Source organism: Uranotaenia lowii, chromosome 3, assembly GCF_029784155.1.
Source record: "Uranotaenia lowii strain MFRU-FL chromosome 3, ASM2978415v1, whole genome shotgun sequence".
Taxonomy (NCBI): Eukaryota; Metazoa; Arthropoda; class Insecta; order Diptera; family Culicidae; genus Uranotaenia; species Uranotaenia lowii.
Window position 1 is genome coordinate 346,858,859 of NC_073693.1, and position 144,179 is coordinate 347,003,037.

The 144,179-nt window shown below is 35.2% G+C and overlaps 2 protein-coding genes across 2 annotated transcripts; both read right to left on the reverse strand.

Moving 5' to 3' along the window:
* Positions 1–35,775: 35,775 nt before the first annotated feature.
* On the reverse strand, positions 35,776–90,855 carry LOC129754412 (uncharacterized). Its single transcript, XM_055750474.1, has 3 exons — positions 90,355–90,855; positions 84,719–85,611; positions 35,776–37,770 (listed from the first exon to the last, which is right to left on the reverse strand). The coding sequence occupies exon 3, from the start codon at positions 37,533–37,535 to the stop codon at positions 35,910–35,912; it is 1,626 nt and encodes a 541-aa protein (XP_055606449.1). The 5' UTR covers positions 37,536–37,770; positions 84,719–85,611; positions 90,355–90,855; the 3' UTR covers positions 35,776–35,909.
* Positions 90,856–96,647: 5,792 nt separating this feature from the next.
* Positions 96,648–104,269, reverse strand: LOC129755591 (nuclear RNA export factor 1-like). The gene is made up of 6 exons (XM_055752164.1): positions 104,055–104,269; positions 101,174–102,066; positions 100,995–101,104; positions 99,018–99,054; positions 98,125–98,535; positions 96,648–98,060 (listed from the first exon to the last, which is right to left on the reverse strand). Exons 1-6 carry the CDS (start codon positions 104,143–104,145, stop codon positions 97,593–97,595), a joined length of 2,010 nt encoding a protein of 669 aa, XP_055608139.1. The 5' UTR covers positions 104,146–104,269; the 3' UTR covers positions 96,648–97,592.
* Between the last annotated feature and the right edge of the window lie 39,910 nt (positions 104,270–144,179).

Genomic DNA, 144,179 nt, shown 5'->3' on the forward strand with positions numbered 1-144,179 from the left:
AGGTTTTAGTTTTGCGAAACAAATTCGGTGGCAAAATTGAACCAAACTGGGACCGGGACAGATGTTTGTGTTGTTAATAGGGGGAAACAAAATTTTGGTCATGCCATGGAAGTTTTGGCGTTTCGCGAAGCTCTGAAAAGGTGTGCACCCCCTGATGATTGATTATCCTTCTGAAAGTTGTTGAAATGATCTTTCCCAGCATTCGTTTTGGGAGGAAAATGTTTTCGGAGAGAGGAAAAAAGTGTCAGTACATTCTTTTTTTTTTTTTTTGTTAAATTTAATCTAACATTAAAAAAATTAGCTAAAAAACCAGGTATGATCTGCAAGTTTTGAATGGATTTTTTGATTGGGTCACCTTTTAAAGACTGTCCAAAAACTGGTTGGAAACTTTTTTTTTCTCAAAACACCTACATCCGTTTATGCAAAATTACTTACTTACTTTCTTGACGTTTCAGGTTTCTTCGAAGTCGAACTCGAGTCGGCAAATCCTCTTTTGATCCAGCCATGCTAATTAACAAGTGTTTTGAACATGCATGTTTTCGTACTAACCTGAAAGTAGATCAGAAAGAGGTATAAAAACGATGAAACAAAACAGATAAAACAAGAGAAAACAACAACATCAAAGTCAATACTAATAACATCAAAGCCGACAACAAATCACTCAATCGATCACCTAAAGCATGAGGACGAAGGAGGGCAAAAAAACTTAAAAGTTCAAATAACAACTCTCATTTCCTGTCCAGCTGCTCGCTGCCGCCTGCCAAAACTGATTATAATAAATATCATAACTATACGGCTGAATGAATCGCATTTTTTGCTTGATGCATAACGACTTTCAATCGTGTTTTTACTTTTCCCGATCCAACTAACTAAAGTAGGGGTGGAGCAGAACTATTTAAGCGGGGAAGGGGAGATGTGGAGGCTTTTGGCGGCCGGTCTGAAGAAAAAAGTACCGCCAATCAACGACGACGGAGAAAAAAGGACGCCGGGGGACTCCAACTTCGAAACGGAGAAAGGTCATCCATCGATTAGATTGATCCTCCCCTCTTTTGTCAACTCTAATATTATCGTTCCATTTTATTTTTTTCCCTTTTTGCTTCGCCCGTCAGTCAGATATTCAGTCAGCCAGTCAGTCAGTCAGTCAATCATAGTCCTGGTCACGAATGGGCTTTTAGATCAGTTTTGAGAGGGTTGAAAGTGTCTCAAGTTTTTCGCCGAATTGGCTTATGCGTCACTTTTGCTTTACTCGCTCATAACTGAGTGAAATGACCAGAAATATGCAAAATCATCGCTCGGGATGAGCATAAAAAGGAACGAATCTTCATCCGAGGTGAATGAAATCAAGAGAAAAATATTTCAATGCCCACGATCACTTAAATTGGACAAACCGTGAAAAATTAACTTGAAGAAAATGTCATGTCCGACAAGCAATTTGACTTTTAATTAAAGGCGTGGGAAAATTTAAACCGTGACTTCATTTTGAATAACAAGCTAAGTAAAAATTATGTTGGTAGTTTCTCTTATAAACTTTCTAAATATCACAAATTGTTAAAACTTTTAACACTCTCATAACTCTCCTAACTTTCCAAAATCTCTTAAGACTTTAGACTCTTACAACTCTCAAAACACTTCTAAATCTTAAAACTGTCCAAACCCTCCAAACTCTCAATACTTTCATAAGTTTCCAAATTTATGAAAATTCTCAAAATTCTTTGAAAACTCCAAACTCTGAAAACTCTCAAAACTATCGAATTTCCCAAATTCTTCAACTTTCAAAACTTTCAAAAGCTTAAAATTCTCCAAACATAACTTTCTTTTTCTCAATAATTTTCAAACTCAAAATTAGGAGAATTTTCATATTTTGAAAAATTGAGTTTCAAAATATGAAAATTCTCCTAATTTTTTGAACTTTGAAAACTCTAAAAACTCTCAAGACACTTTCAAATTTTATAACTCTCCAAAATTTCTAGATTTTCCAAACTCTACATTCTTTCCAAAATATCCAAATTCTCTGAATCCAAAGTCTTCAAACTCTGTTAAACTTCCAAACTTCCAAAATTTTCATAATTCCAAAGCATTTCAAACTATCAAAATTTAGAACTATCAAACTATTTAAACGAATGTAACTTAAAGAACTTATACAAGATTACTCTGAGAACTCTAAAAAACTTTGCAAGTTCTCCAAACTATCCCAATTCCCACAAAATCTCAAAATTTACCATAATCAACTAACTCTGAAAATCCTACAAATTATCCACATTCTTTAAACTCACTAAAAATTCAAACTATACATTTTTTTTTTAAATCGAAAAATCCGAACTTCGGGCTCACCAGACTTGTCAAACTTTAAAATCTTTCCATTTTTTTATTTCCTATTTTGGACACTGGTTTTCAAGTAAAAATTTTAAATTTCAAGATATTTTTTTGAATTTTTTTGATAAGTTGAATATTATTTGAACATTTTTCGTTTTCTTTTTTTTTATTTAACGATTTTGTGATTTCACAATATTACGGTTTTTAATTTTTTTATGTTTAATTATTTGGTTTTTTTTTCAATGACCTTTTTTTTTGATTTTTGGTTTTTTGACTTTTTGATTTTTTGATTTCTGGCTTTTTCGATTTTGTGATGATAAATTTTTTTTGTAAATTTTTGAATTAATTTTTTTTTTATTATTTTAATTAAAATACTCTGATTTTAAATATTTTGATTTTAGATTAATGATTTTGTATTATTGCAATTTTATTTTTCGTTTTCTAGATATAATGAGTGTGTGTATTTTTTTAATTTATCAATTGTGGATATTTGATTTCCAGGTTTAACGACTTTTTGAATTTTACAATTTTTTGATGTTTTGTTTTTTTTTTTGAATTTTTTCAATCATTGATATGATTATTTTTGGATGTCTGAATTTTTGAAATTTTTGATAAAATTTTTAAATTTCTTGATTTGTTTTTTTTCGAATTTTAAGTAGTCCGTTTTTCCCATTTCTCTTTCTTTATTATTTTCTATTTCTGTGTTTCGAATATTCAATTTTTTGATTTTGTTTTTTAGTTTTTTGAATTTTGATATTTGATTTGTAATTTTTTTTTTTTATGTTTTGGTACTTTGATTTTGAGAGATTTTGATTTTCCAATTTTTAAACTTTGATTTTGTTATTTTGAAATTATTGTTTTTTTTATGTTTTGTTTCTTTAAATTTTTCTATTTCCGTAATATCAATTTTTTAAAATTTGGATTTTGAAAAAAAAATTTTATTGAAAGATATAATAAATTCATAATTTTTTTTAATGTTTCTATGTTTTGATTTTTCAAATATCGATTTTTCAAACTCAAGATTTTACGATTTTTTTTTTGTTTTTTATTTTGTTTTTCTATTTTTTTTTATTTAGAAGAAATTTGATTTTTGAGTTTTTTTAATTTGATTTTCCATATCTATCTTTGGATCTTTCGTTGATTTTTTTTTTAATTATATATATTTTTAATTTTCTTTTTTTTTGTTTTTATAATTTTCGATTTTGTATCTCTATGTTTTGATTATTCATTTAAAGATTTTTTTTCCCAATCATTAATTTTTTTTTCTTAATTTTTTGTATTTTCGATTTCATAATTTTTCATAATCTTACAATAGTATTTTTTTCATTTATCGATTTTTTAATATACTAAAAAACAATTATAAATGATTTTTTTTATTCTCAAATTGTTAAATGTCTAGATTTTGGAATTGAATATCTGTATTTTGTTTTTTCTTTTTTTTTAATTTTTTGATAATTTGATTTTTTCGATTTCACTAATTTCCAATCATGTAATTTATCAATTCTCTTATATTTTGATTTTTTCAATTTCTACTTTTTTAACCAATAGTCTGTGTTTTTTAATATTTTGATTATTAATTTATTTTAATTTTTTTTTGTTGTTTTGAGATTTTGATTTTTTTATTTTACTATGATCTTTGATAAGATTTTTTTTAGTTTAATTTTTTGATCTTTTGTTGATTTTGAGATTTTTTTTTAAATTTATAAAATTTTTGAATTTTTGATTTGATTTAAATTTTTTTGATTTTTTAGTATTTCGGTTTTTTGTTTTAGTAATTTTTGATTTTTGAATTATTCAGTTTTTATTTTGATTTCTTAATTTTTTTATTTTTATATTTAATATTTTGATTTGATGTTGTCTAATTTTTATTTTATTTCTTAATTTTTAATTTTTTGGTTTTTCGTTTTTGGATTTTGTAAATTTTTGTTTTGATTTTAAGATATGATAAATTTTTTGAAAATGTTTCAATTTGATTTTCATTTTGTGATTTTTTAATTTCAAGATTTTACGATTGTTTTTTCATTTTCGATTTTCGATTTTTGATGTTTTGTTTTTTTTTCTAATTTAAAAGTTCCTCCTGAACGGATTTCATATTTCTTTTGTCCAAAAACAAAAAAATCAGAATTTTCGATATTTTATTGTTGCAATTACATATTTGGCTTCAAATTTTTCTTTTTTTAATTTATTACTTTTAGATTTAGTATTTCTGTGATTTGGTTGGTTAATTTTTTGATTTTTTGTCTTTTATTTTTAATTTTTTAATTCTGGCTTTTTACCTCCATTTTTGGAATTTTTGAATTTTTGATTTTTCAGAACTTGACAATCCTTCTTTTGTTTTAACTAACCGATTATTTAATTTTTCAAAACTATAGATTTTTTTATTTTTCTTTCTTGGATTCTTTAATTGTTCAATTTCATTTTTAAATTTATGTAGATTGAATTTCTGTATTTTAATTTTCGATTTAATATCTTCTTTGAAAATTTTCTATTTTATGATTTTTTTTCTGATTTTTCAATATCAAAATTTTTCGATTTCTTTTAATTTCGATTTCTATTTAATTTAATATATCTGATATTTCAACTTTTTCAATTTCTGATTTTTCGGTAAAACTTAAAATTTTTTGATTTGTTTTTGATTACCAAATTTATTGCTTTTTTTTATTTTCTGATGTTCTGCTATTTTGTTTATCTTTATTTTACTATTATCTTTGATTTTTTTTATTTTTACTATTTTTTTTTATTTTTTTATTTTTGATTCTTTGATTATTTATTTTTTCATTTTTAAATTTTGTTTTTTTCTAATTTAAGATTTTCTTCATTTTTTAATTTCGATTTTCCAAAATAATATTTGGATTTTTCGATGTTTTTTTGTATTCTTAATTTTTCTTTTTATATTTAATAAATTTTACATTTTGTACATCTGTGTTTTGATTTTTTTATTTATTAATTTTTTGTTTTTTTTTATTTTGAATTTCTTAATTTCTTGATTTTTTTATTCTAGATTTTTTAAATTATCCGACTTTTTATTATTCAAAATTTGACAATACTACTTTTTTTATCTATCGGTTTTTTAATTTTTTAAAGTTGTAAATGCAAAGATTTTATCGATTCTTCAATTGTTCAATTTGTTTTTTTAAATTTTTTTGAGTTTCAATTTCTGTATTTTAATTTTTTGATTTTATAATTTTTTGAATGTTCAATTTTTTGATATTTGATTTTTCGAATTCACAATTTCCTGATTATTTTTATTTATCATTTTTCTGATATTTTGATTTCAAGTTCTGATTTTTCAATCAAAAATTTTAAATTCTCTTTGAGTTTATGATAACTAAGTCTTTTGATTTTTTGTTTTTTGATGTTCTAATATTTAAATTTCTTTTATCTTATTTTGATCTTTGATTAATTACTTTTTGATTAAATTTTTGGATTTTAATTTTTTTTTTAAATTTTGATTTTGTGATTTTAAGTTATTTTAGTTTTTTAATTTTGAGGTGTTTTGATATAATTATATTTTTATGCTTTTTTTTATTTTGAATTTTTTGATTTGTGATTTTTTGGTATGATTTTTTTTTTTTTTTGATTTTTGATGTTTTTTTCGATATTTCAATTTCTTGAATTTTTTTTATTTGTGATTATTTGGTATGAAGTTTTGTGATTTAAGGATCTCATAATTTCATGATATTTAGATTCTTTAATTTTAGAATTTTTTTTTGTTTTTTTTTTTTATTTTATCATTTTAGAATTTTTTAATTTTTTGATATTTTCAATTTTTATTCTTGATTCACTAAGGGTTTTTTTTTTTAAATTTAGAAATATTTTTTTAAATTTTTGGTTTTATGACTTTGGGTTTTTTTTATATTGAGTTTTTTTTTAATTTTTTTTTTTTCGATGATTTGAAATTTTTATAGTTTGGTTTTTTTTCGCTTTTTTTTTTATTTTAACCTAGAATTGAGCATTGAGAATTGTTGTTAAAAATTAAATCCAAATATCATAAATAAAAAATAAGCAAAAAATAAAAAAATCATAAAATTTAATAATCAACAAATAAAAAAATCAAAATTTTTGATTAAAAAATCAGAAACTGAAAACAAACAAAATATCATAAAATTGAAAAATTAAAAAATGGGAAAATTATGAAATCAAAAAATAAAATATTTTAAAATTCAAAAACAAAAAGAAAATACAAAAAAAATATGAAATAGTATATTCAAAATACAGAAATTCAAAATTCAAATAAAAAAATTTAAAAAAATTGATCAATTAAAGAATAAAAAAAACAATCCTCAGATTTTGAGAGTTGAGAATTGAAAGCGGTGGATTGAGAATTGATAACTGGGAATTCAGAATTGAGAAATAAGAAATGAGAATTGACAATGTAGAATTGAAAATCGGTAATTGAAAATTGAGAATATAAAATATAGAATTGAAAATTAATAATTGCAAATTTTGAAATGATCATTATGAAATGGGAATAAATCAATAAATACCGATTTTCATTTAACGATATTCGATTTTCACACTAACACTCGTTTCACTCTAACGAAGAAACATTTTCAATTTTCGATTTTTGATTTAGATTTTCTATAAGAATTTTTAAACTGTAAAGTTAAAATCTGAAATCTGAAATCTGAAAACTAAAACCGGGAATCTAAAATCTGATATCTGAAATCTGAAATCTGAAATCTGAAATCTGATATCTGAAATCTGAAATCTGAAATCTGAAATCTGAAATCTGAAATCTGAAATCTGAAATCTTCAACGGAAATCTAAAATCTGAAATAATTTAAAAGATTATTAGATTTTGAAAAAAGGGATTTTTCCTATTTTTTTTTAATCTTCATTAAAAAATGTTAATCTTGTTTTAGTCTCAAAGTACATTTCACTAAAGTATGTTAACCCAAAAACAAAATCCAAATATCTCAATTTTCGGATCAATTCAAAAGGATCTCCCGCAAATTCCTCTCATCTAAAGTATGACAAATGCCCGGTCCTGATATAATCATTATTGCAGCCACTTTAGGGAGGTTCCTCCAAGGTCTCGGGTGATGGCAATCCAAACTTTAGTAAAGTGGCCCATTTCGGCACTTTAGATTGATACTTTTCGCAACTCTTCAGATTAGCACCAGCAGCGGCAGCCAGCCAGAGCTATATTTCACCCCCATCTTGAATGATGACGGCAGTGATGCCAAATTCGAAAAATTGATAAAAATATTTGAAAATTTTAATTTTAATTTTTTTTCCTAAATGTTCCTTTTTTAACAAAAATTAATTTTTAAATCTTGAATTTGGCAGCACTGTTCTTAAGGACCGGTAATAACAATCGCCCACAAGTAAGTTGAGGTACCGACAGAAGTAGTAATTCTTTTGAGATGATCCGAGAAGAAGATATCGTTTATTTGTTTTATTTCCCCGGCTCACGGATTTGTGCGGTTCCTTTTACGGCGCGGTTGGCTGAGGGAAATGCTCTGAGATTGTTGTTCGACAACCCGGGTTGAGGTGTGGCCCGATTATTAAAGTTCATAAAGAACGCACGTTGGTGAAATTGAGTGTTGCAAAGTATGTGTATTTCATCTACTGCGTTATGACCTTTTGGCAATTGTTTTATCTTCATCGAAGAATAATCTTGAAAGTTGAAAGATAACAATGAAAATCATCCAAATTGTCGAACTTATAAATACAATAGCAGTTAGCGTAAATATAACATTATCTGTGCTATCGAAGTCAGATTTTCCCAATTTAGCTTCCATTAATTAAAATAACATAAGTATCAGAATAAGTCAAACTACTAAAGACTAGACTGGATCCATCAATATGGTAGGGGTTTCGAAAAATCTGAGAAGAGCAGCTGAGAGTATTGGCTTAACCCAAAAGCTTTCGAAAGAGGAGAGTTCAAAGTAAGACCTGAAAGCTACGATATTCAGCAAAACCAAGCTTCCCGCGCGCGTTCGGAATAAGCTCGAATCGCGAAGACGAATGTGGGTTTGAAGCTTTTCCAAGCATAAGCATACTATGTACTAAACGTTGCTTTTAATCAGGGTGGGTTAAAAATGACAAATCTTAAATTTCCAAGCACTCTGCATTGCACACAAAATGCTTAGTACTTAAACATTTTTTCTTCTCATTTATAAGAAATTTTAATTGAATACATGGCTGAAGAAAGATGGCTCGATGTTTTCACAACAACCGGATGTAAAGAACAATTTTAATGTATTCAGTTTTTTAACCGAACAGCGATTTGTGTCTAACTAAGCATTACAGGAATAAAAGTGGAACATAAGACCTCAGTGATGTCCGAGGGTGATGATAAATTCTGGAGGCTCATTCGGAAAGAAAGCGTTCCGTTCTGGTTTGGAAATTTGAGCGTAGCTTCGTGTTACTTCTTACCATGCTTGGCAAAAGTCATCGTCATGAGGCGTGAAGCTGTGACTGTGAAGCCTCTTGGTCCGTCAAACTCAATTGACTGTTCCTTAACGACCAGTCACTTCGTTTGCCAGTCATTCATTCCCCAGTCATTTGAAGCTAAAAGAATTTCCTAGTCAAGCAATCGCATTCAAGCGACCGATGACGAAAAAGAAACGCATTTATTATTATTATTGCTCCTGCCAGCAAGCCGAAGACGACCGAAGAGGAACAAGAAAAGCATTTATTATTATTGTTGCCTGTTGCTCCTGCCAGCAAGCTCGTTTTCAGTTTGTTATTGCTATTGTTGCTCTCTGCCAGCAAGTCGTGCAATTAGTTGTACCTGCCGTCAGCAGCCGATCGAAGTGTGAAAAGATTTGCCAGTCACTCTCAGGAGAAATTTTGACCTTGTGTAGGAGCTTCGCCAGTCGATGATGAAGAAATGTTGATTGTTGTCGTGCTTTATCCGTCATGCGAGTGGTGAAGCTCCGTCAATTGAGAACAGTGCCAGTCGTTTGATGAAACAAAACTAGTCGGGTCAAGCGTGACGGGCGAAATTTGCCATCACTGCTTCTTACCAAGGCATTTAAAAAAATGAGTTCACAAGAAAAGCTCACTCACCTTGCGATGAAATTATTGTGCAAAATAGTGACATAGTTTTTGTACGGCAGAGAGTTAAAATTGCAAAAAATTAAACTGGTTTTTCGAATTGGCTGATAAGAAATTCCCCCAGATATCAGAGAAAAACTAAATGGCTTGTCAATGTTATGTAGGAAAAAAATGTTTCTAAAATATAGTTTTTAAAAAATTTGAACACATCAGACAGTTGAAGGTTTCAATGGAAATATGAAAATAAATCCCAAATCATCATTTGAGTCCATCTTTTTATTATGATTACGAAAAAAAAATCTCCGCGGAGATTGCAGGTTCAAGTCCTGCCGGTGAGCCCTTGTAGCCCCTCTTTCAAAAAAAATTCATGATATTTACGGCTTATGTTCTTTCATTCTTTGATTCCTCATGTTTCTCTAATTCTTTCCATCACCTACAAAAATGTTCCTAACAGTGATTTTCCGGAAAAATTTTAGCCAAACACAGGTGACGCTGACCGAAAAATAATGATTTATTGAGAATCGAGGTTCCTGCCCCAAGTAACACAGATTAAGCCAACTAGCATTAGGAAGTTTTATTATGGTTTAATTATGGCATTTTTTTTGTGCAGTTCGTTTTATGACGGTTTTATTATGGTCATGCAGAATGCTTATATTTTTTTTCGACCATATGTTTTCAGATGGTTTTGAAAACGCTAGTAAAACTTTTATTAAACATACTGTTTTAGTTATTTTGAAAGAGTTATGAATGCTCTATTTAAACTATAATAAAACACAAACTTCGAAGTTTGCTACAAACTTCCTTTTGCATGTTCTATAATAGCACTCAGTGCATGATTATTAAACCGCCATAAAACTTAGTGACAGTTCTCGATCAAGATGTCAAAACAGGACACGCTCAGATTAGATAACACATATTTGAATTGGAACTCCCATTTTTACACATTTTTGGTAATTTATGCGTGTTGGTTTTGAGTTAAAATTTAAAAAATACATCCTTGAAAACTTGAAATCACCGAAAGTGGTATGAATATCTTAACAATATGAGTATTGAGTGAAAGGGCCCAAATAGTAGGAAAAAATTTTTGCTTGACGCCATCATTAATTCAAGATGGCGGCTTCCGCTTTTATTTTCAAGGCTGTAAATTACTGAAAATATCGTGAAACCTTCCCAATATGGTTATTAGATTAAAGTAATAAACGAGTAGAAGTCAAATTTCGTTGCCCGTCGCCATCTTAAATCCAAAATGGCGGCTATCACTCAACTTGAAAATACTGTTAATGACTGAAAATTGCATTAAACCCATATTATAGGGGTATAAGTTGAAAGAGATCAACCGGTAGAAGTTGAATTTCGCTATCTGACGCCATCTTGAAATCCAAAATGGCGGCTTCAGCTAAACTTTAAAATGTAGTAAATGACTTAAAATGACATGAAACCCAAATTGGTATTGGGTGAAAGGGATTAACGAGTAGAAGTCGAATATTGCTATCTTACGCCATCTTGAAATCCAAGATGGCAGCTTTCGATAAACTTTAAAAATGTTCAAAATCATTGAATATCGCATGAAACCTCCAAAATGTGGGTATTTGTAAATTGCGATAAGCTATAAAAAGTTTATTTTTGCATTCTGACGCTATCTTGAAATCCAGGATGGTGGCTTCAGCTGAACTTAAAAATACTGTAAATGAATGAAAATAGCATGCAACTCCCAAATATATTGTATTGGGTGCTAAGGCTAAATGATAGAAGTCAAATATCTCTTTTCGCGTTTCTCTTAAAATCTGTAAGTGACTGAAAATCCCACAAAAACCACCACAATACAGACCCCGTTCGTTTTTGGCAACATTCGATTTTGGCAACATCGAATTTGGCACATGTGTCTAAATCAGACGGTTAACAAAAACAACATAACCTTATTGTTTTCGCTAGAATAAGACCAATAAAATTTAGACATAATAGCATGATAGGAATAATAGAATGACATAAATGACAAAAAAAAATCAAAAACTATAAACAAAACAAGAAAAGTTACAACTGCATTAGAAATATAATGAAAAAATAATAAAAATGATTTAAAATGATCTAAATTGTCTGAAAATAGTAGTTTTAATGTAGTATTAAGTGAATAGAAAAGTTGATAAAAAAAATCGTTCGATTTTGGCAACACAAAAAGTTCGGGCGTGTTGCCAGAAACAAACAGGGTCTGGTTCTTCTTGTTTAGCCCTTTCACTCAATACCATTATTGTAAAGCTTTCGAGCGATTTTTAGTCATTGACAGTTCAGTGAAGGCCGCCATCTTGAATTTCAAGATAAAGTAAAATAGAGGAATTCAACATTTACTGGTTTCGCCCTTGAACCCAAAAAAAATTGTGGGCGTTTCATGCGATTTTTAGCGAGTAACAGTATTTAACAGCTAAGCGGAAGCCGCCATATTGTATTTCAAGATGAAGTTTGGTAGCGAAATTTGTCTTCTCTTGGTTCCACCTCTTTACCAAATACCAATATTGTGGAGATTTAAAGTCATCTACAGCATTTTAAAGTTCAGCGGAAACCGCAATCTTCGCATTTAAGATGGCGTCAGATAGTTAAATTCGACTTCTACTCGTTGATCGCTTTGAAGTAATATCCATATTGTGAGGGTTTTATGCGATTATCAGTCATTTATAGTATTTTAAAGTTGAACGCCAACCGCCATCTTGGCTTTCATGATGGCGTCGGACAACGATTTTCGACTTTTATTTGTATATCCCTTTCACCCAATACCCAGTATTGTGGATGTATCATGAGATTTTCAGTTATTTACAGCTTTGAAAAGAATAGCAAAAGCCACCATCTTGGATTGATGATGGCGTCAGATAGCGAAATTCGACTTCTTCTAGTTGAGTCGTTTCACTCAATACTCATAATATGGTGATTTCATGCGATTTTCAGTGATTTAAATCATTTTTAAGTTCAGGGGAAGTCGCCATATTGGATTTCAAGATGGCGTTTGATAGTAAATTTCGACTTCTACTCGTTTGGTCTATTCACCCAATACCCATATTGTGGTAGTTTCATGCGATTTTCATTGATAAACAGCATTTTAAAGTTCAGTGGAAACAGCCATCTTGGATTCCAAGATGGCATCGGAAAGAAAAAAAATCGACATCTTCTAGTTTGGCCTTTTCATTCAATACCCGTATAGTGGTGGTTTAATGCGACTTTTTGTCAGCATTAAAGCATTAAAAGTTGAGCGGATGCCGCCATCTTGGATTTCAAGATGGCGTCTGATAGCAAAATTCGATTTCTACTCGTTTAGCCCTTTCACCCGATACCCATTTTGTTGGGGTTTCATGCGATTTCAAGTCATTTACACCATTTTAAAGTTCAGCGGAAGCCGCCATCTTGGATTTCAAGATGGCGTCAGACAACGAAATTTGACTTCAACTCATAATTTATTCCACGGGTCATTCACAACCAATCCCTTTTCATTCAAAAAGTCTGTCCTCATTTACTGTACAAATGATTAACAACTCAGAAATGAGGAACTTGTCCTTAGCGTGTAATTGGTTGGCTTGCGAGAGAAACGTCAAATCGTAGCTTTTTTTGGGGTCATCATTGAACCATAATAAAACTATGAATTGACTCACGCCATGTTGGTTGCAAAATCGAAGGGCACAAAATGACGCCATGTTGATGGATTCACAATGCAAGCATTGGAAAATATTTTTTTAGGCCTTTTTTCCGTCAATTCCATCATGATTGACCATCAGATTTGACGAGGCGCATTTATTTTAAGATACTTTTTCATATACATTTTACCTAAAATCTTGACTGGCAGTAGAAAAGACGCTCATCATATGGTTAAAACATTGGTTTTTTAGCTATAAATTTTACCAGATCATATCTCAATAATGCAATCATCATTCATCAACCATTATGGTTGCTGGAAAAAATAAAAAAAAAACTCCGAGAACTGACAGAATCGAAAAAAAAAACAAAAATTGCTAGCATGTTTAATAATAGCTTTTTAAAAGCTTTGGTGACCAACATTGATGACCAACAATGATTGGTCATGATGACGTTCCTAGGATAGGGCCAAATAGCCTGATTTTGGCTTTATTAGAGTCCAGGTGATGTTATAGAATGCGCTTTAGCTTTTTATGAAGATTAATCCTATAGTCCAAACGAAATTTTGCTGACCATAATAAGGCTAAAATTGTTACTTGGGTGGTGACGCTAATCTGTTCAACATCACCGTGCTGGGAATCATCGGAAGCAACACAAATTCCAGGATGATGCTGTCCGTGATGATGGGTGATATCTTTTTATGTTAATTTAGGAAATACATGTGAAATAAAAATTATGAAAGCGGCGTAAATACGACATAGACAACAGAAAAAAACACGTATATATAGCAAAGATTTCTTATATTTACGATCATAAAATGAAAATTTACATTCCTAGGTATTTGTACACGACGGCTTTCGTCATCCGATTTCGTGCATTGTTTTCGATCTAAATTTACACGCCTCACGCCTTTACAAAAAAAAATCGGTGTTCCGTTTCGTTCATCATTTTCGGTCTTAAATTACACGAATTTTTCTTGCAGTGTTCTGCGGCATTATGCGATACATTCATTTATAGGGTGTCCCATTATGTCTAAGCACGATTTAAAATGAATAGTATAGGCACAAATAGATTGGTGCAACATTAACTGCCTGCCATTAAACCGCAGCAAATGTGCAGTCTTCAGCTTTTCTCATAAGCGACAACCTTTAATTGCGGAGTACTTCCTTGGAGTTGATCTTAATGTACATGTAAACCACGTTTACGATCTTTGCGTAATCCTAGATTAGCACCTGGAATTCAAGGCACACACCAACTACGTGATTGAGAAAGCATTCAGAAGTCCCGGTTTAATATTTAGAGTGGCGAAGGACTTCGAAGACGTATATTGCCTATACTGCAGCTTTGTTCGTTCAATTCTTGAATACGCATCAGCTGTCTGGTGTCCCTACTACCAGAACGGTGTCGAGCCGATCGACAGTGGCGATTCTTGCGATACGCCCTTTAGACATCTGAACTGGCAAGACCCTTTTCGCTTGCCAAGCTACGAAAATCAATGCCGCCTCATAGATATTGAAACCCTTCAAGACAGCAGACATGTAACACTAGACTGAGTCGATTTTGGGTCATTTTTCAATTTCTCCAACCCTGGGGTCTAAAAAGCTTCGTCTTGGTTCAAAACTTATCCATGATTTTTTGAAGAATTCTAAGGTAACGTTTACATGAGTCAATTTGAACTTTTAGGTTTGTATGGGAAAATTTAATATTTTGTACTGAAAAATCAACATCATTTTGGTTTCTTCTGTGGAACCAAGCCTACTAATAGATTTTGTGCCAATTTATAAATCCTCTAAAGGGAACCCGCTGAACAACTGCTGTGAAAACGTGTTTCAATGTGGGTAGAAATGCGATGGGTTTCTGCATCGCTTCCTATCAACATTGAAACGGCGAGGGGCAAAGAATCACGCTAGAAGTTCAAAAGCTGTTCACAAAACAAAAGCCCTGCTCAAATTTTCACCAACTATTCAATTTCTTCTACCCAAAGCGCTCTAGCTTTGACCTTTCCACCTATCAATACTTTCATTTCTATCTAAAAATTATTCTACTTTGAATTTCTAACTCGCCGAAAATGCCAAAAATTATCCGATTCCGATCCGATTATCCGAGATCCGATTTAATCGAAAATTACTTATTCCAGAACAAACAAGAAATCGAGCTTATTAACCTCAAAGCAGAACAGGATTGTGAAGAGCATTGCAGATAATTGGAAAATCCCGTGGATGGACCGGAATGGAACATGAGCTCCGAAAATTTTTAATTTTTTTTTAAGTTTGTGCGAGTTTTTGTTTGTGCTCCAACTAAACAACAGCAACTGGAAGGGTCCAAAGGTCCGAACCGATCGAACAAGACAAATGACGGTGTTGAAGGGACAAAGGAATTGATACTGAATATCTCAGAAGTTCGAAAGGTTAGTGAACAACATTTCGAAGCGAATTATTTATTTTGTTATACCCAGATCATTTCTATTACAGTGCATTCTATGTAAAAGAATCTTATTCACTGTCTTAATCATTCGTTTGTTTTGAACTATGAGTGTTTTGCGATTAAAGATAGAACGTCACTTGTTTAAAGTGTTAGCCAGTTGAACAAAATGATGCAAAAATTAAGAAGATGGGTGCTGCAAACAAATTGAATAATCCCATTTGTATTAAAGGTTAGCAAGCCCGTTTATCATACGACTGTTGAATTAATAATGTTGTTATTTTAATGATCATTAGGAACCATAATACATTAAAGATTGTTACCTCCAAGAGTGAAATTGCGCAAACATGGACAGAAACGGTAACCCAAATTTGAGTAACATTCGTTTGATATTTTTAGTATCAAAGTACGGTACCATGATTCAAGTTAGGAGAACAGATTGAACACAGAACAATGGAAGAAAGAAATTTAAGTGTCGTAAGATTTTATTACAGAAATAATAAGTTCTAATAACCTTCAAGAAGGAGTGCGCGTTTACAATTTTTTTAAGGATATTAAAAATTGCTACTTTGATAAAACGACCTACATGATACCCGTTCGAACTTAATTCTTTGCATATTTTGTGTTTTTTTTTTATTTTATAGTGCAGACATAATAGTCTTATACTTGGAACGATTATAGAGATTCGTTTATAGTATTAGCGTATAATTAAAAAGAAACCGAATAAATTATATGAAATCTAACGTGCTAACTAACTCTTCTTACGTAAACTATTATGTTGAGGCTAAGTTTAGACAGAAAAAAATAAAAACCATCATCAATTCAAAGTATATTATAACGATTCTCGAACTTTGTGGGAGCGATCTCATGTGCAATGCACTACGTTTGGCGGTCTACGATAGAATGCTTAAGACAGTAGAGTGAGTCTATTTGGGGTCATTTTTGAATTTCTCAAACCCTGGGGTCTAAAAAGCTTCGTCTTGGTCCAAAACTCATCCATGATCTTTTGCAAAATTTTTAAGTAACGTTTACATGAGTAAATTCTAACTATTAGGTTTGTATAGGAAAATTGAATATTTTGTACTGAAAAACCAACATCATTTTTGTTTCGTCTGTGGAACCGAGCCAGCTGATGGTTTTTGTGCCAATTTATAAAATTTCTTAAGGAAATTTTCCGCTGAACAACGTTATCGAAAACCGTAACTTAATATCTTATCAAACAAAAAAGTTATTAGCTGTTGAATAGGGATATGTCTTTTCACACTGATAAACAATAAATTCAATTGACATCCCTGCAGGGTACCTAGCGAGGTATTATGTGACTTCTTTTCATGCAATACTTCGCGACGCTCAAGCAGTGATGTTAATTGAATTTATTGTTAATCAATGCGAAAAGACATACCCCTGTTAAACCGCTAATAACTTTTTTTTTGTAATCAGATACGAAGTTACGGTCTTCGACAAAGTTGTTCAGCAGAAAATTTCCTTAAGGAATTTTATAAATTGGCACAAAAACCATCAATTACACAGGTTACACAGAAGAAACAAAAATGATGATGATGTTTTAGTACAAAATATTCAATTTTCCCATACAAAACTAAAAGTTCAAATTTACTCATGTAAACGTAACTTTAAAATTCTGAAAAAAATCACGATTGAGTTTTGGACCAAAACAAAGCATTCTTGACCCCAGGGTTTGAGAAATTCAAAAATGACTCCAAATCGACTCAGTCTATTAAGACAGCTTACGCACCGAGTGTTCGTATATAGTTAGCAGGGATGACTTAGTAAGCAGGTGTATATTAGTATAATGGCTTCCAATGCTTAATGACTAAGCCTACAGTGTGCTGATAGTATAAGCAATCACCACAAATTTAAAACCGAAAAAACATGAAAAATTTGTTCTAGATGATCACACTAGTCAAAAGTATCTCCTGATCATATCCTTTCATCCATACTTCCAAAAACATTTTTTTTTTGCTAAAGCACAATATTGATCTTTCATCCCTTTCTCTCTTTTCAAACTATCTTTTGACTACTGGGACGTGGCCGGCGCCGTTATTGATGTTCAAAGGGAGAGCATTAGTTTTGTGCAAAGAGAATGAGCTGCTATTCCCAAGCAGCATTTTTTTACCTTTGCTGAAAATTGATGGCCTCGGTCAATCACGGAGTAGCAATCATTGGCGATGTGAAACTAGTTCTACTGAGCCACCCCAGCGATCATGGAACTCGAAATGTTTAGAAAAAAAAAGAAAATATAAACTTCAATTGTTCAAAAATTGTATGAAACATTTCGGATTCAATGATTCAAGGTGGATGTGAGTATTCAAACAAGCTAAGCTAAGCTAAATACTTATTCCAGAACAAACAAGTACTTTACCCAACTTTTTATGATCCGAATGCTAAATAAAGCTAAATTGTATTGGATGAGGGACAGAAAATTGAAAAAATGTGTGAACCTTAAGTTCTTAGAAAGCTAACTCACTTACCTCAGGTAGAGTTTGAATACAAAATTTTATTATTTTTTTTTTTGTTAATAAACTCTTTTTCTTCATTTTCAACCACCGCTTCTTTTCCAAACTGGTTGTTTCGAATGTAAGAATTGTTTCAATGTAGAGCTTTATGTCAAAACCCAGCTAGTTTACTTGAAATTTGCAATTGAAAAAGATGCACATCAACTCGACATCGTAGTTGAAAATAGAAAATTCCCAAAAAGTCGCTGCAAACGTCCGTATCTGTCGGAATCGTTTTTTTTTTTCACAGTTATTGGATAGATTACAAGTAAACAAATTGAACATTCTGCATTAAAAGTTTGAAAAAATAGTGCACAGTAGGGGAGAATGAGGATACTTGATCCCTGGGGATACTTGATTCCTTAGCTATATCTCGAAACTGGAATGTCGTACAAAGATCAAATGTTCTAGAAAAATGTGCCAAATGGAACAAAACAGCAATGGTTGAGGCTCAAAAAATTTTAACAAAATATGTTTTTGGGTCATTAAACTTTGTTTGAAAATTTTTACAAAATGTGACTTGAAGATCTTTTTTCATCATTTTAAAATGTTTCTAACATGGAAATATTAAAACAAAAATATTTATTCCAATACATCAATCTTTCGAGTGTAATATGAACTTCAAAATGCAATATTTTCAATGCGATGGAAAACTCCCAACTTTTTTCAGAAAAAGTTTTCTAAAATGTTGATTATGGGTACAATTGATCCCTAATGTTTGGGTACAAAAGATCCCGGTATATTCTTCTTCTCAATGGGTCGTGGTCATTACTGATTACGAGATTACTAATATTTATCCAATAGCTAATATTCATCCATCAATTATCTGAAGAAAAGGGCTAAAATAATTGATTTTCTCTTGTTCATAAGAAATTGCGCCCGTAAGTATGCAATGTCATAAGGGTTGAGAATAAGCTATAGAATTTTTTTCTGACAATTCAAGATTGTGAAATGAGAACAAACATGACCAAAATAGTCAATTAACATTCTATCTTGGGGTTTTGTTTGATTTTTCCATGGATTAGGGCTTCCTGAATAAAGGGTCAAGTCTCCCTGTAACCACGGGCTAGCCTACTGCTCAGTGGAGCAAGAACCCCCCTCTAGCCTCAGGGTCGGCACTCGTAAAAAGGGAATCGCGGACTCAAGGAAACGCTTTAGTTTGGTCAAGAAAACTCCCACTTTATTTTCCCGAAACCGTATTGACAAACGTGACACTGGTTACATGGGGTTGGCTATGGCTGTTGACCTTTCCCAGACAATTTTTCCCAAGGAAACAATTTTTGTCCTACCTCGTGTTGCGTCGCGGTGCCGTGACGGTGTTGCTGGTTGGCGTTGGCACAATACTCCTAGCGGCTTGCTGACAGGGATCCAAGGATCTCTTGGTGGGTGGCGAAGGCCGAACGACGATGTATTGGGTGTCGGATTCGGAAGAGGCACGCTGGGTATCGGCTGGTTCACGGTGTGCGCAAGGTCGGGTGGAGCTGGTTCCTGGTTTCCTGGAGGGTGATCCAAGGGTAAACCTTCGGTGGATCGACCGGTGAAGCTGGGAATATTATCCAGCCAAAAACTACGGGGTCCTAAGGCACATGATGGGAAACGGAAATGTATCAGTCGGACGCCGGGTATGGGGTTCAAAAATGGCGGTTACCTGGTTGTCATTGTATCCCATATAACTCGCTGGGTTGCCTACTGGCTTTATGTGGTTGTGTGGTTTGGCGATGTCGACGTCTCGAACTTATGGATCCAAATGAGCCTGTTTCTGAGCTAGGCTATTGACCCCGTACTCCGGTCAAAGACATTTTGGGTCCGTCCTATAATTCCTCCCATCATGTCCTGTTACGCTTTGATGCGTTAGCGTTACCGTTACCATAACGCGTCCTTCAGCTCCACCTGGTGTCGACTAGCGCTCTGTTGACCTGATCACGCTGCCTCTACGCGTTCAGTATCGTGGAGTGGTCATTCTCCGTTCCTCCCCAAAGCACCTCCTTGAATCATAATAGTGTGTTCCGAAGTTTAAACTAAGATTCTCACTACACTCAACGGTAAACTAACGCACTGGTTACATCCCTTAACTTCAAAAATATCGCAGTTTTTTTTTACTCCCACAAAAATGCTTCTAGTTCATCTACGGGTTCAAGTATCGTTCTAATTTTAGGAGCATAGAAACTTGAAGTTACACGCTGTCAGAAAATGTAAAAGAGTGCGGGTTGCTAAATTTTTCCAAAAAGATATGGTGGAAATAAGAAAAGGGGATCAAGTATCCCCACTCTCCCCTATTGTTTTAAAAGCCATCGTCCACACTTACCCCAGTGTACCTTATTTTAAAGTTTTTATGTTAAAATAATTTAAAGCATGAACTAAGACAAGATGAATATCAAAAAGTTTTCTTATTCATGAGGATTAAAACTTTAATTCTGGCTGTGGAAGTACGATAAGTTATAAGTGAGAAGTGATTAATTGGGCGACATTTGAGTATTAAATCTAAGAATTTCAACATATTGGGGACCAAATATGTGAGGTATATCGATTTTCGCTATTACCCAAAAAAAACTGCAAGCCATCCACTTAGACTTTTCGTGAAATCAGTCAGTTATGTGGAAGTGAAGTAGTTATTTCCTGGGCGTCCTTATAACACTTGTGGTTACTAAAAGAATCACGGAAAATATGATGCAACAAAATCTAAATTCACGTGGAAATTCCCGTGGAAATAATTTCTAAATTATTTTGCGTGTAGCCATTTCTTTTCTTTCAAGTGGCTTCCATTATTAGTCTAATATGAATAATTCCGAGAGAAATACTGAAAAATTGACAACAAGAAAATCAGCACAATTTCAACATGTTATTGCCATTGCCTAGCTCAATTTGACGTCGGTCGATCGGGTTGTCATGCGTAATTGCTCACATGGAGGACAAAATGTTTGCCGAAGAATGGAATATTACTGACATTTCGAGTGGGCAATTAAGAAGGTATGTAATCGTTTCGGAATCATAGCGAATGGTGATTCGTTGCCGTTTAGGGGATTGACGTGCACTTGCACTTGCCTTCTTACTAAAGTCAAATAAACGTACACAATTCTCCATGATGGTTTTACGATAAGATAGGCCACTTATGGATGATATCAATTCACCAACGGAAAAAGGGTTGGTGCTTCAAGGACGAGTTGCTTTCTATCTAACTTGAGTAAACCGGTCTAGTATATCCCCGAAAAAACTAAAAATAAAAAAAACAGATTAAATGTTTTTCAATCATATTGTTGCAGCTTTCTTTTTTTAAATAATTCCAACTCAAATACCCAAACCAGTAATCTATGGAAAAATTCCACGAATTTTGCGCCTAGATTGTATGACTCGACGCTAAACGTATCGAAGACTAGGGGACAACCGATGTGCGTCCATCGTTATCTTGATACTAATAATAATAGCTCGCAGGTAGTTAATTTTGGCTGACGTCCGCGATTAGTGATTTACGTTCGTTCCATTCAAATCAACAAAAGTAAAAAAAAAAACTTATGTGAATGACCATCTCCCAAGCTCCAATTCCCGATATCTACCGGTGTGTGCTGTTTAGACAAACGAATGAAAAATTTCAATCCCTAGGACGTGTCCCATTGCTGCCGTTTCCGAAATACTAGGGCAATGTTCTTCATCAGCTTCAACACACGAGTTCCCGAACTCGCGATTGACGTCAAACGGCGAGCAGCGCGAGTTGAAGTGAGTGGTTTTCCAAACAAAACGAGAAAAAAAAACACAAAATACAGCAGATAAAACAAGCCGGTCAGTACAGCACTTGGCTCATCGAGATAGCTCGCGAGACAGTTTCTGTTTGATTGTATCAAGTCGGGTGTGGAAGGAAATTTGTATTGGACAGATGCGAAAGAAGCAGAAAAAAAATTATGTGACAACGATCTTATCTCCAGAGTCGTGCGGTTTGTGACACGTTGTAAAACGATTGTAACCATCGCAAGGCTTGTAGTTAATCAAATTTGTCTCTGGTTTTGTACTAAGCAAGGTCTTCAACTCTGAAAAGATAATCTTCAAATCTAAACTAAAAAAAATCAAAACTAGAAATTCTAAATCTGCATTTTGGAATCTAAATTTTTAATTTTAAGATAAGCACATAGTGATAACATCCGACTCTAAAAACAAACTCTTTATCACCCGGGGAGAATGTTTACGATTGCTGTAAAATGAAAACTTCCAATGACGTCTTTCTCCACCACTCGACAGCAGAAAACCTAATCAACGGTATCTCTGGCGAGGAGATAATCACGATGATGATGATAAACAAGGTCACACTCGTTCAGATGGGACAGCTGATAAACAGGAGAATGTCTGGTTAACACAACACAAGATTATACTATTTTAAAATAGGAAAAATCTATAAAACGCCAAAAATGCATCACCAGGCATTATCAAAACACTGCACGATGGTAAATTTGGACCCAAATCTCAAACAAATCGAAGCCGCTGGTTTGAGAACCTGAAACAAGAACGCAGTGGATTTAAAGAATTAAGAATTATCCTAGAAAATGAATACACGTCGAAAAAAAAAGTTTTTCGACTCTATTTTGAAAACCAAGGTGGTGGCTTCTGCTTCAAATGACTGAAAATCGCATGAAACTTCCACAATATGGGTATTTGTTGAAGGCACTCAATGAGTACTTAGAAGTCGAATTTCGCTGTCTGACAGTATAGTACTCAATCTTGTAATCCAATATGGCGGCTTCCGCTTAACTAATGTAAATATTGTAAATAAATATTGTAAATAAATATTGTAAAAGACTGAAAATTGCATCAAAAAAAAAATAACGAAAGTATGACAAAAATATGACAATATTATGACAACATTATTATAAAAAGGACAAAAATATGACATAAGTAATAAAATTTTACAAATTTAACAATAAAATGACAAAAATCAGACAAATAAAAAAAATACAAAAATGACAGATGACAAAAACTGACAACAATTTGACAATGAAATGAAAAAAAAACTGACTAACAATAAAAACTGTGCAAAAATATGAAAAAAAAAATTTACAACAATGGCAAAATTCATTAAAAAAAAACATTAACAAGAATTTGTCAACATTGCAGAAAATATGACAAATGTGAAAAAATATGACATAATTATGAAAAAAAAAAATTAAAAAACTTAACCACTTACATTTGAAATACAAAAAAAAAGTTAACCACTTAAAATTTAAAAATATGACGAAACTGTTACAAAACTTCGACAAAAAAAACAAAATTAAGAAGAAAAAAGTTTACAAATCTTTGTTATAGTCATGACATATATTTTTCATTTGATTGACAAATTTTTGTCATAATTTCGACTTGTTTTTGTTTCGATTATAGTCGTTTTAACATCTTCATGTCATGCGACTTATTTGAACGATGCAGTTGGCGGAAAATCACTGAAAAACTTATCCCGTACAACTGAGTTCGATGATTACGCTGGGGATCCAACTCGCTGGACATCGGCTCAGGAGGCAACTGACTTGAAAACTCAGCTATATCACAAGCCCATATTTTAGTCTTAATTTTGTCATCGTTTTGTTACATTTGTATCATTATTTGGGCAATTTTTTATAATATTTGTCATTTTTCTGCAAACTTTTTCTCATATTTTTTGTCATATTTTGTTAATTTTTTGTCATATTACTGTCGGATTTGTCATTATTTTGACATTTTTTTGTTATTTTTTTCTATTATATTCTAGCACATTTATCATTTTAATGTCAAACTTTTGAAATATTTTACCACATTTGTCAAAAAAAATTTCAAAAGTTTTTTCATATGTTTGTAAGATCTCTGTCATTTAATTGTAATTTTTTTGTTAAAATTATGTCATATTTGTATTTTTTTTTATCAAATATTTGTCTTAACTTTTCCATAGTTCTGTCAGACTTTTGTTATTTGATTGTCGAATCGGGGTGGTCGTTTAGCCTAATGGCGAACGTATCTGGTTTATGAGCCAGAGGTCCAGGGATCGAATCCCGCCACCCTCAAATCAAGGTTAAGGAAATTTTGTAGGTCGTCGAACGTAAAACGAACAAAAATACAACGAAATGAAACAATATAACGGAAATTGTAAACTCTAGGTCAAAACGAGGATATTTGATCCCTGGGGATACTTGATTCCTTCGCTATATCTCGAAACAGGAATGTCTAACAAATATCAAATGTTCTAGAAAAATGTGCCAAATAGAACAAAACTACATTGCTGTTATCTTAAAAAATCTTAATATTTTTTTATTTTTCGAGTTAATTAACCTTGTTTGAAAATTTTTACAAAACGTGATTCGAAGATCTTTTTACATCACTTTTAAATGTTTCTCACGTGAAAAAATTATGATGAAAATATTTATTCCAGTATGACAATCGTTAGACTATAAAATCAAATTCATAGTGTCAGACTTTCAAAGCAATAGTAAAATCTTAGTTTTTTTTAAGAAGAAGTTTTCCAAAATGTATGTTATGGGTATAATTGATCCCAAGAGCACGTTCCGAAAGTTGGGCAGTCCTCCTTTTTAACATATATTTTAGTTCTATTGGCTCCACTGCCTATTTAGAATGAATCAAAATATCAGAAATCCTCCGTTCTAGTTGAAAAATCATTCATTTTTCCTCTAGCTAAATTCTCTGAGCAGTGCGAGAAACAGATCATTTCATTAAAACATTTCAATGCTCTAAAATCAATAACTTCTTGATAAAATAATATTTCTGAAAATCTATCAGTTTTGCTAGTATTTTTTTCATGAGAAAAAAGAATGCTCTGTTTGGGGCGTTATAACCATTTTTTCGCTAATCCTATCGCTTAGCCGTCTCCGGCAAAGTTGTAGCCAGAAAATTTTCCAGTAAGCTCCATATATTGGAATTTCATTTGAATAGAATGAGAACAAAATATTTAAGTAAAACCAAAAGAGTTACATTCTCCGAACAAATTTTCATGTTTTTCCATAATAAAATTTGAAATAAAAATCCGGCTACCTATAGCTCATTTTCAAAATCAGCAACAATTCTGTCGTTCGTATTGACCTAAAAGGAAACTGTTTTCGGCTAGAGGGTTTTTGAAATTCGAAAATAAAAGTTGCCAAATGATACACCCTATTAGACATGCAACCTGCTACACGAAACCTGAGACCTGAGATCTGAGACATAAGACCTTAGACTAAAAAGTTCTGTGTTTTGACTTTCTTTGATTTTACCCACAAATTCTGTTACGGTTTTTTTTAAATGTTATTTTGAATACATAGTTTCATTAAAAAGTCATGTCAAATTGCGTCTTTTTTAGATTTTACTTGAGAAAAATCAATCAACATTACTGATCGTATCATATTTTCCTGTTCACTGTAAAAAGTTCACAGTTTATATTAACGTAAAAAAATCAATGTTTGCAATTTTAAAATTCTGAGAAATCTGTGAATATTTCAGAAATTCTGTGTTCTTCGAAACGGATTCTGTGATGAAAATTTGCTCATAATTCTGTTGAAATATATATTTTTCTGTGATTTTGGCTACCTTGTCTGAGATCTGTGACATGAGACATGAGACCTAAGACTTGATACCTGAGACCTGAGACATGAGACCTGAGACCTGAGACATGAGACATGAGAAAAGAGACCTGAGACCTGAGACCTGAGACTTGAGACTTGAGATCTGAAACATGAGTCATAAAGGGTGATACGGTCAAAATTTGGTCAAGGGAAAACGCGTGTAAATCGGTGAAATCGTTTATTTAAAAAATCAAATTATATTTTTTTTTTTTTCAAGTTTAATTAGTATAAAATTCAGAAAAAATATTCAGTTAGGCTTCCGCTTTTCCAAAACCGAATTGCCGGGCCTTACGCCTAACCCCTGCCATCAGATTTTGTACAGCCACCTTTTCCACCTTCTTCGCCGTGTTGGGAGGGTTCTTGTCCTTGGGAACCACCTGCACGTTGTTGGCGGCGTACCACTCCTTGGCCTTTTTACCGTAATGGCAAAATGCCAAATTCGGCCAAAACAGTACGAAACAACCGTATTTCTTCAGGAAAGGCAGCAGACGTTTATTCAACCACTCTTTCACGTAAATTTCTTGGTTGACAGGATGGGTGCATATTGAGGAAAAGTAGGCAAGGGGTACCAAAAGTTTCTCATTGGTGGGGGGTGGAGACGGAGCGTTTTTTGACAGCTAATTGTTCGTCTACCATGCCTACGATTACGATTGCCTGTCACAAGATGGACGATTCCGTGCATTGGTATAAGAACACACCTGAAGCTTTACCCGCCTTGGGTACATTTTATCATCGCGATTTGGAGTCACTACCTTCTTGTAAGTCGATAGTCCGGCTCGTTTTTTGGCTCGATGCACGGTTGTAGACGATACACCCAGCTTATTTGCGGCATCTCGGAGATTCGCTTGAAACTTCCGGCAACTCTCTTTGTCGTCTCAGCGGCTTCCGGTTTTCCACTTTGATTACATTTGTAACGGTTGATTTGGCAACTTTTAGCGATTTTGCCAGCTTTGCGTGCGAGTAGCTCGGATTTTCGCGATGCACGAGCAGAATTTTGATACGCTGCTCTTCTTCCTTGGACGGCATTTTGACAACTAAAGAGTGAATTCCAAAATCAAAATAGGAGCAACCAAGGTGTGTATATATTCAGGAGGTGTTACCGAATATCGAATTCCCGATTCAGCCATTTTGGCTATGTAGGCTATGCAACTATACGGAACTCATGAAGTTTGTTTACCAACAAACCACCGAAAAGCTGAGCAAAAAATAAACAAACTCATTGAGAGCCCCGCTCACTCCTCGCCTACTTACTGTGAAAGTCGGAGAACCTAGTGTATCAAAAGACCTTGGGAGCAACATTCTACACACACACACCTTCAAAATGAGGGATGTTCAGGTTTTTTTAAATGCAAAATAGAAAGAAATACGTCAAGTTGATATTGACCAAATTTTGACCGTATCACCCTTTAAGACATGACACTTACGACGTGAGACATGAGACGTGAGACATGGAACGTGAAACATGAGACGTGAAACATGAGAAGTGAGCCGTGAGAAATAATACGTAAGAAGTGAGAGGTGAGAGAAGTTAGAAGTGAGAAGTTAGAAGTGAAACATGTGCCTCAGGGCGGCACGCTTATCCACAGATGCAAATTTCAGGGAATATCGGTTGAATGTAAGAAAAACTCCCAAATTGTATGCTTCTCTATGAGTAGGACATACATATGTATATTGCCGGACTTAACACTGCTTGCCCCTCATTTCCTTAACTAATTCTGACCTGTTAGGGACCTTGCCCTTACTGGTGCTGACGAAACCTCGAGGACTGATGGCGACCTTGATAGTTTTGGTCGTTAAATTTTCCTGGGTGGGTTGCATTCCAGGACATTCCCGACTACCTTCGCCTCGGAACAGGATGGCTTCCTTCGATGCCCTAATGCCGCAGCGATATTTACTGTATAACTAACGACGTTTACTAACGACGACGCCGGCTTTTTAGCCTAAGCCAAAGAGGTCCTGATGCGAGGACAATCAAGGATGAGAGCTTGCCTTTAGGGCAAGGGTGTTCGGGTTGGATTTAGTCGACATCGTTACTATCGTCCGGGTTCAACTGATGGCCATCTGGTGGTCAAGTTCCTAAGTTTGGTCGGTGTTTGTGTCTGGCAGCAGAGGGCTGTATCATCTGGCGACTACTTTTGGGAGAGTAAACTTAACATACAATTGACACTCACTGCGATGCAACTACAAATGAACAAAATTTACATATAATGCGAACAATCTATAAAACCCAATTGGGAGTGTCATCTGGCGCTTATATGCTTAAATCAAAGCAAGCTAATCTGAAAGAAGAATCTTCGATGTTATCCCTGGAAATGATGCAAAAGAAAAGATCAACAGAAAAATATGCCAGGCATGGCAACTTGAATGGTCCTGTTTAAATCCGCGTCATACACTTCTTAATATCAAAACTACCGTGGCTAACTAAACCCAATGATTGTAAGTACCCATACGAACAAAAAGTCCTGACTAGATTGAGAATCGATCACAGTCACTTAACTCACAATTTCCTTCTTACTCCTTATTCTGATCCCGCTTTTTGTGATGCATGTACCTATACTCGGTTGACTATTCATCATATTTACCTAGGATTTTTTATGTTACAAGGTTGCCGAGATCACATAAAAATCTGTATTATCACAAATTTTTGAGCAAAATTTCGTCACAGAATCTGTGTCACAGATCACAGAATTTTAAAAATTTCACAGCATTCACAGATTTTTATAATTTTGTACAGATTTCTAAAAATATATATATGTATGTCACTTTTCATTTCTGACTCTAATTCATGAAAATATGAAAATATTTTTCTTTCAAACCCGTAAGAAGTTGATGTTTCACATGATTTTCCAATGAACTTCATATAAATAGCCTTACGGAAAACCGTCACAGAATTTTAGCTTTAAATCACAGAATTCAAGAAAAAAAATTTTGTCAAAAAAGCATTTAACCTCATATATTTTTTTTAATAGTTTGAGTTTCGTTTTTTGTTTTGTTATGTTTTGTATAAAGGAGAACGTGAAAGACCTTTAAGGTTAAAGCGTCAATAAACAATTACAAAAAAAAATGTTATACCTACTAATTTACACACTTAAATAAAAATGTTTGAGATTGAATCAAATTTAAATAGGTTAAGTGCATTTTACGTACACCTTAGAGGCGCTGCTGCTTTTGCGCACACCACTGTAAATCTGAACCACTGTCACTGAATTGATCCCCCTTTGTCCATCCCTGTGACCTTCATTCATAAAACATAGGGCTCTTGCTACACACACATACAAGAGGTCTGTTGGGCACACATTAGAGGTTTTCATATGCGGGGAAAGCAAAATTAGCTTAGCTTGAGCTTAGCTTAGCTTGATTGACACTCACATCCACCATAAATCATTGAATTCGAAATTATTTTTGATATTGTCCAAATAACACAAAATATCGCTAAAGATAAATATTTTACATTATATAGTTTAAATCCGAAATTTATCATTCCTTTGCATATCCTAATCTTGTTTGAAAAATTTCGAATTCCATGATCGCAGGCGTGGCTCAGTAGAACAAGTTTCACATCGCCAATGGTTGCTAATCCGTGATTGACCGAGGCCATCAATTTTGTACAAGGGTCAAAAGAATGGTTGTTGGGATTAGAAGCTCGTCCTCAATGTATAAAACTGATGCTCTCTCCTTGAACATCAATAACGGCGCCGGCCACGTCCTAGTAGTCAATAGATAGTTCGAAAAAACAGAGAAAGGGATGAAAGATATAAATTTGTGCTTTAGGACCGAGGTTACTTCTGCATCCTAGCAAAAAACTTTGTTTGGGAGTGTGGGTAAAAGGATATGATCAGGAAACACTTTTGACAAGTGCATGGATTTTTCTATTCAAACCTGTCATCCTCATCTCCTACTGCTTACAAAGATTATTCTAGTTTGACAAAATTTAAATGGTTCTAAAAATATCCTAAGGATTGAGATCATAATCAAACTTTCAGCTTGTGAAAAACGTTACATGATAAGAAAATGTTTTTGATGTTTCCTGTTTTCTAGGCGTATTCTCCTAATTTCCTAAAATTTTTAGTTTTCCTTTTAAAATGCCTTATTTTTCTGAAGGTTTTATAAGAAAAAAATACGTTTTGTCAACAACAAAAAAACTAAAGCTTTAGCACTGTAAACGAATAAAAATAATTAAATCCAGTCTAACAGGTAATGACATTGATTACATTGAATTATATTTTGAGATATTAACAATTGATATTCTCAAGATTTAGTCTTTTATTATTTGAAACTTGTATTCAAATTTCTTTTTATTGTATTCCAAAATGCTTTAGTACTTGGTTCCTACAACACTAAGGTATGCGACTCATTCAAATTATTTTCAAATATATGCTGAAAAAAAGGGAATAAATAGCTTACAAAAACCGTTCGAAATAATCAACTACCATTGCGAAAATATTATACAAATACCGTTAAACTGAAAGAAACAAAATTGAGTTTAAACTAAATGCATGAGTTTTAAAATCTATATACTGTTGGATGTTAAATGATGATCGATGCAAGTTCCTGAACGTTTTAAATAAACTGCATTTTATATTTTCTACATAAATTTCTTTTTATCAAGTATATTTATCAATATAAAACAGTCGAATGCGATTGCATTATGTTATTTTAAATGAGTGTTTTCAAACAACAAAAAGTTCTGACATTGATGGATGAAGTAAACAGTTTGAAATAAATACATAGAATTATTTGAGATAGGCTTTTGATATTATTTTAATTCAATGTTAATTTCTTGCTCAAATATAAAGATTTAAAAAAAAACATTTTGAATAGACTTCACATTTTGAGTTATAAAAACTTTCACGGTTCGGACGAAAATATTGAATTTTTCTCGGTGATCCTTAAAATTCATGAAGCACAGCCTGCATGTCTTAAGTTCAAATGTTATTACTATACATTATACAAAATTCGTAAAAGATTTTTATTAAATTTGTTATGACTAAATATTTTACGATGAAACTTTCTTCGAACTAATTTTTGCTTAAAAAATTCAACAAATTTCATGTTTCTCTCTTCATCCACATTTCGTTTATCGGATAATGCAATATTTTAACTGATTGATTCAACACACCACACCATAAATTCCTAAAAAGTATGATTACAGTAAATTAAATTTATTTACTGAATTGATTTCTGTGGTTTCTTTTAATTTTCGTGATCATTCTTTCTTAATCGTCTTCATTTTCTGGATACTCGATCAAATGTAGGTACTAAACACTCAACAAATAAGAAAAATATTTCAATGTTTTAATTATAAAAAATAGATAAAATTAGACTTTTTTCTGTATGAAAATATGTAACTGCAACATGATAAGGTTAGGCGGGCACATTATGCAATAAATACATTGATAATGAACTAATGAACTAAGTTTTGTATCGACGAACGTGTGATGTAAAACACAAATCGACAATGTAGGATACTTTTTAACTAAAGGAGAGGAATTAATTTAACTAGAGTACTTAGCTATCGATCTGAGACCCTGGTGAGTCCTTCGCCCGTCGAGAAAGCTCGAAATCAACTTCTTTTTCACTTCAAATGATATAATTTTTATAAACAAAAACTCGCACAAGCTTTACAAAATTGAAAATTTTTCGGAGCTTCTATTTTCAATAGAAAGTTAGTACTGTGTGTGTTAGTTTGTGTGTGTTTATAAAAAAATAGAATAGTTTATAAAAAATAGAATTGACTTTACGTCGCAAAAAAACTTATTTCAAAAGAATTGAAGCTAAATATTTTATACTTATCTTGGAATCCAGAGTATTGTCGATAATATTTCGAACATTTAGAAATCCGTGGGACAAAATTTACAACTCTTTGTTTCATCCCATTTCAATTGACTAATATGTTGTTTGTATTGGTATATAAGCATTCGGTTTCGTACTAGCGCTAACGCAACGTTATCCAAGACTCGCACCTTTTTTTTTTGACAGCGTAACGTTTCATATCTGGAGGAGGAAGACTGAATAAAAAAAGAAAAAAAATCTTTCAAACGTCAATTTTCTCTCATCAATCTACCGACCAGTGCGATGGTTCAAAATTGTACTTTCTTATTTAGTGATTTTAAATAAAGGCCCTTATTCTGCGCCTCGAGTGACGTGACGATAGTCGAGTCACCCAAGTCACTCTATTCCAGCAGTCGGTTTAGGTGAGAAACGTCACTTCGGATGAACTTTGTGAGTTCTTACCCTATTATCGTAGTCACCGTGGGTGAGAATTGTCGCATTCGGGTGACGATTTTAGGTGAGGATTGTCGGTATGGATGTAGGTACCGACGAGGCAAAAATTTTAACAAAAATTCATGTCAAAAGAGATTTTAAATGATAAAAGGGATACGGAAACCTTAGCACTGAACGAAAAAGCTTGTATGAAAAGTTTTCAACCTCATTTTACGCATTTAAAATTGCAAAGATAAAAAAGTGCAATCAAAAGCGAATTCTGGGTTTTACATTTTACAATCGGAATATTAATATGCAAATTCGATTGAATTTGATCCAAAATCTGAACTTGGAATGCTAATTGGAATCTGCAGCTAGGGCCTTGATTTTTGTATCAAAATTCAAATCTGAAAATTTTCTTGTTTAATGAAATTGATTATGATATAAACAATAACAGTTAATTGATTCAGCAAGTTCCTTAAAAACTGTCCCCATAAAACCGACTTATGGACTTATGGTTAAGTTATTTGAACAAACACATTGAATCATTTTACTTGTTCTTTATTTGTATCAGATTCGAATCATGTTCCATTAATCCGATATTATAGGGCACCATTTTCCCGTTTGTTTGGATAACGTGCCACTATTAACCCTACGCTTTTTCGGAACACATTCCCGTCGCTGGGGGGAAGCCGTCACTTACATCCCACTTCACATACATACATCGGTATTTTCGGTCTCATTAAAGATTCGGTTTTAAATCTCACAGATCGTCTTTCTAGTCGTCACCACCGGTATATCCGGTGTTCCGAGGTATCTTCTTCCGTCGTATAAAGAACGAAATGAACAAACAGACTGGACGGAATAGTTAAATGGATTCCATCGAAAAGCGTAAGACGAACTTGAACACCGATGATACGACTGATTGTTTCCATGGTCCAAACCTGGTTTTTTTCTCATTTCGGGAAACCTAAAAAAGGTAGACAAAAGTTAGAAATGGTGAGATTAAAAGAAGCAACTTATTTTTCCAACCTGAAATAGCTGCTAAGGTTGTCGCAGATACTCGGAAGCTTTTTTGCGCACCGATTTGTGAGACAGCAGTTGCCCCTGCATGCTGTTCGAATTTTTGTTGCTCCAGTTTGATGCTGTTTCTGAAATCCGGGCTGGGCTGGAATTCTCTGTGGCTGGAATTTCCACTTTTGTAGCCAAATTTGTCCTTTTTTTCTAATTGATCAGCTTGCTAACACCGTACAATCCGATAATTGTCCAGGACGGGGCACAATTTTCACTCGTTATTTTAAAATTCAATTTTCAAAAACCGAACCGTAAACACCGGCACAACACAATCAGAGCAAATTTCGCCATTTTGCTAGATGGGTTCATCCAGTCACTCAGCTCGGAATGAGTATCTGTCACTTGCTCTCACCTCACTTAAACCGACTGCCGGAATAAGATGACAAGAGTCGAGTGACGGTGGGGTTACTCGCCAACTGTCACGTCATTCGCGGCGCAGAATAAGGGCCAAAACTTGTTTGATGCTGAAAAGCACTTGTTTTGCATAAAACAATGATTTAATTAGGTTTTGTTTTGCTGTGGCAAATTCTTGCATGATCATGGGTATTGAGTCGCTCAAATTTTGTCAAAGTGTTGAAGCTGATAAATAAAAATGGTTTGATTAATGGTTGTTCTAAAAATATAGCTAAATATAAATTAAGCACCTAGACAACTGAGTTACATGACTCGCTACACGAAACTGATCATCTAAAGTTAAAATTTGAACGATTACAAATCTTTTCAACAATAGCTGGCTTTTTGCCGAACAGTAAAAAAACGATACAGCAAATTTCAGTCTTCCTCCCCCAGTTTCATATGAGTGGAAATGACAACACGATTGGATCATGTACGAGGAACGATGTGGAAAATGGAACGAAGAAAATTTATGTTTGCGGTTTTTTAACATTAAAAACGACACTAAGCACTCAAAGCACCATCAAATTTTGCTATATGTTGGATGAAAAATGTATGAAGTATTGTTACACAACGTTATTTCACTTTTAAACACTTAAAAACTCCCGAAAAAACAGCTTTAAATCTGAGCAAAAAATTTTCTTCATCACTACGGCAGTGTTCCCAGACTCCCTTTTCATATGCGGGGAAAGCAAAATTCTAAGTAAATCATGTTAAAATTGAAAAATGGGAATTTATCTTTGCAAGGCACTAGAAATGATTCCACCAGATCCTTTGACGACAGACTATGGTCTATCTTATAGAATTTTGAACCAAGAGGATTAAGTTAAGAGCTTCCGTCGCCAAATTCAGGGAGAATTATCAATAACATTTGTTCTGCTTCCACTGAAAACTTGATAGAATCTTCATTTTCTCAACATATCTTACTCAAAATCAGAATCAAATCTGCAAACAAGTTAACAAATGTGTTGGATTTTCAAAAATGTGCTGTTCATTAAAAATATTTTGCTAATTTTCATAAAGCTGTCACGTTTGTCTGCCCAACGGCTTACTATACTAATGCACTGTGCAAGAGTTCTTTTACATTTAACATTCAATATTAAGGAAGAATGAGGATACTTGATTACTCAGCTATATCTCGAAACTGGAATGTCTTACTTAGATCAAATATTCTAGAAAAAAATTACAAATAGAGCAAAACAATAAACCTGTTGTATATCAAAAATTAAAAAAAAAAATATTTTTTTAGTTATTGCACTTTGTTTGAAAAATCTATCATGATGTAACTTTTAAAATATATCCCACACAAAAAAATTATAGTTAAAATGTTTATTCCAATATGTCAATCGTTAGAGTTTAATATCAACTTCTTACTGCCATATTTTCAAAGCAAAAGTTAACTCTCTTTTTTTTTAGAAAAAGTTTTCCAAAATGTATGTTATGGGTTCACTTGAGTTTCCCTCGAGTCCAAAATTTTTTTTATCAGGATGGATGTTGATCATTACTAAGCACGAAATTTTTAATATTTATTCAAGCTAACAAAAAAGTGCTTTTATAAGAAAATTAGAAATTTGCTCCTTTAAGTGTGCAATGAGTATAGGGTAGAAGACAAACTGTTTTTGTCTGACACTTATAAAATGTGAAATGAAAACAAACAAAGGAGAAAAAAAAATCAATGAAATTTTTAGCTTTAGATTTTGTATGATTTTTGCCAAACCTTAGAACACCCTGATTGAAGGATCAAGTCTCTTTTAACTAAAAAAATATCACAATTTTTTTAGTCCCACGAAAACGCTTCTATTTCTTCTACGGGTTTATGTTTTGATCTAAATTTTGCAGCATATAAACTTGAAATTTCACGCAGCCAGAAAACGAAAAAAAAGGAGATTTACCAATTCTTTTCCAAAAAGATATGAAGTAATTAAGAAAAAGGGATCAAGTATCCCAATTCTCCCCTACAGAACAATGTTCCACTTAAGTGAATTTTGAGGAATTCTGTTCCAGTCAAGTGGTTTTGAAGAGTTTTTCTCAGTGGGAACTTCTTGCTGAGAAACAACAACATAGAGACTACCACCGAGATGAAAATTCCGTATTTAATGTGTGGTGGAAGATGCAACTCTATCTGTATTTAAAACTTCATAGTAGTTGGCTCGTGCTGAACAAAAATTTTATGATAATGCTTCTAAATGAAATTTTTGCTCATTTGCACTATCTTTCATTGCTTTTAACTTTTTATCCGTCTATAAAATTTCAAATTCTTAAGCTGGTTTTACTTAAAAAGGCATCGCTTTTCACCGATCTGATAAATCAATTAACAAACATAAATGACGTTAATTAATCTGTTCTTGAAAGTAATGTACGAACAAATCACAGAATATCTAATTGGGGTGGAATATTGAACTTGAACATGATTTGGTTTTATCGGCAGCAAAATTCAGAATCCGATTTTAAATGTTATTTTGAACCGATTACAGCAAAGTCATTATCAAGATAGATTTGTTAGAAACAGTCCTTTGTTTTTCATCGTTTTTTGTTGTGGGAAGATTTACACAAGCTCTAGACAATGGAATCATAAATGTTTATTACGTATCAATTTTATGTTCCATGTATTTGCCAATCAATCCTCGTTTGTCACATATGTATACCAAAATAGAAAAAAGCGAACAGAAGACCCATCATTAACCTTGACCTCATTTCTGTGTCGAGCTTATCGATTTATTCATTTATAGACTACAATATAATTATGCTGTTGTTGTTGTTGTTGTGATTATTTGAACTTCTCCCCTCCGCGCCGTTTCCTTTAACTGTCCTTTCATGGTTGCTTATGTTGGTGATGACTGTGACTGTGATGATGAATACAAACCTTTTTCTTGCTGCGCCGTTTCGCTTGAAGATCAACTGCAGGCGAGTGAGTTTTATCACCGGATTCAGCGACCGGAGGTCGCAGCCCGATATCCTGAAGCCTCTGTCTCAAAACTTCCGTCGTTTCGGCGTGGGTTTCTTCCTCGCAGCTGAGCGTCGAACAGGTAGAACAGTCGGACACTTTACGTTCCGGGGTGCGGAGACCGCACTGCTGATAGTCGCATCCCTCGAGGGCACTTATGGAGGAACCGCAGTAGTTGAGGTTGCTGCAGGATGAGGCGGCACTGATGTCCGATTCACAGTCGGTGGAAGCTCTACGGAGTCGGTGGCGCCTGAGGTATTCGATTTCCTCCAGGGTGATGCCGCACATGGTGTCGTCCGAGTAGTCGGAGACGACAACGGAGGGAGTCCGGACGTATCGGACGCCATCGACGCCAGAGTCGCTTATGTAGCTTTGGGCAGATTCTCGCCGCGAGATCGTGTTGCTGAGACATTCCGTTGAACCGGAATCCTGGGTGTTGTTTGGGTGACTAGTGTTGTGAAGCGGGAGTTCGATGAGTTTGGCCTCCAGGATCATTTTGCTGCGGACGACCTGTGGACAGTAGTCTGTGGTTAGGGTGACCATATCGGCGGTTGGGAGTAGGGCTGGCTCCGGAACTGGAAGTAGAGCCGATCGAAGGGGGATGTCCGAGACACCTAGGGTAAGTCGGCGAGTTTTACCGACACTGTTGATGATCTGTTGCTGTTCCTGTGCTCCAATTTCTTCGTCTAGCCCGAGGGCCGAATCGGAACTTGAGGAGCGAGTAACTTTGTCTCGGTTCTTCATCTCTTGGCTACGACGTTGGCCGTTTTCTTCCTCGTCGCTCGAGTACAGTGGACTAATTTGTTGAGCAGCACTGGTCCAACCGTCATCCGAAACTGGGCTTCGACTATCACGGATTCGGATCCTGGTTCGGTTGCTGTTGTCTGCCTCCTGCTGGCCGGTTGAAGTCGTACTGTTACCCAACCTAGACTGTCCCCGAGTGGCAACTCTCACACCTGTCTTATCACCCGAACGCGCGACGGCGGCCGTCTTATCTAATCGCCGTCTTTTATCAACCCCTTCAGCTTTCTCGACTCCACCACCAATCGAGTTCATAAACCGTTGCATTTCTTCCTCCTTCTGCTGGATTATACGGCCGTACATTTCGATCAGCCGCTCGACACAAGGAAATCGCATCAATTCTTCGTCACTTTCGACCCCCGATGACAGTGACCCCGATCCGGATCGACAGCTTCTACGTTCGCCCGTTTTTTCCTCCCAGAATGGCTCGAAAACGGCCGTCTTCCGCTGACGCACCTGGCCACTGCCGGCCATCTCTTTATCTCGTTGTTCGCCACCGTTGTTGTCACTTGTCAACAAACAAACCATCAGCCCTCCGTCCTCGCCCATCATCGAACTGGTGGTCCCTTTGACGTCAACGCCTACTGAACTGGAACCACCGACCGCCGATGTTCTTATCGCAGATTGCGCCTCAAACATCCCCACTATCCGAGCCACCGAACAGCGAATACAGCCTGCAGAAGCTTCGGTCATCGTTGAGCCCGTTGAGTTTTGTTCTCCGATTTCTGATTCAAACCCACTGACTCAACTAATCTACTGATCATTGATCATCGATGGTATCTTCTTTTCACCGGAAAATCCCATTGCCAGCCATTTCTAGTTCCCCCAAATCCAAAAATAGCTGTCGAAAGCTGTGTTTATCGCGGGCACCCGCTTATCACCGCCCGCGATGGACAGGGACGATAACGGGGATGGTAGTTGGATAAATCTGAAAACAGAGAAAACAAATACAAACTGATTAGATACAATTGTAATTACCGGCATGCAATGGGAATTGGATGTGCAATATTTTCCTTAGTCAGTTTTTATTGGATGTGGGATTATATCTATGGGGAAAGAATGGAAGGTCAAACCCTTTACTTAAAGTCGTTCGTTTAGCTGGGGATGATAGTTAGTTGTTGAGATAGTAACTGCGGCTAGAAATTCATTCCATTGACTGGATTATATAACAGGCATTTTTCCGTTGACATTACTTTGCATTTGGGTACATATTTAGATATAACAGAACAAGATTGTTGCCAAGATCACCCACTACTCTCTGGAGCCACTATGAAATAATCTCAACAACTCGCTGAAAATTGCGGTAAACCAACATCTTCAATCACTCTTAATGTATAAGAGTTTTTTATTTATTATTTGGAAATATTTAAATTAAAATATTTAACAATTAGTGGCTCCAGAAAGTTGCGTAGCTTTATACAATAGAATCACCATCGAGTGCCGGTGCCGGTATCGGCATGTCGAACGGATTTGCTAATGTTTGGATTACCATGCGACATCTGACATTAAACATTTTTTTTTAAATTAATCAGTCCCCCAATAACCTTTGCTCCTCCCAAATTTTTAAAAATTCAGAAATACGATTCGAATTTTCAAAAACCCCTCAGATGATCACACAATTCCAATTTTACAGCACTTCAGCACTGTCTCGATTAGCTCAAAAAATACGTACCTTCTTGGTAAAACAGAGATATTTTCGAGGATCTCTTTACTTGTAAACTACTGATATTATAAAGGATGATGAATCCTACTCGTATGTTTAAAAAAATGTCTGAGCCAAATTAACATAAAAGCTTCTCAAACATTTGTTGATTCAATCAATTCAAGTGAATAACAAATGTAATCAAGTCATTGGTGTTAATCTTATATATAAAAATGGATGCGTTTTCTTTGTAACACCATCACGTATAAACGGACGGTCGGAATGAAGTGAAATTTTGTATCCGAAGGTTTTTCGAGCCAGAGATGGTTTGTATAATAGTTTCGAGATTCTCACTTTTGATGGAAGGGGGATCCCAATCGAGATCAACTTGAAATGGAACACAACTCGAACAATTTATGACGATTTTCATGAAAATTGATTCACGAGCGCGTGAATCACAGTGTGAAAGGTCACAAAATTAAACATTTAACAACGATATATTAAGTAAAAGGTAAAACGAAATTTTCCGGGTTAGCTAGTCATGCATAAAATCACTAGCGTTAGCTGATGTCATGCTGAAGCAACTAGCAACGCGACCTACAACGCAACGTTCACACGACTAACCAGCTCTCATTTGATCTCCATGGAAATCGCGCAGACCTGTCATACTGGTCGCTTTGTGTAGCGCGACCAATCTGATGCCAATGTGTTTAGTAGCGCGACTAGTAGGAAATCCAATAGGAACATTGTTTTTTCTCGATTTGAAGCAGTGATTCCGGGTTTTAAGCACAATAGTACGAAGATCTGTCCGAACTTGTGATAATAAACTAAAAACTATCTTAATCGGCGAGAAAATTTTCATGAATTCTTAGTTCCGGCAAAAAAACAAGGAATTTTGTCGGTTCAAATTTCGGCATTCTTGCAATCCGGGTCGTGATTTGATGAGTTTTTGATGGCTCCGGAAAGAAAGGAGACGATTCAAAGCATTATCAGATGTAGAGAAGTGATGATTTGTAGGGAATTTCAAAGTGACAGGTCGAGCCAGCATGACATACCAATGCAATGCAACGCAATCTTATTGGAACGTTGCGTTGCGTTGCGTTGCTAGTTGTTTCAGCATGACATCAGCCTTATCCATCCTATCTATCTGATACCAAAAATGCCGATCCGGACTTTTCATATAAGGTTTTTTAAAACAATTTAAATGTTTTTTTTAAACAATATTTTTAAACACATTAAAAAGCAATCGTTTAACCGCTCAAAGTTTCGGTTTTTTACCTTCATAAATCACCAAAGGTGGGACCAAAGGAAATTGGGAAAAACAAAATTTTAATTTCGATGCCAAATGACTTGAAATGCATAAAACTTCGGATTCTGGCATTCTTTCAAATAAAAATGTTATGTAAAAAATCGACTACTAGAATTAAAAAAAAACACCGAAGGGGGGACACCAAACGAAATTCGGAATTCAAACTTTTTATGCCAAATGACTTGGAAATGCATGAAACATCGAGGACTGGTTTTATCTCGAAAAAAATTGTTGATTGAAAATCAACTTTATAGGACTTAGTCGGTTTTCCGTTAAAAGTCCCAGAAAGCCGATTTTTGGGCAAACATTTTTTTTCGAGATAACACCAGATCTCGGCGTTTATGCATTTTTAAGTCATTTGGCATTGATGCCTTATGATTTAACGAATTCCCTTTGGAAATTTTTAAGGGTAAAAAAACCGAAATTTTAAGCGCACTGGTCAGTTTTTTGAGCCAATTTACAAAATGTATATGGTCGGTTAGCGGGATTCGACATGACCCATCTGGCTCTACCACCTTAACGTACATACATATATACTAGACTGGCCCAAATTTGTATGGGATGATTTTTACAACATTTTTTTCAACGCGACACCCCCTAGATTGGTGCATTTAAGTGAAAAAATGACTTTCTGAAAGTTTCAGGTCATTTGGAAGAGGCACGAGCTGGCGCAAAGGACTTGAAATTTGTATGGAGATTTTCAGCAAAATGTATGAAAAATCGACATTCTTTCACTCTTTGTGTTCTAAAATATGTTACCAGTATGCTAGAAAGCTCAGAATTTCAGTAATTGTAGATCAAACAATGGCGAACAAGTTTGTAGAAGACTGTGACGTGATACGAGTTGACTGTGATGAGTTATTTGCAAATGAATGTGTGATTTTTTTCGTATTTCATCAATATGTCGTGAACGGTGTATTTAGATGGATTATTAGTACTAACTTGATCGCATTGCCACACAATGAGAATAACAGATAGAATGTTTGTGTCCTAGGCAAAGTTGTAGCTCATTTTATAACAAATATCTGCAAAAAGTTTAAAGAAAGGTCACAAACTTTCTATTTGTTATTCTTATTGTGTGACGATGCGATCAAGTTAGTGCGATTATTAGCCCATACTCCGTTCACGATATATCAAAGAAATGCGAAAAAACCCACATTAAATTGCGGATAACTCATCACAGTCAACTCGTATCGCATCACAATCTTCTACAAACTTGTTTTTCATTGTTTGAACTACAATTTCTGAAATTTTGAGCTTTCTAGCATACTGGTAACATATTTTAGAACACCAAGTGTGAAAGTATGTAGATTTTTCATACATTTTGCCGAAAATCTCCATACAAATTTCAAGTCCTTTGCGCCAGCTCGTACTTCTGCCAAATGAACTGAAACTTTCAGAAAGTCATTTTTTCACCTAAATGCACAAATTTAGGGGGTGCCGCGTAGAATATGTGGATTTTTTTTGTTGTGGGCCAGTCTAATATATACATATGTAGAAACGGAGGATACTTCTCTTCTGATAGGATTAATTAGGAAGCCGTCAAAATTTGGTCAAAGGAAAACGCGTGTAAATCGGTGAAATCGTTTATTTAAAAAATCAAATTAAATTTCTTTTTAAGTTTAATTAGTATAAAATTCAGGAAAAATATTCAGTTAGGCTTCCGCTTTTCCAAATCCGAATTGCAGGGCCTTACGCTAAACCCGTGCCAACAGATTTTGTACAGCCACCTTGTCCACCTTCTTCGCCGCAGAAAGCCAGTTTGCCTTGAAGTGCTGCTCGTCTTTAGCAGGGATGGAAACGAAAGGATTTTGATCCGACAAACGTTTAGTCGTCAAGTGTACAAGTCGCGATCTGTACAAACCGAGAGCAAAATCATATCCCCTCGATAGTAGATCTTTATTGAAACGATGATGGTTGAATACCGACAAACACATTTTGAGACTGTGTGTAGCTCGGGGAGAAAAGCTACCCTTTTTGCTAGCGAACTTTAACCAATCGCAACGTACGCTTGGCTCGCTGAGAGTGAGTGTCTTACATACACAGATCCATGCGGATCCGAATCGGATGGCGCAAACGAAGCAACAACATATGGCAGACGACGTGGATGGAAGTTCAACTGTCGGCCAGCACATGTTGAAGAATTTTTTTTGGCTTAGCGCACGGGCATGGGAGTTTTTAACTGATTGATTCAAAATTTATTACTTTGTTTTAGATCACCATAGCGCTTATATTAATAATTAGTTTGAATTGGTATTAATATGATTTTTTTTAAATTTTGTATGAAAGCTCCAAGCAGAAGCTGATAAAACTGGAATAAAATCAAGTTGGCTAAAATGAGGTGATTGGGAATAAGGAAAAATCCGGAAAATTTCTGGAATTTCAAAGCTTTGCCAGGAAGCTGGAAGTTTCCACAAATCACCGGGAAAGTGTTCTTTTTTTTAAATGTTCATTTAGTTGATATTTAATGATATTTCATTAAATCTTTGAACAGGTATCACCACCAGTTCGCTACATATTAACATAAAGATAAAGTTTTGCTCATTTTGTTGTAAACTGTTAACAGTTTGAAAACTCAATTAAATTTTTCTGAGTTAAATTAGGATGATTTAATGATTCCGTGATACGAAGTGATATTAACCGTCTAAACTTGAAGAACATATTCGTTTTTTTCTAAAAGCAGGTTGGGTTTGATATTTTTAGTTTTTCTTTATTAAAACCTTGATTTGATACCTCAAATATACCTTTTTACTATACTATTATTTTAAATGTCAAGTCTTTTTAGATTTCATAAACCATTTTCATGAAACTCCCATATTTATAAAAATCTACCGCCAAACTTCACAGATTTTTTTTCGAGGCGTGGAACCCTTATCAATTAAAATACATACTTATGAAAATGTTTTTTTTTGTTAAATGTTTTGTGTTTTATGTTTATTGTATACTAGCACACCCGATGCGCTTTGCTACACTTTCTTGGAATAATTAATTTTTTTTCTAAAATAATTTTGATTTAATAAATTTGCATCTTCTTATAACATAATCAATCAGAAGCACACTTTTGAAAATGAAAGCTGCTGCTTACTTTTGTAATGTTAATGCGAATATAAATTAAAATCTTAAATTGTATATTGTTCATTGTATTCTGAACATGGATTTTTTTTACAAATATATGAATGTGTGAATATTTTGCAAAAAACTGTTTGACTTTGATATTTTCAGTATGGCATGTTCTTTTTAATTTTCATTTCGAATTTCTTACGACCACGACACCTTTTCTTCTGAAAAAAATTACTTTTAATGTAGGATTTAAATTTTTGGTCCATCAAAATTTTAAATCAATTAAAATTCAAATAAATGTTTAAATTTTCAATATTGAAAGTTAACATTAAAGTGATTTTTGGGCTACAATCATGTCTACATGCCTGTATCTGATTTTCTTACTTAGTGCATTCGCCAAGACTTCGTGATTTTCAAGATTCTCCGATATATGATTTTAAAGAAAGGTCCAATACGGACCTACGTCCACATAAAAAATAAGATATTTTTTATAAATAATCTGAAATTGCCAAAAAGTCGTTTATTCTGTTTTATGTTCAATAAAAGGTTAAATTTTGATTCAATTTAAACAATTTAATTCCAATGACATCCAGAAGTTCATATTGCAAGTGAATATTCGAGTATGAGAACTCGTCTTACAAAATTGATAAACAAAAGTTCGAAAAAATGAATAATCTAGATCTGCAAAAACCAAAATTATCAAATAAAAATTTTTATTAGACTTTTTTTGTTTAAATACAAACACATCAATTTCGAAGAATCCTTTAAGTTATTATTCATTTCTTTTAAATATGCATTTTTAATTCATTATTCTAGAATAAAAGATTCAAAATCTTGTCAGGTTATGAATTATACAATTAAATTGAGATATTTTATATTGATTTTTAATCCTCACACAAATAAGGGCACAATTTTAATTGCTTGATTGGTTCCTAACTCTTTTTTGTGGAAATATCTCCGTTTATTTTACGATATTCAATCGAAATTACCTTTAACTGATAAAACCCAAAAATCAGCTCAAACCTGATATGTTATTATATAGATTAAATGAGATACCCAACGCTACCAAATTCTCCTTCCTTCGAAGTGTCAAGAATAATTAAAAAGCGCTGAATGGACAATTAGTTTTTTTCTACTAGATCTGGAAACTGGAATTCAAAGTTCAACACTTGAAAAAAACAAGTAAAATTATTTAAATTTCATTTGGACTTTTTGGTAAAACTATTGAATAATTCGAAGAAGCTCAAATAAAAGGTTTTAATTGAATTATAAAATTTCTCTAAGAACGCGGGTAGTTTTGACTTCTTAGAAAAAGTTGGAAAGGGTCTCTCTTGCATGATTTTTCTTAGTTTGGTTTATATGTTAATGTTGAAAGAATGTTCAACCACGCTTATTTTAAGGCATAAATCAAAATATTCGTAGTTCTTTACTTGTTCTGAAAATTAAAAAGTTATGCAGAATTTAAATTCTATTATAAATTAAGTACAACTACTTAGTTTGAATTTACTTCATGTTTTTTAAAGATTGTTGTTTCATAAGTTATGATTGATTGATTTCATCAATATCCCACACATGATTTGGATTCAGGATGCAAAATTCTATTTAAATAGAATCAGGTTATCAGGTTTTTCACATAGACACTGATAATATTGTTCCCATGTATTATTTAAATGGAACAGAATTTAAAACATTTACAAAAAAATCAAGCATCGAAGTGTTAAATTAAAAACTGCAGTTTTAAAGATTTACAAACAACAGTTTTTTAAAATTACTAAAAATATCCTGGAGCATATAACATATAACCAGTCAATACTAATGATTAGATATGGAAAAAGCAGTGTTGAAAAGAAGCACTTTTCAACACTGTTTTTAGCTAAATTTTACTAATTAAAAACATGCCTCTGAAATCTTTAAACAGAATGATGTAACTAACATTCTGCACCTAAGCCAACGTAAATATGTAGTTCAGAAATTGAAATCTCAATGATTTTTTCAAATAGATATATCTTTTTTTTTATTTATGCTACAAGTTGCGAAAAGTAGATTTTCCAGCACGAGTCGAGGATTTATCTAACGAACGAGGGTTACCGTGTGGTGAAAAATTCGATTTTTGCAACGAGTTGTATGCAATTTTATTCTTGCAATTTCGTCGGTAACCATCGGGCATCAAACAGAAAGGAAGTCTAAAAACAGTGCTGAAATTTAGCACACCGTTTCAACACATAATATCAAAAAATAGATTCTGAATGTAATTTTTTTTTAAACTATTTCAATTTTTTTCGAAATTTCTTTCATTTTTGTGGATTTTTTTTACTTCTTGCAACAGTTTTCCCCAGTTTTCCACACCTTCCGCAAACCCCCCCCCCCCCCCCCCCCTTCCCCCGTCATCGTTTGAATTGTTTTTCATCTTAATATATTACATTCCAAGGCTTATCTAATTAATTGCCGTTGCGTACTATTCCAAACAAACGACCAAGCAACACACAAATGTTGTTGCGAGCAAGAGCTACTCTTTGAATCTTCCGAAAAATCACAATCTTAACGCTATGATGGGATCCGATCGCATGTTGTACATATCGCGATCTGTGCTGAGTCAGGATCTGTACGTTTAGAGATTCGCATTTTGTTGCAACCACTCACAACAATCCGTATGTACGATATTGGAAGGCATAGCGAGTGCGCTCATCAAGGACTTTCTTTTTATCTTGCTTTTTTAAGATTGTGGTAACTCGTCACTCTCGGAGATCTCCCCACATAACAGTAACAGAGCAGAGAGTATCGCTTGCTAGGGCGATTTGAATGTGTCCTACGGTTGGTCGCTCCCTGCTCAAAAGTCGCTAGAAGAGATTTTTTTCCATCCCTGGTCTTTAGCAGTTTTTTGGTCTTCTTTAGGTTCCGCTTGACAATAGCCCAGTATTTCTCAATTGGGCGGAGCTCTGGTGTGTTGGGAGGGTTCTTGTCCTTGGGAACCACCTGCACGTTGTTGGCGGCGTACCGCTGCATGGCCTTTTTACCGTAATGGCAAGATGCCAAATCCGGCCAAAACAGTACGGAACAACCGTTTTTCTTCAGGAAAGGCAGCAGACGTTTATTCAAACACTCTTTCACGTAAATTCCTTGGTTGACAGTCCCGGAAGCTATGAAAATGCTGCTTTTCAAGCCACAGGTACAGATGGCTTGCCAAACCAGATATTTCTTCGCGAACTTCGACAGTTTCATGTGCTTGAAAATATCTGCTACCTTTCCCCTCCCTTTTGCCATATAAAAATCCTGTCCCGGAAGCTGCTTGTAGTCGGCTTTGAAGTAGGTTTCGTCGCCCATCACCAATTTTGATACGCTGCTCTTCTTCCTTGGACGGCATTTTGACAACTGAAGAGTGAATTCCAAAATCAAAATAGGAGGAACATTCTACACTCACACACCTTCAAAATGAGGGGTGTTCAGGTTTCTCAAATGCAAAATTTAAAGAATTACGTCAAGTTGATATTGAACAAATTTTGATCGTATCACCGTTTTATGTGGAGATATGCTAACACTTCCTCAACTATTTTTGGATAAGCCAGGGTTGTGCTAAAAGCTATTAAACTTGTCGAATGGGAGAAAAAAAATGACAACGATTTACAAATGATAAACGATCAAAATGAATCAAAATTGAATAAAAAATTACAAAAAAGACTAAATTTACAAGACTCTTGGCAAGATAGTTAATAATAACAAAACTTTAAAAATGACAAAAAAATGGCCAAAATCATAAAAATGACAAAAACAGCTGAATTTGTAACTTATGAACAAAAAAACCTCAATATAGGAAATGACAAAAACGAGCCAAAAATGACAAAACTAATGAAATTGACTAAATATTCAAAATTTGTCAATTATTACCAAAATTAAGCATAATTTTGCTCAAATTTGACCAGCTAGATATTTAGCAATGAAGGGAAAAATAGGCCGCCGAAATATTCCGCTACGTTCTTCGCAAAAACTGGTGAAAAAGACCGAAAAAAATTGTAAATTTTCAAATCAATTTTTTTTCTCAGGATACGCAGGTAGGAATGAGAAGATGTGAAAAAATACACGAATTAATTCACTATCAGAAACTTTATTGCACTTTACTTTGGACTTCACTTTATTTCACAACACACAACACACAATTTTCGACAAAAAAAAACTGAGCAGGTTTTTAAACGAGTTGGAATGAGTATAAGATAACAATCATCCCGGAACCACAAAAAATTAACAAAACTATTGTTTTATGTATAAGACATGCTCAGTGTAGTGACTGCACAAATCTGTTCAATGAGAAACTTTCTTAAATACTTAAAAAAAATTATTATGATCACTTTTAAGTAACAAAATTTGTTACCCACTCACTGGTCGGAAATTTAATCAGCCCGATTTGACATTTTAGCGTTTTTTTTTTTAATTTTTTTCTGTTTTCCAGCCCTGGATTCATACTATGAATATGATAATTTTCTTCCGGCGGATTTTTCCTTCTTCGGTCAACAGAAACATGGAAAGTTCCATTTTGCGTGGTCTTTGCAACTTCCCCATTCATTTTCTGACATTGAATCTTTCCTCCACTGGCAGCGGCAACCTGATAAAAAAAAGAGAATTTTACACATCAAAATCGGAAAATGTATCTGCTTCCAGATTGGTTCTAACCTATATGCTCCCAGTTGCGGTTCGGCGAAGATTTCGTCGGCAAGATTTTGTCACCAAAGGCACCGCCGGCGTCAAATTTCATTAACACTGTTTTTTTATGTAACGACAAATTCGGTTGCCGCAAAATAAAATTAAGCGCCCAACAAACTTAGTTTTTACAAAAAAATCAGCAAAATAAGCTTTTTGCTATCGTGTTAGTAAAACGAGCTTAATTGCTTATCGAATGTAACCGACTATTTTTGCTAATGGAGGCCCACAAATTTTGTGTGTAAGGGAGTGTTTGGTAGCTGATGCGGATGCTGCTGCTAAGAAATTGATGAGGGGCCGTTCAGATACCACGTGGACAGAAAAATGAGATTTTTGACCCCCTCCTCCCCCTCCGTGGACAAGCGTGGACATTTGGCAAACCCCTACCTTCCTTCCCGGATGTCCACGTGCACAGATTTGAAATAGTTTTTTTAAATACCTACACAGAAAATTTTTTTGACTTTTACGTGTCACTGAAAATTGCAACCTTTAAAATAAATCACCTGTAATTAACAAAACCTGTAATTTTTAATTGTTTTTCTTGAAAGTTAACGAAGATTCATTTATTATTGCAGCAAATGTCCTGTAAAAAAGTTGTACACAAAAAATTAAATGTCACGTAATCATGTTTTCGACCTGTAAAATTATGGTAAATGTCTTGCTCGTTTTTGTTACAGGACATTTGCGTAATTTTACAGGAAATAACTTTTGCTGTGTATAATTTGACAGTTAGAAAACATCACTTTTTGCCTTTTTGTTATAGAATTGGCTGATTTTGAAAAAAAAGAGTAAGAATTTCCTGGTATCACAAATTTTTAAATATATTAAATTTGTAAATTTTTAAACTTATCACTTGCTTTTAAGTAGCTACTAATTGTTTAAACTTAAACTGGAAAACTTTGCTATTTCAAGATTTTGATTTAAACTTCTTAATATTTATTTATCTTTAGAAAATATTTTTCAAGTAAGTATGTCCACGTGGACATGACCCAAACCCCTACCCCCCTCTCCGTTGACAAGCGTGGACAATTCCATACCCCCCTCCCCCCTCAAATTGTCCACGTGGTATGTGAACGGCCCCTGATCCTGTCCCTTGCACTTGAAACAAGTTGAGCACCACGGACTTTAAGAGGGTGCTGCACGGCTAACTCTTACGACCTATTAAAAACCTAAGCTAGCTTAACATCATTACTCATGGGCCCGTTTCCTACCATATTTACAAAGACAACATCCAAAAAACACAAACATTCGGTTTCCTGAGGTATCGCAGAATCTGGCAGCGCTTTCTGCCTGCACTGCTCCACGGGTGCATAACAATGACCCGGAGCACCTCCGACTGAATCTGCTCCCGAAAAAAAAACGATTCCAGATCCCAAAAAACGGCCCTATCGATTCTTATTGCACGGTGCTTTTTTTTAAAAACAATTTCAAGAAAAATATTCAGCAGCTCTTAAAATTATCACATTATAGAGGAGACTATCCCCTATCGAACGCCCTATTCAGGAAAAAAAGGATCGAGAAGTCTGGATTTTTTTTTTTAAGATTTGCGAACAAAATACACGAGCAAGAAGCAAGGTTGTCGAAAAAAATTCTGTGTTTTTGAAAAAAAAAATTCTGACATTTTGTGATTTTACCCAAAAATTCTGTGATGGTTTCTGTGACGCTATTTCCTTTAATTTCATTAAAAATTCATGATAAATCGGGTCTTTTTTACAATGAAGTAGGGTAAAATCATTTAAACTTACCAATCCTCCGCCCGTGGCGTAAAGGATAGCCTTCAAGTATTCTAAGCCAGGGGGTATGAGATCGAATCCCGGTCACGGCATACATAGTACACTTTCGGTGGGTTGGTGGTTGTAGCATTTATAAGATGCTAGCCATCATATCCTCGAAAGATGTACGCTTAGAGTTAAGAAAAAGGAATCTCTTCGAGGAAACATCATGTTTCATTGAGATCCTGTATGTGTTTGTGTTCGTTTTTTAAATCATCTCATACTTTACTGAATTACAAAGTTAAAATCTTAATTTTATGTTAGCCAAAAAAATAATAATTTTCAAAATCCTTTCAAAATTCAAAACTTCTGTGAAATCTGTGAATTTTTCAAAATTCTGTGTTCTGTGACACAGATTCTGTAATGAAAATATGCTCAAAATTTCGTGAAATTACAGATTTTTCTATGATTCCGGCAACCTTGGCAAGAAGATCTAAGAAATTCAATTCTACCCTAGAATCAAAAACGCTCACTGAAGAAGGTAGTAAGTTGCTATCGAAATACTGGCATATAAACTTTTCATTTACCGTGGTTGAATTTAATAGAATGTTTCGATTGCTTTGATTCAGTCAAATTTACCATTTTAAAGCTGATATTTATTAATATTCCTTCAAAAATAAATAATAACTTCAAAAATTTTTACCAAACTTATTTTTTATCAAAAATTTTGTCAAAAATGTTAAATTTCATAAATTACAATAATTTTTTTTTAGAACATGTCGTAAAAATAACTGGTAACACTGTAGTAAAATTATTAGAGCACGGTAATGAAGGTCTATTTGTCTATTTTCTATGATGATTTCTATCCATGAAATAGTTTTGAGGGTTTAAACCTGATCCAGAATTTAGAAAAATTAAAATAAGATTCTTCATTTGAATTTCATATTTAAATTCAGATTCACTAGTCGGCAATTGAAATGATGAATGCAGATTAAAACCCAATGATTCAAGGTTTTGATATGATTTTCACTTGTTGGCTCGTCATAATAATTCTGATCTGGAATTTGGATTTAGAAATCGTACATCCATTTCTAAATCCAAACTCAGGGATTTGAATTTCACGTTAGGTAATTGAATTAAATATCAAACTTTAAATTCTGCGATGAAAAACCAATTAGATAATGTTGAATTACGTTTAATTTTTATTTTAAACAGTAGGCGAAGAGTAGAATAGAGTAGTTCCATCTTACCGTGTATGTTGACGCGCCGGCCGGCGAACAGAATAAGCTTTCAAGCTTCATTTCTTGATACTTGATACTTTCTTTTGCATTGCATCGACGCGTAAATACTTGAGAGAGACTCTCTCTAAGGCTCAAGCTCAGCTTAATTTTTCTCAGCGACCTGACACTCAGAGATTTGAGCTACTCGTTATCGAAGATTTTAGTTAAGCGAAAACTTGCTGTACTGGTCTGAGCTGTAGCATTGTTGTTTGTTAGCACAGTTGGTTGGCAGAATCCGAACCGAAAGGTGACCCTAATTTTATTCGTCATACTTACAGATAGTAAAAAGATGAAGACTGGGTTTAGCTTGATTGTGATTTCTGATTATCGATTCTGTAGGCTGCACGTTTTATTCTTAATTCTGAGTTGGTAAAGACACTTAAATTTCAAATCTTGAATTTTGAACCCTCAATAAAATTGTCTAAAATTGAGTGAGATCTGAATTCTGAATTTAAGTGTTCTCATTTAATTACCTTTACAAATTTCAGTTCAGTAGCCGGTAAAAAGGAACAAAATCCCATAAATCATGTTGATTTATGAGTTCTTTTTAACAGAAATCTAACATTCAAAGAGATGAATAAATCTGCCAAACCTGTCAATAAACATCACAGGCAACATTTGATACGCAAGGTCAGTTCCGAAAAAGCGTGAGGAAAACATGCAGAACCAAAAAAACGAGACAAAAAGTAACAATACCAAAAAATAAACGAAGAAAAAACCGGTTCGCTCGACCACACAAGAAGAATGAATTCCACAGGCATGTTGTGTTGTGAATATCATTCATCCCACATTCGGATGGAATTCAGCGCCATTTCCGAATGGGGCTCGCAAATTATTTCATAAAAAAAAACGATCGACAATCGACGGTCTTTCTCTTTCGCTTCAAGTGTCAATGTCATTGTTAAGTCAGTCAGTCTTTATTTCGCGGAGCCAACAAACGTTTGTATAGTGCTGTTCCGGTTTTATCACCCGAGCGTAGGTAGTCCTCATTCAATCGAGAATAATTAATTCATTCCCAAAATCGGCTTCAGCAATTATTGAAAATGGTTCTCCCGACTTGACGGAATGACATAATCGAGTGCGATTGTTTGTTTTTTTTAGGTTCCGAAAATTCCATCGAAGGCAGTACATTGAACTGGTGTTTATACAAGGTTAAATTAGATCAATTGTAAAAATAAGAAAAATTTGTCAATTTTATCAAAATTTACAAAACTACAAAATACTAAAATTGTTGAGTTTTGAACACATTCAACATTGTCAAAATCGGAACCAATAACAAATGGATCAACCCCAATTGCAAATGTCATAGACAAACGTCACTAGACTCGATGTCACGCCAAGGTGTTCATCAGTTCTGTCAATAGTCAACGACTAATTAACACATAGGCGGCACACCGTAGAAAAGCGAGCGACGAACGACAGTGGCAGCGGGATATGACAGATTTTGTCAACATCATCATTATTTGCCTTATTGGTAAAGCAACTTGGTGAACAAACTACTTCCAACATTTAAAGCCTGACTTCGGGACAGATCAGAAGAGATGTGACGAGACGAGGTGTTTTACTTTTTAATTGACACCTTTCTGTTGACTTTGTCAATATCGAAACGATATAGGGGGCCGTTCAGATACCACGTGGACAGAAATATGAGATTTTGGACCCCCTCCTCCCCCTCCGTGGACAAGCGTGGACATTTGGCAAACACCTACTCCCCTCCCCGGATGTCCACGTGGACAGATTTGAAATAGTATTTTTTAAATACCTACACAGAAAAAAATTTTGACTATTACGTGTCACTGAAAACTGCAACCTTCATAATAAATTACCTGTAATTAACAGAACCTGTAATTTTTAATTGTTTTCCTTGAAAGTTAACCATTTTTTATTACAGCAAATGTCCTGTAAAAAAGTTGTACACTAAAAAGTAAATGTCACGTAGTCATATTTTCGACCTGTAAAATGATGGTAAATGTCCTGCTCGTTTTTGTTACAGGAGATTTGCGTAATTTTACTGGAAATAATTTTTGCTGTGTATAATTTGACAGTTAGAAAACACCTCTTTTTGCCTTTTTTTTTTACAGAATTGGCTGATTTTGAAAAAAAAACGTGTAAGAATTTTCTGGTATCACAAATTCTTAAAAATATTAAATTTGTAAATTATTATACTTATCACTTACTTTTAAGTAGCTACTAATTGTTTAAACTTAAACTGGAAAGCTTTGCTATTTCAAGATTTTGATTCAAACCTCTTAATATTTGTTTACCTTGAGAATATATTTTTAAAGTAAGTATGTCCACGTGGACATTACCCAAACCCCTACCCCCCTCTCCGTGGACAAGCGTGGACATTTCCATACCCCCCTCCCCCCCTCAAGTTGTCCACGTGGTATGTGAACGGCCCCTAGGAATCTGTGTACATCGATCTTCTATATCTGACCCATTCCAAGCACCCCTCAACTGGAGAACCGATTTTTATTTGTTATTATTCAAAAATGCACCGTATTATAAAGGGTTTTTCTTGAGCTTCATTTTCCATCCAAAGATTTTCAGTATGAAAATAAATAGATTTTAACAATTATTCTTTATTTCAAACATAACTTTGTTAAAAATCTATCTATGTATGTCAGAAAAATTTATTGCTAAATGATGGTTAAAAAGCCATCTTTTAAGCATGATATTAGATAAAGAATAATCACTGCGAGTTTACGCTTTAGAATTGGTGATAAAGGTAGGGGAGAGTGGGGTATCGTGGGCCATGGGGAAACGTGGGCTACTTTTAATATCTCAGATGTGTGTTGAGATAAAAATCTCAAACCAACTGTTATCGTAGTCGCTTTGCGTTATCATATATTTCTATATGTTGTTGACTTAAATACGCATCATAAGCTTCTTTTAATTATTAAGCTTAACAAAGTTAGAAAAATTTACTTACATAATTAAAAAAACACCCGCTGCAAGATCGATGGAGAACCTAAAGTTCATAACAAAAATATGCTCATACGCTTATGATATCAGTTTTGTCATGATCTTTCACATGGAAAAGGAATTTTTGATGAAACATCAATAAGTCACACAAACGCAACCAATTTGCAAATCATAGCTTGTGGGGAATCGTGGGCCACACATCTTTAACCACCTATATTTTTATGTTTTTAAACACATTCAGAACTTAAAATACGTTTTTCCTATCTGTGAAGTTTTCTTATGCCAAATGAAGAATTATGAAAATGTTTTGTCCATCCTATATAAGAAATTTTGCCAAAACGTTCGCGAGCCAGATTTTGGAATCTATTCGATCATACACAGCTCTCTTTTTTATTTCATCATCTGAAATTGCTTTAAAATAACGAAATGAATTAGGAAATCACAGTTTTGGGTCAACTCATAAACTTTGCATGTTATTTGGTCAATTTGGATTTGGTGGCCCATGATTCCCCACCAATTTTCAAAATCCAAAAAATATTGCTTTTTTTCAAACAGTCAGAATTTGGGAAAAATAACTTATAAAAATTATAAAAAAAATACCTTATAATACCTTGAAAATGTAGAAAACCATACCATTCTTTATTTTCATTTAATCTTTTATAATAAAGAAGTTATGGAACAACGAAAAAAAGTGGCCCATGATTCCCCACTCTCCCATATCTATTTTTAAGCGTTGTGACGTCACAAAAATTCTACTGTTTTTCAATTTATAATTTCCTTAAACATCACATATTGTTGAAAATTGAGGGTCTCTTCAAACTTTTTGAGAGGAATTCAATGCAATCTTCAAAATGAAAATCGGTTCAGATAGTTGTGAGTTGCACCCGAGTAAAAAATGCGTTGTGACGTCACGAAAAATGATTTTTTTTTCGAAAACGTTCAAGTCTTTTTACTTCAACATTATTATAGAATTTCTTCAATGAACGAATTCGTTTATCAAACTTTAGACGAAACTAAGAAATTATTTTTTTATTTTTGCATAAACGTGGTTGTATTTGAACGTTTCTAAATAAAACATATAGATTCGCGCTTGCTGAACGCTTGACTCGAGAATAAACAAACCATCATAAAATGAAATCCTCATTGATCCTCATTGTATTTGTGAAAGTGCCATGATAAAATGCAATGGAATACAACAAAAAATTTAAACATGGTAAATTTTAAAGCTGAACTTTTTATATCAAACAAATTCATAAGACTTTCAAAGAAAATAAATTTCTAATTTATATAATTAAATCCAAATTAAACCCCGTTTTCACATAAAATCTCACAAAAGAGACTTTTAACTGTGTCACAAAGTTAAACAAATTCAAATATGTACTAGCACAAGGTCCCATGCAAAATTTGGGCAAAATTATACTATGGAAAAGGGTTGCGCAACAAACCTGAAGTTTGTATGGAATTATGTGGATTTTTTTCGGCATGAACAAAAAAAAAACAGTTTTTCACCAATGATTTCGGACTTCATCGATCGATTTTTCTTTGAATTTGAGTGTTTTAAAGCTTTAATTATGACGATATTTCATTTTAAGAACGCATTTGATTGGAGTTATCATAAAACAGTTATTAAGCTTCAAAGCAGGTATATAAGCATCGGTTGACGATCATTCATGTATTTTTGACAGTTCAGAAGCTTATTTTTGAAACTCAATATCTTTTTTTACCATAACCCTTATTGAAATGGGACTTCGGGATGAATTATTCGTCATAATTGAAGCATCGTGGATAACTTTAATGAAAACAAATAAGTTTTCATGTTCTTTCCAAACAAAATTTCTCAAATTCATTTCAGGCACATTGCGCCTTCCGTGGTCCAATCCACCAAATTTAGCATGGGCCTTTTTGATAGGCCTAGGATCAATTTTAGCTTGCAACGTAAAAGATTATCATAAGTCGGCTGATTTGGGCCCTCTTGTGTCCATTAACTAACTTTTGATAGATCGAAGGCCTTTGGAATTACCATTTATTTTTTCTTTCCCTTGCAATTGAATATTGAAAAGATTTAAAAACTCATTTAAACGCAAATAGATTTTTTTCTAGTATTGTTTTTTTTTTAAATAATATTCACGTGATCGCACACAAAAATCGAACAAAATTGATGTGTTCAATGTTGCAAACCTTGTCTGCATATTTGGGCCTTTTTAGCCTCAATGCATTCAATTTTTTGAGAATAAATGGATCATCACCAAATCACATTATATGTTAAGTTTTTAAGCATGTTTAGTAAATTAAGCATTAATTTTAAGATTGTACTTTGATTTATTTAGTGTAGCAGACCAAAAAATTTCGTCACGTAACAACACTTAGCAAAACCTTGTTTAAAAATAATGGTGCTTGGGAGGGTATTTGGGTACAAGAAATATTTCTATAATTTATTGAGATCCCTCCCTCTTTACAGTAAATAAATAGGAAGGGGTGAGATGGCCTTTTTAACATTTTTTTACATAACTCAAAAACGAGTCAGGCAAATGGAACTAAATTTGAATATTTGACACCCATCCGTTCTTCCTTTGGGGAGATAGAAAGAGAAATCCCTTACAATTGTTTGCATAATTGGAAAACTGATCGAAAAAAATAAAGAACATATTTGGAGGACGATAAATATTTTTAATGATTGTTCGGAAACCCACCCTCCTTCCAATGTGGATATAGGAGAAGGAGGAAGGCTTCCAAATAACTTTTCGGATAACTGAAGACAAATCTAGCGAATGAAACCACATTTTTCATGGGATGGTATAAATTTTTTCTGAATCTTTGCTATCCCTTTACCCTTCATGAGGAGAGATAGCTCTTAAGTTTTTTTTTTGCATAACTGGAAAATTTGTATATGATTATTTAAAACCCCTCCTTCGTCGTTGGAAATATAGGAAAGTAGGAGGGAAGCTCCTATACAATTTCTGGCACAACTCGAGAACCTATCTGCCAGATTTCCCGGATATTTAATATTAAATTTGGGAACAGTCTGGCCCGGCCCGGTTGCCCGGATTTATTCACTATATTTGGCAATTCAAACAAAGAAAAAACACAAATCGTGTTGTAATTTTTCTTATGTATGCTCCAAAACGAAATTTTGTAAACAAGTTTTATAAAAATAATCATGAAAGATTTTTTGGAAGCCTTAAATAAACACAATTTTAAATCTTTCGATAAATTTTGATGATTTTTTTTTTCAATTTTTGTTTATAATTTTTGTTGTGTAATTTCTGGGTTTTTACCAAATTTGCCCAGATTTTTGGTCGTCAATTTTGAAGTCAAATACCCGGATTTTACCGGGTTTTTGTATAAAATGGCTAGGATTTGTCCGGCCCGGATGAGTGCTAAAAAAATTCTGGCAACCTTAATCTAAGAAATGGTGGGGATTTGGTTACGAAAAAATGAGTGTGATTATTGAAAACGCCTACCTTCTTCAAGTAGCGAAGAGGAAAAGACGACCTTTGTTTCAATTATTTCAGCTGGTTATACTAATCATCAAAGTGTAATCGATTTTTAAGCATTCAATTATAAATATAAAAGACTCAACTACAAACTACTGATTGACCTCACGCAATCAACTATGAATATAATGGATTGAACTGTTCTGGTACAATTGATCAAAGTTACAAAAATTGGATGTTAAAAGACCCGTTGATTTTAAATTCTTTGGTTTAATTTTTAAAAGAATTGAGCGGGACGATTCGAGTAAAGGGGAAGAAGGGAAATGTAAAGAAAACTAGGAAAAATAGAAAATGGACGCCAAATTGAACATGGTAAGACGAAGTTTACCGGGTCTGCTAATTTCTGATTTATTTCTCGAAGATATTTTAAGTTCATTGAAGAAAATGTAGTAAAAATGGTAGAAATAATACGAGGTAAGTTAATGAAAATGTGTAACTGTTTTATTTATTATATTTATACAATCCAAATAGCTTAACACTAATAAAGGGAGTAAGTGGGGAGTCGGACAGGGCATCAAATGATCCGAAAGCAAATTTTGAATCTTGAGAAGGATACTTGGGTACCTTTCCAGAATTCTTCATTTGTTTCGAACAGTTGGAACGAAGTAAGATGAGTCAAACCTGCCCCAAGCCTGTGATAATGGATCCAATTTGTCATTTTTGCTAGTTTTGTCATTTTTGTAATTTTCGCTAGTTTGTCATTTTTGCCATTTTTGTCATTTTTGTCATTTTTTTTTTTGTAATTTTTGTCATTTTTGTCATTTTTATCATTTTTGTCATTTTTGTCATTTTTGTCATTTTTGTCATTTTTTCATTTTTGTCATTTTTGTCATTTTTGTCATTTTTGTCATTTTTGTCATTTTTGTGATTTTTGTGATTTTTGTCATTTTTGTCATTTTTGTCATTTTTGTCATTTTTGTCATTTTTGTCATTTTTGTCATTTTTGTCATTTTTGTCATTTTTGTCATTTTTGTCATTTTTGTCATTTTTGTCATTTTTGTCATTTTTGTCATTTTTGTCGTTTTTTTGTATCATTTTTGTCATTTTTGTCATTTTTGTATCATTTTTGTCATTTTTGTCATTTTTGTCATTTTTGTCATTTTTGTCATTTTTGTCATTTTTGTCATTTTTGTCATTTTTGTCATTTTTGTCATTTTTGTCATTTTTGTGATTTTTGTCATTTTTGTCATTTTTTTTTTTCATTTATGCCATTTTTGTAATTTTTGTAATTTTTGTCATTTTTGTCATTTTTGTCATTTTTGTCAATTTTGTCAATTTTGTCATTTTTGTCATTTTTGTCATTTTTGTCATTTTTGTCATTTTTGTCATTTTTGCCATTTTTGCCATTTTTGTCATTTTTGTCATTTTTGTCATTTTTATCAATTTTGTCATTTTTGTCATTTTTGTCATTTTTGCCATTTTTGTCATTTTTGTAATTTTTGTCATTCTTGGCATTTTTGCCATTTTTGTGATTTTTGTCATTTTTGTCATTTTTGTCATTTTTGTAATTTTTGTCATTTTTGTCATTTTTGTCATTTTTGTCATTTTTGTCATTTTTGTCATTTTTGTCATTTTTGTCATTTTTGTCATTTTTGTCATTTTTGTCATTTTTGTCATTTTTGTCATTTTTGTCATTTTTGTCATTTTTGTCATTTTTGTCATTTTTGTCATTTTTGTCATTTTTGTCATTTTTGTCATTTTTGTCATTTTTGTCATTTTTGTCATTTTTGTCATTTTTGTTATTTTTTTTCAATTTTGTGATTTTTGTCATTTTTGTCATTTTTGTCATTTTTGTCATTTTTGTCATTTTTGTCATTTTTGTCATTTTTGTCATTTTTGTCATTTTTGTCATTTTTGTCATTTTTGTAATTTTTGTCATTTTTGTTATTTTTGTTATTTTTGACATATTTTTCATTTTTGTCAATTTTGTCATTTTTGTCATTTTTGTCATTTTTTAAATTTTTGTCATTTTTGTCATTTTTGTCATTTTTGTCATTTTTGTCATTTTTGTCATTTTTGTCATTTTTATTATTTTTGTCATTTTTGTAAATTTGTAATTTTTGTCATTTCTGTCTTTTTTGTAATTTTTGCAATTTTTGTAATTTTTGTCATTTTTGTCATTTTTGTCATTTTTGTCATTTTTGTAATTTTTGTCATTTTTGTAATTTTTGTCATTTTTGTCATTTTTGTCATTTTTGTCATTTTTGTCATTTTTGTCATTTTTGTCATTTTTGTCATTTTTGTCATTTTTGTCATTTTTGTCATTTTTGTCATTTTTGTCATTTTTGTCATTTTTGTCATTTTTGTCATTTATGTAATTTTTGTCATTTTTGTCATCATCTGGCCAATTTAGCCATTTTTGTCATTTTTTTCATTTTTGTCATTTTCGTAATTTTTTCGTCATATTTGTCCTTTTTATCATTTCTGCAATTTTTTTCGTTTCTGTTATTTTTGTTATTTTTGAAATTTTTATTTTTTGTCATTTTTGTCATTTTTGTCATTTTTGTCATTTTTGTCATTTTTCAAAATTTGGTCATTTTCTGGTTCACTTCTGTCACTTTATGTTACTTTTGTCATTTCTGTCATTTCTGTCGTTTCTGTCATTTTTGTCATTTCTGTTGTTTTGTCATTTTTGTCATTTTAATCATTTTTGTCATTTTTAGGATTTTTGTCATTTTTGTCATTTTTGTAACTTTTGCCTTTTTTGTCATTTTTTCATATTTGTCATTTTTTTAAATTTGGTCATTTTGTCATTTTTGTCATTTCTGTCATTTCTATCGTTTCTGTCATTTTTGTCATTTCTGTGGTTTTGTCATTTTGGTATCATTTTTTGTAATTTTTGTCTTTTTAATCATTTTAATCATTTTTGTCATTTTTGGATTTCTGTTATTTTTGTTATTTTTGTCATTTCTGTAATTTTTTTCTTTTCTGTCATTTTTTGTTATTACTGTCATTTTTGTCATTTCGGTGGTTTTGTCATTTTTGTATTTTTTGTAATTTTTGTCATTTTAATCATTTTTGTCATTTTTGGCCTTTTTGTTATTTTTGTCATTTTTTGTGATTTTTGGAATTTTGTAATTTTTGTCATTTTTGTGTTTAAGTATAAAGAGTTGCATTATTGGTACCTCGGCGTAGAAGCTTGAAAAGCTTTGCTAACTATCCTGACACTTCATTGTGTATAGTGTGATCCATTAGCGCACAATGCCGATCTAATCAAACTTAAAATTGTGATCACAAAGCCGGCCTCAACTGGACGGATGGAATAATTTCAAAGAATAAATTCTTCTCCTTTACACTTATGAATGCAAACACCAGCAGTAGCAGCAGCAGCAGAAGCAAACGGACAGTTCGGCGGAGGCGAGATATTTAATAATCTCTCATAAAGCGATTGACGTCAAACGGCGAAGCTACTGACTGGCTGACTAAACCCGATGCCGGCACTCTCGGTTGATCAGTCTCCCCGCCTTTCAACGGTGTCCTCTTCAACTCCCAAAAGATCCCTTGTCTTCTGGATCTGAGTCGGTTACGATCGTTTGTTCCGTACATCATCGGACTTGATGATAAAGACACTTTGCAAATCGGTCGACCGACACCAATCATCATCATGCATGAGCCTATCGACGACCTACCTATATAGTCATACGTATTTAGTCATATGTGAACACGACAACCACTTTCTGGGGGCCGGCTAGCTTTTGTACGAGTACTAGGTATATGACTGATATTTATAATTGACTCTGAAATGAACGATCTGCTCCGATGGCCGAACTGACTGAATGACGGACAGGCTGACTACTACTGGTTCGATCCCCAGGAGACTAAAATAGCGACCGGTGTATCTCACTCGAGTCGATTAAAAAAGTTTGCATCGGGTTCTTTTACTATGAGGAGTGCGATCGTTAGATTGGTTCAAAAGCCTGATGCTTTTGAGCATCGTCTTAAGTTTTAAGAATGATCTTAAAGGGAACTTTAGCCAAATTTCCCGAATTTTTTCTTCTAGATTGCGCTTGAGAATTTTTGTTTTTTTAAATTGTTTACATTTAAAATCAATCTTTAAAAAAACCAATAAATACCCCTGCGTCCCTCTGCCCAAAACTAGATCCACCAAAGTATAACGATGTTGGAGACAGCATCGTCAGCATCGCTGAGTTCCAACTCATCGCTCTCGATTATCGGATACAATCTTGGTGTACGTACAAAGCTCGATTCAAAGATCAACTGACTGAATGAAAAGGACCGATCCCACCAAAGGAAAGGAAGCCGAGGGGAACGATGGTGCAGTATAATTTATCTATTTAGCATGATCTTTACGCCTGATTGTAATTTATGTCGCTACCCGGCGACGAGGTCTCCGAACAAATTGAAAGCGATCGCCGTCGTTGGCCAGACTTGATGGCGTTCTCGTCGTTGTATTGTAACTTGCTGTAACCGTCTCGTACACTCAGGTTTGATTCAGGTTGAAAGTTTCATTTGAATACTGATTGTGCATTGTACTCTCTAAGTTTCGGATCAAATTTTATATTTGAAATTTTTAAATCTGGCATTTTAATTATGGCATTTTATATGCAGCTAGTTTTATAACTGTTTTTTGATGGCCATAATGCTTAGAATCTCGACTCAACCATTTTGTTTTCCGGCAGTTCTGAAAACGCTCATAAAGCTACTAAATAAACTGTTTAAGTTGTTTAGATAGAGAAACTCCAATAAAACATGAACTAAGAAGTTTGTTCCAAGCTGCAGTGCTTGATTTTTGAACCGTAATAAAATTGACAGTTCTCTATCAAAGTGTCTAGGCTAGATTGCACCGATTTAAATTGAAACTCCTTTTTTCCCTTTTTTGATAAGTCATGTGTGTTATTTTCGAGTTAAATAAAAAAAAATATATAAAAATCATTGAAATACTTCAAATCACCGGAAATGGTTTGAATATCTCAATAATAGAGTTGTTTTTGACATTTCTTACAAACACTTCCTGAGCGTGTACAGATGAGATGGGACTATTAACCTCAAAAACGCTCGGTACAAAAAAACGGGCAGTCGCTAGACATTTTTGAGGTTAATGTTCCCAAAATTAAAAAGTGTTAGTGAAACGCCCGGAGTTATGACACGAATACTACTAGCGGCAAATAGGACTATATGAGTGTTCAGTCCGACAAGCGTACTGAGAATAGATGCGAGAGTACCGCACCGAGAGAGCAAGACGGTTGCTCTCACCGGAACCTGCTATGGAAGTCTGGAACAAAGGCGATGCGAGGGCACGGGCCACCATAGCCCTTTTGGTGGACGATAGCCAACACCCCCTTATCCGGAACTGCACAACTTCAAAGGCGACCTGGGAGGTATTGAAGAACCATCACCAGAAGCAGATGATGTCCTCGAAAGTTTCAATCCTGAAGAAGATCTGCCGTTCGGAACTCAAGAAGGATGACAGCATGAAAAATTTTCTTTTCCACATGGACGAGTTGTTCCAATGTTTGGAAAACGCCGGCCAAGCCATGGACGAGCAAATGAAGGTTGCCACGGTGATGCAAAGCATGCCCGACTCCTACGACGCGCTCATTACCGCACTTGAAAGCAGATCTGACGACGAGCTGACGATAGATTTGGTCAAACGAAAATTACTCGACGAGACACAGAAGCGGTTTGAGAAGGTAAGGCACAGTGAAGCACTTCTCAGAACGGGCCGAAACGAAACCGGAAGGAAGGTGGTCTGTAACTCCTGTGGGAAGCCAGGCCATTTCAAGCGGAATTCCTCCGAATCACCTGCCCAAGGAGAGCGCCCTAGAAGAGCGACGAAAATGCAACCGAACCCGAAAGGGAAGACGGCCAACGTGAGTAAAGCAAATCCATTCGCCTTTACTGCACGCAACGAAACACTACAGAAGCGTTCCTGGATAGTAGATTCGGGTGCCACATCTCACATATGCTCGAATCGAAAGTTTTTCACCGAACTGCGAAGCTGTACAAGTTTGACGATCACCTTGGCCGAGGGTAGCGAGACGTCCGTGAAGGGTATCGGAACCGGTCACCTGTTAGCATACGACGGAGCTGGAGCGATTCAAGAAATGGTCCTGTCACCTGCCAAGAGAAAGAACCCGTGAGCGAGAATGTTTTGTGGGAAAACGATGCATTTTCCGACGATGAATACCGAGAATCCGACACCAGCGCTTACGATACCACTTATGAAATCGAGAGTGATGCCGAACGAACACCGCTGAGACGTTCAACCCGTAGTACCAAAGGTAAAGTTCCTGTACGTTTTCCCGAAACTACCGGTTTGGCAAGGAAGATTTGTACCGAACCGAGGTCGTACAATGAAGCCATCCTTTGTGAAGAATCTGAATTTTGGAAAGCCGCCATGAACGAAGAGATGCAGTCGTTAACCGAAAATGGAACGTGGGAGTTGGCCCCTATGCCAGCCGATCGTAAAACAGTCGGCAACAAATGGATCTTCAAACACAAGCTGCACGAGAAAGGTGAGGTGATCCGGTACAAAGCCCGTTTGGTCGCCCAGGGCCCCAAAAGTACGGTACCGATTACGACGAAGTTTTCGCACCAGTGGTTCGTCAAGTCACATTCAGAACCTTGTTGACGGTTGCGAGCCAGAAGGGTTTGTTGGTGAAGTATGCAGATGTGAAGACCGCTTATCTGAACGGGGAGCTCAAAGAGACGGTCTAAATGCGGCAGCCGCCTGGTTACGAAAAGGATGGTCCGGGCACCGTATGTCTCTTGAGGAGGAGTCTCTATGGCCTTAAGCAAGCAGGTCATGCCTGGAACAAAAAATGGACAGCGTTCTGAAGCAGCTCTAGTTCAAGCAATCAGCCAACGATCCTTGTTTGTACGTGCAGGACAAGGATGGAAAGCGAATTTATCTCGTCGTTTACGTAGACTATATGGTTATCGCTTGTGAAGATGAGAAGCAGTATGCAGTGTTGATCCAATCATTGAACCGATTCTTCATTGTAACATCCCTGGGAGATATTCGTCATATTCCTGGGAATTCAAGTTCAGCGTGACGAAGCCGAATTTACTCTCAATCAGAAAAGTTACATCAAGAAACTTTTGGAGAGATTTGGAATGGATCAAGCATAGCCGTCGAAAATTCTTTTGGATCCTGGCCATCAACAGCAAAAGGAGGAGACAGAGAATCTGCCTAACAACCAACAGTATGCCAGCTTAATCGGTGGTTTGCTGTATGTGGCAGTGAATACTCGACCGCACATAGTTGTGAGTGTATCGATCCTTGGGCGTTCTGTTAGCAGTCCCAGCCAAGCGGATTGGAACGAGGCGAAACGGATTCTGCGATATCTCAAGCACACTGTAGACCATCAACTAGTCCTTGGAACGAATGACCAGAAGCTGACAGTCTACGTGGATGCGGATTGGGCCGGAGACGTGAAAACCAGGAAGTCCAATTCTAGTTACATTTTCCTGGTGGTTGACGGTCCGATTTGTTGGGGCTCGAGGAAGCAGAAGTGTGTTGCCCTAAGTAGCACCGAAGCCGAGTTCATCGCCCTTGCAGAATGCTGTAAGGAACTTTTGTGGATTGATCGTTTGCTACGAGATTTCCACGTGGTCCGATCAAAGCCGATTACCGTCCATGAGGATAACCAATCCTACATGAAGCAACTGGAAGGAGGGAAGTTCCACAACCGATCCAAACATGTGGACACCCGTTATCATTTCGTGCGACAACTGAAGGAAGATGGGACATCGATTATTGCCCTACTGAATTGATGATTGCCGATATGCTAACGAAGCCTTTCACTCAAGTAAAATTAAGGAAATTCCGAGAAGCTGCTGGAATACATTCGTCGAGGAGGAGTGAAGAACGAAGCGACTGATGATCAAGCAAGCCTTGGAATAGTTAGTCATTAAGTTGAAGAGAAAATAAAAATTAGTCTTACTTTGTCCATCATCGAAAAAAGTTGTTTCTCTCAATCTACTGCCTAGTCCAATATCATCAGTGGTAGTTTTCCCAAGCGCTCATATCGACCCGGCCTTGGCCTCCAGGCAGACAGTCTGCGGACCTGCCTCCACTGTTTGGCAACCACCAGGGGTTGTCAAAGCCTAATCCCTGAGGAGGAAAGAGCAAGCAGTGGTAGTTTTGCCAAGCGCCCTCCCGAGTACCGCCCAATGGCATTTCATGGCCACAGCAATGAGTATTGAGCGAAAGAGCCCAACTAGTAGGAGAAAAAATTTGTTTTTTGATGCCATAATTAATCCAAGATGGCGGCTTCCGCTTTTCTTTTCAAATCTTTAAATGAAATCGAAGCAATCGAGATTATAAACGACCGTTAGTTGTTAGTGAAAACTTTTCACTTTTGTTCAGTTACAAACCATACTTTGTAGAATAAAGACCCCTCTTAAAATTAACCTGAATCCCTCATTATTCAAGAGGTTATGGGCTCCCCTGCTGATACTGTTTGGGGAATTCCGCAGTTCCAAGGTGAACCGGATTTTAAACACTGAAGTTTCCGGGTTAAAATATAACTGGATTCGGTCGGCGTCCTGGAATGAATGCCTGGAAGTGATCCGGAAGAAATCTACGGCAAAGGAGATGTGGTCAGCACTGGAGGCAACGTTCGCGACAAAGTCTATTGGTACGCAGCATCTCATCCGGAAGCAATTGAACCGTTTAAAGCTGAAGGAGGGCGAGCCGTTAAGGCCGCATTTGCTAGTGTTTGATGACCTGCTTCGGCAAATGAAGACGGCCGGCGCTAGAGTCGATGAAGCTGACAAGTCATTTTGTTGTTCCGAATGTTGCCAGTTTCATTTAATCCTCTGGTAACGGCGCTGGCGAAGGATGGAGAATCGATTATCGCTCGTAAGGCTGGAGAGATCAACGGCGAGAGAAACAAGCAGTTTCCTATAGGATCTAGGATTGATAAGGTAATAAAATGTGAATCTAGTATTCATTTGGATTATTGTACATTCAACGTGTAATTCGACGTATGTCGTGAGTATAATCACATAAGCGTATTGAAAGCTAGAGCTAAAAGTTATTATGCTATTGTATGGGTGAAACCAGAGTGGCACTAATTCTTGTGGAGGAGTATCTATGTATGTGTGAGATGTTGGAGAGTTCGTTGAAGAACGGCAGTTGAAAAAATAACTTTAGAGTGAAAAGACGCGTTAAGAATTAAGGAACTTTGAATTCAAAAAGAAAAATATGGTGTCCGGTCACGGCATTTCCCATCAACATGAAAGAGGTCATCCACGTTCCAGAGCTACGCGACAACTTAATGTTGGTGAAGAAATTGACTGCGGCAGGCATTGGTGTCAATTTTCCGGAAACAGTCGGAGTACCTACTGCAAATCTGTGCAAGTCTGAAGCCGATGAGTTGTGGCATCGACGTTTCGGCCACTTAGGTCAACAAGGAATGCAGGCAATGGTGGCAATGCGCTTTAGCTTTATATAAAGACTAATGCTATAGCTTTAACGAAGTTGTGCTGACCATAATAAAGCTAAAATTGTTACTTGGGTATGAACTACTGCTATCCATCACAATGAAAATTTCGTTCGATGATACGAGCTTCTTGTACAAAAAAGTTATTAAGGATTGGAGAGTATCTGCATTCGAAAAATTAAATGTACAACTGTTTTTTTTTTATTGTTTAGCAAACTTATAAACTGGACAGGTAAACTATTTTATTCACTTGTTCGTAAATAACACTCTCAAATTAAGTGTGCTGCCAATATGGCTAGTAGAGCGTAGGTAAATTAAGCTCCACTAACGCAAGCCGATGTTTAGAGTTCATAAAGCAGTGATAGGCCGCGTGAGATCGATGCTCCTCATGGTTTCTGTTCGGCTCAATATTTGTCGTTTTAAAAAATAACTACCCGGTACTGATGGAGTAGTTTGTCTGAGTTAGCCGGTCTCAGCTCAGCTAGTATGTGTGGAAGAAAAGTGGAGTCGATGGAAGGAAGAAGGAACACCACCTAGACTCTAGAGTAGTAGTTGGAGGTTCGATAATCGCCGTCGCCGTCGCCGTAGGAACGGAACTGGTTGACCTCATCAGCCATAAATCAGCACACCATCCGCCTCGATTGGCGAGACAGCTCCGGTGCAAAAATTGATCTCTGGCCCAAGACTGCCAACCTGAGAGTAGATGTTGATTTTTTTTCCTATGTGAGAAAACTTGCGACAACTTTTTTTTATATTTTAAAGAAATTAGTAAACGAATGAGTTTTTTTTTACAGAAAATTTGTTTCAAATTTCAAAATTTAAATCCCTTAATTGATCCTGAATACATGCTCAGTACTTGTTGATAATTGTGCACTCGTGAATTAAAGGTGCTCAACTTAGTATTCATTTCGATTGACTTCTTATCAGTCGTCGCATGAGTGCAGCCCCAGAGAGGTTGACCCCGATCTGACTTGGCCTGGCCGGTAATTTCCCAGTAAAGAATGACGCTCATTAACTGTGTATTTGAACAATCGTTCGGACTAATTAACTGCAAGTTAAATGGCGAAAATTCGACCAACCTTAATCGAAATAAAATTGAGCAAGCGAACAAAAAAAAATTACCACAAAACGAGCCCGGTTCCAGCCTCGATAATCAGGATATCCGTTCTTTGGACAACAAATCATTGACCGTTATTTAGCTGAAACGTTCGGGTCGATCTGAATGGAAGCTGCTTAGCTCAAACTCGAACTTCAATCCGGTTCCGCGACGAGAACTCCATACTTTACTTACAAATATCGCGCGCTAAGTGACGATGATAAAATGAGTCCTAATTGGAACCGGTTTTCAATGATCGATCACAGTCATTTTCAAATTCGAACCAGACTAGACACTGACACTAGTAGTTGTAGTAGTCAGTCAGTCAGTTAGACAGCGTCTGAAAGTACTTTTTGAGTGCACCTGGCCTCTCAGCTAAGTAGTACTGTAAGGTGAGGTGATCGTTTTTACTGATTTATAGTAACTTCCTTTACCAAACGTTAAAATTTACCCATATTTGCAATGTTGAGATTTTGGCATAAACAAATATCTAGATTTGTTTTCAAGAAAGAACCCTTAATCTCAATTTACCGTGTAACTGAGTATTTTACTGTACTTTTCATAGACTCCATTTTTCACTCGAGCTACATACATATTTAGGCTTCGGACTTAAGCTACCTAGCTAGATGATTTGGAGCCGGTTGCAATTAACTCTGAACTCTCTAAGTCTGAAAAGACTGGAAAGACTAAAATGACTGCATGCTGAAAAAATTTAAATGACTGAAAAGATTTGAAAGACTGATAAGTCTGAAAAGACCGAAAAGGCTGGAAAGACTGAAACGACTGAAAAAACTGAAGTCTGAAAAAACAAAAAAAAACTGAAAAGACTGAAAAGTCTGAAAAGACTGAAAAGACTAAAATGACTGCAAGCTGAAAAAAATTGAAATGACTGAAAAGGCTGAAAAGACTTAGAAGAATAAATAGACTGAAAAGTCTGAAAAGACTGGAAAGACTAAAATGACTGCAAGCTGAAAAAATTTAAATGACTGAAAAGATTTGAAAGACTGATAAGCCTGAAAAGACCGAAAAGGCTGGAAAGACTGAAACGACTGAAAAAACTGAAAAGTCTGAAAAAACAAAAAAAAAACTGAATAGACTGAAAAGTCTGAAAAGACTGAAAAGACTAAAATGACTGCAAGCTGAAAAAATTTAAATGACTGAAAAGGCTGAAAGACGTAAAAGACTGAAAGACTGAAATGACTGAAAAGACTTAGAAGAATAAATAGACTGAAAAAACTGAAAAGTCTGAAAAGACAAAAAAGACTGGAAAAACTGAAAAGACTTAAAAGTCTGAAAAGACTTAAAAGGCTGGAAAGACTGAAACGACTGAAAAGTCTGAAAAAAAACAAAAAAGACTAAAATGACTGCAAAGGCTGAAAAAACTAAAATGACTAAAAAGGCTGAAAAACGTAAAAGACTGAAACGACTGAAAAAACTGAAAAGTCTGAAAAGACAAGAAAGACTGAAAAGACTGGGAAAACTGAAAAGTCTGAAAAGACTAAAAAGCTGGAAAGACTGAAACGACTGAAAAGGCTGAAAGATTAAAACAACTGATAAGACTAAAAAGACTTAAAAACTGAAACAACTGAAAAGACTTAAAGCACTGAAAAGACTGAAATGACTAAAAAGGCTGAAATGACAAAATAAACTGAAAAGTGTGGAAATACTGAAAAGATTTTAAAGACTGATATGTCTGAAAAAAACTGAAAAGACTTAAAAGACGGAAAAGACTGAAAAGACTGAAAAGACTGAAAAGACTGGGAAGACTAAATAGACTGAAAAGACTGAAAGGACTTAAAAGACGGAAAAGACTGAAACTACTGAAAAGACTTAAAAAACGGATAAGACTGGAAACATTGAAAGACTGAAATCACTGAAGAGGCTGAAAAGACTGGAATGATTCAAACAGCCTGGAAAAATCAATCGAAATGGACCTAACTGGCAAGATGGGAAAATTTGACGTATTGAAAATTTTGACGAAATTGTGAGAGTTGCTAAAATGTACAAATCGACGCAAAACTGTCACAAATATATGAATGTAAAATTCTACAAATATCAAAATGAAAATATGACAAAAATAACCAAAATTAAAACAGTGAAAAAATGTGAAGAATTCCAAATTCTTTGGTATGCTAAAAATTGTGAGGATTGCTTTGCGTTTCAAATCGCAACAAAAGTGTAACAAATATAGAAATGTAAAAATGGTAAATAAAGATAAAAATATAAAGAAATTGTGAATAATTTTAAATGTAAAAATGTAAAAATGTAAAAATGTAAAAATGTAAAAATGTAAAAATGTAAAAATGTAAAAATGTAAAAATGTAAAAATGTAAAAATGTAAAAATGTAAAAATGTAAAAATGTAAAAATGTAAAAATGTAAAAATGTAAAAATGTAAAAATGTAAAAATGTAAAAATGTAAAAATGTAAAAATGTAAAAATGTAAAAATGTAAAAATGTAAAAATGTAAAAATGTAAAAATGTAAAAATGTAAAAATGTAAAAATGTAAAAATGTAAAAATGTAAAAATGTAAAAATGTAAAAATGTAAAAATGTAAAAATGTAAAAATATAAAAATTTAAAAATGCAAAAATGTAAAAATGTAAAAATGTAAAAATTTAAAAATGTAAAAATGTAAAAATGTAAAAATGTAAAAATGCAAAAATGTAAAAATGTAAAAATGTAAAAATGTAAAAATGTAAGAATTATAAAAATGTAAAAATGTAAAAATATAAAAATGTGAAAATGTTAAAATATAAAATTGTTAAAAATGTAAAAATGTAAAAATGTAAAAATGTAAAAATGTAAAAATGTAAAAATGTAAAAATGTAAAAATGTAAAAATGTAAAAATGTAAAAATGTAAAAATGTAAAAATGTAAAAATGTAAAAATGTAAAAATGTAAAAATGTAAAAATGTAAAAATGTAAAAATGTAAAAATGTAAAAATGTAAAAATGTAAAAATGTAAAAATGTAAAAATGTAAAAATGTAAAAATGTAAAAATGTAAAAATGTAAAAATGTAAAAATGTAAAAATGTAAAAATGTAAAAATGTAAAAATGTAAAAATGTAAAAATGTAAAAATGTAAAAATGTAAAAATGTAAAAATGTAAAAATGTAAAAATGTAAAAATGTAAAAATGTAAAAATGTAAAAATGTAAAAATGTAAAAATGTAAAAATGTAAAAATGTAAAAATGTAAAAATGTAAAAATGTAAAAATGTAAAAATGTAAAAATGTAAAAATGTAAAAATGTAAAAATGTAAAAATGTAAAAATGTAAAAATGTAAAAATGTAAAAATGTAAAAATGTAAAAATGTAAAAATGTAAAAATGTAAAAATGTAAAAATGTAAAAATATAAAATTGTAAAAATGTAAAAATGTAAAAATGTAAAAATGTAAAAATGTAAAAATGTAAAAATGTAAAAATGTAAAAATGTAAAAATGTAAAAATGTAAAAATGTAAAAATGTAAAAATGTAAAAATGTAAAAATGTAAAAATGTAAAAATGTAAAAATGTAAAAATGTAAAAATGTAAAAATGTAAAAATGTAAAAATGTAAAAATGTAAAAATGTAAAAATGTAAAAATGTAAAAATGTAAAAATGTAAAAATGTAAAAATGTAAAAATGTAAAAATGTAAAAATGTAAAAATGTAAAAATGTAAAAATGTAAAAATGTAAAAATGTAAAAATGTAAAAATGTAAAAATGTAAAAATGTAAAAATGTAAAAATGTAAAAATGTAAAAATGTAAAAATGTAAAAATGTAAAAATGTAAAAATGTAAAAATGTAAAAATGTAAAAATGTAAAAATGTAAAAATGTAAAAATGTAAAAATGTAAAAATGTAAAAATGTAAAAATGTAAAAATGTAAAAATGTAAAAATGTAAAAATGTAAAAATGTAAAAATGTAAAAATGTAAAAATGTAAAAATGTAAAAATGTAAAAATGTAAAAATGTAAAGGTGAAAAAATTCTGAAAATGTAATAAACTTGATCCAACATTTTCTCACATTTAAAAATTAACCAAAGTTTATAATTATCAGAAAATTATTCAGAACTGTTGAAGGATTTTCCTATTTGGCACGTTTCTTATAATGGATGAAAGTTCAATTTTATCTGTTCATTTTAGGAACATGTCTTGCCTTGAAAAGAATTCATTCCTTATCACCTTCCGTTTTAATCCGTATCATAATTAACCGCAGGCTGGAAGATTGACTACAACCGGTTGATTAAAACTAAATTCAACATTTCAGTAATTGGATAAACGTTTTCTCATCATTTTGGAGCGTTTATCAGGAACGACTTTTTTCTGCAAAGTGATCGACTTCCCTACCTGATGGCTTTTACTTTACTGCAGTTTCTCAGTCGAATGCCTTTTTTGGAAAACATTCTGCTGCTTTTTGGTAGGTCGATTCGTAATCTTTTTGACTTGCTGTCATTTTTCACTGATTTGATAATTTTTAATCAAATATAATTTAAAATTAAACCTTTGAATATTATTTGTAAAATAGGAAAACCTGTAGCAGAAAATCCATCAATCGAAGAAGTATTTTCAAATACCTTTTGTTAAAACTTCCACTTTTACACAATTGTTTGAAACAGTAAACGCGAGGACTTTAAATAAACCCAGAAAATTTCGATTTCTTAACCTTACTTTATTGCACGTTTTGTATTGATCGCGATATCAGTACTGATAATCATTGGTTTCCCGTTTTAGCAGCAATAAAAAAAGAATATCACACCGCCAGCAACTCTTTGGTCTCTTTTAATTGGAGCCGATCTGAAATCCCGCTGCGCCAAAAGTCAAACAAACAAAAAATAAACTTTTAGTACTTAGGAGGTTCTCTTGGGGACTACTTGGAATTGTGGAACGCCCACTTGGAAAGGGTGGTTCAACAAATGTTGACAAAGATTTTTTTTCTCATTTTTTCTGATATATTTGAGCTCTTTCTCGAACCAACCAATTTGAAGCTGCCGGAAACATTTACAATTTGCTGGAGAGTAAACAATTTTTTAACCGAACACCAATGGAGCACCTTAATGAAGGAAGGTTTATTTTGCCTTCTCATTAAATAAATGCCGCGACGTCCCGCGGCGTCTGGAGGTTTTGTAACTACGCTACAATAACTATATTAGCACAACACCAAAATAAAGAAGGAAAAAAAACTACGAGAGAAGTAAGTGTAAATATTTAATTAAATTTGCCCCCCAACACCTTCGACTTGTTGTGTTATTGGCTGGGTGAGCTGAGTAAAGTGCAATCGTGATTTCCGTTTGCCCGCCAACGTTCAAAAGCAACAAAATATTGACATTGGGGATTCAGAGCAGAATTATTTGAGGTGGTTTTTTTTCTCGATACGTGAACGGCCCGGAAACAGTTTTTAAGAATAGAAAGAGCGTAGCTGCTTGCATGGGATTTTTAAACACTTTTTTCTCTAACAAGTATATATAATATTGAACGAGTATAAATCTTGCATCCCTATTTGATAAATGCGAATGAAAAATTGTTAAGTCTGCTTTTGAAAGCAAATTTCACCTTTATTTACTTTTTTACATTTTACCATTTTTTCATTTTTACATTTTTACATTTATACATTTATACATTTATACATTTATACATTTATACATTTATACATTTATACATTTATACATTTATACACTTATACATTTATACATTTATACATTTATACATTTATACATTTATACATTTATACATTTATACATTTAAACATTTAAACATTTATACATTTATACATTTATACATTTATACATTTATACATTTATACATTTATACATTTATACATTTATACATTTATACATTTATACATTTATACATTTATACATTTATACATTTATACATTTATACATTTATACATTTATACATTTATACATTTATACATTTATACATTTTTACATTTTTACATTTTTACATTTTTACATTTTTACATTTTTACATTTTTACATTTTTACATTTTTACATTTTTACATTTTTACATTTTTACATTTTTACATTTTTACATTTTTACATTTTTACATTTTTACATTTTTACATTTTTACATTTTTACATTTTTACATTTTTACATTTTTACATTTTTACATTTTTACATTTTTACATTTTTACATTTTTACATTTTTACATTTTTACATTTTTACATTTTTACATTTTTACATTTTTACATTTTTACATTTTTACATTTTTACATTTTTACATTTTTACATTTTTACATTTTTACATTTTTACATTTTTACATTTTTACATTTTTACATTTTTACATTTTTACATTTTTACATTTTTACATTTTTACATTTTTACATTTTTACATTTTTACATTTTTACATTTTTACATTTTTACATTTTTACATTTTTACATTTTTACATTTTTACATTTTTACATTTTTACATTTTTACATTTTTACATTTTTACATTTTTACATTTTTACATTTTTACATTTTTACATTTTTACATTTTTACATTTTTACATTTTTACATTTTTACATTTTTACATTTTTACATTTTTACATTTTTACATTTTTACATTTTTACATTTTTACATTTTTACATTTTTACATTTTTACATTTTTACATTTTTACATTTTTACATTTTTACATTTTTACATTTTTACATTTTTACATTTTTACATTTTTACATTTTTACATTTTTACATTTTTACATTTTTACATTTTTACATTTTTACATTTTTACATTTTTACATTTTTACATTTTTACATTTTTACATTTTTACATTTTTACATTTTTACATTTTTACATTTTTACATTTTTACATTTTTACATTTTTACATTTTTACATTTTTACATTTTTACATTTTTACATTTTTACATTTTTACATTTTTACATTTTTACATTTTTACATTTTTACATTTTTACATTTTTACATTTTTACATTTTTACATTTTTACATTTTTACATTTTTACATTTTTACATTTTTACATTTTTACATTTTTACATTTTTACATTTTTACATTTTTACATTTTTACATTTTTACATTTTTACATTTTTACATTTTTACATTTTTACATTTTTACATTTTTACATTTTTACATTTTTACATTTTTACATTTTTACATTTTTACATTTTTACATTTTTACATTTTTACATTTTTACATTTTTACATTTTTACATTTTTACATTTTTACATTTTTACATTTTTACATTTTTACATTTTTACATTTTTACATTTTTACATTTTTACATTTTTACATTTTTACATTTTTACATTTTTACATTTTTACATTTTTACATTTTTACATTTTTACATTTTTACATTTTTACATTTTTACATTTTTACATTTTTACAACTTTTCATTTTTACAACTTTTCATTTTTACATGTTTGCATTTTTACATAGTTACATTTTTACATTTTGGCATTTTTGCATTTTAACATTTTTTACATTTTTCCATTTTTATATTTTTACATTTTTACACTTTTAACACTTTTTAAACTTTTTCCACTTTTTACATTTTTAACACTTTTGACAATTTTACACTTTTGAATTTTTTATTTTTTTATTTTTGTTCTTCAGTGTCTGATTGTAATTTCCTTTTTGTGAAATTTTTGTTCTTATTTGGTTTTATTTTTGTTTCATTTGTTTCCTTCTCTGTCTCATATTTTCCTGAATTTAGATAAAGTTTTGTTTCAAAACTGTGTCCTTTGTAATGAATCACTCAGTTTTGCCAGAACTGTCTCTCATTGGTCTTGTTGCATTTTTTTTCAGCAATAAGGATTTCTTATTTGTTCATTCCTTTTCTCATGGTCGTCTTATTTTTATCTCTTTGTCTGAATATTGTCTCACTTTGGTTTCCTGTTCACCATTTTAGTCCAATATTATCTCAAATTTTCCATTTTAATTTCTGAAATTCTCAGTTTTCCGATTTGGATATGTACACTTTTTGAAAAAAAAATCAAAAACTTGAATTGAAAAACGCCAGCTGATATTATCATTTACCCGTCTGATCTGATACTTTCATTGAGTGCAGCTTAATGCTACTTAGCAGAATTAAGTCATGTATTATGGCTTGCACCAGCTCAACACAACAATGGCAGAACAACATACATATGCCGGTGTACCTGAATGGAAGCAGGTTTAAAATTCGCACACATCAGCCGGCCAGACTCGCAAAAAAGCGCAACGCAACGTCTCCGCCAAGTTCAGATGTCAAGTTGAACCACCCGACGCCCGTCGATCGAATCGACGCACTTCGACGAGCCACGTCTGGTATTGGAGGTCCAAAAAACCTGCTCAACGCCACAAAAAACACACACACATGCCCTATGGATGGGACCCAACAAAACAACAAATGTAAATATTGAGGGGTTGATCGTTTTGTTCGATTGTCGGAACAAAATGCTACCAACCTAAGTATAACTTGTTCCTTCGCGATACCTCGTAGTCCGGATCCGGATTTGGAAATGTGTCCATAAATAAATATGAATAATACCGGGGCGGCAAGTATAATGTTGTCTCAATGGGCCCCGCTTCTCATTGTTCCAGATGACCTTTTGGTGAAATACATCTCCTATGCATGAACAGAACATATTTACACGTTTTCGTTCGATAATAATGTAACGTGCATTGAGACGAACGACGATTATTCTGGGTGAGTAAATTTCAACAAAATTGCGTGCTGGTGCAAAGATAAAATAAAGTTCACAACTAGAAAGATGTGAATGTGCTTCCAGGAGACGAACCTTGAATGTTGAACTGATTGAGTAATAGGTTTACAAATGATTTTCAGGCATGTCAGAAGTATAACTGAGATGGAAGAAAAATGTGACATCTGTCATCGAATAAAGCCTAGATGATCTTAAATCTGCACGCATTAAAACGGGTCTATCTCAGAGCTATGTAAACGAAATAAAAATGTTTTGCTCTCAAAATGTAGGTGTTTGACAATTGCCCAATATTTTTCGATAGGGCTGAATTGAGGGCAGTTGGGTGGATTGATGTCCTTTTCGGCAAAATCCACCCCGTTGTTTCAATACCACTGTAGTACCTCTTTGCTGTAGTGGCAGCTTGCCAAATCTGGCCAAAACTTGACTGGTGCTTTGTGAGATCTAATGTGCGGGAAAAAACGTTTTTCAGGCACTCCTCTTTGAACATCTTGGAGTCACGAAAACCGGGGTTTTTCGTCTGCAGCTGCAAATACCTTGCCAGATCAAACACTTTCTTGCAAACTAATCGGCAAAAATGAATTTGAACTTGCCTGGGACATCACCCCGACCAGTGGCTTTATAAAATTTTTGGCCAGGAAGCTGCCCAAAATCCATCTTCACGTACGTTTCGTCATCCATGAGGATGCATTCGTCGTACTTCGTAAGAACCTTGTTGTATAACTTCCGGGCACGTCCTTTGGTTACTACAATCTGCTTAAATGTCCGTTTTGGTTGCTTACCGGCCCGATAAGATCGTATTCCTTCGCGCAGACGAATCCTTCTGACGGTGCACTTGTTTGCTTTGAATTTCTTGCCGATGTCATAGTCCGAAAGCCCTGGGTTTGCCTGGATCGTTCTCAACACCTTCAAATGCAGTTTCAGATCCTCAGGTCTAATATGACGCATGGTATGGGTGTCCAAAATTAATTTTCGTCTCGCGGTCTACATCACGTGTAACTATTTTGAAACAAAACGAATCGTAATGAAATTTTCAGCACTGGTGGAGGAAACATTCCAAAACAAAGTACTGTCAAAACATTCCAGATTCGACAACTAGGAGCGCTATGGTATAATAAACAGTGCGTCCAGATTTAAGATGATCCATGCTATATTGATAGAAATTTCAAGCGATTTGAGGGGGCAGCCCGAACGTATCGATAGAAATTATAAGCGAGTTTGAGAGCTTGAAGTTGAGAGGCGAGTTGAAAGGAAAGCCTGAACGCATCGATAGAAATTTCAAACGAGTATAGAGGACAGCCTGAATGTATAGATAGAATTTCCAAGCGAGTTATGAGGACAGCTTGAAATTGGAAGACGAGGTGAGAAGACAGCCTGAATGTATTGAAAGAATTTTCAAGCGAGTTGAGGGAATAGCTTGAAATTGATAGGCGAGTTAAGAGGACAGCTTGAAATTGGAAAGCGAGTTGCGGGGAGAGCCTTAAGTATTGATATAAATTTCTAGCGAGTTGAGAGGGCAGCCTGAACGTATCAATATAAATATCAAGCGAGTAAGAAGGACAGCTTGAAATTGAAAGGCGAGTTAAGAGAACAGCCTGAACGTATCGATAGAAATTTTCAAGCGAGTTTAGAGGACAGCTTGAATTTGAAAGGCGAGTTGAGAGGACAGCCTGAATGTGTTGATAGAATTTCCAATTGAGTTGAGTGGACAGCTTGAAATTGAAAGACGAGTTGAGGGGAGAGCCTAAATGTATTGATAGAAATGTCTAGCGCAGGGGTGAGCAACCTTTTCAACCAACGGGCCATTTAAAATTTGAAATCTGGTCGGCGGGCCGCACTTAATGTTTTTTTTTATATAATTAGAGTTTACGGGTTTAAAAACAGTTATTCAAAACGACTTTTTAAAACCCGATATTGAAAAGGTACATCACTGCATCTTTGTCATTTTTAAATTCTCTCAATGGTTTAGTAGTAGGTTCTTTTAGCGAACATTCGTTCTTTCAACATTATTTTTAAAATCTATGGTAGTATTTGTCATCCGTTCTATTTAAAAATCTTCTGGAGCTTACCACAGTGAAAACTAACGGTGTTAAAAAATATATATTCAAAGAAATCGCAATCTTATTAGCGTTTGTCGTTGAATCGCTCATTGATTTTCTGTTATTCTGTTCCACAAGTAAAACTTGTAATTAAAGCATAGATTTTTTTTCCTACAAACGATGAAAACCCTGTTTTTTAAATTGAAGTTCTGTATTAGATCATTTCATTGTGATGTAGAAGAAGGTTGTCGAAATAACAGAAAAATGTCCAATTTCACATATTTTAAACAACAACTACATTCTTGATTCTAGATTTTTCATCCATATTTTTAAAATTTTAAATTTTATTTAGATATCATTTGGATAGGATTTCTAAAGATATGATATGACTTCGGTAATGTGGAATGCGAATTATTTGTGAAATAACTCAATTTATCGATGTTCGATTTAAATTTTCAATAAAATTTCTGAAAAAGATCACAGATAATCGTCAAAGACCTTTTGGATCGATTCACAGAATTTCAGATATCTATTGTTTTCACCAAGAACTAATAATTTTTGTCGGTAACTTTGATGCCGGCTGATTCATGTTGATAAAAAAAATCTAAAATTGTTCACCCAGGCTTTATTTATTAAACTTTATCAATTTATGTCAATATTTTGAAATAAAAAATAATTCACAAAGCTTTGGTTTAATTTTTTTGTTAATATTTCAAGCCTTTTTGCCGAATTGAATAGAACAAGTTTTATAAAAATTATCTACTGAGCATGCTTTTTCACATATAACTTTATTTTGGTTGAAACAAAAATAACGACTTCACTAACGCACTTCGAAATTCCTTTGATCATGAGTAGCTTCCGACACTTCAATGGATTTTGCATTTCAAAGTGTTAGGAGTTGAATTATGAAGAAAAATGTATTTTAAATAAAAAATACTCCAATATTACGTTTCACAAATAATCAATATTGCATTTATACCTTTGAACAGAACATAATAAATGCTTAAAATGCAAAAAATATGTTTACAACCTGATGATTGTGGGGCAAATGCAGATAAGTTCCGGGAAAATCCAGGCTTTTCATTTCGAAATTTACGACCGAAAATTCGGGCAACATCTGAGCAAATTTTATCACAACCCAAAAATTACTCAACAACAATCAAGATAAAAGAAATTGAATTTTTTTTTTTCATCAAAACTCATAAATGGATTTTAAATAGTATTTTAAGCTTAGAAAAAACCTTTCATGATTATTCTTGCAAAATCTGCTTAAAATAATTGTTTTGCTGGCTGAATAATATAATAATAATCTTAACAACACAATTTTTTTTTTGATTTGCCAAATAAAGTGAAAAAATCCGGGGAAAATCCGGGTATTTTTTCAATGAAATCCGGGCAACCGGGCACGGCCGGACTGTTCCTAAATATTGTATCAAATATCCGGGCAAACCCGGATAAAACCGAACAATCTTGCAATTTTAAGATAAGTTCATATTTCATCAAGTCATATAAATTTTTCTAACAATGCAATGTTGAGAAAAGTGAATGCATTTAAATTTGAAAAAAGCTTCGCGGGCCGCACAGAAGGGTCTCGCGGGCCGCGCGTTGCTCACCCCTGGTCTAGCGAGTTTCAACGTATCAATAGAAATTCCAAGTGAGTTGGGAAGACTGCTTGAAATCGAAAAGCGAGTTGACAGCCTGAATGTATTGGTAGAATTTTCAAGCGAGTTGAAAGGCAGCTTGAAATTGATAGACGATTTGAGAGAACAGCCTGAACATGTTGATAAAAAATTTCACACCAAAGTAACTACCAAGATTTGCATATTAATTATTTATTAAAGAAAGCTTTCACATGTGGAAAAAACGCATCCGATCCGCAAAAGGCGTTACCTGCTGCCCCCTATCGATTCCACCATGTTACAAAACCTGCTTTAGTCCATAGTACAGACCCCGTTAGTTTTTGGCAACATTCGATTTTGGCAACATCCGATTTTGGCAACATTTTGGCACATGTGCCAAAATCGAACGGTTTTTAGAAACAACATTACCTTTGAGTCTTCTTTATAACAGGACCAACATAAATAAGAAAAACACCATAAAAACGTTTTTATGTTCTCAAATGATGATGATAAAATGCAGCAATAAAAATCAAAGATTTTTAAAAAATTTATAAAGTACTCAAAAATTACAAAAAGATGAAAAAATTAATAAAGTTGAAAAACAAATTCAAACATAATACTGAAAATGACAAAAAACAACTAAAAAATGATGAAGAATGACAAAAACAGAAAATATGACAAATAAAAACACCAATTATAAACAAAAAAAAGAAAAGGGCAAAATGCATCAAAATCATGATGAAAAAAATTAGCGATGACTACAAATAGTCAAAAATTGATTAAAAATAACGTTTTTGATTTAGATTATAATTATTCTGTAAAAATAACTGAAAAAAAAGTTGAGAAAAAAACCGTTCGATTTGGGCAACATTCGATTTTGGCAACACAAAATGCACGGGCGTGTTGCCAAAATCGAACGGGGTCTGTACTTTGAAATATACAAGGTAGGCTATTCTGCTCTCTTTAAACGTAAGAAGCCCCGGAAAATAGTTATGGAAAAAACTGGAAAATGTATGGAATTTTTCAGAAAATCACATTTTTCTACAAATTGATAATCATAAAAATGATGAGAAAAATATGCACTGATGCATTTTAATGTAACCAACTGTAACTATTTCGGTAGTGAATTTTGAATAGGACGAATGCGCCAAATGTAAATAAATGGATTTATCAGCTGGGTGATAAAGTACGTTCAGAGCTCTACATTTTGAATGCACAACGTTAACTGAAGAATATTTGGTTTTCGAGAAACAGAGAAAACCAAATAAAATTTTTGCTAGGAGCTTACGGAGCTGTCAAACTTTGAACGCGTTTATCTCGAAACAGTGATGTTGGCGCATTTGCCGTATTCAAAATTCGATATCGAATTTTCTTGGTATGCAAGCATGCTGTGTACATACACGAAGTGAGGTTAAGCGCAATGGCCTACCTGTTATTTTCCATGTACTATGGGTTTCGTCGCGTTTTGAGCCATTGACTAGATGAGATTGTTCACATTCATATTAACTAGTATTGTATATGGGCTTTTTGTATTTGTATTTGTATTTGTATCTTCAGTGTTTGTTCAATGGAAATTCCTAAATATCAGTGTTCGGCATTAAAACGCTAATCGCTAAACTTTTGTACTAGCTGATAAACAAACTCCACCAAAAGCAATCAGTCAAGAAAGAATGCTGATACATGCCTTTTTCAGGTGTCTGGCGTTAAATCGCTTATCGCTAACTAGTCCGCTACTTTTATGCTGACAAATTTATTGTCTCACGAAATATCTGGTGAAGTAACGGATAAACAAACTCCACTAGGGGCAATTATTCGAGCAAGATTGATGATGAATGTTATTCTCCACACGGTGATGTAGTTTGTTTATCTGTAAGTTCTCCCACAGTTAAGTTAAAAAATAAATAAGCTAACAAAAATGTAGCGGACTAATTAGCGAATAGCGTTTTAATGCCGACCTCTGCTAAATATGGGTTTAGCTGTTCTTTTTGAAAATTTCAACAATTTATTTGTATGAATTAAACATGTGAGCATTTTAAGTGCATATATTTTGACGGAAGATTTGGGAGGTTTTGTCTGTCACCTCTAGTTTTTTTGACGTTTAGAAGTTTGAAAAAGAACCAGTTTTGAGTGAAATCATTTATGTAATTCGACGAAGTAGGCGATGACCTGTTGGCATCGCACGTGTTTTTCGGGTCCGTGAATTTGTATCATTATATTGATTGATTTAAGTGTATAATTCATGTGATAAATTGTTTGAAAATTATGAATGAAAACCGAATTATGGATGGACTGGAGGATGAGTTTTAAACTTGCTTATGGATGTACAAAAATTTTCTGTGAGCGGGAGGTTTCTTTCGCTTGTTTAATCAATTGAAATGAGGTTTCGTGGCATCCGGGAGTGATGGCATTTTATTCGAAAACTGTAAAAAAAAAATTAAGAAACAGTTGTCTTACAAAATTGTTGAATCTAATGCACAGACGGAACTGCCGAAATTTCTGTCGGGAAAACGGAGTCCCTCGCTTTTGTTAGGTTATAGTTAGTCGTGTAACCGCCAAGAAATTGCGTAGAAATCGCTGATAAGTATCCTTTCATTCACTTTTGTCTTTTAATGGTTATTTTTTTTTAATTTCTTTTTAATAACTTTACTAACTAACTTGAAGAATAGGTGGTCCGTACTTCCAATATCGACAAGAAGCAATTTTTAGGCTGTGCATCCAACGAATTGCTTTTCGGAGCGTATGGAACTGGTGTTCTACGTCCCCTCTTTCCCTTCGATCCTGACGTCATTGCGTTCTTTGCTCCACAGTGGGCCCGGCCGTCTTATGTTTTCTAATATTTAAATGTGTGTATGTTAACATAATGGAAAACATGAATAACGACAAGTAGAAAAAAAAACAATCTTTAATTATTCTCCGGGATTAGACATAAGTTCTGGCTTTGGTAGTTTGTATGATAACTAACTAACAAAACTACACGAAGCACAAAAACTTATAACGAATCTCTTTATTTCTCTAAATAATTAGAAATCCAGATTTTGTCTGAAAATTATTGATTTTAATTTATTTTACAGGTATCTTAAAAACTACAAAACTTTTCGACTTATGCTTTAAAAAATAGTCAAAGTTTATTTTTTATAAAAACTTGTTGAAATGTTGTCAAAATTCCCGGTAGATGCAGAAAAAGAACATTTCTAGAACTTATTTCTCGAAACTCAAAAGTTATTCCAAAAACAAGAGCTGATAACAAAAAAAAAACTAATGTTTAACTAAATTGAGCGTCCCCAAGTTAAACACAAAATTTTTTGACACCTCGAAAAATATGAATTTTGTTACATTGTGTAATTGATCAATCCCCAGTTAAATTAATCCCTTTTTTGAACCTGAATCAACTATGTATCGTATTCAACGATGTATACAACAGCGCATTTTTTTCCAAAAGTGTTGGGTCAAAAATTACGATGCGGTTGTTAATTTTAAGCTTCTTTAATATATTTTTCCAGTTCTAACGCGCTGAAATCCGCACAGTTGACGAGAACCTTGGCTGGCAGCAAGTGAAGACGCTGGCTCCGGATCGCCAGCAGTGGAGATCTTTTATCTCAGCCCTATGCATCGGTCAATCGGCGCCGGACCCTTAGGTAGGTAGGTCTAACTTCTCAAAAAGGCAGGTGCTGATTATACACTAAGCCCCACAACTAGGGAGAGCAAATCGAAAAAAACATTCAAACATTGCATAATTATCAATGCTGTGCAATACCAAAAAATAGGGAACAGTAAAAAGGCCTCTTATGAACTGAAGTCTACAGATATATACTGATTAAATTTTTTTTTTTTTGGAAATAAGTATGGAAAAAGTGACCTTGTTCTATTAAACAACCGTGCAACAATACCGACAAGTGAACCTTCTCTCGTGTATGCTCGATATTGGTTACTGTACATCTAATATTTTTTTAACTGCAGATACCATTAAAACCTAATTAAAAGTTTTGTTTCAAGTATCTTTCTATATTCGCTTCATGGCGACTGTCAAAAATTGTTTTGATGTAAGTCTGTCAACAATAATTCAATAATCATCGTCATAAATTTCGTCAATTATTTTTTTAAACATTTCCTGTTTTATGCCTCATCCTTCTTGAAAAAGCTCCCCATGATCCCAATTCACACGATGACGACAAACGTTCGATTATTGAGTAGATTGCAAACGAATCAAAACAAACGATCAATTCGACCGGACCACTTCATCCTCATCCGGTTGCTTCGATTCGAATCAATCGAATCGATTGACAAAACCAAATTGGATTGTGGGCAGTGATAATTCAATCTAAGTTGACGCTGCATGCGAATGACCTCATCGAATGCACAATAAGTAATTGAGTGCACCCAAAATCTGTATGTAAACAAATGCAGTCGTCAGAATGCGCGAATGTGTGAATATCGACACCGTTAATTTGTTTTGTCTCCTCAGGAGAATCCAAGAAGGCCGGGAAGGGGGCAGCACGAATCAATTTATTGCGGCAATTTAAGCCATTCTTTTCGAATCACTGGGTGGCCCACCGAAAGAGAATTGAAGTGAAACAAAAAAAAATCGGTAATTGAATCGGATGGTTGAAAAAGATAAACGAAACTTCCATCTCTCGGTCAGCAACTGTCAAACTCTGTGGAGGAATGGGTTGCAATTCGGATAAGACAATGATCATCGCGCCGGAACGACGCGTTGTGCGATGCATACGAATTGGTTTATTTGGCTCTTCGAGCCGGATTTCATAATACAAATGATCGGAGAGATCTCTAGCATACCAAGTGTTCTTGATGCATTCCTATCAGGATTGATTCTTCTTAGCAGAATAATGCATGTAAGAAATGTGAGAATTTTATGAAAGAAATTTTTAATCAGAGCAAAGAATAATTTAAGAGATAAAATTTCATACATGTTTGTATATGTTAAAACATAAAATTGTTTTCTTACCTTGTGTTTGAGCCACTAACAGAAGTTATCGAGGATCATATCGCCCTTTTTGTTTATATTCTCATGCACGTTTTCAAGCTTCATGTCACATTCCGGAACGAAACACTTCTGAGCTAATGCTTCAATAAACATTCGATTTTCAGCACATTGCTTTGCTCTCACTTTTCAAAAATATCAACCGATTTTAAAGCACAGGTTGTGATCACTGTTGATATCCAGTGAACCCTCCAATAACCACCCCACGAAAACACTCCTCACTTGTTTTGAAGCTTTTCGACGCCACTGGATGACCCCTCGGTTGATTGCCAAGGTCGAAATTCCATCCACATCAGAGCAGTGGCCACCTATTTGTTATTTTTAAATTCACTCGCCACTAGACACACAGTGGCAAATAGCTGGGGGTCTAATGCAGAATTCGCAATCATCACGTACAGATAACCACATCATAGTAGGCAAGGCACAACCACCGAATCGAAGGCCGCCTCCCCTGTGGGTGCCTATTCGAACCTTGAATTTGGCCTACTATTCGCGAGCCACCCCCCGCCGCAAAACAACTTCAAAATACGCGCGTGACACTTTTCTAATTGGCGCCTGATGGCGGTTTCCGTTGAATGAATCGGATGGAATTGAGGCTCCCTGTCATTCATACGTCAGCAAGCGCACTTGCTTGCTTGCCATAAGGATCGCACCGCACTAACCGCACAATACACAATCGGTAGGTAATTAATCGTCGCGATGAATCCGTGTGCGCATGTCAATCCGCAAAAACCGCCAACACCGGATGATGATGATGACTCGGTTCATCAATCCTCCTTAGAAGGAACCGTGCCGTCGTCATGTCAAAGGCGCGTCACGTGAAGGTATGTAAGTGATTGACAATCCGCAGGGAACACCTAGAAATGAGGAGATTAAAAAAACATAACAATCTGTATGAACAACGGAAGAATTATATATAAATTTAGAAGGATATGCATTTTTTTTAAACAAATCAAATGATATTTTGAATTTTATTCTTCTTTTTTTTGAAGGATTTTTAACGGCTATCAGTCTCGGATTTTTTTCGGATTTAAAAAAAAACAGTCGTTTTTACTTAAAAAATCCGAGACTGATAGCCGTTAAAAATCCTTACAAAATCAACCAAAACAGTCGTTCCATTCATAAAGAATTTTATTCTTCGGAATAAAACCGGCAACTATAGACTGAATTTCATTCACAAAAACTTCACCTGGGACCTTTTATGTTCTTCAGCTTCGTTAACGAGATATTGGAAGCCATTTTCGACCAAAAGCTGTTCAGGGCCGTTCATAACACTAGACCAAATGGGTCATAAGGCCAAAAGTCAATCCTAATATTTAGGATAAACCCAGAACGACGGCATTTGATTCTTCTTATTGTCCTTTTTCAGCCTGATGTGTACTCCAAACATACTTTGGAAAATAGAGGTACTCGACAGCGATACAAAGTGGTAGATGGTCAACCATATTTGGATCGACCGGAAGAGTTGAGCGGAGACCGCAACGAAGCATTGGTAAGAACTCCCCTTGGTCGGACATGTGAAACCTCTTCAGGTCCACGAGACTTGGACGTCCCAGCCATCCGTACCAACTATGCATCTTTTCGTGTTAGTGTTGCCCTAGATGTATTCTATCCTGGGAACCCTGCACTACCTGTAGTGTGATAAATTGCACAAACAACTGTACACGTCGAAATGTCGCCACAAACACCAAACCGTTGCAGCGTTATAATTAAGTAATTTAGCTTGTTTAATTTTGAGCGTGTAGTGATTGGGTTAATTCGAGCCAAAATTCAGTGTTTACAATTAAGAGTGTGGAATGTCAAACACGCAAAAACAGAAAATTAAACAAAAACAAAACAACATCGTGGCCAGAAAACGCGCCAAATTTTACGGCAAAGTTCGTATTTGGCTCCAGTTTCGTGACATCCGTTTATCCAAAAGCTGCTGCCCGTAAAAAACTGGACCATTCCGCTTTAGTTGATTGCAGGTGAGCGAATAAAAGTCTGTCAGCACGGACGTTAATTCTTCCCCACTCCCAGGCAACGGTAGAGTTGAAGGCGACAAAATCCTGACACGACGGATCATGGCCAAACCGAACAAAACGGATGGTAGAACCAGCTTGCCGATACCGACAGCCCCATTGGCTGAGTGAAGAATTAGCGCTGCAGAAATTCTTGAGAAACAACGAACTAACGTTTGTTTCTATAGGGCCGTTGTTTGGGATCTGGAATCGTTTTTTTTTGCGAGCCGCTCAGCCGTCGCATGGCCGAGCCGGAACCGATCCAGCTAGAAGAAGTCAGAGGTGCTCCGGGTCATTGTCGTAACCGTGGAGATTATGTGATACCTCAGGAAACCGAGCTGTGATAAGATTGTTGTATGTTTGGCTGTGAGATGTTTGTAAAGCAGGAAACGGGCCCGTGAGTAATTATATAAGCTAGATTAAGTTTTTGAAATGTCGTGTGTTGGAAAATAATTAAAATGGCTACAAGTTTAGGGTATAGTGTGTTTGTGTTTTGGGTAAGAGTTAGCCGTGTAGCACACACTGAAAGTCAGTGGTATTCAACATGTTTCACCGTCTACACTCGGTCGAATGTCCTTGTCCTGGTCTTATGTTGAAACTTCATTTTGTGTTGAACACGTTTGATTCTTCCGACTGTCGTTAGCATCGTTCGATACGCTACTGGGACTTGACCATCCGTAAATATCAGTGTTCTATTCATCGCCACGGGGAAAAGAGCATTCGGCAACAAAAGCTCGAGAGCAGTGGAGGTTGGAGTCGACGGAACTAATCATCCACGCCACCAAAGATGGGTGTTAACACTCGCCACTCAAATACTTCTAATGTTCGCAGGTCCTCTTCGAGCAATATCCACTGTCTCGTGCCCGTAGAGGACAACCGGTGTACTATTTATTTACTTAACTGGTAATCCGTCCCACGACATAATCTGATGAACAATATTCCTCCAATTTACTCGGTCCATGGCATCGATTTCCAAATTCTCGGGCATCCACATACGCCAGAACACGCTTCCCTTGATCCTACCGAACTGACAGCGAACACCTGTTTTGCAAGACAGTCGTCAGCCGTTCTCGCAACATGTTCCATGCGCTGTCCATGCGTATCCGGCCAGCGTTCGACATTTTCTGGGCATTGGGTTCGCCGTAGAGTCGCGCGAGCTCGTGGTTAGATCCTTCGCCTCCACACTCCGTTCTCCTGCACGCCGCCAATTATGTTTCTTAACACTCGTCGCTCGATCACTCCGAGTGTGCGCAGGTCCTCCTCGAGCAATACAGGTGCAGGTTTCACTTTGTGCGGAGGCTAAGTCTTCTCGACCGTAGTTGCCTGTGGGATTCGTGGTAAGCACGACTTCCGCTAATTAGTCGAATAACACCTTCTAGCGCTACGTTGAACATCATGCAGGATAGATCATCGCCTTGTCTAAGCCCTCTGCTGGATTCAGGTGGACTCGACAATTCAACCGAAATCCGCACGTCGCACTGCGTTCCATCCATCGTAGCTTTAATCAGTCTGATCGCTCCCTGCTGGCAGCACTGTTTCCAGCTTCTGCGCGTAGTCTGCAGCGACCTTAGGTTATTTCAGTCAAGCGAGATTTATCCGAGGCGGGCGTCGGTTTTGTATGATGTTCACTACGGAGAGTTTTGAACGCCTCTTTTTCATCTCCAGATAGTGGTGGGATTAGATGATGGCGCCTCTACAGAATCTGACGTCATAGATCTCCGAGCAGTATCGGCTGTCTATCGAAACGTGGCCGATTTGTGATTGCGTTTAGTATGGTGACTTCAGGTGTACTTATGTGAGAGGCGGTGCTCGAAAAGGAACTTCATACAGCAATTCGTTCGAAGGCGTCGGAATTTATCCGTCTGAGGCCTTTTCAAATGTCTTCCTCCTCCCGACCGAAATGAGCGTTGCAATTCCGACGATCTCGATATCTTGTTTTGGGTAGCGGTCGTGCTGCGCGTAGAATTAGTCTTTGTCGTCACCAGTGTTTTTGAGGTGAAGGCTGTGTACGTTGGCGGTGTTGATGTTAAAGAACCGGCCTTAAATTCTCAACCGGCACATTCGTGATTCGATCAGTTATCAACGGATTACGCGGTCCCGCATCTTTCCCATCACTTCCCAAAACCTGTTCTTACCAAGTGCGTGTTTCTATTGCTTTGGTTGACCATCTCGGAACCTAAACCCTGAAGATCTTTTGACACACCTCCTGCAGCGCTTCATTGTCGAATTTTCGGTTTTTCATTTCGTTGGAGAGCACGCAGGTACTACCCATGAAATTGAAGGATCCGCAGTTCCATGCCCCAAGTTTCCAATCGCTGGTCCCTTTTTGTCGCGTGGGTCTTTGCCGAATTCCATCCAAAGTTCCTTGTTCATTAATCGTTGTCGTTGCCACTTTTTCGCAGAAAGAAGAAGTCTTCTATTGCGAAACTGCTCGATTCTGGGTACTTTTCCGTGTTAACATAAAAGAGAGGCCATGCGCAGTTATGAATTCGGGTAGATCGCCAATCCTAGACTAGACCTATGAACCTGTGTAGTTCCATAATAAACCCTATTAAAATCAATTTTCGACTGTTATTGACGCTACTTTGATTTCACCGATAGGTAGGTACTTTAGAAGTCAGTTGTGCTTTCGATTACCAACATCAAATGTGTTGAAGGATCATTCTTAGTAATCCAAATTTTCACATTTAACAAAAAGGAATTGTTGAGAGATTAGGAGTTGTTTTCCTCCTCCAAGCCAAACTGCAAGAAAACGGCCAATGCAGCCACATTTGTAACATCAAGGGTGGATTAATCATTTGCGGAGATGGATAATAGCAGTGGTCCTATATTATTTCCTTTGGGAACATCTGCAGTTTCAGGCAAATGAAAATATTTTTTTTTAAGACATACACCGTCTTAGCCAATTTAGGCTTTACAGATTGAATAAATGACGTGGACAACTTAAGATTAACAATTACCGAGTTCGGTAATTTTTTTTTACCGAAATCCTAACATGTGTAAATCGTTTAACTGTTCGATATTTTTTTCGGTAAAAAATAAACGAACATCGGTAAATCGATTCTTCATTCACCGATGTTCGTTTATTTTTTACCGAAAAAGTTACCGAACAGTTTAACGATTTACACATGTTAGGATTTCGGTAAAAAAAATTACCGAACTCGGTAATTTTCGTTTACTGTGGCATGCCATCAATGGACCAGCGATAACCACACTAACCACTCGACCACCGAGACGTATAAAATTGTTCCTTGTTGAAGAATGAAAACATCGTGAAAAAAACGGAATTGGAGAAAATTAAAAAAAAAATGAGCTTATAGATAGATAAAAGCAGGCTTAATACACCTAAGATAGTTTTGACTCCATTCTCATTGAAATGAACTGCTTTAGAACATTCAGACTTATCAGGATGAATGGACTACGACGCCAGATTTCGAATGATTATTTTGAATTTGAATTGAAAATCCAAGCCTTATTTAAATTCAAAGAAAATTTCTGAAATTAGAAATCTAATTTAAAACTTATTTCAGGAGTAAATATTCATAACTTCAATTCACCGTAAGAGCTTTTTGCCTCGGAAAACTTTAAACAGAAACTTACCATTCACTTCAATCCAGCTGCAGCGGATGCTAATATGGAAGCAAACAACGCCGCAGGCTGCTGCCTCAAATAGTAGGCCACTTGCACCAAGAAAAGGAACGTAAAAAACTGAAGCTGTAAATAACCTCGAAACAATATTCGCGAAATCACCACACAAACACCGCGCGAAAGGGAAACCGAAAAAAATAGATCACTCTTGCCACGTGTAGTAGGATGAGAACAGCGCGAGATCCATACTTTTTTTCAACATAATTTTGCATCTCTTCGTATGCAAACGGTGTGTTGTAGGTAGTAGGCCACGACGGAGTGGCGCTCCATTAGGCTTTTTTCAACACTGATACTGGGCCAATGATTACAACAACAAGAGCAATCACAACATTGGCGCAGGTGGCGGACGATCGAAGATCGCGAATCCAGACACCGGACGACCGGAAAGTTGAATACGCGTCGAAGTTCACAGTTGCACAGCACCGGTTACGCGCCGACGAATCACGCGACTACTACGATCGACGACCGAGGATCGACTAGAGCTACCCTACGAAACAGTACCCGCCGATCGATGGTTTCTCAAGTCAACAACAAGTAGGTAGCCAGCTATACAAAGAGGTATCAATGAAATTGTTGTTTTCGCGAATTCAACAAGTGTTGCTCATTTTTGTTGTAGGGGGAGCTTTTTGAGCGCAGGTTTCCAACCGAAACAGGTACCGCTCGTGAGAAATTCTATGGTTTATTCGAGCGAGAGGGATCGAGAGAAGAGAACTTGAGTTAATGAAGGCAAACATTTAGGTAACCTGGCAATCCACAAAGTTGAAACGGTTTTAAGTAATGTGATCATTAACAGATTCACGAACCGATAATTTGAATTTTCAAAACTGTATTTAATTAAAAAGGCTACTGAGGACACGAGATCAAACAAATTATAAATTATCAAAGCCTTGCCCTGTCAATACAAACGTTGCACCGTCTTTTTAGTGCTATCTGAGAAACTGTAACATTTCCTTAGGGAAGAATGACATCAAAGTGTTAGATTCCCATAAAAAAACAAATTTACAAATTTCAAGCCATGCGATTGACTGAAACATAAAAACATCTAGGCTGCACTTAGCTGAAGAGAAATCCCAGAGAAATTAGTCCAAATCATCGAAGCACAGTACTAGGCATTTTCGTGCAAGATCGTGCAATCCGGTGTCTTTTCGGATCCAATCCCAGCAATGCTAGAGTGAGGAAAGGATGTATCTTATCACCGCATCTTTTTCTTATCGTAATGGATAAGATCTTGAGTAGATCTGTAAACCAAACCAAGGATTGCTGTGGAATCCTTCAACAATGGAGCAGCAAAACGACCTTGACCTGGCTGATGATATTGTTTTGTTCGCCTAAAGACATCCAGATATGCAGAGCAAATTCGACGATCTCGTCGAAAACTACAACAAGTCTCGAAATCAATGTCGGAAAGACTAAATCGATGTAAATCAACATACAAAACCCTTTCAGTTTCTTGTTAACAAGGCAACAGGTTGAAATAGTAGAGTCCTTCTAGTATCCTGGTAGCCAGATAACGCCTGATGTTGGTTCCAAGAAAGACATCGCAAAACCCTATTTGCGTTTGCGATTCTACGAAACATCTGGCGATCTCTCTGCGAACGAAAATCCGAATCTTCATCTCGAACGTAAAATTTGTATTGTTGTACGGGTGTGGAACTTGCTTTACATATGCGATGACGACGGGAAAACTTCAATTGTGAGGGCCGATCTCGCGCTTGTGAAGAGTGGCCTAAGCTCCGCTTTACCTTCTTGGGTCCTTGCGTTCTGCATCCTACGCCTTGCCATATGGAAGTCGGCACGCAGACCCGCGATTTCCTTTGTCCACCAATAGGGGTGGCCTAGTGTCTTTACGCTTGGCCCTTCTCGTCATCGCAAGCGCGAGATAGTACCCTCGTCAGTTATACCGCGGACAGGTTGTTCAGGTTCCTCTTCCAATGCAACACTTCGACAAAGACGTTCTGGTCGAATTGTGTTGTCTTCCAGAAGCGTTCACCTGTCCTAAATTTACGTCTGCCTGTCCACGTACTGAGCCTAATTTGCGGATCACGAAGTGATCGCTATTTGTATAGGCCTCGCTCACCATCCAATCGCACACCAACCCCGGGCTACCGAAGGTGACATCTATGGTCGACTCGCTTCCGTTCCTGTGATAGGTTCTGGTGATACCTACGTTTGCCAGGTCCACATTCAGCCTTGCCAAGGCTTCTAAAAGAATTAGGCCTCTGGGGTTTGTGAGACGGCTACCCCATTCATCGGCCCACGCGTTAAAGTCGCTGATGGGGCTTCTCCCCGTAAGCACCTCTACAATCTTGTCAACCATAGTGCCGAACCTCTCCAAGGACCATCTTGGGGGAGCCAAGCAGCTACAAAAGTAGATCCCGTTAACTTTGGATATCACCATGCCATCGTTTTCAGTTGCCACCACCTGTTGTATGGGGAAACTACCTGTTATCCATATCGCGGCCAGTTTGGCATCATCGGTCACCTAATTAATGCCATGATATGGGTTTGCTACCAGCACGATGTCAAACTTTTCCTCAACTGTCATCTGCCGCAACAGCTGGTGTGCTGTATAGCAGTGGTTGAGGTTGAGTTGGACGACCTCTATACTCTTGGCGCCCTCCCCGGTACCCCCCTGCGCCTTTTTATAGGCTGGGCACCTAGGGTTGCCAGCAGCGTGCTCTCCAGCGCAGACAGGGCATTTAGCAGGCTTTTTGCAGTTAGCATCGTTGCAATGCTATGTGACGAAACGGGTTCCTCGACACGGGGAAGCGACAAAAACTCGTCCTTCTGCCAAAACCGGGCAAGCCTCCAGAAGACCCATCGGCGTATCGGCCGATCTGCCTAGCGGACACAGCGGATAAGGTCCTTGAGAAAGTGATTCAGAACCGTCTTCAGAAGTACACCGAAAGTGAGGGTGGACTCTCGGAGGAACAGTTTGGTTTCTGTAGAGGACGCAGCAACGTAGAAACCATCCGCTCTATCATTGAGATAGCGGACAGAGCCAGGCTAACGAAGAGGAGAGGGCTCCGCTTTTGCGCGGTGGTCACTCTGGACGTCAAGAACGCCTTCCGGTGAAGGTTTACGAACACAAGAGATTTTGGCGGGTGTTCCACAGGGGTCAATAGTCGGTCCGGTCCAGTGAAACATCACGTACGACGAGCTCCTACGAATGAGCCTTCCATCGGGAGCCGAACTCCTAGGATTTGCGGATGATGTAGTGTCTTAGCGAGAGGCTCCTCAACAGCGAAGGTATAGGTACTTACCACAGTAGCTATCCAGGCAGTGGAAAGCTGGATGCACTCTAGCCCACCACAAAACCGAGATGGTGCTGATCACCAACCTGATCTCACCCCAAACAGGTACCATTGCAATTGGACCATGCGACTTCGTGTCCAATCGCGCAATCAAGTACCTAGGGGTGATGATAGACGACAGACTCAGCTTTACGAGTCATGTCGACTACGTGTGTAAGAGAGCTGCAATGGCCACGGCCGCACTCAAACGGCTGATGTCAAACTCCTCGGCAATCCGCAGTAGTAAGAGGAGAATACTGGCAAGCGTGACAACGTCAATCTTGCGGTACAGAGCAGCGGCCTGGAGGCAGGCCCTGGAAAGGCAATGTACCCTGCAAACACTTAGCAGCGTTCAGCGGCTGATGAACCTGCGGGTTATCAGTGGATACCGGACCATGTCGTCCGAAGCCACTCGCGTATTGGCGGGCTAGAGGATGATATCTATTGCTACGATAACAAAGATACGGTGAAGTGGATTTTCATATGACGCAATTCCTGACTGGTCATGGATGCTTGATGAAGTACCACTACCGGTTTGGACATGTGGCTTCGTCATATTGCACAGATTGTGGTGACGTAGAGGAAACACCCGAACATGTGGTGTTTGCCTGTCCGAGGTTTGCGGCGGTACGTTCTTCCATATTTGGCGCCTGTGGGCCCGACACGACAACGTTGTACAGAGGATGTGTGCGGATTCCAAGACTTGGCATGCGGTCAGCGATGGGTTCACCCGGATTATGACTGCCCTGCAGAGGAGCTGGAACCAACGGCAATCCGCGAATGGTGTACGATGACTCCATCGACGGGGAGCATCTGAGTAGTGTGCGTCCGATCCCTTGATCGAAGCTACAAAGATAAGGCATCATCTTCTGCGAAGCAGAGGTCAGGGGTGCGCCGCGAACGTGTGTAGGATACCCCAATGTCGGGGGGTATTCGAGTAGTGCCGCTTCCTAAGGGGGAAACTGCGGGGATAAGACTTTACCTTCCTCGTAGCGGACCTCGAGGGAAGAGGGTTAACCACTGTCGGGGGATACCCACGGGTAGAGAGGCTCTCGATGCCGGGCGAGCCTTCTGAGTCAGATTAGGATGTCGTCACCGTCGGGAAACATCCGAGTCGTAGCGTTCAAAGTCTCGAACGTGTGCCGTGACAGGCGCGAGTCCAGGACAAGTTGCTCTCTATCTGGCACACAACGGACAGAAAAATCCGCGGGCCAAAAATCCTAGGGTTGCCAGCCAAGGGGGATAAAGAAGACCGAACAACGGTCGGAGTAGACTGACCCCATCGACGAGGGGCTGTCGAGTAGAGTGCGTCCGACCCCACGGTTTGAAGCTACAAAGATAAGGCAACATCTGCATAGCGGATGCCGTGGGTGCGCCGCGTTCGTGCATAGGATGCTCCACCTTCGGGGAGTATTCGAGTTGGGTGGTTTCCAACGACAGAAGCTGCGGGGATAAGACTATACTTTCTCCGCAGCGGAAGTTGTTGGGAACGAGTTATTCCACGATCGGGGAATCCCACGGGTAGAGTGGTTCTCGACGCCGGGTGAGCCATTCGAGTCTGTGTAGGATGACGTCTTCGTCGGGAATCATCCGAGTAATTGCGTTAAGTCCCGCGAGTGTGCTGTGACAAGCGCGAGTCTAGGATAAGCTGCTCTCGACCGGTACAAGACGGGTACAAAGATGGCAATCCTCTAATCTTGGAGATAAGAGATCGGGCTTTGAGTCGTTAGAGGAGAGGTCAGGCTTCAAATCTTCAGGAGAGGTTTGAGTGGTCAACCCCGAGTTTTTATGATAATAGGTCGGGTCTCGAGTCGTAAGAGGACAGATCAGGCCTTTAATCAACAAAAGGAGGGGTATAAGTGGTCACCTCGAGTCATAACGAGTCGCTAGAGGGGAGATCGAGCTTTGAATCGTGTAGAGGAGAGGTCAACTTCGAGTCAATGCGAGAAGGGGTCGGATCACGAGTCATAAGAGGAGAGATCAGGCCTCGAGTCACGAAGAGGATAGGTTTGTGTGGGAACCTCGAGCTATTGTGAGGAGGTGTCGGTTCTCGAGTCGTTAGAAGAGAGTTTAGACTTTGAGACGCAATAATGAGTGTGAAAAAGGTCTCGTCTATGAGTTTCCTTGGAGCGCACTAGCGCGAATAGACCTCCCACTATAAAGGATTGTGTGTTAAACAGTGCGGGGTGGGGACTAGGTCAACGGCCCCAGGAAGAGTTTAGGGAGTAGGCGGTATACACGGAGTATATCATGAGTCTTCCCATAATACCCATTGACCCAAAGTAGCAAACTGAAGGGGACGCGGTGGCTCACCGTGCCTTGGGATTTAATCCGTAATCCAGGATTCACTACCTGGGTTATCAACTAAGAAAGGAGACTTTGCAACATCCTAAAATATCTTAATTACATCTTACATCGGTACCTATAGGAGTAATGCTATCAAAGGTAGTGAAAAAGTCTGAACTTACCTGTTAGCCCCCAAGAACTTACGGCTTCCGCATCCTACCAGCTGTCTTACGAATAACGATCCCGTACAGACTTAGATGATGACAGCTCAAAACCGCTGGGATTGGCGACGTTCTTCTGAGCCTGAAGAGTTTATGAATCTTCACTGCGGACTTCCCTGGCGTGATCCGACGAATAAAAGTCCTCGATTCCGAACCCAGATGCCCTAATTAATGTGATAAAATTTAACTATTAGTCATAACATTTATCTAAGTTAAACCGACTTTAACTCACTTATGGGACAAAACAAATCCAATTATATTCAATAGCGCAGGTTTTGTCTATGCCCCCAATGGTGACTTCAAAATGAATGAGCCTCCTGAAAAGGAAAAAAAAATGCGACGTTTTCCCTACCTCTATTATTGATCACCTTTTTTAATGTTCAAACCAGACGCTCGCCATCTTATGATTTCGGTAGGTTTTAGTGAAATAATTCAAATCACAAACTGTTTAAAATAATCATTTCTATGATTTCTTAATTGTGTTCGTTTAATGTTTGTTTTCCTTTCTTTTCCCGGAGCAATCCGGCAATTACACATGATACAATAATAAAGCAAATGTTTACTTTCACATTCTTAGTCAAGAGCTTATAAAATCATCGGCTACACGTTTCTATGTTAATAGAGTAGGACTTTGCGGGTTGTTTTTGTATGATTTACAATTTGTTGCACTTTATAAACTAGTGATACTTAAACGTAAATTTTTATAAAATTTTCCTGAATTTATCATTGCAAAATTCGTTTTAACTATGTTATTGTAGATTCTGCTCCATATCTGAAAACTGTGAGGAAACCAATTCATCAAAAAACATACCTTTCCAACGAAAATGTTAACTCAAAAATGTTCAAGTGTTGCTTAATAAAAGTAATGTCCTTTTGAATTGGGCCTACCTATCAGTGGAACATGCTTCAGTGATCCTAACTTTTCTAGGCTTTGAAGTGATTTATTGATTCCTAGGTTGACAACACAAACTTTTCTATATATTTTAAGTCGAAATTGAGAACTTTTATAAACTTTTGTTTCATTCGAATGATGTTTGTATAAATGTATTTTTGCATGAGTTGTGACATTTTTTTTTTGTTTTATGTGCAGTTTTTTTTTCTAAACTGCTAGTTTATAGACCTGAAAAAATATATGGGATCTACTTGAGAAGAAAAAACACATCGGAAACGGAAAAAGGAATAGAAAATGAAAGAAAGTGTGTTTAGTCTATTTTCGTAACAGTCGGTACTTTGTACATTGATATAACGTTTTTTTTCCTCAAGTTCATTCCCTTATTTTGATTCCCCCTTCTAAACCCTACCACATTAATGTGTATCTTAAACAAATCCTTCGCTTCGCATAAAGATCCCACGACGCGTCTCCGACGGTGGCAGCGAGCTACCAGGGCGCCTACGGCTTAACGAATGCCTCTGGCGGTATTCGGTTTTGTTTATGTAGTTCCTGGAAAGCGAATCCGGCTCGCTCGTAGTCCCAGTTAGTTTCCTCCAAACATTTACGGCTCCACTCAACGTTCATATTGCTCATCGTGGCTATGGCTTGGATCATCATCAGTTTGGTGTTATCGTCTGGTCCGCCGCCGCTCACTGCCGGTGGAATCGGTGCTGCTGCTACTGGTGCTTGCGCCGTAGAAGGCGCTACTGCTGGCTGCTGGAATCCATTCATGTCTGGGTCCTTGAATGCATTTTCTTCCTGTCGCCGAGTGGCGTTATTGATGTGGATCATCTCGTTGCGGATACAAAAACCGCCACCCGATGGCACGATCACAAGAGAACGTTGGAACGATCGGTACGGTTCGTTGATGACGGCTGGTTTACGCTCCTTGAATACACCCGTTACCGTGAACAGGATCATTTGTGGCTAAAGGATGGATTAAAAATGGATTATTTTAGCTGTTCAACGTGGCTAGCTATAATCAACCAACCGTAAAGAGAGTTAGATCCACGGCAAATGACTTCGGATCATGCCTGGTCATAGGCAGTTCGGACAGATGAGACACCACCGGAAGTTTGCCCATCTTCAGATATCGACACCGCGCATCCAGTTCCCGTTTGCTGTAAAGGTTCCGATTGTGTGACATGTAGGCCTGCAACCGTTGTTGGCTACCTTGGCTGGGACAGGTGAATACGGTGACCGAAAGCATCGCATGCTCGTGGTAGGCTTTCAGCAGTTCCTGCCGGTTGTCCGAATCGTAGATACGGAAGTACTCCTCCAGGAACTGTCGTACGATGTCGATGCCGGCGGTGTCGCAAAGGAAGGCGGCCTTCGCCGCTGGCAGTTTCAGATCGTCGTCGGCAACGTCGAAACCGATCGGTGGCGGTAGGTCGATGTTGTCCTGGAAGCGGTAACATTAAAATTATTTATCTCGTCTTGGTGCGGTTTGTTGAATTTTTTTAAGACCGAAAAGTTTGTCGTATTCCTGCGAATATTCGGCTGCTGCGAGACTAACGGAAACTAGAAGCGTATCATAGACATAAACTAAAAGCGGCATCGGACTCAAAAAGTGGAGGGACTTCGAGGGAAGTAAAGAAGAGTTCCAGCAGTGTGTTCAAGCGTATTCAAGAGCCAAGGATGGGCTGAAATTGAGCTTCAGGGAGGCCTAGAAAAATTTAAGACTTCATCGATTTTATCAACATCAACATCGAGTGTCAGGTTAGGATAGACGAATCACTTGGTCCTTCGAGCCGGATCGGAACTAGATAGGAAAACGTAGTCAGCTGACAATGCGAAAACAGCATGAACTGTCAAACTGGATCAAACAACATAGACATCTCTTACGATAAATATTAGTAAACATAAAGTGGAAATAATACTCACCAATTTGATCACCTTGGGTAGTCGCTTGCGAACCTCACTATCGGAAGATACGAGAAACGAAACAAATCAATAGAATTAGTAATCGGTATGTTGAATCTTGTTAATCGTGTGAAGCCCCTTCTCTAGTTTTCCAGTTGGTGAAAGGTTTAGAAGGAAAAACATGCAACCAAATAATCATCGTTCAACAATTTTGTTAGATGTTCATTCAAGAGTTAAGGTATTCAATAGAGAGACCATTCCGAAGGACCACCAAAACCGCTCTGTCGTATTCGAATCGTTATATACGAGTGCAGATTTCGTTTTTTGATGCTAAGATAGTTTTAAATATGTTTTAGTTCTACTTTTAGATCCCTGGACTGGTCCTAACGTTAAAAAATGGTTTTTTTTTCTTACAACTAAATTTCCTCAGGTTTCTCATGCAGCAGGTTAAGTTTTTTTTGCTTCTTCAGTTTTTTTTTTTTCAAATCATTAAAATCCTTCAATTGACTCGTAATGATTTTAAAGGCAAAATGTATACATGACCATTATTAATAAGCCGGTGATATGAAACCGACTCGACAGCCAATTTGTCCAATGTTAAGCCTTACGATCCAGTGAAACTATCGGTAAAATAGTTGTTGCACCATGGTAAGAGGAACTAATCGGACTCGGTTTGGAGTTGTGTCCCCGTTTGTGGAGACTATGATTGTTGTAGGTTTACAAAGATTTTTTTTGTTAATCCTCCAGTGGAGGAACAATCCTTCTAACGTCGTTAGTTCAAAACAGATACGGGTTATTAACCCATTTGTTTTTTTTTTTTTCGTTTGATTTACACAAACGTTTGGTGCTCCACAATAAGTGGAGTGTCGTTGTTTTGTGCTGACGAGATTTCCGTTGGAAATCAATCACAATTTTTTAAACGTTTGTTAAATGATACCACTTGATTGCTTATTCAATTCCTCAGATGCACATGAACACTTGAATCGTGGCCACAATGGGATGCTGTTTTTATCAATTATTGTTTATATAAGACTTGATAACCAAACGAATCAATTCGAAGTTTTTAATGTTGACATTTTTTTTTCAAAGTTTTTTTTTGTTCTGTTTAGTGAATTTTTTTTTCGGTTGAGAAACCATCGGAATTACAATTTTCATTTTCCCTAAACTCCTGCTTGTCACAACTCATCTTTTTTTTTCAACTTATCTCAGATATTATTTCCGCATCTCAACAAAATTTGCACAAGTATTATCAAAACTAGTAAACATTTGGTAGCCTCCAGAACTGATCTCAATGTTTCAAGTACTTATGAGGGCTCGATGTTGAATGATGATTACTTTGTTGCACATTGCCAATGGAAATTCAATATCGGTAGGAATTCTTTTGAAACTAACTCAGCAGCAAAACTTTGAGGAATGATTTTGATATTCTATAAAAAATTTGCTTATATTAATAATAGAACTGTTCCCTACATTAAGCCTTTTTCTTTAAAGGATTTTAAATTCTGAGGAGCTTTCATCGCGGACATGGAGGACGTGATAGGAACATTTGAACAAAAGTTTGTTTTGCTTTTTCAATCGTATATGCTCCATGTGTTGAACAGTTCTATTTTGTTGCAACCGAAAGTGATTGCTTGTTCAAACTTTGAATATTTCTCGAACATTTCTGTTCATTTCAATCCAATGAAAGTTAAAAAAATTCATAACACTTTGTCATCATCGCCGAGTCGTCAACCCTTGTCATCGAAAGGTACAAGCCCCACCAACTTCCCCGCTGCACCGTGCTCCACCCGGACGACCGTAGACCGTGGTGATCGATCATCAACTGCTCGGTAGCTGCAGCTATTGCTGGTGTTGCATCGGTCAGTCCCCGAGCACGAAGCTAGTGGCAAAGACGACAACGACGGGGAGAGAAATAAAGACGACACAACAACACAAAGACACCTCGCAGCCTTGCAGCCTAGCTGGTGTTCGTGCTGCCACCCAGAACCTAACCAATACCTGACGTAGACGGTTTGATCTTTGATGCGATCCTTGCACGGGTTGCCCTCCAGGTTGATTTCGATCAGCGGCAGCGATTTCAGCGTTTCCAGCGCGGTTACGTACGGGATCTGCGGTTAAAAATAAAAGCATGTTAATTTTCTCCTACACTTTTTTCTATTAACTTAAAAAAAACCCACCTTATTATTTGCTAAATAGAGAATCTTCAAATTCGGCAGCTTGGTGGCAAGCTGTCGGAAGTGGTCCATCTGCGAGATCTTGTTGTCGTTCAAGTTGAGCGCTACCAGATCCGGAATGTTTTCCTTGATGATATCGGCGGCAGCGAGCATTATGGGCGGTCGAAACAGGGCACAGAAAATGTCCTTCAGATCCGGATCGGAGTGGAACTTTTCCAGGTTCAGCGCCTGAGTCGCCGGATTGTAGCGCTTCACCATTGCCAACTTCATACGCTCCTTGAGCTGTTCATTGACCTGCACCTGGGGAAACCTGGTGCTAACGACGACAATCATTTTGCGATTCTCAGGTAGCGCAATCGTGCGGTTTATCTTTTGCAATGCGACTGCCGCTTCGTAGTCCTCTATATAGAAACTAACGGCCGTGTCCTCCACCTTCCAGTACTGTGGAATGAAAACCTTCGGACTGATTGCGTTGATCATCGACCGGAGAATGAAATCTTTCTCGTACTTGTGACCGTACGGAACCTTGATCTGGTACCATCCGTTCGGACTGGCAATTATTTTCTTGCTAAACGGTATACCAGCACCTGACTGGCCACCGCCTCCGTTGCCCCGGGGAATGGGTGAACCCAGGCGGCGACCTCCCCTCCGGTCGAATCCTTTTCCATTGTTGTAATTGCCACGCGTTGAGTTACCACCATCGTGTCCGTATCCATCGCCACCGGCCATCGCTTCGTCATTCTCCAAATGGGCCCGAACCTGAATGTCCGACACCCGGATGCCCTTGTTATTTCGGCCCCCGTTGAAGGGCTTGAAGCTGACCCGACGTTTGACATCCTTGACCAGGTGGTGGTCCCGGTCCATCCGGTCGTCGTGCTCTGAATATTTGTTGCCAGCTGGAAACGGGAAGAAAGTTTAGTTTTGTGATCGAGACTCAAGGTTAAAAAAAGAAAATCTAAGAGAATCGGTATCGATTTTAGTTAAGGGTGACGGTTGTTCGATTGAAAGTTCGGTTTTAACATTTCAGTTGTTTCATACTTTAGCCATAAACTTGAAAAAAACAATCTAAAAAATATACCTAATTTTTTTTGGCATTCGATAGCTGATTTACTGACATTATTCCGAAGCATATTTTTTCGATTTTTTTGCTTTTGAAACAGGATATTGTTTCAGAATCATATTTGAGTTAAATAACGAGATATTCAAAACTATAGATTACAAATGTACAAATCGGTAGAGAAACAAGAAAGCTATAGCCGTTTTAGTAAAGAATGTCGAATTTACACTCTAGACCTCATTAACGATGTCTGGATTCCATTTAGGATTTCATAAATTCATTGGTGATCCAATAAGATTTTTTATTTGGATGGTCTGAAGTTATCTTTCATGATATCAATTGCAGGAAACAAGAAAGTTTATAGAATACATGATTTGTGTAGGAAAAACAATAATTTTGTAAATTAGGTAGATCAGTTGATAGTTTATCGGAATGTCAGCAATTTAGTTAAGCTGCTTACAATCTATGGTAGCAAAAACCTCTGTAATTCATAACTAATTTTTATTTCGTGGAACTTATGATTTCAGCATATTTCGAAGTATGTTTTTATTTTCTCAATTTTCTCTTATTGGTTGTAAAATTGCTTTCATGAAAATTCATGTTGGGCACATCGTCTGCAAATTAAGATGTTTGTTTAAGGGGGGGGTAGGGTCTAACGGGTATAAAAAAAACACCATTTTCACGATTTTTTTCTAAAGCTGTCGTTCAAACAAATGTATTCAAATTTTTTGCATTACACAAAGCATTGTTAAAAGAACATTTAGTAATTTTTTCGTAGAAAAATATTGAAAAATGAGCCGGTGACGGAGCATTTTCGAGGATGCCTTTTAGAAAACAGGATTTGCGGTGGACACTGTATCTCAGCACAGAATCATCTGAAGTCAAAAAATCAGAGCAAAATATTTTTAATAGATGTTTTTCTGGACCCCAACGTTTTTATTTAACTTAAAAATATTTTTATAAAATTTTTGTGGCTGTTTGAAGTAAAAACTACGATTTTTCACTTAAAAATCCGCCATTTTTCACCTGTAAAATCTCCCCAAAGTAAAAAAATCAAAAAAGAAAAACGTTGGGGTCTGGTATTTTATATGTAGAATATATGTTCCAAATTTGAAAAGAATCGGATAAGTAGTTTTCAAATGACGATGTCCACGGACTTTAAAAATGTGCTTTCGAGAAAAACGCGTTTGAAGTTTCTGCTCTTGCTTTCTTGCAGTATTAGATAGGAGGAGATAAAGGCCTATAACTTCAACAGTTTTGCTTCAATTGACTTGAAAATTGGACACAACATTCTTGAAATGTTTTACAATAAGAAAATAAAAAAATAAAAAAATCGATTTTTTGAAAGTGTTAGACCCTACCCCCCCCCCCCCCCCCCTTAATGTTTAATTAAGAAGCTAGCAGGATGGCTGTTTTGTCAATTTGTCTTATTTTTTTGGTTTAAATTTTTTTTAAAAACTAAACGCCAAGCTGCCTCAATTTGGCCAGACGAATGCTTCATCTTTCTGACGGAAGAGGACAAATCGAATTAGATCTGATACTAGTCTTTTCAAATACAGTAGCCAAGAGCTAGCGATCTATGTAGCTACCAAATAAACCTTGCTGGAGAAAATTCTTCTAGCAATAACCGGAGGTTTCGGGGTATACTGATAAATTTATCAAAACTTTCTTCGCTAACTTTTTCCTCAACAACCATAACAAAATCAAGCATAATCAAAACATGACGGAGGTGGTGCAGAAAATTTTCTCCCCGTCCACATCAACAGAGCTTGACCTCAAAATGGCGATGACCAGCCTTGGCGAACCAGCCAGAAACATTCAACTTACCATCGTAAAATTTGCGGCCTCCACCGGAACCGCCGCCGCCTCCTCCATAGTTACGGTTACGATTTCGATTTTTGCCACCACGGTTCGACATGGTCCACACAGTTAGGGCCGCTTTCCGGACGGAATTCCTATCGAAAATCACGCTTTTTCTGCAACTTTTACGAAACGGATGAAAACACGAAACACTCGTTTTGGTTGCTCGCACTTTTTGCGAATCAGCTCACAAAAATCACACGCACACAACCGCAGCGCGATGAATTGTTCTCAAAACGCTTGACGGTTAAGTTCTCAAATTTTGGAGATGGATTCTGAAAGTATTCATTCGGATGAATCAGATGAATCCAAAGATGAACCAACCTTACACGCTTAGGCGATCTTCTGAAAATTGTATAAATTATGCACATTTCTAGAAATAACTTTATTCAAGTTAACGGAAATGTTTCAATCAACATTAGATAAATTAATGTTTAAGAACAATTCAATCAAAAATGTAGACGTTTATTTTTTGTGAAGTTCAAAACTATAGTTCTAGAGAAAATAAATTACGAATGCATGCCTTAGGAAAATTAGAGTTTGTTTTTATAAGAACATATATGAACCAACGTTAAGAAACGTTCATTACTAACGTTTGAAAAACATGTATTCTACGTATTATTTTTAATTATTGCGAGGAATTGCAAAAAAAAAGGAAAATAAAGCAGAATTTCGAAATATTCATGCATCCAATAGGTTAAAAAACGCGATAACGCGATAAGGGAAAATTTGAAGAAAGTGATTCAGGTTAATCACCCGAGAGCAAGAAAATCTCAAAAATAAAAAAAAATGATTGAAACAATACAAAAATTATTGTTATTTATAAAAATGGAAATTTTAACATTAAATAAAATAACCATTCTAATTCGAAAAAAATACCACATTATTTTCATGACACGAATGCCAAGAAGATGGTAAAGTGTCACTAATAAAACTTAAAAAAAAACCTTTATTCTCAAATTCACTAAATCAAAAATAATTTAAATTAAAATGGCTGACACTGACAGAACAAAAAAAATTACAAATACGACAAAAAAAGACAAAAATGACAAAAATGACAAAAATGAGAAAAATGACAAAAAATGACAAAAATGACAAAAATGACAAAAATGACAAAAATGACAAAAATGAAAAAAATGACAAAAATGACAAAAATGACCAAAATGACAAAAATGACAAAAATGACAAAAATGACAAAAATGACAAAAATGACAAAAATGACAAAAATGACAAAAATGACAAAAATGACAAAAATGACAAAAATGACAAAAATGACAAAAATGACAAAAATGACAAAAATGACAAAAATGACAAAAATGACAAAAATGACAAAAATGACAAAAATGACAAAAATGACAAAAATGACAAAAATGACAAAAATGACAAAAATGAAAAAAAATGAAAAAAATGAAAAAAATGACAAAAATGAAAAAAATGAAAAAAATGAAAAAAATGACAAAAATGACAAAAATGACAAAAATGACAAAAATGACAAAAATGACAAAAATGACAAAAATGTCAAAAATGACAAAAATGACAAAAAGACAAAAATGACAAAAATGACAAAAATGACAAAAATGACAAAAATGACAAAAATGACAAAAATGACAAAAATGACAAAAATGACAAAAATGACAAAAATGACAAAAATGACAAAAATGACAAAAATGACAAAAATGACAAAAATGACAAAAATGACAAAAATGACAAAAATGACAAAAATGACAAAAATGACAAAAATGACAAAAATGACAAAAATGACAAAAATGACAAAAATGACATAAATGACAAAAATGACAAAAATGACAAAAATGACAAAAATGACAAAAATGACAAAAATGACAAATAGGACAAAAATGACAAAAATGACAAAAATGACAAAAATGACAAAAATGACAAAAATGACAAAAATGACAAAAATGACAAAAATGACAAAAATGACAAAAATGACAAAAATGACAAAAATGACAAAAATGACAAAAATGACAAAAATGACAAAAATGACAAAAATGACAAAAATGACAAAAATGACAAAAATGACAAAAATGACAAAAATGACAAAAATGACAAAAATGACAAAAATGACAAAAATGACAAAAATGACAAAAATGACAAAAATGACAAAAATGACAAAAATGACAAAAATGACAAAAATGACAAAAATGACAAAAATGACAAAAATGACAAAAATGACAAAAATGACAAAAATGACAAAAATGACAAAAATGACAAAAATGACAAAAATGACAAAAATGACAAAAATGACAAAAATGACAAAAATGACAAAAATGACAAAAATGACAAAAATGACAAAAATGACAAAAATGACAAAAATGACAAAAATGACAAAAATGACAAAAATGACAAAAATGACAAAAATGACAAAAATGACAAAAATGACAAAAATGACAAAAATGACAAAAATGACAAAAATGACAAAAATGACAAAAATGACAAAAATGACAAAAATGACAAAAATGACAAAAATGACAAAAATGACAAAAATGACAAAAATGACAAAAATGACAAAAATGACAAAAATGACAAAAATGACAAAAATGACAAAAATGACAAAAATGACAAAAATGACAAAAATGACAAAAATGACAAAAATGACAAAAATGACAAAAATGACAAAAATGACAAAAATGACAAAAATGACAAAAATGACAAAAATGACAAAAATGACAAAAATGACAAAAATGACAAAAATGACAAAAATGACAAAAATGACAAAAATGACAAAAATGACAAAAATGACAAAAATGACAAAAATGACAAAAATGACAAAAATGACAAAAATGACAAAAATGACAAAAATGACAAAAATGACAAAAATGACAAAAATGACAAAAATGACAAAAATGACAAAAATGACAAAAATGACAAAAATGACAAAAATGACAAAAATGACAAAAATGACAAAAATGACAAAAATGACAAAAATGACAAAAATGACAAAAATGACAAAAATGACAAAAATGACAAAAATGACAAAAATGACAGAAATGACACAAATGACAAAAACGACAAAAATGACAAAAATGAAAAAAATAACAAAAATGACAAAAATAACAAAAATGACAAAAATGACAAAAATGACAAAAATGACAAAAATGACAAAAATGACAAAAATGACAAAAATGACAAAAATGACAAAAATGACAAAAATGACAAAAATGACAAAAATGACAAAAATGACAAAAATGACAAAAATGACAAAAATGACAAAAATGACAAAAATGACAAAAATGACAAAAATGACAAAAATGACAAAAATGACAAAAATGACAAAAATGACAAAAATGACAAAAATGACAAAAATGACAAAAATGACAAAAATGACAAAAATGACAAAAATGACAAAAATGACAAAAATGACAAAAATGACAAAAATGACAAAAATGACAAAAATGACAAAAATGACAAAAATGACAAAAATGACAAAAATGACAAAAATGACAAAAATGACAAAAATGACAAAAATGACAAAAATGACAAAAATGACAAAAATGACAAAAATGACAAAAATGACAAAAATGACAAAAATGACAAAAATGACAAAAATGACAAAAATGACAAAAATGACAAAAATGACAAAAATGACAAAAATGACAAAAATGACAAAAATGACAAAAACGACAAAAATGACAAAAATGACAAAAATGACAAAAATGACAAAAATGACAAAAATGACAAAAATGACAAAAATGACAAAAATGACAAAAATGATAAAAATGACAAAAATGACAAAAATGACAAAAATGACAAAAATGACAAAAATGACAAAAATGACAAAAATGACAAAAATGACAAAAATGACAAAAATGACAAAAATGACAAAAATGACAAAAATGACAAAAATTACAAAAATTACAAAAATTACAAAAATTACAAAAATACAAATATTACAAAATTTATGAAAATGACAAAAATGACTTAAAATGACGAAATTTAACCAAAAATGACAATAATAACAAAAACCGCTAGAGTAGAAAATATTAAGATTAAAAATAAAGAAATATGACAAAAATAATGAATAATGAAGAATTTTTACAATAATTTACACAATAACAGCAAATATCAGCTAATGACAAAAAAAAACAAATTACGAGAGTTTATGGTCCAGAATTGTGGTTCAGATTCGTGAAAAAAAGTTAATAGTTCCATTCTGAAATACGATTGTTGAATTTTTATGAAATTTGTTTTGAGACTCAGATTCAGAGTTTTGTGTTTGTTCATCTATGAGCACGTGTTTCCCAATTCAGTGATATTTATCACTGCACGGGCCACTACCAGAAAAAAAAAATCTAATAGAGCGCATTTAGCATCCACCAAATCATCTGTGAAAAATAAATGAAGACGAAAATATCAATCTACTGCAATAAGCCAACGACGAAGACGCTAAGTTTTTGCGACTACTGACTGCTTCTGATCAAACTAACACATTTGTCTGTGGCTGATCTTGTCGCGACAACCGGCGGCAGAAACACTTTTCCGGATCTATTTTTAAATGTTTACAAACATGTCTAACATGGCTGCCCGCGAAAGGAATGTTTGAACGTCAACTGCCTTATAATACAATGTTTATACCCACCGGCAAAAATCATCCGTTACGAAAATTTACCATTCGCCTTTTCTGAATGCTTATAAAATTCAAGATCACCCTCCACTGGGCCCAAAACCCTCGGAAGCATCTCGAAGCAACTAGACGGAAGTTTAACAACCTTTTCATACCGAGGAAAAATCCTTCGGCGGCTCCAGAGAGAAAGACATCTGCCCAGCTGGCTCGAAATAATTCTCGCTAAAGAAATATTGCCAGAAAGACCTTCCCCCAAACAACTTCCCGGATGCCGATCGAGTGACTGGGGAATTGTTACTGGTTTGATCCGAACGCGATCACCAGGCGGTTTCCAAGCTAGTTAATGAAGAGGAGAACTTGGCTGCAGGCGATTATTTATTGCTAAACGTCAGATCTCTGACGAAGACCATTTATCTAGGTCAAATTGGGACAAAGAATTTCCACGGAAGGAAACAATCAGCGGACCTTCATAACGGAGAAGCCGAATTGTAAAAATATGACCGCGTATGACAGTTGTGTCGAAACAATGGAACAGTTAAATATTCTTGGAATGGTGTACGGTTAGATTGACGTAATTTTCTGAGCACTTTTACTGAAGACCTCTGATTAGGTTGTTGCTCAGTCATTCTATCAATGTTTGTTTAAGTGGAACAAAAAGCTAACTTTCTTGCAGCGTTTGAATTTGAAATCTAAGAATAGCAATGCTTTTAGTCAATAAATGTACAGCCTATACCCTTAGATTTAAAATTTTTAGAATGTTGATTGAATTCTGCACGTTGCCAATCTGGTGCAGCAAGCTTAACAAATAAACAAATGACACCGCGGTGACAGTTTTGCGACATTCCACCTCTGTTTCGGTACATCACCATCAGAAGGGCGGGGATCTTTAAGTGATGAGTAAGTGAGTATCTGTGGTAATTTTATTGAATGTAACAAAAAAAAAAATCCGGCGCCAGACAGGCGGATTTTTTTCAATTGAACTGTTGATCATATTGTTCCTGAATCGGACTGTTTGTTTTTGGTTCATAAACGGGTGTTATTTATACCGAAATTTTGATATAAATCTATATACGATATTTTTAAATTATGGTGGCCCCAGAGAGTTGAGTGTACATAACTCAGCGTGGACTACCAAACATTTAGATACTGAAATGTTGTTTTCTGGGCTTTTCTGCAATCTTACATCGAAGACAGTATACATAGGTAAGCCAGTTTTCCTTCCTGAACATTTTTAAAACACCAATAACACTAGTTTAGAGCATTTTTTTTATCTAAGTGAGCTGAATACCACTTTTAATGTGACCTGATATTGACAAATAAACACATTAAATCTTACACGGAAAATAAAAAAAAGGTAAAATTAACCCTTTTGCGAGGTGATTTTTTTCCACCCAGCTTTCTCGGTAAATTTTCCCTTTTTTTCATTCTCCTAGCAAAAAGGTAAGTTTTATCTTTTTTCAGTTTACTATTCACCTAGCAAAAAGGTGAATTTTACCTTTTTTGCATTCACCTAGCAAAATAGTAAATAATACCGTTACCCCACTCTCTGATTTAAAAAGTAAATGTTAACTGGTTTGGTAGATTTCTTCAATAAAAATAAAACAAAATTCGTTCAAGAATTGGCATTTATTTTAGATAATAGGGACGTTCACCTTTATAATTAATGTTGGAACGCAGAAAATTATTGTTGCTTCCTCACGGTCACCTTCTTCGAGTTCTTACGAGGAACCTTGGCCGCTGAATCCTCTTGCAATCCTCCACATTCATATCCTTCTCCTTCGATTGATCCGGTTAGGTCCCGCTTTACCGGAATGATCTGTGGGATGTTCCAGAATGTCGGCCAATCTGTAACAAAAGCAAAGTATTATGACGAGAACCAGCACTCTTAAAGAAATCTAAGAAAACATTTACCGTTCTGTTCCGATTTTCACATATTGGGTACAAAGCAAAACTTGTTCCCGAATGACAAAACAGTTTAACAGTTTAGCAAATTGTTACCTTTTTTCAAGATGAACTGTACCGTTTTGTTTAGCTCAATCCAGGTCAACTCCACCTCGCTACGAGGTAAGTTTTACCTTTTTTGATACACCTTTTTTCTATGTGGATTGTACTTTTTTATTCAGCTCAATTCAGGTAAACTTCACCTCACTACCAAGTAAGATTTACCTTTTTTGAATTCACCTTTTTTCTCGGTGAATTGTATCTTTTTTTCCAGCTCGATTCAGGTAAACTTTACCTCGCTGTGAGGTGAGTTTCACCTCGGAGAGGTAGAAATTACCTTTTTGGCTTTCACGAGCGTTCACCTTTTTAGCTCGGTAAATTTTACATTTTAATTATTTTCCGTGCAGTTTTGAACTGAAAAAGGTATACAGGAAATCAGATTTTAAAATGCTACCGTTGAGTCTAAAACTGTCGATAAAACAAAAATTTCTCTAAAAATGATTTTTCATTTTTTTTTTCAATCATTAGTTCTCTAATATCAACAATACTGTACAATAGTGTAGATTAAACGAAGATTTTTTGTTTGTTTCGATTATAGTCGTTTTACCATGTTTATGGTATATTAAAGTTGCAGTTGGCGGACAGTTATTGAAAAACTTACCCGGTACAACTGTGTTCGATGTTAACTTTTGGGCTCGAAATCTCAGACTTCGGCTCAGGAGGCAACTGACATGCCAACCGAGCTATATCACAAGCTCCATACGAAGAAACGAAGTTCAGATGGTCGATAGCAAATTTATTCACCTTTAATATGCAAAAAAGAGATTTCAAATTAGTTGCAGTGCGAGATATTCGAACCTAAGTACAAGTACCGTAAACTGGGGGAACTTTGATCACCGGGGTAACTTTGATCAACATGAAATGTTTGCAGAAAATATTATTAACGAAGTCTGAAGTTAACATATCTGGAAACTGTTTTACGTTTGAAAGCCTATAAATTAAGTTTTAAATTGGCTAAATTTGGTTCGTAGTTGAAGATTTTTTTAAGCCTTAAAATGTAATTATAAAGTTTTAAAATATCTGTTAATTCGAAGACTTACAAACAAACACCTCCCCTGACCAAATGATAGCATTTAGAAGCAAATGGGCTATGTTATGTGAAAGTTTATCTTTTTTTTTCTTTGAACAGGAACAGTTTAAGCACAGACTAATACAGACAAGACTCTCCATAGAAAATTATTTCCAATTTTTCGCAAAAGTTCACTTAAGTGATTGCCCTGCCATCTGGTATCGACATTGCCTCTAACCACACAGAAATTTTTTTTGACTATTACGTGTCACTGAAACTGCAACCTTTAAGACAAATCAACCTGTAATTAGGCGGCATCCATAAATTACGTAACGCAAAAAATGCACTTTTTTGACCCCCTCCCCCCGTATGTCACAAACTGTAACGCTTCGACGTACCCCCCTATGAAAATTACGTAACGCTGATAATAACCCCCCCCCCATCTTCTCATGTGTTTAAATACTGAAAAGATTTTAACATACAATTTTTAAACGATCTTCAAAACGGAATTAATATCTATCCAAATCGCTTCTTAGTACTCATTGATGATAACTCTATGATAAAATAATTTAATTGCCTCATTACGAGGGACTCTGTGCATCTACATTGTTTACTTTATTTTGTTCAAAGAGCATAATTTATTATGCAAGCGAAATATACTCCACTTAGTAATATTCGTCGGAATAATCAAAACCGCATTTTTTAAATCAATTGAAAAAAAATAGTTAAATTTCCGTCTTAAGGTTGAATTGAGTTGTTAGGGGTAAATGTACTTAATATTCGGTTTTTCAATGGTTATTTCACGGATATTCAATACACATTTTAAGGAGTCTATCTCAGAACCTTTAAAGAGGAAAGATTACAAACCAGTTTCAATCATGTTGAAGCTTAAAAATTTTAAGCTGATATTGGTTTGCTTATCATTCTGAAAAAATTGCATGACATCAAAATAGCAACGATTAAACTGAATTTTTTAAGGAAAAAATCGTTACGTAACGATGAGCATACCTCCCCCCCCCCTCCCCTATGTCACAATTCGTCACACTCGAGCATACTCTCTCCCCCCCCCCCCTAGGAGCGTTACGTAATTTATGGATGCCCCCTTAACAAAACCTGTAATTTTAAATTGTTTTCCTTGAAAGTTAACGAAGATTCATTTATTATTACAGCAAATGTCCTGTAAAAAAGTTGTACACTAAAAATTAAATGTCACGTAATTTGTTTTTCGACCTGTAAAATTACGGTAAATGCTCTGCCCTTTTTTGTTACAGGACATTTGCGTAATTTTACAGGAAATATTTTTTGCTGTGTAGCCCTTCCACGGCCGATGGTTCGTCGAGAGAAGACATCCAACCGTCAGAAGCCTACAATGGTTGGCACCCACTCCGCTTGCTATAGTCTCTTCAGATTATCCCCAGATGCATTCCCTATGAAATATTTAGTTTATATTTTTAGTTATATATGGAAACACATCTTACCTGTCAGCAACTTATCGGATTCGAACCGAAAAATTTTTCTTGCCGATACCGGGAATCGAACCCAGTACGCCTGGATTACCAGACTTGCACCAACCTATCCACTAGACCACATCAGTGCTATCTAAAAGTGAAATAAAATTTTGATTTGCACCTAAATTGTGTTTAAACTGTTCATATTAAATTGTGCTTAGACATAATGGAACATGCAATATGGCAATTTGAAAAATGTGTAATTTTTCCCTTTCTTTTCACAACTAAAATATCCCATTTGAGTCTATTAAAATCGAGTACAGTAGAGCTTTGAGGAATTGTACAGCTGAAAACGGAACTGAGTGGAAAAAGCTATTTTTTTCAAATAGTGTTTTATTTATAGTTTTAGCAAGGAAAGTGAACAGCATAGAGTTTAAAAATGTTCTACACGTTGATGTGAAAGATTTAATGAACAACTTTGTAGAGAAAAAAAACTATGCCTCTATCTTGCTTATATAAAATTTAAATTTTTATGCCACCTTCCGGAGAAAAATAAAGCTAATTTAACTCAATTAATAGATAGCGCAAATATAGTCGAGTAGGCTTTGTCGAAGACACCGATGAGCTACAACCAATCCTCTGGCCTGCAGTCGATTTTGAACACAAAAGTGTTGTTCCATGCCCACAGAGGATTGTCTTACACTTTTCGAAGACAAGGATAACTTAAGTACGTCGAGTGATCATAAAAAATTATAGAGATTCTGCTTTAAGCAAAATAGTAAACCGTGGTTTGTTGCATTACTTCAAACACGGTGATTTTGATCCACATAACGAAAAGCGGCTCCATAGAGTTCAACTACGTTAAACTATATACCATAATCATATTCCAGTTACTTAGATGGTTGTTTGTAATAAACTTTTCGAGTAAGTAAACCATCGATTTGGCAGAAGTGTACTCAGGATTTTTTTTTTACTTTTGCTACAACGAAAAAATTGTAGAAAATAAGATCTCCATAATTTTAAATTCTCATTTAACATTTTTATGATCTGAATTTTCCATTGAATGAGTTGCAAAATTGAAATAAAAAATTGGTTAAGGAAGCCACATGAATAAGTTTAAAATAAAATATAATTCAGTCCAGTCCAGTTTTCTAAAATGAACATCTTGTTCTGCTTCCAAAAAAGGCAATCATCGGAACGAATCACTTCCATCTGTACCGTTGAGCCGTCAACACGTACGCCGGAGCATCGTATCGTTGCTGTGTACCTGCAGGAACATTTTTACATTATTTATTTTTTCCTTACCTGTATTTCAATCAGCACTTTTCAGTGCTAAAATTATTTTCATTTTCTTTTATTCATATTTTCTCTTTTCTTTCCAGCTAGGGAAGTCTTCGGCCGGCTCAAGGGCCGGAAGAAAACGGATTGCTGAACCTAATCCAGGGCCATCTGCCAAAAAAGTTGAAATTTCCAATTCATTCGATGTCCTTCATAACATCGGTGATGAGGAAATATTCATATTTAATTCTGATAAGAGTACTAAGAAACCTTCTTCTTCTTCTTATACTCTTAAAAACGAAAAGATTCCACCAATAACGGTCACGATTCCTGACTTCAATGCCTTTCGAAAAGAAATCGTCACTTCCGTCAAGGATGTGAAGATTTCTTTTCAGATCGGTCGAAGGGGAACTGCTCGTATATTGGCGGAATCTTTTAATGATTTTCAAAAAATTTTAAATTATTTGAATAATAAAAAACACCAATTTTTTACATACGACACTAGAGGTGATCGTCCTTTTAAAGTTGTACTTCGTGGTCTCACCGGCGATCAGACACCGGATGAGATCACAAATGAATTAAATTCTTTGTTAGGTTTTTCTCGAATTCAAGTAATTCAAATGAGGAAAAGAACCAACACGAATAATACCAGTAGTGTTGGTTTTGCTCCTGAACTTTATTTGATCCATTTTAAAAAGGATCAAGTTAATAATTTGCAAATTCTTGAAAAGGCTCGTCTTATGTTTCATTGTCGAGTCAAATTCGAACCTTTTCGAAAATCTTCAACCAATTTCCTTCAAAATATTACGCAATGTCGTCGTTGTCAAGCTTTTTGTCACGGCACAAAAAATTGTAGAATGAATGCCAGATGCATGTTTTGCGGCTCATTCGATCATGAAAAATCTAAATGCCTTTATGGTGGTGATGAACCAAAAACAGAATTTTTCAAGTGTGCAAATTGCGCAGGTAATCATTCCTCGAATTCGCTAGACTGTCCCATCAGGGCAAAAATTATTGCTTCTAGGAAAAATCCCAAAGTTTCCAGAAAAGTTTCTTCTCCTCCTTCCTCTTTTTCGTCTTCACACGTCGGGCCGGCAAACAACCTGCCTGTTCGCATTCAGCCTCGATCTACATTGGAATCACGGCTGGGTAATACCCGAAGTGATTTTAATGTTACCTGGGCTGATTCTGCGCCCCAGACTCGTTGTTTATCGTTCTCAGAGGTGGTTGAAAATGGGTTGCCCTCTCCAGGCATAACTAATAAAAATGGGAAAAAACCAAGTCTCAACGTTCATGCGAAGGCTTGGGAAAATCCCCGAAATTCAAATACTTGTTCTTCTCCTTCATTTTCTGATCCTAACAATTTTGTTGATTTGGGTGAGATTACTGAGGAAAAATTAAAATTTTTGCATCAAAATTTAATGGAAATGATGCAACTTATGTTAAAAGCAAATTCAATGTTTGAAGCTTTCCAAACTTCTTTTAATTATGCTAACAAAATTATTATGACTTTACGATTCCCTCATGGATCCAAATAGATGTTTAAAAATTATGAATTGGAATGCTAGATCTTTGCTGGCTAACCAAGATGAATTCTTTTTATTTTTGAAAACTCAAAACATACATATTGCTGCCATCACTGAAACTTTTTTAAAGCCAGACAATAACTTGAAAAGCAATGCTTTCTTTAAAATTTTACGAAATGATCGACTTGATCGACAAGGTGGGGGTGTAGCTATTGTCATCAATAGTCGTCTCAAATTTAGACTTCTTCCTTCTTTCAATACAAAAGTCTTAGAAACAATTGGAATTGAATTAGAAACTTCTATGGGGAAAATAATAATTATTGCCGCATATTTGCCTTATCAATGCAGCGGTGAACAGAAAAATTTTTTGAAGGGAGATTTACAAAAACTCACCAGAAATAAATCTAAATTTTTTGTTATTGGTGACTTTAATGCAAAACACCGATCTTGGAATAATATTTCATCAAATTCAAATGGGAATATTTTATTTAATGACTGCTCTGCAGGTTATTATACTGTTGAATATCCTGATGGGCATACCTGTTTTTCTTCAATTAGAAATCCCTCCACAATTGATTTGGTTCTAACGGATTCAGGCGAGCATTGTAGTCAATTAGTTACTCATGCGGACCTCGATTCAGACCACCTTCCAGTAACTTTTTCTTTATCCCAAAGTCCCATTGAAAACCCTTTAAAATCAACTTTTAACTTTCAAAAAGCTGACTGGGAGCGATATAGGAATTTTATTGAACGTAATTTGAATGTAAACGTTCCACTGAATTCAATTGAAGATATTGATTTGGCTGTAGAAAATTTGACAACTTCAATAGTCAATGCTAAAGCCGCTTCAATACCCAAAGTTAAACATAAATTTAATCAACCTTTAATTGATGATGATCTTCAGTTTTTGATACGACTGAAAAACATTCGTCGACGCCAATATCAACGTACTAGGGATCCTTATTTGAAATTAATTTATTGCGACCTTCAAAAAGAGATCAAACGTCGTTTAAATTTCATTCGTAATGAAAATTTTGCCAAAGCAGTAGAGGACATAAAACCCTACTCAAAGCCATTTTGGAAATTAACTAAAATTCTGAAAAAGCCCCAGAAGCCAATTCCTACTTTGAAAGACGGGGATAAACTTCTTTTAACGAATGCAGAAAAAGCTCAAAAATTGGCCCAACAATTTGAGTCTGCTCATGATTTTAATTTAAACGTTGTAAGTCCAATTGATGCTCAAATTTCCCTTGAATTTGATAATATTCTTTCTAAACAAAATGTATTTGAAAGTTCTTGTGAGACAAATGTTGATGAACTTAAATTGATTTGCAAAAAATTTAAAAATATGAAAGCCCCTGGGGAAGATGGGATTTTCTATATACTTATTAAAAAGTTGCCTGAAAGCACTTTAAATTTTTTAGTTAAAATCTTCAATAAATGTTTTCACTTGGCTTATTTTCCCAATAAATGGAAAAATGCCAAAGTAACTCCAATTTTAAAACCTGGAAAATGTGCTTCAGAGCCTTCAAGTTATCGACCAATTAGTTTGCTTCCATCTTTAAGTAAACTATTTGAGAGAGTTATTTTGAATAGAATGATGATTCACATTAATCAGAATTCTATTTTCCCTGATGAACAATTTGGTTTTCGTCATGGACATTCTACTACACATCAACTTTTGAGTGTAACTAATATGATTAACGCTAGCAAATCTGAAGGTTATTCAACTGGTGTTGCTCTTCTTGATATTGAAAAAGCTTTTGACAGTGTTTGGCACAAAGGTTTAGTAGCTAAATTAGCTCGATTTGATTTTCCTGTATATCTCACCAAAATTATACAAAATTATTTGACTAGCCGAACCTTACAAGTAAGCTATCAAAATTCATGCTCTGAAAGGACACCCATTAGAGCTGGGGTCCCTCAGGGTAGTATACTTGGGCCAATCTTATACAATATTTTTACTTCTGATCTTCCTGATGTACCAGAAGGAAAAGGTAGAAGATTATTTGCTGATGATACTTTGCTTTCAGCCAAAGGTCGAAATTTACGGGTGGTACGCAGTAGATTGCAACAAAATTTAAATTCCTTTTTGAATTACTTGAAAATGTGGAAAATTTCTCCTAACGCTTCCAAAACTCAACTTATTTTATTTCCCCATAAGCCAAGAGCTCAATTTTTAAAACCTAATGAAAATCATTCCATAACTTTTAATGGGGTTTCTTTAGAATGGTCTGATCACGTGAAGTACTTGGGATTCACACTTGATCGGAATCTTACTTTTAAAAATCACATTGAAGATATTCAATCTAAGTGTAATAAATATACTAAATCTCTTTATTCTCTCATCAACAGGAAATCCAGGTTGTGTCTGCGAAATAAGATGTTAATCTACAAACAGGTATTCCGACCAGCGATAATGTATGCAGTTCCGATTTGGTCTAGCTGCTGCGCGACGAGGAAGAAAGCCATCCAGAGGATTCAGAACAAGGTTCTGAAAATGATTTTGCGGCTTCCACCTTGGCACAGCACCGAAGATCTTCATCGGATTGCAGGCATAGAATCGATCGGAGAGATGGCCAACAAAATCATCTCCAACTTCAGAGGCAAATCGATGCAGTCTTCCATCGCAGAGATTCGTTCTCTTTATAACTAGTTTAATTTTAGGATAGTGTTTAGTTTTAAGTATAAAATATTTTTGCCATTACAGGATGTTCTCCTACATTAAATACTTAATTGCGCTAAGCAAATTTAATTCTTACAAATAAATTTTTAATATCTAGTTACCTATAGGGCTCTGAACAGTTCATTATTGAGCTGAACACCTAATTTAATGAAAAAATGTAATATAAATGTAATGATGAATTGATACAAATAAAGACATATTAAAAAAAAAAAAAAAAAATCGGAACGAATCACACGGTGCGCGGCGACTCATTGAGTTGGCACGATGCGCCACCTCGTTCGAAAACAATCTTTCAAAATAGAGCTGATCGACGAGCAAACAGATTTCAGAAAAAGAAAATTGGCACATTTCCACCGGATGGCAAATTTCGCGACGACGACGACAACGCGTACATACCTCCATATTTCGAAACAGTTGTGCGGACTCGAACGTGGTGAATGGCATTTTAATTTTTATTTGCATGCGAGTGTCTGGGTGCGTTTTGGTGGGAAATTGTTTGCCGCAAAAGTCAGCGACGGCGTCCATTCCGGATGACGTATGTCCAAGCCGGTTCCTACCGGTTCAGTCCCGTTCACAAATGTCGTAAATTTCGAAAATGTAGAATATGGACTCGGACCAGCTGTTAAGGAAAAAGGAACCTGACAGAAACTAGCGGACAACGGACAACAGTATTTGAAAAATGCTGAGCAACGTCCTCTTGTCTGTGGTTTCGTGGTTTGTCAGGCGATGGTTAAAATTGTTGTTTACCACGCCCAGTTAAAAGTTAAACCCCAAATCGAAAGAAATCTGTACAAAAGGAAATGACATACCATCTCGGAGAGCGAAAGAAAGAAGGAATATTATAATTGTGCTATTTTAGGATACGATATTATTGAACCCGCGTGTTTGTGTACATACGTCAATTATTAGAAGATGGACCCAGCTGCCACAGTTAAGTTAAGCTTGAGAAAGACGCCCGCACGCACGGGGTCGTCCATTGTTGTGTTTATTCGGGATAGGTATATATTTATTGTTTTGTGGCGGCTTTTTCTTATTCACACCACCCAGAGGTCTTCTCAAGGGCGGCCATATTTGTTTGCGATCGTGTTGAAAATAAAATTATAATTTAAGACACGATGACTTCTGCTGGTGTCTTCGATTGGATCCGGATTCAGATCTGCTGTTTACGTTGCACTGGTTTTTCGGTATTTTTAGATGTTATACAATGTTGTTGCGGCTTTTTCTTCATATGAAATCTACATGGGATCTAAGCTGAAAACAAACCTGAATAACTACAATAAATCGATCATGACATCATGATTCCGGTTTCTAACCCGAATCTTATTTGTCTTTGCCAGTTGAGCATAATTTTTGCTAAAAACTGGAAATTCAAAAATTGCAACGAATATATTCTTTTGCGCTGCAGCTCCAGATTTAAATTGGAATGTGACTCCAGATATAATCTCTAGATCATAATAACAGAAAAGTGGCTCCAGAGATATGATATATTTCATGATTAAAAATTTGGAATTTTCTGAAGTCATTATTTGTCTAAATCTCGAATATACATAGATTTTGCGTGGAAGGGTATTTGGGAACGAGAAAAATATCTATGATTATTTTGAGATATTTCCCCCTCTCAGTAGGAAAATAGGAAGAGGGGAGGGAGCCTCTCTTTCAATTTTTTACATAACTCAAACACTAATTAAGCAAATGGAACCAAATTTAGTATGTAATGATATTAGAGCACGAGAAATGGTTCAATGATCATTTGACACCTTTCTCCTTCCAATGGGGAGATAGAAAGAGCGGGCGGGGGCTCCTTTACATTTTTTTGTAAATTGGACGGAAAATCTGTCAGTGATGCTAGTTTCTTTTCATAAATAAAAAAATGTTCTGTTTGGGGTATTATAACTATTTTTTCGCTACTCCTACCGCTTTGCCGTCTTGGGTAAAGTTGTAGCCTGAGAATTTTCCAGCTAGTTCCATATACTGGAATTCCATTTGCCTTGCGTGAGAACAAAATATTCAATAAATACCAAGAAGTGGCATTCTGCGAACAAATTTACGCGTTTTTCCATACAAAACTTCAAATAAAAACCAGAGTTCCTGTTACATTAAATATTTTTCGTCATTATTCAGATACGATATTCGAGCGAAGTCGCAAACAATTTAGAATTTACCCATTTCCCCATAAACAATAAGTAGCGTGCAGTCAAGATTTGAACGAATTCACACACCCCTGGCCAAAGATAAACAAACAAATCAGAAAAGGATTCGGAACGTGAAAAATTGGCATCCGTGGAAAGAAAAATAGACGCTTGAAAGTTGGCAACATTTGTGCTGTCAAGTTCTTGCTTCCGTGTGAAGAAGAGTGAAAAAAAAAGTGGTGGGGAAAACGGCTGCAACTTCCGCGCTGATCGGCTACGCCGAAGGTAAACTAAATTTATAAAAACAAAACCCCCCGTGGTTGAAATTAATCACCGCCCCCACTGAACAGATTTTGCTCCATCAGCAAGCGGCACGATCCCGGCAATACTGGCACTCGAAAGTGCTCAATTCGGCCGCCGAAAAGGAACAAAGCTGCTAGGAGGCAACTCGTGGGCACGCGATCTCTTCGAGCGTGAGAAGAAGCCCACTGGCCAGCTCCTGATTATTATTTTGAGCTTGCCGAAAGCAGAACTTTGTTCGGAAAGTACCGATTTCACCGCATCGGCGGTCAGCGGAAAAGGAAAGTGCACTGTTGGTTTCCCGGAAGTGCGCCTGTGTGGCCCTATCGGCTCGGCATTCCTTTGGCCTTGATGACCATTCGTGCACGAGGAACAAACGTGGTTCTGCTACGGAAATCGAAGCTCGGCATTGATTGTTGGGTTATTTGTTGTGTGTCGTAGTTGCGCGAGGATCCTGCGAGAACAAGGAACAAGAAAAGGAAGGCAAAGAGTGCTCTGTCCTCATCGTCTACCGGAAGTGCACGTACAGGCCGTCTTGCTCTATCATCATCGACTGCTGGAAGTGCACCCACAGCGTTTCGCTCTGTTCTCATCGCCAGCAGAATATCGGAACGAGTTCAACAACAGCTCAACGGATGTACGCAGAAAAGTGCAACATATTGGTCGACCGATTGCAGCAAGTGAGTAGCGGGTGGTGCAGATCCTGCTGTGCGCGTCGAACGTTCACCGGGCAAGGTGCATTCATGCATCTTCCGATCAGGTCGGAATCGGAACACACAGGAATCAGTTCGACGGTTCTAGGCGAAGAAAACAGGAACATGAAGTTCGATTCGCCACTGCCAATATGCATGCATCGAAGCCAACGAGATCAACGAAGCAACACAGCACCTTTATCTGGTGGCAATTGACCCCAGAACAGCCTCCCATAATATTCCTAAATCTTATTTCAAAAATCTGCGAAAATGATGTCATTCGTCTTGACCGAAAAAGACACTTTATAGACTACAAAGTTTTTTAAATTCAAAAAAAGTTGCAAAACGACACACCCTTATAAGCATGGACCCCACGTGGAGTAACATTGGCTCAGTGAACCTTGTAAGGCGCCCAATTTTTTTTTCAAAATCGAGTAGCACACTATCCAGTAGCACAAATCCAAGATGGCGGCTTCAGCTGATCATAAAAATGCTGTAAATGATTGAAATTAGCATGAAACCCCCAAAATATGGATATTGGGTGAAAGGGCTAAACGAGTAGAAGTCGAATTTCCCTTTTCGCTTTACTCGAAAAGCTGTAAGGGACTGAAAATCGCATAAAACAACCACAATACAGACCCTGTTTGTTTTAGGCAATATTCGATTTTGGCAACATCCGATTTTGGCAACATAAAATGTACGGGCGTGTTGCCAAAACCAAACAAGGTCTGGTTCTTCTAGTTTAGCCCTTTCACCCAAAACCAGTATTTTAAAGATTTCGTGTGATTTTTAGTCATTTACAGAATTTGAAAGTTCAGTGGAAGCCGCTATCTTGAATTTCGAGATGACGTCTGGTAGCGAAATTCGGTTTCTCTTCACGGAGAAAAATATATAGATTTATCACTTATGTTACGCGTCTACAAGACCATAAATATGATTGTTTGGTTCTGACCCGAAAATACAATCAAGCCAACAATCTGATTATACGTTGCCACAAATGGATAAATGGCTAATTTAGCGATCGCATCAGCTTCGAGAATCCAACAGGAATTTTTAGTCAATCATTCGTATGGCTGTTTTTACCGTCATACTGCTCCCCATGAACGTCGGAAATTGTAGATTAAAATATTAATAAAAATAATTTTGAGCATTTGATGCTGCTGCTCCGCCGTTTCCAGAAAGATGATTTTCGAGACTTGCGCGGAAAACGCCATCCTGGAAAACTACTGTTAGTAGAACAAATCAACTTATACAACGAATTAAACTTACATTTTCGCTTTCTGATGTGTGTCTTCTAAAAAAAAAATTCCACCATCTTCTGTTTTTGTGACATTCTTAAACTAAATTTTAGAATCTTTAAGTTGACCTGAATATAAACTAGTTCTTTATTTCTATAGAACTTCTTAAAGCTGCATAACTGAAATGAAAACTACGCTCAAATAGCATATATTGCATCAGAACAACGCAAACCTTTAAAATGTGTCCCGTTAAATCACGTGCACAACCTTTAACACGGTATTATCTCATGTATTCCTATAGCTAATTCGATATCGAAGAAAAAAGCATCCAACCAACCGGCTCCAGCTGGTGTCTGACTTACCTCCCCATGAGGGGGCGGAATGGGAAAGAAAAATCACGTAGGGCGGATGCTCTAATACGTCCTATTAACTCAACACCCACCCAACATTAAAAATGCCCTTACTAGCAGGCAGCGTATTAGAGATTTGCTCAAAGAATTAGATAAATCCACCCAAGGTCGAGAAACTGCCGGCCACTGCACGCCGGAAGAGTGAGATTTCCGCCCTTTTTTTCTCAACAAGGAAGAGCCACGGCGGAATGCGATTGATATTTACAACTTAATTCACACGTATGTTTGTCCATCGAGACCGATGACTTCGTGACTAGACAATCACTTAATCGAACGGAAATCTGAGCGGATGAAAAAAAAACTAAACTATAGGACAAAAAACAAAAGGAAGGCACCTATAGGTATGACTTAGTCGGTATGTGATTCATAATGACGTCCCTTTTGGCTGCGACGCAATTAATAATGGCTAGCCGCAGCAGCAGAAAAGTGATGCAATAAGCGTTTATTTAGGTGAAGTGCAAAGAATGCAAGTGCACGCAATTGTGTCACTACTTGAAAACGTGTTGAGTTAGCGCGAGCAATAATTCCAAGAAGTTCACCCACCGTTATCAATGAATTTCTTGGGACAATTAGAAATTTAAAATAAATATTGATTGTCTTTTAAAAACTCATAAATTTAAAGTAGCTGAGTAACGTTTCAGAAAGTACCCTTAACGTTGCCTTCAATTTCAATCGTTTCAAAAGATTTATTAAGCCGGAAGAATGAGCTTTATCATTTTGATTGATTGATTAATTGGTGACAGATTTGTTTGCCCCTGCAAAAGTTTCGTTCAAGGATTGTGACTAACAATTTAATCAACCATTTGGAGTCTGTACTGCCATATCTCCAGGTATTAAATTATTAACATTTTACCGCGTTAGAACAAAACCTAGCTGGCTCGCTGATGCAGGTTCCCGCATTTATGATTAATATTTATAGCAGTGAAATGAGCTGAAATGCGGTGATCAAGTTGTACTGAGTGCTTAGTAGAATTTGAAATGCACCATGCTTTCTAAACGATGATGACGTGTCAACACTTTTTCTAAATAGAAATGCCAAAAGGTTCTGGGTTCTGGCTTGTGAAGAACTTAAATTTAAGATCAATTAACTCTCATCCGTCCCAGAAATTTTTACCCGTTACTGTCCCCGGAAGGTCGATTTGACACTCCTGAGTCTGACTAAAACCGCAATAACTCGTATGTTTCTCAAAAATTTATAGTTTAAGAAACCCCACAACGTAACTCAAATATATTTTTCAACAGTATTCAGCTACAACATGTAACCATTCATTTAATGGTTACAATAAAAATTGTGATTTTTGGGCCAGTTTGGATGAAAACTTTGTAAATATTGTAAATAAAAATTATTGTTCGTAAATGTCTAAAATTAGGATAAGATATCTCATGTTTGTGTGGTGTCTTGTTCTAATTTTAATAGCAATCGGCTGGTGTCATTTAGGGATTTAGTTTTGTTTATTTATTTATTTATTAATTTATTAAATTCTTCGTTATTTATTTATTTATTTATTTTCGCGTTATTTATTTATTATTCATTTAGTTAGTTATTTGTTAGGTTTAGTTTTGTTAGATTAATATATTTTGTTATGGAATGCACGCCATAAAATGTTTTGTTCGAAAAGACACCAGCCCTCTATATGTCAGTTCCTGTATTGTTCCTGTCATGTTGCTGTCATCGAGAATCTTCGAAGGGGACAAAACATGCTTCACGGGAAATGGGAACATGGCGAGAAAAGGACAAGAAAACCTATAAATAGGAGGAGCTCGAGAAGCTCGGGGCTTTTTTGAGTATTTCCGGTCCGAGGTTGAGCAGCAACAGCGCGTCACACATCTTACGTGACTAGCCCGTTTCCAACCGTACTTGGGTGGCATTGACCCCCTTCCCCGTTATTATCAGTTCCGGTAGTGGTCTGAACAATTTTCAACGGCCAGCTGGAAGCTTCACGACTCCATTTCCCAGCTGGTCGGTCGAGGTGGCAAAGTGAAGAGAACCCCAGAACAAGTGTCTTCCCCCAGTGCCGTGAATCACCATCAGCCTTTACGCGAACACACCGGTGTCCCGCGAGTGCTTTAGGTCGTGCCTGTGACTAGTGCCCCGCCCCCGTTACAACCCCCTTAGGGGCACTCCGCGCTGTGGTGAGGTCTGGTGGGAATTCCCTCTGGGTGTTCTAGTGCCGACCAATCCGTTACTTGCCCCTCGATAGAGTGAGACACTCGCGTGGTTACCGTGCACACAAAAGCTCCCCGGACCGAAGTGAAACGGTAGGCCTACGCCCAACAGGCCGAGTTGTTGCGGGAATTGCCCAAAGAGCAATTCCGGATTCCGTCCTGTTCCTGAATTCGCCCGATCCCGTTACGTCGTTCCAGCAGAAATCCCCCAACGAGTCGACCACCGAGAAACGGCCGCAACGAGATCATCAAGATACCAAATAAAAAGCGCAAGTACAAAATTAAAACCCATAAACTTACCATTTTCTTTCTGTACAAATTTCCCCTAAAATTTGAGAATGCGAAACGCAAAAGAAAAGTGAATTACCAGATTCCTGAAATAAATTTTGTATGGTCTTTTCCTTTCATCCAAATTGTCGAGTCTTTCTTAATTAAAAGTGCATTCCCTGAAAGATCCAGAATATTTCTTCTCGTGTTGTTTGTTTCCGTAAAGTTTCAAAAAGGTTTAAAAAGTCCGCCCAAGAACCACAGTTTTAATTGTTCTAGTTGTTAGATAATATTTCTCCGGTGATCAATCAATTTCCCCTGTTGAGCTAGCGCAGGGAAGTAGGGTCTTTACGATTCTAACAAACATTTCAGTTCTCCGCTATTCAAAATCTAAGATAAAAAATCCGATAACATGGTTCGGAAAAAATCTGTGGATCAGCTACAAAATGCTCAAAAATTATTTCACCTATTGTCCAAGAAAGCTGAAATTAGAAACTATATGTTACGCACAGGGTTTTTGAAAAAAAAATTAATATTATAACAACAAAAAATGTAAAATCGTGGAAGTTTTCATTCAATGAATCGTCAAAATTTGTTTAAGTCACAGTAGATAACATTTGAAAAGTGGATTGGAAAGTTTACCTAATTTGACACCTTTTGGAACATTTTGGCCCATTTAAGATTCTCCAAAAACCAAGCACAGAATTTTTGACGAATTTTCAAAAGAAGCAGATTTTCGAATGTTTGGTCAAATTGCAATTTCTCAGATTTTCTAACACTAAAAATCAACTTTGAACTGGATTTTGAGTATACAGGGTGATCAATAAGTTCGAATACAATTTTTAACCAAATGGTGTGGTAAAGACGTAGCATATACCTCTAACTTTTTAAAGAATAATTTTGTGCTTTTATCAGACAAACTATTCCTGGTGTCGAAGTATTAATTTTTATGAAGTGTTCGTTTTTTATCAGCCTTTTTATTACAACTACTGGTACAGGAAAAAAATCCAATTTATTGACCAAAATAAATAGTTAACAGGTCACCTAGTCTCCCCCCGTTAGTTAAATTCTCATGATCATTGATGATGTCGAGAATAAACAAGTACAGAACTCCTAAACTTGTCTCATATAAAATCTATTTTTTCGTATTATGTGTGAAATGTCGAAAAAGTAGCTACATACTATTTGATTTTCATCAAAAAGCTTATCAACGTAAGGGAGCATAGAATAGTTGCACATCATAAATAGATAATGATCGGTACTACACCGATCAGGAATTAGATTATGTTTGTGTTGTAATGTGTCTTATGTTCACTTGACACTGTAACTCATTTGTTCGTAAAACCAATATTTGTGATCGTACCCTAGTGTATAATCAACTCTCTCGCAACATAGCGATGAATCCAGAGAGAGCTATATACAATAGTTTAGTAAGCCATTTTAGTTGTTAGAATAGAATCTAGAGTTGAACGAACCGCACGGGTTTTACTTCTTCGCAATAAATCAAAGTTAAGTCCAATCAAGCGACTTTTTACTATCTCCGAAATCGGGAATAATCAGTTAGTACAATTAAAAACGGGTAATTAAGTGTTGGCTAAGAAAGCGCAATCGAATCGCGCAGTGGCACTCCGTACAACAAACGCCGAAAGTGCAAACAAAATTGCTCCCCCAACGGGTGTGATCAGCTGCTGTACCAAAAAGTATCGGCGACTTACCGGATTCCTGCTGTTGGTGGATGCCGTCGACTGAGACGGGAAGAAATACCCCGAAATCCGAACCCCCTCATCGGCCGAGCCCGAACAGATAAAAAAAAACCATTAAATATGTGCTTGCGTAACTTTGTATTAAATTTACATTGGTCATTAATGGATTTTTCGGCTAATTTTGCATGTAGTGTTTATTATTATAGATCATTTTACACAGAATAATACAGGTTTTTGGAAATATTGGCTCAAAATGAAAAGTGCCTTGCCCTTCAAATTAAGCTCTCTCGGGTTGATTAGTTATATCATACATGTTGTCTAGAATAAACAAATACAGGAAACCTATTTTGACTTTTTATAAAAATCGTCAGCACTCTTATGGGGAACGAAATTTCAAGAATACGGAACCGTGCCGCGTACGGTGGACTCGAGAAACCTCTGAAGCTCATAAAAATGGTTTAAGGTGAAAAATTTCCTAAGCAAAAGGTGTGATTGACCATAATTGATTTACCTTTTCATATGAGTAAAAAAATAATCTGTCCAACTGATTTTTAATTTCCGTTATTTTAATTTGTATTCGAACTTATTGAACACCCTGTATTAACTCAAGATTTCTGCAATAAATTTATATTCACTAGAAAGGCAATTTCATATCAGCATTTTTTTTACATTTTTCGTGATCATGATCTTGAAAAAACAAAAAAAATATATCCTTGTGTGCAACGTGTAGCTTCTAATTTCAGCTTTCTTGGGCACTGAATGAATTTTTTTTTAGCATTTCGTAACTGATCTTCAGATTATATTCCGAAGCTTGTTTTGTTGGATTTTTTCTTAGACTTCAAATAACGGAAAACTAAAATAAATTGTTTATAAAAGATATTTGAGTTACATTTCCAGGTTTTCTAAACTACGAATATGATACAAATCGGTTAAGAATTAAGAGAGATATGGCGATTTTAAGCGAGGAGTGTCAAATTGACACTCAAGGTCCGATTAGGGTTTTCTTTATTTTGGCTTTCAGGGTGTGTCCAGAAATTCCCGAATCCCGGAAGAAATCCTGGGAATTCCTAAAGCCAATAAAAAATTTTAAATTACTAAAATTTTACACGATCTAAATAGGAAAAATGGATATAGAAATTTGAATTAAACATTTTTTCTTTCTGAAAACTGGTTAATACATTGAATTTGATAAAAAAATTTCAAGAAACGCTTCGAAATGAATTTTATTGTTCTTTTTTGCAACACTCATTATTTAAAACCTCCATTTCGCTAACTGTTGACAGTAGCAAAATCGTCGACAAAGAAATGACAGATTTTGAAACAAAACGAAAGTTATCTGAAAATTTACGAGATTTGATTAATAACGTGAAGTCTAGCTAATCAATTTCTTCAATTTTTCCGTCAGACTTCCCGGAAACGCTAAAATGACCCGGAAATGAACACTCTAAAACATAGCAGAAAAAAATAAAGTCAAAAAACGCTTAAATTTAAAAATGACAAACCTGCCAAAAATGACAAAAATGACAAAAATGACAAAAATGACAAAAATGACAAAAATGACAAAAATGACAAAAATGACAAAAATGACAAAAATGACAAAAATGACAAAAATGACAAAAATGACAAAAATGACAAAAATGACAAAAATGACAAAAATGACAAAAATGACAAAAATGACAAAAATGACAAAAATGACAAAAATGACAAAAATGACAAAAATGACAAAAATGACAAAAATGACAAAAATGACAAAAATGACAAAAATGACAAAAATGACAAAAATGACAAAAATGACAAAAATGACAAAAATGACAGAAAATACAAAAATTACAAAAATGACAAAAATGACAAAAATGACAAAAATGACAAAAATGACAAAAATGACAAAAATGACAAAAATGACAAAAATGACAAAAATGACAAAAATGACAAAAATGACAAAAATGACAAAAATGACAAAAATGACAAAAATGACAAAAATGACAAAAATGACAAAAATGACAAAAATGACAAAAATGACAAAAATGACAAAAATGACAAAAATGACAAAAATGACAAAAATGACAAAAATGACAAAAATGACAAAAATGACAAAAATGACAAAAATGACAAAAATGACAAAAATGACAAAAATGACAAAAATGACAAAAATGACAAAAATGACAAAAATGACAAAAATGACAAAAATGACAAAAATGACAAAAATGACAAAAATGACAAAAATGACAAAAATGACAAAAATGACAAAAATGACAAAAATGACAAAAATGACAAAAATGACAAAAATGACAAAAATGACAAAAATGACAAAAATGACAAAAATGACAAAAATGACAAAAATGACAAAAATGACAAAAATGACAAAAATGACAAAAATGACAAAAATGACAAAAATGACAAAAATGACAAAAATGACAAAAATGACAAAAATGACAAAAATGACAAAAATGACAAAAATGACAAAAATGACAAAAATGACAAAAATGACAAAAATGACAAAAATGACAAAAATGACAAAAATGACAAAAATGACAAAAATGACAAAAATGACAAAAATGACAAAAATGACAAAAATGACAAAAATGACAAAAATGACAAAAATGACAAAAATGACAAAAATGACAAAAATGACAAAAATGACAAAAATGACAAAAATGACAAAAATGACAAAAATGACAAAAATGACAAAAATGACAAAAATGACAAAAATGACAAAAATGACAAAAATGACAAAAATGACAAAAATGACAAAAATGACAAAAATGACAAAAATGACAAAAATGACAAAAATGACAAAAATGACAAAAATGACAAAAATGACAAAAATGACAAAAATGACAAAAATGACAAAAATGACAAAAATGACAAAAATGACAAAAATGACAAAAATGACAAAAATGACAAAAATGACAAAAATGACAAAAATGACAAAAATGACAAAAATGACAAAAATGACAAAAATGACAAAAATGACAAAAATGACAAAAATGACAAAAATGACAAAAATGACAAAAATGACAAAAATGACAAAAATGACAAAAATGACACAAAACACAAAAATTACAAAAATTACAAAAATTACAAAAATTACAAAAATTACAAAAATTACAAAAATTACAAAAATTACAAAAATTACAAAAATTACAAAAATTACAAAAATTACAAAAATGACAAAAAATGCAAAAATTACAAAAATTACAAAAATTTCAAAAATTACAAAAATTACAAAAATTACAAAAATTACAAAAATTACAAAAATTACAAAAATTACAAAAATTACAAAAAATTACAAAAATTACACAAATGACAAACTCGACTGACCTTTTTCAATGTTATTCGTATTTTCTTTGCTTTTTTTTCGTTATTTTATCTTTTTTAATTTTTATAGTTTCTTTATTGTTGGTTTATTTGTTTTTTTTTTTCGTTTTTGCTCGCTTTGCTGCCTGAAAATTAGATGGTTATTAGCTAGGTTATCACGACATAGACCATATTGTTTGATCTTACTAGAACCATCGTTTCGCCATAACGATTTTATTAAGGGGGGGGGGGGGGGGGGGGGGTAGGGTCTAACACTTTCAAAAAATAGATTTTTTTATTTTTTTATTTTTTTATTGTAAAACATTTCAAGAATGTTGTGTCAAATTTTCAAGTCAATTGAAGTAAAACTGTAGAAATTATAGGCCTTTAACTCCTCCTATCTAATACTGCAAGAAAGCAAGAGCAGAAACTTCAAACGCGTTTTTCTCGAAAGCACATTTTTAAAGTCCGTGGACATCGTCATTTGAAAACTACTTATCCGATTCTTTTCAAATTTGGAACATATTTTCTACATATAAAATACCAGACCCCAACGTTTTTCTTTTTTGTTTTTTTTACTTTGGGGAGATTTTACAGGTGAAAAATGGCGGATTTTTTCGTGAAAAATCGTAGTTTTTACTTCAAACAGCCACAAAAATTTCATAAATTTTTTTTTAAGTTAAATAAAAACGTTGGGGTCCAGAAAAACATCTATTAAAAATATTTTGCTCTGATTTTTTGACTTCAGATGCTTCTGTGCTGAGATACAGTGTCCACCGCAAATCCTGTTTTTCTAAAAGGCATCCTCGAAAGTGCTCCGTCACCGGCTCATTTTTCAATATTTTTCTACGAAAAAAATACTAAATGTTCTTTTAACAATGCTTTGTATAATGCAAAAAATTTGAATACATTTGTTTGAACGATAGCTCTAGAAAAAAAATCGTGTTTTTTTATACCCCTTAGAACCTACCCCCCAAACGTGTTGGTCAACAGGATTTTTTTTTCTTTTGGACGACAAGTGATCCACTTTTTAAAGAGAAATTATTTTGCATTCATTGGTATCTGGTATCTTAATTGAATACTTTCATTACATGCTGCCCACGCTCAAAAAAAGCCATGCTGGGAGCTTACTACAAACGAGCTTACAATTGTCCAAGTCGCTCTTGGTAAAATATGAATATTGTACGAACAGGGTCTGTCCGGCAAACGTTTTACCGGCCGGCGCACGTCTACAGGAGAATATGTAGGTGGCTGGCTGGACCTGGTTTGCCGCCACACAACACAATACGGCAATTAATTCTAATTTGATTCAGGAAACGTTAATCGTCAGCCAGGCAACCGGTAGATTGGCGCCGGGGAATTGCTCTGCTCTAAGTAAGTAATGTGGTTCCGAGAAAATTGACCTCCCGAGTCTATAGCTTCAGGACCGGGCCAGGTCGAGCTGTTGCACATTTGTTAATTATTATTATGTATCGGACGATTGGGGTGAAGCAATTTCATTGGGCTGAGAAGTTTGAAATAGATTTTTAAATTTCTAACTTACTTTAATTTTAAGTGTTTTATAAATTCTACGAATGTATTTGGAATCCACAGATATTACAGGACAGGTGTGGTTCTTTTTTTCAAATAAAATGTATGTGTTCATAAAGTGATCTTCGTATTCCACTCGTAGATTTATTCGGAAAAACAATCAGTATGAAAAAACGCCTCCCGGCACGCCTCGTTTGTCATGGAATCGGTCCCGCGCTCGCCAGAGATCCCAAATGCAATATGCAGGCCTAGACAAATATTGACAATCCCATTGTTGGACCTCCGCCATCCTGAGGAGTGCGGCCTCTCTGACAACAACTACCATGTGCAATGTGTGGCTTGTGGAAGCTGTCTGTCCCTCCATTCATTCCATCCCGCCGATATTGTCAACGCGGGGCCTTCCTCCAAAACGATTTATTGCAGCAATGGACTTGCGACGGAAGGCCCTGCGGCAATTTCATTATATTTACTGAATCTGCCATCTCGTTGACGGAGCGGCTTGATTACAATGTAGTTACTCATTACAAAATGCTCTCAAAGGGAAAATTTTTGCTTAGTTCTATGGACTTAAAAATTATATAGGTATGTATGATAAGATAATTATGTTCTATTCATGTTGAAGTTTACACATACACTGCCAGCCCAAAGTTTGGGATCAAATTTTTTTCGGCCATGCCCATATCTCAGCCATCCTATGACATATTGCGTATCCTTTGATCTGAATCAAACGAACATGAACAATTTCTTATTCGGGGGTGATTTAAAAATTTTGACCGACAGTGTATGTAGATTTACGATAAATTCTCATAATTTTTCCAAATATGTTGGTTCCTTGTCCGATTTTCAACAAATGTCTGTTCAACTGATCTACTAACAATGAAAAAAAGCATTAAAAAGCTTTTGTTAAAAACTCCAAAAAATACTAAATCGAAAAAATGATAAAAACAATAATGGGAACCATAACGAACCAAAATGGAATTGAAAAAAAAAATCATTAATTGAACAGAAAGCAAAACATTAACAGAAATAAATATAAAAAAAAACAGAAATATCAAAAACGCAAAAAATAAGAAATGATTGTAATTTTTTGTCATTTTTGTCTTATTTGTCATTTTTGTCATTTATGTAATTTTTGAAATTTTTGTCATTTTTGACATTTATGTAAGTTTTGTAATTTTTGAAATTTTTGTCATTTTTGACATTTATGTAAGTTTTGTAATTTTTATTTGTTTTTTATAATTTTGTAATTTTTTTATTTTTGTAATTTTTGTTTTTTTTTTTTTAATTTTTGTAATTTTTGCAATTTTTGTAATTTTTGTAGTTTTTGTAATTTTTGTAATTTTTGCAATTTTTGTAATTTTTGTTATTTTTGTCATTTTTGTCATTTTTGTCATTTTTGTCATTTTTGTAAGTTTTGTAATTTGTGTAATTTTTGTAATTTTTGTATTTTTTGTAATTTTTGTAATTTTTTTAATTTTGTAATTTTTGTAATTTTTGTAATTTTTGTAATTTTTGTAATTTTTGTCATTTTGTAATTTTTGTAATTTTTGTCATTTTTGTAATTTTGGTTATTTTTGTCATTTCTGTTATTTTTGTCATATTTGTCATTTTTGTCATTTTTGTCATTTTTATATTTTTTCTAATTTTTGTCATTCTTGTCATTCTTGTCATTTTGTCATTTTTGTCATTTTTGTCATTTTTGTCATTTTTGTCATTTTTGTAATTTTTGTCATTTTTGTCAGTTTTGTCATTTTTGTCATTTTTGCCATTTTTGTCATTTTTGTCATTTTTGTCATTTTTGTCATTTTTGCCATTTTTGTCATTTTTGTCATTTTTGTCATTTTTGTCATTTTTGTCATTTTTGTCATTTTTGTCATTTTTGTCATTTTTGTCATTTTTGTCATTTTTGTCATTTTTGTCATTTTTGTCATTTTTGTCATTTTTGTCATTTTTGTAATTTTTGTCATTTTTGTCATTTTTGTCATTTTTGTCATTTTTGTCATTTTTGTCATTTTTGTCATTTTTGTCATTTTTGTCATTTTTGTCATTTTTGTCATTTTTGTCATTTTTGTCATTTTTGTCATTTTTGTCATTTTTGTCATTTTTGTCATTTTTGTCATTTTTGTCATTTTTGTCATTTTTGTCATTTTTGTCATTTTTGTCATTTTTGTCATTTTTGTCATTTTTGTCATTTTTGTCATTTTTGTTTCATTTTTGTTTCATTTTTGTGTCATTTTTGTGTCATTTTTGTCATTTATGTGCCATTTTTGTTTCATTTTTGTGTCATTTGTGTGTCATTTGTGTGTCATTGTTGTGTGATTTTTGTGTGATTTTTGTGTCATTTTTGTCACTTTTGTCATTTTTGTCATTTTTGTCATTTTTGTCATTCTTGTGTCATTTTTGTGTCATTTTTATGTCATTTTTGTGTCATTTTTGTGTCATTTTTGTGTCATTTTTGTGTCATTTTTGTGTCATTTTTGTGTCATTTTTGTGTCATTTTTGTGTCATTTTTGTGTCATTTTTGTGTCATTTTTGTTTCATTTTTGTGTCATTATTGTTTCATTTTTGTGTCATTTTTGTGTCATTTTTGTGTCATTTTGATTAATTTTTGTGCCATTTTGTGTCATTGCTGTGCCATTTTTGTGTCTTTTATGTGTCATTTTCGTGTCATTTTTGTGTCATTTTTGTGTCAGTTTTGTGCCATTTGTGTGTCATTTTTGTGTCATTTTTGTGTCATTTTTGTGTGATTTTTGTGTCATTTTTGTGTCATTTTTGTGTCATTTTCGTGTCATTTTTGTGTCATTTTTGTGTCATTTTTGTGTCATTTTTGTGTCATTTTTGTGTCATTTTTGTGTCATTTTTGTGTCATTTTTGTCATTTTTGTCGTTTTTATCATAGAGAAAGAGAAAGAGATCTCAAGAACTAGATAATAAAACATTGTTAAAATAAATTCAGTTGCTATCAATCAAAGCGTAGCGATTGTATTTCAAGGTCGACTTATCATGAATAGGAAAGCTGAAAAACTGAATCGCACAATCTCAACCTCTTCAATTAGTTTGTTTACTATGTATCATCGGGAAATGTGCATATTTACGCATCGCAAGATAATGATAGGGAAGAATCGTGACAGCATGTGGTGGGATAGGACATAACAGTACTCGGTACCCAGTTATTTCCAGTATAACAAGAAAGAAAAAAGGGGAATGCTGGGGGCAGCGTTGTGGTATCCAATTGAACGATAAAGAATGGACCTGCCTCCAAATGGAGATCCGCTTTTATCACTGAAGTCGTAGCTTTTAATCAAACTGTTGATGAATAGGAAAGTGTACTGTTTTGTTGAGTTATTCAAAATGGATTGTATGCTTCACTGACAAACAAATTTTGACTTATGAGGACAAAATTGAAGTCACAGTTAATTAACTGAGGAGCTAATTCGAGAAAAATAATCATATCAGACTAAGACTATTCAATTTCTTGATTCCTTACGGGTTACTTAAGTGACTGATAATGTCCACCTTAAGTTATTATTTAACAAGCACTTAAATCATAATAATTAGTCTTTTCTCTTCAAAAAATTAGCCACACGCCGTCTTGGTGAGGATCTCATTATGACAGCACATGTTAATCCGTCAAACGACAGCTCAGTGCTCACCTCGTTGTAAGCACGCAAGGTAGGAACAGTAAATTAGTTACAAAAGGCACGTGCTCAAGAGTGTCGCACGGTCGGTTGTCGGAAGGTAGTTTCATTATTGTGTTGCAATTCATGAGACTAAACGTCAGCCCCCCATCATCATCATCATCCCCAATCGACATGAGTGAGTAATTCATTATCTCTCCCACCAACTTACTTAAAGACGGGAAATACTTCTCCCGGGGAAAAAATCGTTGAAACTGCTTACATTAGCGCTCAACAGATGTAATGACATACCTACCATATCTGCCACAAACTGGTTTGGAACCATATCTGCCACAAACTGGTTTGGAAGCACTCGTTGATACGGGGAATTTCGGACTTCCAGTTGTCTGTGGTCTGACGACCGTATAGGTAGTTCGATACGGTTTAATGAACACAAGCTGTGCGATTTCAGTTACAAATGCATATAAGCATGTAGGTTTGTTGGTTCGGCTAAATATCCGTCATTGCGCGTCAATTTGCGAAATATGACTAGTCGACATTGTATCTCTTTGCTCACGAACTGAAGAAATTATTCATTGTTGAATTTAATAATCTTGTCTTCTTACCACTTTTTGAGACCAAAAAGTGTTTTGGTCTTCTTTAGGTTCCGCTTGACAATAGCCCAGTATTTCTCAATTGGGCGGAGCTCTGGCATGTTGCTAGGATTCTTGTCCTTGTGAAACACATGCACGTTGTTGGCGGCGTACCACTCCATGGCCTTTTTACCGTAATGGCAAGATGCCAAATCCGGCCGGAATTTGGCCGGAATCAGTACGGAACAACCGTGTTTCTTCAAGAAAGGCAGTAGACGTTTATTCAAACACTCTTTCACGTTAAATTTCTTGGTTGACAGTCCCTTAAGCTATGAAAGATCTGCTTTTCAAGCCACAGGTACAGATGGCTTTGCAAACCAGATATTTCTTCGCGAACTTTGACAGTTTCACGCGCTTGAAAATATCTGCTACCTTCCCCTTCCTTTGCCGTATAAAACTCCTGTCCCGGAAGCTGCTTGTAGTCGGCTTCGACGTAGGTTTCGTCGTCCATTACGACGCAGTCAAACTTCGTCAGCAGCGTCGTGTACAGCCTCCGGGATCGCGCTTTGGCCGTCGTATTTTGTTTATCATCGCGATTTGGAGTCCCTACCATCTTGTAAGTCGATAGTCCGGCTCGTTTTTTGGCTCGATGCACGGTTGTAGACGATACACCTAGCTTATTTGCGGCATCTCGGAGAGAGAGGTTAGGGTTTCGCTTGAAACTACCGGCAACTCTCTTTGTCGTCTCAGCGGCTTCCGGTTTTCGATTTGCCCCCAATCCAGACTTCCTGGCTGTCGACAAACGTTCCCCAAACACTATAATTACATTTGTAACGTTTGATTTGGCAACTTTTAGCGATTTTGCCAGCTTTGCGTGCAAGTAGCTGCTCTTCTTCCTTGGATGGCATTTTGACAACTGAAGAGTGAATTCCAAAATCAAAATAGGAGCAACATACTACACACACACCTTCAAAATGAGGGGTAATACGTCAAGTTGATATTGACCAAATTTTGACCGTTGATCTTTATCCGTTTTACCGACAAAAATAGTTTCACATCATCTGCACAAATCAGTACGAAAGCATCCGAAAGGGAGTCCGGCAAATTGTTCATTAGAACAATGAAAAGCAAAGGTCCCAAGTGACTGCCTTGAGGCACTCCGGAAGACGTTTCAAAGGGTGCCGAGCACACAGAATGTACAGTCACGTACTGCTGTCTATTCACCAAATAAGACTTGATCCAAGGTAAGATGTTTCATCCAATACCAATTCGCGCTGATGTAACCAAAATTTCGTTGATTCCTGCTTCATCAAAGGCTTTTGACATGTCGGTGTAGATGAAATCCACTTGAAATCCTTGACGATCCAATCTAATACGCGAGTGGTGAACTCGCAAAGATTTGTGACCTCCGATCTTTTTCTGAAGAATCCGTACTGATGGGGTGAAATTCTATTTTCTACCGATATAGCCGATATAGCCGATATAAACCATATATATAGCCGATGATAAACCAACTTCCCAAATTTTTTGGCAAAGCAGATAATATTGCTACACTCCTGTAATTTTCTGCAATATTCTTGGATCCCTTTTTGTGGATGGGAGTAACTCGCGACAATTTCCAAACAAACGGGAATAATCCCAAATGTAACGATGAATTGAACAGAAGAGCCAAAGGACGTGCCAACTCATTGCAGAAATCCCTTAAAAATCTGTTTGGTATTCCGTCAGGACCAGATAATTTACCTGCATCTAGCCTTTTCAAACCTGCCTCTATTTCCTCTAAGGTCAAACAAATATCGTGTATAACAGGATCGATGGGCATCATTTTTCGACCGGAAGCTTCCGTTGTTTGATAGTTCGTTTTGAAAAACTCAGCATAAAGCTGCGCTGCACTTAGTGAGTCCGTCGACATATTGTTTTGATACTTCACGTTCGAGATGACAAATTTTCAAAATTGCTTGGGGTTGCACTTAATTTCCCGTTCGACTCTCGCAATGTAAACCGAGTAAGCCTCTCGGTGGGCCTCTTTGAAGAGGCCGAAGATCACTTTGTAATTTTCTTGATCATCCTGTAAATGGCTTCTCTTCATTCGATTGTATGACTTCTTTTTCCGTTTGTACAAAGCGATGAGAATTCTATCAAACCATTCGGGAAATTCCTGCTCTGAAAATGTGCGCAATGTTATGACGGATGCACGGATGCAGAACAAATCTCGTATAACATTTTGTAGAAAATCAACACGTTATAATCTTCAAAGCCTATCCCTGGCATACCATCAATGCAAATATTTTGAAAAGCACCGACTGATTTCAAATATTGAACGATATAAATTATTTCGTTAATATAATAGCCCATATTTCTGGCATAAGTATCAGCCGTTATGAAAATTTCTTGCCAATCAACTCTGCTTAGTTCATGTGAAACAGCGCTTTCATCAATTAATTTCCAATTTAATTGCTTGAGCATTCCTACCTCTTGTTCCATTGATGCCTGTAGGATAGATATGAGATAATGGAAAATATAAAATCAAATAATTTATGTTAGAAGAAAAGAACGTATTTTAATCACTTAGAGTTTCTCAACACGCACTAATAATTGACGGACAAGTGAACAACATGCGGAATCTGAGAAAATCTGGCTACTTTGATTGGAAAAAATGTTCATTGTTGCGCGGTAACTTTTACCTATAAATAGAACGGCACTTGTGCTTATCGGAGCATTCTTAAATCGAATTTTGTGAAGTAAACATCAAGCGGAGTAAGCGACCTCGAAAAGACGGCCTTCGGTACAAGGAAAAACCCTCAGGTTACGACAATGCCGTCACGTCCAGTGTTATCTCCATGGCGCTATGATGTCTTTCGTTTCTTATACCGTATTTGTTTTCTCCCCTCGATCAGTGTTCCACCGTACCCGACAAAAACAAACACAAATCGTCGCCAGTGTATTGCTAAAGCTTAGTTCTTTTAGAAATGGGACACTTTCTTTTGCTAATAGCTCGTTTACTAGTAATCGGACATTCAAAATTTTGACAGCATTTTGTTGCCTGTAAAAAGTACTATCCGACCTATTTTTTTCAAAATTTAAAATTTAAGCGTTTTTTGATATATTCACGATGCAAGAGAAAAAGGAAAAAAATATTTTGCACAGTTTCATTCAAAATCCATCATTATCAAATTGATAGACGACAAAACCGTTGATTATTCAAAGAACTACTGTGTGTGAGTGGTGGAAAAGTATGAAAATACTGTCAAAAATGTCCACAAAGTTCAAATCAACCATTGGAGTGAAGGATATGATCGACAACTTCGGCTAAGGGTCATCAGGGAAGTCAAGTCTCATACCAGCAATTTTCAATAAGCGAAAAACTAAGGGTAGATCGCTGAAATTTCCAAAAAAAAAATTTCTCCGATAAGCTGAAAGTGTTGCCTCTTAATTAGTCATTCAAACCTAACCTCAAACAAACAATTTTTGCTAGATCCACAGCTCGTAAGCTGTATATCTGGTTCCGAGCGCAGACACCAGATACCCAGACTGACCACTGAAGGCTGATTTTGGCGCTTGTTCCGCAGCGCTATCTACGGGTTATCGTGAAACTAACGGCCACTTACACAAAAGGAAAAATCTCGATATATCACACACACATTTGCATTGTGCTATTTGTTTTTTTTACATCTAGCGATGAACACGGTCGTTTTTGATTACCTACTTTTGATAGAAAAAAATAACACGATATATTTCGAAAACCACTAAAGAACCGTTTTTGAATTGGAGCGTATTAAAAAAAATGTGGTTAGAATTCAACTATAAAGCTTATAAAAAAATACATCGACTTCGACATAAATGAAAATTGAATGAAAACTTGAGACTTTCTGAACCACTTCCTTATTGCGTTGTGGTTGAAAAATAACCATTTTATGACATCTTTGGCTTCATTTGTGAAGATCACTTTCAACTGCAAGATTTCGTTAACCCCGAAACCTCCGTCAAGGGTAAGTTCAAGTTTCCCGAGTAGAAAAATATTGTGACAAACCCAATTATTTGTAAATAGTTATAAAACGATCCATGACTTGTTGAGAAAACTACAAATGACATCGTAAAAACATTTCACTAATTGTATATTGCAAAACTACAGTATATTGAATGTGGCTTTAAATTATATTACTTTTAGAACTGTTAAATCAGTTGAATGGACGAGATTCTTACAAAATTTTATTGAACAATCTGTTTCAGTTAGAGTTTCTCAAAACCCTTCATCTAGCCGAATTGCCGCATTTATAGAGGTTTACGAAAACTGAATAAAACAAAAGTAGAGGTGATATTTACAAAATTTGTAAAGCAATGTTCTGTTAACAGAAGAAGTCACCATCTACAACAAAAAACCGGTGTCAGATTTTTATTTACTTTTTTATCCAATAAATCCTAAAACTTCCCTTTCTATGAAAAATTTAGTCACACTCGAGAAATGTCTTCCTTTCGAAATATCTAACTAAACTTGGATATCAACTAGCCCTATTACCACCCACTGGAAGAGGCAGTTGAGGAAAAAATATTTTTGGCTTCGAGATGATGCATTTTCCTGCAAATTTAGTACAATTTCTAACAAAGGGCGTTGGTTGACATAATGATGATTCTTGACAAACAATCTCAATTATCCGAGTCTGTTTAGTAAGAATAGCTTAGCTTTTCCTGTTCTGTTGTTAAGTTATTTTTATTATTATTATTTTTTTGGTTATATTTCGAACCATTTTTTGAATATCGCACGTGTAATTGATTTTATCCATGGGTAAAATAAACCAAACGTGAATTCGTCACATAAAAATCAAAACATTAAATGAATTCACTCACACAGACATATGATATTTGACATTCCATAAAACGACAAGAAAATAAAAATGACTTTCGTTTGCATCAAGATAGTACTGTTCTTTTACCATTCAAAATTCGTTTTGGTGGTGTGGAAAAGCATTGAAATCGATATATAAGTTTAGTTACTGCGAAATTATTTCTTATTTATTGGCATCGGTTAAGGAACATTAAAATGACAACACATTAAAATTTTTTTTGAAGAATGGATCCATTTAGTAAACTAATTACTTTCGAAATATGGTTTTAACAAAACTTTGAATTAAAGAATTTGGTTGAATGTCAAAGGTGAAAAAATTTCAGAAGCAAGGAGAAATAGATTTGAAACATACATTTTGAAATATTCCAAATTCAGTGCAATTTTTCAACAATTTTTTTTCGAATAAAAGATTTTTAACTTGACATTTCTTACGCGCACTTGCTCTCGTGTACGGATGAGATGGGGAAAAAAGTCTAAAAACATGGTCGCTTTTAAGGTTAATTTTCCAGTCCAGTCCAGAATTATGCCAAAATCTCGCGTGAGCTTTCATTACGTCGTATGAAACAAAATGTTAACAAACAGTTTTATTACAAAAAAAAAAAAACAAAAATTGACTTAAACTAGTAGCAACTTCTTTCCATTTAGAATATTTGTAGCCTGGACAACATATTCTATATGTAAAATACTATTTTCAAAGTTGTTTTGATAACTTTTGAAGAAATTTTCTGTGAATTTTCAAGATGTTTCATACGACGTAATGAAAGCTCGGGCGAAATGGTCATTATAGTTGTTTTTTTACATTTCTCACGCACATTTGAGCAGGGAAAAATACCCGGTCGACAAACACGGTCGTTTCTGAGGTTATTTTTCCAAAAAATTATTAATTTTAGTGAAATTACTAGCATTATATCACGAACCCTTCCAGCGGCAAAAAGGATTTAAGAACTTATCAATACATTTATCACATTTAAATATTATTCAATATATGTCAATAACTTATTTCACTCCTCAAACCTATCTAGGTACGAGCCAAGAAACAGTTAAGATAAATTAGAATTCAAGTTTTTCATGGAGTTATATACAGTTTGTCTTTTTGGTCGCAGTCAACCTTTCAGATTAAGACGAACAATTTCGAACTCAATGAATTATTTATAAAAGACATTATAATTTTCATACTGTTACTCAGCCGGATAAATTAATTTTGAAATCAAAACTGAATCTCAAAATTAATTGGCTCTGAACTAAGGACCGCTATAACGTTGCGTTTGTATTTTTTTTTTCATCTCAATCGATCAATAGTCATTGTTTGTATAACATTCATCTCTTATTATGATACAGTAAATTAAAGTAAACAATTAACATTGAAGACAAAAACGATAATGAAAATATTTGAGATAGAATTTCAAATACTTATAGGTGATTCAATCAAGACGGTTTTCATTTGGCTTGTTAATTATCAAATGTAATTTTTTTTTTCTTGATGAAGCACAGTAGTTTCACGATGCCCCGACAGATGGCGTATGATTCTGGGCGACTTGGAGTTGTATGGATTCAAGCGCCACTGATCAGTCTGGGTATCTGATGTCTGCGTTCCGAGGCTATGGGACAGATGATTTCTGATAAACGATAAAACTTATGAAATACCCTATTTTAAACAAATTCCAGCGTTTGAATCCTATACCACGTCTACTAGTGGCAAGGTCCCGAGTATATTAAAGTATGTATTTTCTGGTTATTTTGTATAAAATATAATGATTTGCCAAAATTCTGCTCCTGTGAAAAAAACAACAATTTTCAAAACGAAAACTATGATTTTCACTCTTATCAAAAGCCTAAAAAGTGTAACCAGTGCGTTAACTTACTGTTCAGTTTAGTGAGAATCTTTTGTGTAAATTGCGTGAATTCATCATATGCAAGGAGGTGCTTTAGTGCGTGAGGGAGAATGATCACCGCAATTTCCCGAACACCGTACCAGCCGATACAATTGGGTCAACTCAGCGCTAGTCGACACCAGGTGGAGCTGAAGAAGGCGTTAGCGCCACCATTGCGCCCAGAGAAAACGGGACATGATGGGAGGAATTACTGGATGGACTTCGAAACCTTTGTCCTGCGTACGGGGTCAGCGTACTCCGATCCTGATAGCGTCACTTGGAATTCATACCGCAAGGCATCCACATTACACGGAGCCTTGCCTAACAGAGCACCAGACCAAGTGTGAAACGGAAGTATTCAGAAAACGGAACTTAAACAGATCCAGGTAAACGCTATCGTCTGCCCCGTACCAGGCAATGTAACATTAAAACCTATTCCCCATCATGATCCTAGGGCCCCGATATTTTCTGCTGAAAACTGACCGACAGCTTCACCTGGCGATTGTCTGAAAGCCTAGCAGTGCTGACGACCCGGTCCGTCAGACAATCCAGCGATCAGGAGCTTGTTTGGCATCGCGACCAGCTTCAGCCGCCGTGCTTTACGCCGTCCGAGATCCGCCCTCCGGTCAGTTCGAAGTTTGGTCCATAATACGGTGCCGGTAGTGCCACGTGTCCCGTCTACCTGTGGTCTGATGTTGGAGCTGAACAGCCGACACCCGGACCAGCCCACCACGTCCCAGTCGAATCACCACAAAGCCATCAGACTGTGCAGTCCGTAGCCGAAGGTTACCGTAGACGAGAGCCACCAGCGTTAGTTCACCGTGCCCGGTTAAAAGGTAGGACCAAACAACCATTTAAGGGTGGAACTTACCGCGCGGTTCTTGAAAACCATTTTCCACTACCCATT

What these genes read in the sequence shown, in the direction of transcription:
- LOC129754412 (XM_055750474.1), bottom strand. Translation starts at nt 37,535, where the DNA reads ATGACCGAAGCTTCTGCAGGCTGTATTCGCTGTTCGGTGGCTCGGATA.
- LOC129755591 (XM_055752164.1), bottom strand. Translation starts at nt 104,145, where the DNA reads ATGTCGAACCGTGGTGGCAAAAATCGAAATCGTAACCGTAACTATGGA. An exon ending in GATCAAACCGTCTACGTCAG is followed by an intron (nt 99,055 to 100,994) that starts GTATTGGTTAGG and finishes ATCTTCCGATAG; the next exon opens with TGAGGTTCGCAAGCGACTAC. An exon ending in TGGATCTAACTCTCTTTACG is followed by an intron (nt 98,061 to 98,124) that starts GTTGGTTGATTA and finishes TCCATCCTTTAG; the next exon opens with CCACAAATGATCCTGTTCAC.